The sequence below is a fragment of the Carettochelys insculpta genome, chromosome 2 (assembly GCF_033958435.1).
Source record: "Carettochelys insculpta isolate YL-2023 chromosome 2, ASM3395843v1, whole genome shotgun sequence".
In the NCBI taxonomy this organism is placed as follows: domain Eukaryota; kingdom Metazoa; phylum Chordata; order Testudines; family Carettochelyidae; genus Carettochelys; species Carettochelys insculpta.
In genome coordinates this window covers 25,416,329-25,560,507 of record NC_134138.1, presented here as the reverse complement: position 1 = coordinate 25,560,507, position 144,179 = coordinate 25,416,329, and the positions used below count along the sequence as shown (strand labels likewise).

Here is a 144,179-nt window from a genome sequence, read left to right as displayed (position 1 = left end):
CTTCCCCATGGATGGCTGCCCTCCACCTTCCCATACTGCACTGTCTAGCACAGTAGTGTGGGAGCTGTTTTTGTCCATGAAGACTGAAGCAAAAAAGCATTGAGTACTTCAGCTTTTCTTACATCATCTGTCACTAATTTACCGCTTTCATATGGTAACGGCCTCACACCTTCTCTGATAACCCTCTTATTGTTAACGTGCCTGTAGAAACCCTTCTTGTTACCCTTCACATCCCTTGCCAGCTGCACTCCCAATTGTGTTTTCACTTTCCTGATTACTCCCTGGCATTCTCCAACCACATGTTCGTACTCCTTTGTCAACTCTCCATGTTTCCATTTCTTATATGCATTCTTTTTAGTTTAAGCTGACGAAGGATTTCCCTGTTAAACCAAGCTGGTCGCCTACCATATTTGCGTTTCTTACTATGCAGCAAGATAGTTTGCTCCTGTGCCTTCAGAAAGACTTCTTTAAAACAGTGCCAGTTCTCTTCAACTCTTTTCCCCTTCATCTTCATTTCCCAAGGGATCCTGCCCATCAGTTCTCTCAGGGAGAAGAAGTCTGCTCTTTTGAAATCAAGGGTCTGTATGTTACTGCTCACACTTCTTCCTTTTGTCAAGATCCTGAAATCTACTATCTGATGTTTGCTGCAGCCCAGATTGCCACCCACTTCTATTTCTCTACTAGCTCTTCGCTGTTTGTGAGCAGCAGGTCAAGTTGCGCATGGCCCCAGTCAGCTCCCTCAGCACTTGTATCAAGAAGTTATGCCCAACATTCTCCAAAAACTTCCTGGATTGTCTGTGTGCCGCTGTGTCTGGATGATTAAAGTGTCCCATGAGAACCAGGGCCTGTGATTTGGAAGCTTCTCTTAGTTGTCTGAAGAAATCCTCATCTACCTCATCTCCCTGATCTGTTAGTCTACAGCAGACATGAACTACAACATCACGTCTGTTGTTTCCACCTCTAAGCTTAACCCAAAGACACTCAACTTGTTTTACTCCCTCTTTATACTGGAGCTCTGAGCAATCATAATGCTCCTTCACTTAGATCACAACTCCTCCTTCTTTTCTTCCCTGTCTGTCCTTCCTAAACAGTTTATACCCTTCCATGAACGTGCTCCAGTTATGCGAATCATCCCACCAAGTCTCCATTATTCCAACCACCTTATACTTTTTTGACTGTGCCCAGGCCTTTAATTCTTCCTGTTTGTTCCCTAGGCTTCTGGCATTTGTTTATAAGCACCTTAGAGAAGTGACTGATTGGCCCACTTTCTCCTCTTCCCGCAGGATACCTACTTGATTGTTCCCTACTCCTTCCCCACTTATCTCAGGGCTTGTGTCACCATCCCCTGATGAACATAGTTTAAAGCCCTCCTCGCTAGGTTTGTAAGCCTGCCCGCAGAGATGCTCTTTCCTCTCTTTGTTAGGTAGATCCCATCTCTTCCTAGCAATCCGTGTTCACAAAAGAGAATCGTGTGGTTGAAGAAGCCAAATCCTTTTCTGCAACACCCTCTTACGGAACCACACATTTACCTCTGTGATTCGACGATCCCCACCCAGACCCCTTCCTTCCACAGGGAGGATGGACAAGAATACTACTCCATGGTTCTTGATCTTTCCTCCTAGGCTTACATAATCCTCCGTGATCTTGTCAAGGCCACTCTTGGCTGTATCATTGGTTCCTACATGGAGAAGTAAGAAGGGTTAATAGTCTGCAGGTTTAACAATTTTTGGCAGAGATTCTGCAACATCCCAGATTCTAGCTCCCAGTATGCAGCAAACTTGCCAGGATTCTAGGTCCAGATGGCACATGGATGACTCTGTCCCTCTTAGGAGGGAGTCCCCAACAACCACCACCCATCTTCTTCTCTTAGGGGTGGTGGTCGTAGAACCCCCATCTCTAGGGCTGCGCATTCCATGCCTTACAAACTGTGGGGTCGCCTTCCGATCCATTCTCTGTGAGGTATAAGCCGCAGCTATCTCCTCCGTATCACCCGTGCAGAGAGGCTGAAAGCAGTTACTTAACTCCACTGGAATTGGAGAGACCTGAATTGTTTTTCTCCTCCTGGGCGTAACATGCTTCCAGTTCTCTTCCTTGTTTTGAGCAGCCTGCTGTTCCTGCTGTATTATATGGTGCCTTCTGTCCAGAAAGTCTTCACCCTCTCTGATGGACCTGAGGGTTGATATTTGTGCCTCAAGTCCTCGAACCTCCTTTTCCAAAATGGTTACCAGCTTGCACTTGGTACACAGAAAATCCTTTCTATCGTCCAGGAGGAATACAAATCTGGCACATGCCATGTGGGTCACAACAGCAGACTTCTCACTAGCCATGTCACTGCCCATTTTTTCTCTTTTCAGAGAGTTCCCTTAGATGTTTCCAGTGCCACGGTGAAGAGCACAAGAGAAACAAACCTATAAGAAAGGGAAAACTGTAAGGGGCTCCCCCTAAGGCAAACTCCTTGTTAGCTGCTCCTGTTCCCTGCTCACAGTGTCTGCTGTGGTTGCCTTCTTATAAGGCTGCTAGCTGGTTAGGCCTGGCTCAAAGCCTTTGCCTCCAATCTAATCAGCCCCTGAAGGTCCACCTGGAACAAAGCACTCCCAATTCACATCTTGCAAACTTGCCAAACTGCCAAACACACTTTCCAACTGCTCCTCTCTGCAAAACAAAACAAATGCTCAGACACATAGACAGATATTCAACCCACTAGCTCACAATGCAGCCCCTCAAATAATAATACATAAACCATTCATTTGACACAACAAACCCAAAGAAACCTGGGAATTGTTATATCTGTTGCACTATGAATAGACAAAGCTATTGCATTTGGTAGTTTTGAACTGTTCTCAGAAACATTTCCAACGGGATGGAAGATGGGAATCTGGTTAAAAAATATTAAAGGCAAATGCTAACATCTTTGCTTGGATGGTAGGTACCTTCCATAAGGGTCTCAGGATCTGAGACACAGACTGTAACTTCTGACATGCCAGCATCATTTTATAGAAAAAAATAATGGTAGGGAGCTGCTTTATGAGTCACTATAGCAGGATGAATCAAAGAGGAAAGGATAAATCATCTCTTTTGACCACATTCTGTCTTCACTTCTGCAACCAACTGAGAAGGGACTTTGACCCTTTGGGGCTTTGGGATTCAGAGGCACAGAGCTGTCATGTCCATAGGATGGTTTGGGGTGGCCGCTTTGGGGGCCACCACAGTGACCACCTCAACCATCCAAAGGACCAGTCCCAGGGCAGCCTGGGGAGTCACCTGGGGGCCTGGTGCAGGGCAGCAGCAGTGGTCAGCCCCTTCTCCCCTGTCTCACCCTGGCAGCAGGAGCCAGAACAACACAGCAGCCTGCTCTGCTCTGCTCTGCTCTGCTTTGCTCTGCCCCTGCCGGCTGTCCTCTCCCAGAATGCTCTGCTTGCTGCTGCCATGGCGAAAGGGAGTACAGCAGTCTGGGAGAGGGCAGCAGGGCAGAGTGGAGCAGGGCATGACAGCTTCTGCCCTGCACTGAGTGCGGGGGACCTCACTCCTGCTGCAGCCTGGTGCTAGGCCCCCATGTAATCCCCCATCTTGCATTACTTGGAGGAGGAAACTGCAACAAGGGGGTAGTGCAGGGTAGCGGATTGGGGAAAGGGATGGGCGGACATGGGGCGGAGGTGGGTGGAGTCTGTGGCAGGGACTGGTTGCCCTTTGCACCTGGTCCTGCTAGTGCTTACTGTCTTCTGGGGATTTTGTTTATGTTTATATGTATTATGAGGGTCTTACAGGGTGGCATTTTCACTCTGGAATTGCTGGAGATATTTGCTAGATGGTGCTCATATAAAGTAACTAGAGCTGAGCAGCACATTCTGAGCTTCATTTTACCACCGCATTTCGGGAGAAATTCTGCTGAAATCCCTAGTTACTCCAGATGTACACTCATGGAACAGAGAGCAGAGGTTGGCACAATAAAAAGTGGTGAAATTTATATTTGATAATAAGCCATGGCATAAGGACTGTGAGGAACGTATCGCATGTATCACGATACAAGAGTGAGAATGGAATCCAAAGGGAAAGAAGAAAAGGGGACGTTCCAAACAAACACGGTGATGAAGTTTCCTGGACAAAGTAAAAGCAGCTGGCTTAACCTGGGATCAAATCAAGGCTATATAGCTAAGGATTGCAAGAGATGGAGAATGACTGTGGAGGCCCTATGTTCCACTAGTAGCCCAAAGAATTCATCATCATCATCACCATGGCTAATATTTCTTTAGCTTGCAGTATTAAAATTTCTAACCCAAAAGAGAGGTGAACTGTAACAACCAAGTAAAACTGCGGCCATCCTCCGCTCTGGAGTTCCCTTGTCATCCCATTTTCTGTGTCCCTTGTGAAGACTCTAAGTCCCTTGGGAGACAGATTGCCTGTATTTCTGTCTGTACTGTGCACACTGTTAGTCTAAAAATCAGAAAAGGAAACATGACTGCAAATGAGCTTGTTGCTACTGTGGGTGTGGAGTATTCACATATAGAAACAAACCAAAAACAGTGAGAAGTGAGCAGGAACCCCCTACAGTAGTTATAGACTTCTAGGGCTGGACGGGAATGTAACAGCTCATCTAGTTCAGCCCCTAGTTCTGTGTCTTCACCAGGAAATGTCTGGCTAACTTAGCATTGTCACTGCCTTAGGCAAGGTTTCAGGTTTCACTGTCAACATTCAGTGCAGTGAAAAATCCCACACAAGTCTCCAGTTAGATCTTCTAGGCTATATCTACACTAGTCCCCCCCTTTCAAAAGGGGGATGCTAATGAGACACTTCTGGATATGCTAATGAGTGCTGCAATGAATATGCAGTGCCTCATTAGCATAATGGTGGTCGCAGCGATTTGAAAGTGCCACTTTTGAATTGTGCACTGCCTGCCGAGACAGGGTCCTTTCGATAAGACCCCCCCCATGTCTTTGAAAGCCCCTTATTCCTAAAACCAAATAGGAAGAAGGGGTTTTCCAGGTCCAGGGGCAACTTTCCAAGGTCCGCCAGCTACATGAGTGGCATGCGATTCAAAAGCGGCACTTTCGAATTGCCACAGCTGCCATTATGCTAATGAGGTGCTGCACATTCATTGCAGCACCTCATGAGCATATCCCAAAGTGTCTCATTAGCATTCCCTTTCGAAAGGGTGGGCTAGTGTAGATGTAGCCCTAGTTATTCAAAGGGGGTAAAGAAATAGACACAGGCTATTAATGCTATTAACACTAAATTACATGACTGGGCAACAAGATGGCAAATGAAATTCAGTATAGATAAGTGCAAAGTAATGCACATTGGAAAGCATAATCCCAGCTCTACATATAAAACAATTGGGTCTGAATTAACTGTTATTAATGATGAATGAGCTATAGGAATCATTGTGGATAGTTCTCTGACAACGTGCAGAGACTTTGAAAAAAGGTAGCAGAGGCAATGTCTAGATTGAAGGCTTCTGTTGGGAGACCAGAGGTCTCCCGACAGAAGTTTGCAATGTCAGGAGCCTTCTGCCGATCTCCCAGTCTTCCATGTTCCATGAGAAAAAGAGATGTGTATGCACAGGTTGTTTTCCTGACATCTGGCCCTGTGTGGACGGGAAAAATGTCAGGAAAGCCTCTCCTGACAGCACTGTTGGCAGGAGATATGCAAATGTTTTGCACAATTTGCATATCTTTTGCTGACAATTCTTGGCAATCTAGACATAACCAGGATGTTAGGAACCATTAGGTAATAAGATAAGACAGTAAATATCAGAATGCCACTATATTAATCCATGGTACACCTATATCTTCAATACTTCATGCAGTTCTGGTTGCCCTGTCTCAAAAAGGATGTGTTAGAATTGGAGGAAGTTCAGAGAAGGGCAATAAATATGATTGGGGTATAGAACAGTTTCCATACAAGGAGGGATTAAAAAAATTGGCAAATGTTCAGTCAACAGCTTTAAAGCAAACATAAGGAACAACTTCACACAACACACAGCCTGTGAAGCTTGTTGCTAGGGGCTGCTGTGAAATCAAAAGTACAACTGGGTTTAAAAAAAAATTAGATATGGTCACGGAGCACAGTTCTATCTATGGTTATTAGTCAAGATGGCTAGGGATGCAACCCCATGTGCTGGGGGTTCCTAAACCTCTGATTTCAGAAGCTGAGACTGGAAAACCAGACGACTCGATAATTGTTCTGTTCTGTTCATTCTCTCTGAAGCATCTGACATTGGCTGCGGTTAGAAGCCAGGATATGGAGCTGGATGGACCACTGGTCAGACCCACTATGGCCATTCTTATGTTTTTAATTTACTTGCTCCCCAGAGCAAAGTGAGAGGAGCAGGGGAGTTCTTGGGGTCACAGCAAGAAGTGCTGTGGCACCTTATAGACTAACAGATATTTTGGCGCATGAGCTTTCGTTGGCAAAGACCTGCTTCGTCAAATGAAGTGGATCTTTGCCCATGAAACCTTATGCTCCAAAATATCTGTTAGTCTTTAAGGTGCCACGGGACTTCTCCTTGTTCTTGAAGATACAGACTAACACAGCTACCTCTCTGATACTTGGGGTCACAGTTCATTCTGCTCCTGGGGTAAAGCATTCACACACTGTCCCTTAGCATGTATTACAAGGTTATATTCTAGCCCTGGGTTTTCTACTGGTGGAAACTATCTCTCCTGCTGCTTCTACAGGCCACCCTGAGAGGCAGTTGATCACACCAGGGTGGAGCTCTGGCCTCGCATGGTGAGCATAAAAGAAATCACTAGGTCCTGGTGGTTTGGTGCGGTTCCCATTTTAGGTTTTGTAAGTGTATTTCCTTTTTTTGGGGACATGAAACTTCCAAATCAGTGTAAGTTACATTGTTATTTAGCTACTAACACCCACTTAAACTCATATTTGGCCAGTTGCATGAAATATTTATATTTGCTGTATTTGACCAATTTCTTGTCTAGCAGACAGTCATGGGAAGTACAACACCACAGTTTCTGGTGAGAGCCTTAAATGGCACAATATGATGAGCATGAGGACAATTAGGGTGAGGAAATATTCTAGTTACAATGAATGCAACAGGGAAGTGTGCTGTGGTTATAAAGTAGCATTAGAAGTGATCCATTGCTATCTTTCCTTGTGTTGTCAATCCACATACCACTCATTGGTGTGGGAGTTGTGGTATAACACCGTTACTGTGAAAACTCTCAGATGATGTCAAACACAAAAAAGCAGTCAAGTAGCACTTTAAAGACTAACAAAATAATTTATTGGGTGAGCTTTCATGAGACAGACCCACTTCCCCAGATCACACTTCAGACCATAAGGAAAAAATACAACACCATGCACACCTCTCTTTTCCACTAGATGGTGATGCAGAGTAGTTTTGCTGCCGGACTGTGGAAATGTAACCTGTTCCAGTAGCTTTTGTTTTGTTAAGATACTAACTAACACTGCAACCTCTCTGTTATTGTTCCAGTGGCTGTTTGCTGTGGTATTTGCTGTGTAATAATTTGATGTGCTTATAACAACCTATACTGTTTCATATATACTCCTTTCCATTTACACGCCTGTATAACTGAGACAGTGAATTCACCTCTGGGGGAAGGCTTGCAGCACTTAAACCCTCAACATAGGGCTTAAGGGAGGCTTCAGCATGTGTTGAACGGCTTTGATGCTGGCCTTCTGCACAAGAAGGAATTGCATCTATCAAGGGCACTTTTTGTGCACATCAGGGCCGTGTCTACACGAGCCCAAATCCTCGAAATGGCCATGCAAATGGCCATTCTGAAGATTACTAATGAGGCACTGAAATGCATATTCAGCACCTTATTAACTTGCTGGCAGCCATGGCTCTTCAAAATTGCCGCATGGCTTGTCCAGACAGGGCTCCTTTTCGAAAGGACCCCAGGAACTTCGAAATCCCCTTATTCTGATAGGCCGATAGGAATAAGGGGAATTCTAAGTTCCCGGGGTCCTTTCGAAAAGGAGCTCTGTCTGGACGAGCCACGCGGCAGTGGGACGTGGCAATTTCAAAGAGCCACGGCTGCCGGTATGCTAATGAGGTGCTGAATATGCATTTCAGCGCCTCGTTAGTAATCTTCGAAATGGCCATTTGCACAACCATTTCAAAGATTTGGGCTAGTGTAAATGTAGCCCAGGTGTGAAAAACACAACACAAACCAATAGAGCGCATTTCAGTGTGAGCTGTTTAGCAGCCAGTCTTAATCACCAAGGCTGTGTCTACACTACAGGGTGCTTTTGAAAGGCAAGCTTCTGGGAGGCACCTTTCGAAAGATGGGGCTTCGAAAGAGGGCGGATGCACCCAAAAGCAGATTGATCCACCACCCTGCTCTTTTGAAAGGGCGCATCCACACACCCCAGGAGGCCTTTCGGAAGAACAAGTCAGGAAACGCCACGGACAGGGTCGCATGGCAGAGAAGCCCTGCAGCCAGCTGCTTCCTTAAAGGGCGCCTCCCAAACAGCCCTGGCCAGCACATGCCGACAGCCACTGTGGCAGAGACAGCAGTGCAGACCCCATGCCTGGAGATACCGCAGGATCCCACGGGCGCCCATGGATGCCATCCAGCTCCCCAACAGGGATGCCAGCAGCGATGTGGGCAGGCTGCTGGCCACAATAATCATCAAAGCCCTCTTCCTCCTCCAGAGCCTGACCGCCCCATAGCTTCCGTCCTGCAGGCCCTTGCCACAGGGCACCACACATGCCCCTTCCCTTGTGCCATCTGGTGCATGTGGCGCCACCCCACCAGTGCCAAGTGGTGGGACCAGGTGGTCGTGTGGGAGTGGGATGATGAGCAGTGGCTCCAGAACCTCCACATGAGGAAGGAAACCTTTCTAGAGCTGTGCCACTGGCTGGCCCCCATCCTTCGCTATCAGGGCACATGGATGAGGCCCGCATTCCCCCTGGAGAAACATGTGGTGATCACCATCTGGAAGCTGGCCACCCCAGACAGCCACCGCTTGACCCCTTGGTCTGGCCATCACAGGCAGCAGCAGCCTGGTCACCTGGCCTCCTGCCCCATGCTGACACATTCTGGCTGGGCGCGGCCTGTGGCCCATGGGGCAGCCCACACGTGGCACTCAGCGCCCTGTGCCATGGACAGCACCACAACCTGCAAGCTCAGGGAGCGGGCCGAGGAGAGGGACAGATCCCACCTGGTACGCAGCCCACCCATGCAGGAGTCACTGTGCACCCAGGATCTGCCAGGCCTCACTGGCTGCCATGGGGGGCTGGCCACAGAAGGTGTGGGGGGCCAATATTCAGCATTACTTTGAGTCTTGAATTGGACTGACAAATATACAGAACAGAGAGTTCTGAAAGCAAAACATTTCGGTGGCTATTTTTGGCATGGAGTTGGTTGAGGCTGGACATTTAAGCTGTATCTGCCTCTTGAGGTGCAATGCTTCATACAGGTAGTCCGTCAGACCCTGCTTGCCTTCATGTGCCCCTGTAAGCTATGCTTCCCAGCTGGTCTTCATCTCCAGTGGTTCTTAAGCTTGTTTTGATTCCAGCCATGCTGGTGACAAATATCTGCCCGTCCCTGCCTCTGACCAGCTGTTGATAAGTACCAAGGTAACAGAAGTGTTTGTTTGGTTTCCCATCCTGTATCCAGCATTTACACAAGCTGATTCATTCTTGAGAACTGCAAATTTTTCTGGGGTTGTTTTAAAAGGGAGTTTGTTAATTACTGATGCATGTTTGAGGCTGTGGCTTTATAATACTCATTGTAAACTAATTTTTTTAAATTAAGGCTTTGTTTGAACAGCTTTTTTTCAGTGTAATAAGGAGGTGACAGTTTTGAATAATGGCATAACAATTGTCTGTAGGAGAATGTGGAGATGGGAAAAAGTTCTTTTCAGAAATTGCAGGTGACCTGGACCACTGGGGCCTCAGTCTGCTTTGATTAAACTGATTTGTCATCATTGGTTTTGGACAGCTTATAATATTTTTTTTCTTCTTATGAGTGTTTTTGTCACCTGACTCTGGCAGTAACTGGAAGCAGAGATTGCCGCATTTCCACAAAGGAGGCTGATTTCAAACCCAGTTTAATAGGATTATGAGAATTGGATAAACTCTGAATTAAGCACTCGAATTTTTGGCTGCTTCTTAGCAACTAACTGCAGGACTTTCTGAGAGTCACCTGTTACTAAATAGGGATAGTTCCATGGTTTGTATGAAGTTTTAGGCAGACCCCACAGAACTTTCTTATGCAACAATTTAGAGACCTTCAGCTCATTATGTTCACTGCTCAATTACTTTTCCTGCTTTCTGATCACTGATTCAAGACCAGACATTGGAAGAATTTTGGGGCAAGACAAGCTGCAAGTGATCAGGTTTTAAAAATCACACCACTCAGATTCCCATCTTGGTTTTCTTCCTATTTTAACCCTTACCTGATGGGGGGCATCAGCTATTTTGTTAGCTATCAGGATTCAAGTTTAAGGTCTCATACCAATTGAATGCTTTGGTTCCAAACTTTCAGATGGCATTCAGCATTGCCGGGTAGCTGTAGCAGTTCTCAAGGGGCTCCCCAAAATCATACCAAAACTAGACCTGGGAGCTGTGGAGAGAGAGCATGCCAGTGGTGGATTAGTCTTTGAGCCAATGAAGCCAACTGGGGGGCCCTGGAAGATGGACATCCCTGAACCCAGACTTGCTCCACCTCCTCAATGGCACTCCTGGCGGGGGAGTGGGCATGAGGATTAGGGGCTTGCCTGCTCCACCTGGCACTCCACCCAAGGAACAGGGTCAGGGCATGGAGGCTTGACCCGCTCGGCCTGCTTGGCAGCTGGCATGGCTAGAACTGCATATCTGGGGTTGACTTAGTCTAGTGTAGACATAGCCTCAGAGCCCTGATCAAAAGACTTAGGATCGCACATTAGCTGCATCTACACTAGAGAGTTTTGTTGACAAAACTTGCAGAGCATCCACGTTAAAATGTGTTCTGTTGACAGAACTTGGCAGTTTTTTCAACAGCTTTCTGCCTCTCCACCATGAGGCAAAACCCCTTTCTTGACAGAACCTGTTGACAGAAAAGCTGTGTGGCTGCTGCGGGCGGCCATCTGTCAACTGACAGGCTTCCAGTTCACTGGGCAGCCCTGTCTGCTGTGCTTCCGGTTTGCCATTCTGTTGAGAGAGCAGCCGCGTTCAGCTGCTTTCTGTCGACAGAGTGGATTAGCAGAGCGATCCGCTTTTTTGTGTGGCTGCAATTTGTTGACAGAAGTTTTGCTGGAATATTCTGACAGTAACTTCTGTCAACCTATTGCAGTACCATTAACATAGTCTGTGTAAAAGACCTGTGAGAAGTTGAGGCTCTGACTGCAGCCAGGGCTCTGAAGCTTACTCTGTGACATTTCCCAGGGTTGCTGAACAGTTGTGACTACCCAGACCCGTTCTCCAACCTGTGGGGTCTGTTAGGATATGTCTGTACTACAAAAATATTCCAGAATAGCTTGTTCCAGAGTTGTTATTCCAAAATAAGGTATTCTGGAATAATGCATCTACACTATAGGGAAATCACAAAATAAGCAACACATATTCTGAAATAGCGTGTTCACACACAATACAACCTATTTCAGATTAGAGCCCTTGGAAGCACTGCTTTATTTAAAAAGCTTTATTTAGAAATAAACTATTCATCAATGCTGCTTCAGGAGGCTTCTAAATATCTCTTGGGAGGATAGGTGCATGAATACTAGTGTCCTGAAAGAGCTGAACATGATTAGCATTGAAGCCATTATCATTCATCAACAACTTCAAAGGACTGGTCACGTGGTTTGGATATCCGATCAGCGCTTCCCGAAACAGATTCTGTTTTCCGAATTGGAGGAAGGACAGAGGAGTGTTGGGGGCCAGTGGAAGTGATAAAAGCACATGCTGAAGGCACACATGAAAAAGTGCAACATCGGTGTTGACACTTGGGAGAACCTTGCCCAAGACCGTCCCCAGTGGAGAATGGTAACCTGTGAGGGGGTGGCTCAGTCTGAGAGGTCCCACCACACTGCAGAAAAGCAGATGCAGAGAAGAAGAAAAGAGTGTCAAAAACTTCCTCAAAATTTTGAGGAAGAGGGGGCTTCCAGAAGGTGGGTTTCCTTCTGGAAGATCCCCATGGGCCGCGTTCTTCTGGGCTCCGAATCATGTGCCCATATACTAATGAGGTGCAGGAAATTTACATCCACGCCTTATTAGCATCCTCCTGATGGCACATTACCATGTCACTTCTGGAAGAAGTGATACGTGAAGACAAAACCATGTGATTTCAAAGAAAAAAGCCTCTTGCCACATGCTGTCTGTCTTACTGGCTGAATTCCTATTTTGCTAGGGTTCCTCCCCAGTCCACTGATGCTTCCTTAGTTCTTCAAGTGTTGTCAATGTCATGAGTAGAAGTGAAGGGGAAAATCTTTTGGAGCATCTGTTCCCCTCTGTTATAATTCTCTTTTTCTTTGAAAATCATCCCAAGCTGAGTTTCAGGAGACAGCAGGCTTGTGAGGATGGAAATTTCCAACTGTTTCTGTGCCAAAATGTACATTTTTTCTTCGCACCCTTTTTCCTGTCAAAGAATGGCTGTTTAACCAGGTGATAGTTCATATAATTTTGTTGACGCCTGTCTGAGGCATCAGTTTGCACTTTGTGTTTGAGGAACTGTTTGTGCCTGGTTTTCTAAATGTGGAACATGGCTCAGAAATATTGAACCATAGAATCTGCCAATTTTACGATGTTGGCACACACATTTTGTTGGAACAATAATGATAACAAATTACCAGCTTTCAAATGATGCCTCCCAAGGCATTCTTTGTACAAAATTTTTCATAGTCTTGGAAAGCGAGAGGACATAAGGCTACCAACTGTCTCATGACCATCTCCTGCAACTTCAGAGCCTGAGCTCTAGCCTGAGTCACTCTATCTACATAATCTTTTTCAGTGCAGCAGCACAGTCCCAAGTCCATCCACCTGGGCTCTGAGTCTCACTGCCATTACTATTAGGATATTGACATACCCTAGCGTGACACTACCCCATGTGACACAACCCTGCAGCTCAGGCTCTGGCTTCATTGACAGAAGGGTTTTTTTACAGTAAGGTAACAAATACCCAGTAGTTACCTTGCTGTAAAATTCTTCATAGAGACAAGGCCCTTAGACTGTTTACCAGCAGGTAGCTGGGTGTGGTTAGGACTACACCTCTGTGTGGCTAATCTTGCCATGTTTACCTCATCGTAAAACTTGCGTGCCCTGTCTCCATTGTGTTTTTATGGCTGGACAAGGAATGCACATTATTTATTCTGTGCTAAAAATACCCCTTTCCCCTCTCAGTGAAGACAGCCTCAGACAGCGACAGTGCCACACCGATAGCCTCTGTCACCCCTCCACTGGCACTCTCCAGCACTCGGACCAGAACAGGCCAGCTCCACGCTTAGCTGGGCAGTGGTTGGAACAATTTCCTACACACTCTCCCCTTATAACATCTCTCCAGGAGGCGGTTGCAGGTACTTCAGGTACTTGCAGGACCTAGTGATATTATTAATAAGAGAAGAACATACTAGAACTAATCCACCCCTTAAATCCAGGCCTCCCAGAAAAAAAATGCATAAATTCACATAATAGGCTTTCGACACGGAAGCCACAAAGCCATAAATTCCTGTGCATTTCACATGCAACTAGATTAGACAGAGGGAAGATATGATACAAAACCTTTTTGCTTCAGTTTGAGCAATAATTTCAGATTAAGTCTGTGTTGGCTCATTGTTTCCTTGTGCTCCCTCCTCTGCCTCTCTGAATATACCTAGATTGTAAGCTTTTTTCGGGGGGGAGGGTAGGGGGGAGGATGTCTTACTCTGTACAGCATTTGGCACAATGGGGCCCTGGTTCATACAGAGGTTCCTAGGCACTAACACAGTGCAAATAATAAATAAATAAATAAATAACATGAATATAGCAGTAGGGATATATTACCAACCACCTGACCAGGAATGTGATAGTGACAGTGAAATGACAGGGGAGATTAGAAAGGCTATATAAATTTAAAAAAACCTAAATAGTTGTGGACAAAGTCAACTACCGCATATTGACTGGGTATGCATCACCTCAGGAAAAGATGCAGAGATGAAGTTTCTCAACACTTTAAATCATTGTTTCTTGGAACAGGGAATGACACAAAAATGAGGAGGTTAGTTAAAGAGAAATTAAAAAGTACAGCGTCCAAAGTAAAATCCCTGCAAGCTGCATGGCAACTTTACAAATGCACCATAACAGAGGCTCAGCTTAAATGTGTGTTCCATTCTCCAGCTCTTTTACTCTTAAATAAACACAGTAAGAGAACCAAAAAGGTGCCACTTTGGGTTACCAACCAAGTAAAAAAGAGATATAGAGAGAAAAAGTCATCATTTAAAAAGTAGAAGTTTAAGATAGAAAGAAGCATAAACTCTGTCAACTGGAGGAAAGCCAAAAAGGAATTTGAAGAACAACTAGCCAAAAATTCAAAAAGTAATAGAAAAATGTTCTTAAGTTCATCAGAAGCAGGAAGCCTACTATACAATCAGCAGGGCCAGTGGTCTACTGAGATGCTAAAGGAGCACTCAAGGATGATAAAATCAGTGTGAAGAAACTAACTTAATTCTATGCCTTGGTCTTCACAACTGCGGATGGTAAGGAGATTCCCCAACCCCAGCCATTCTTTTTAGGTGACAAATCTGAAGAATTGTCTCAAATTGAGGTGTCATTAGAGCAAGCTATGGAACAAAACAATAAACTAAACAGTAACAAGCCATCAGGACCAGAAGACATTCACCAATTGTCAAATTGTGCAACTACTAACTGGGGCTTGTAATTTATCCCTTAAATAATCTAATGTACCAAACAACAGGAAAATAGCTAATGCGATACCAATTTTGTTAAAAAAGAGCTCTAGTGGTGATTCTGTCAATTACAGACCCATGAGTCTAACTTCAATACCAGGGAAATTGAATGAAAATATTGTAACTAACAGAATTGTCATATTCATAAAAGAACATAATTGTCAGGAAAAAGTCAACATGGTTTCTGTAAAGAGAAATCATGCCTCACTAATCTACTAGGCTATGTCTACACTAGAGGGTTTTGTCGACAAAACTGGTGTTTTGTCAACAAAACCCACAGAGCATCCCCACAAAAAATGCGTTCTGTTGCCATATGTTGACAGAACTTGACACTTTTGTTGACAGCCATCTGCCTCTGCCCCATGAGACAGAATGTCCTCCTCAGCAGAATCTGTTGTCAAAAAAACTGTGTGAATGCTCCGGTAGAGCGCTCTGTTGACAGACAGGGATTCTGGGTCACCAGGCATCCCTGTCTGCTGTACTTAAGGTTGGGTGTTCTGTCGAGAGAGCGGCCGGCCAGACGACAGAGAGTATCAACAGAGTGATCTGCTTTTATGTATAGCCGCAATCTGTTGATAGAAGTTTTGTCAGAAGATATCTTCCATCAGAAACTTCTGTTGACAGATCTCTGTAGTGTAGACATAGCCCTAGAGTTCTTTGAAGGGGTCAACAAATATGTGGACAAGGGAAATCCAGTGAACATAGTGTACTTAGATTTCCAGAATACCTTTTACCAGCTTGCTCTCCAAAGGTTCTTAAGCAAAGTGAGCTGTCATGGGATAAGAGGGAAGGTCCGCTCATGGATTGATAACTGATTAAACATAGGAAACAAAGGGTAGGCTTAATGATACGTTTTCGGAATGGATGAGGTAACTAGTGGCTTCCCACAGGGGTCTATACTGGGACTAATCCTATTCAACATATTTATAAATGATCTGAAGGATGGAGCAAACAGTGAGGCGGCAAAATTTGCAGATGATTTTAAACTGCTCAAAATAGTTGAGAACAAAGCGGACTGTGAGGAGCTTCAAGAGGATCTCTCAAAAGTAGGTAACTGGGTAAAAAATGGCAGATGAATTTTAATGTTGATAAATACAGAGTAATGCATATTGGAAAATATAATCTCAATTATACATATAAAAGGATGGGGATTACAACTCAGGAGAGCGGTCTTGGAGTCATTGTGGATAATTTTCTGAAAACATCCACTCAGTGTGAAGCAGCAGTCAAAAAAGCAAACTATGTCAGCAATCATTTTAAAAAGGGATAGAGAGTAAGATAGAGAATATGGTATGCTCTGGTACGCCCAAAGCTTGAATGCTGTATGCATATGTGGTCACCTCATCTCAAAAAAAGGTAGCTTGGCATTGGAAGAAGTTCAGAAAAAAGCAACAAATATGATTAGGGGTTTAGAAGAGGTGCCATATGAAGAGAGATTTAAAAAGATGGGAGTTTTTATCTTAGAAAAGAGGAAACTAAGGGAGGATGTGATAGAGGCTTATAAAATCATGATGGATGTTGATAAAGTAAATAAGGAAAAATTATTTGCTTGTTGCTATAACACAAGACCTAGGAGCCACCAAATGACATTTATAGATATCATGTTTCAAACCAACAAAAGAGAGTAGTTCTTCACACAACATGCAGTCAACCTGTGGAACTTCTTGCCAGAGGATGATCTGAAGACCAGGGCTTTAACAGGGTTCAGAAAAGAACAAGATACATACAAGGAGGTTAGATCCATCAATGGTTATTAGCTAGGATGGGTAGGAATGGTGTCCCTAGAGTTTGTTTGTCAGAAGCTGGGAATGGGCAACGGGATGGATCATTTGGTGATTGCCTGTTCTGTGCATTTCCTTTGGGGTACCTGTTAGAAGACTGGATGCTGGGCTTGATGGACCTTTGGTCTGATCCGTTATGGCTGTTTTTGTGTTCTAATTATCAGTAATGTCATGTGCGAGTAAAACAAAAAGTACCATCTGAGATCAGGGTCCCTTTGTTGTAGATGTTATACAAACACTGAACAAAGAGCTCACACTCTAAGTAGGATGAATTGTATGAGGCACCGAAAAGTGAACTGACTTGCCCAGGGCTAGCCAGCAGCTCAGAGCCAGTCCTCTGTGTACAGCAATGTTCTGTTCTGATCACATAACGCAAGTGACTAGTAAAACAGCTGTAAAAAAGAGAGGGAGCTGTGTTCGTCTGTACGAAAACAAACCAAAGCCGCAGAAATGCAGCATTTTAAAGACTAACAAAATGATGTATTAGGTGATGAGCTTCCTGGGAGAGACCCACTTCTTCATGTCAATTTCATTTCCAATGCAGACTAATATATATAAATATAGAGGACCAAAAAGACAAAAAAAAAGCAATAAAAACTGACAAATCAAATATGATAGGAGGAAGGGGGTGAGAGGTGGGGGGATGTTACTTGTCCTGTCTGAAATAATTATGAGTTCTTCCCTTTCACAAAGGATTCATTTTGTTTTTCCAAACCCAACAACTGTTGTGTCAAAGCATCCAGCAGTTCCAGACATTTCTACAAACCAGAATGCTGTAAGAGAGGTTATATCAGCATGAACACCATTCTCCTGCTCCCAGCGTGACCCTGTCATACTCAGCAGATCTTGGCTCTGCAACAAACTGACTGCTACACTAAAAAAACAAAAAAAGCAAAAAACAATCCACCAGTAGTTGGCCTGTGCATCTTGTGAGTTAGACATGGATATTCGCAGTGCCTGAGCTTCCCTTGTCTGCTCCCAGTCACCTCCTGCAGTGTGATTTATGAAGGTCAGATTGTTCAGCTTCCTTAAAAGGGCTATTTTAAAATATTCAGTGAAGATCCTTCATACCTTTATACACCTCGGTCCATCCATGCTACAGCTACATGAGTAGTCTGCTGACAGAGGTCACTGTCAATGGAAAAACCTCGACAATACCTCTGTCGACAGATTGGGTCTGCACATAAAAGAAGATCAAAAGAGCAATCTGTTCTGCCAACAGAGAGCAGCCAGACTGCCTGGACCTCTCCCCATAGAATGGCTGACTGGAAACTCTGAAGACAGGGCGACCTGGTGAACCAGAAGTCATCTTTGTTGACAGAAGAGTCTACACAGGCATTCTGTCAAGACAACACTGTTGCCCAAGGCACTATGGCTGAGCGAGCAGAGATATAATGCTGCTGATGGAGCAGCTGAGTTTTGCTGACAAACTCCTGACAGACAGCTTTAGCTGTGTAGACAGTATGGATTTTGTCGAGAAAAGCCCAGGTTTGTTGACAGAAGCTGCCCGTCTGGATGCAGCTTCAGACCATTAGCTGGATGCCTTTACCCTTATTACAAAACACAGACTATATCTCTCTACACAAATGATCTCATTTTTAGGGTTTGACCCTTCAGTTAGTGTCACTCCATTTAGGTGTATTGAAATAGATCATTTATGTCATCTGCAAATGTGGCCCATTTCAGCCTGTCCATTCACTTGCTGTGTCACTGTTTGTTAACAACGTTTTAGTGCTTTAAAGAGACCAAGGAGCAGCTCTGTGTTAAGGTTCAGTTCCACTGACATAATGACAATTAGCTAGTGAACTCCCACAGAAAAAGAAAGATAAAAACATCCTATCACCTGCAGTGAATGATCTTCACAAAGGGATCACTCCTCATCCTCCAAGGAGACCTACACAACACCTCTGAAGGATGAGTTTTGGAACTAGCTCAGTGGATTGAGCATTGGCCTGATAAACCCAGGCTTGTGAGCTCAGTCCTTGAGGGGGCTATTTAGGGATGTGGGGACAAAAAAAAAAAAAGAGAGAGGGATGGTGCCTGGTCCTGCCAAGAGGGCAGGGCACTGGACTTGATGACTTCCTGAGGTCCCTTCCAGCTCTGTGAGATGTGTATCTCTGTAGATAACTCTGCCAGACACTAAAAAGCATGTGTATGCCCAGAGGTACTGAGACCACTGACAAGGGAGTGTGATGCCTCCACTTTACAGCCTTGGCTGAGATCTGGATGGCTTTTAGCTCATGTGGCAGAACACAGGGCTTTAGCCCCCAATGTTGTAGGTTCGTTCTTCCCTGCTGATGATATGGGTGTGTCAGCCTTACACATGGACTTAACAGAGAAACTGCTCTGAAAGTAGTGCCTCAGAACAACAATTTATAATACACTCCAGTGCCTGCTAACCCTTCATTTTAAGTGATCTCCTACAGCATATCCGAGCCTCTTATGCTTAATAATCTGTTCCACCTTGGCTATGTCTACACTACAGCGATCTTTTGAAATAAGTCATTCTGGAAGATCTTTTCTGAAAGCGCATCTTTCGAAAGAGTGCATCCACACAAGAAACGGGGATCAAAAGAGTGATCTGCTCTTTCAAAAGAGCATATCCACACAGCCCCTGCTCTTTTGAAAGAATGGGCCAGGGACTGAAAAATCAGGTGCCATGAGGACTGCTCTTTCAAAAAGAAAAGGGCCCGTGGAGAATCTAACACACATTTTCTTTCGAAAGAAGCTTTTGAAACTGGCTACTCTTCTTGAAATAGAAGTGGAGGAGCACTTTCAAAAGGAGTGCCATGTTCCTTGCATTTAATATCAAAAGAACACTTTTCATGTGTAGATGCTCCTCTGGATATTTCAAAAGAGCCCCTTCTTTCAAAACACAATAAGGCCATTTCTACAAAGGCCACTTCCTTTGGAAGTGGCATGTTAATACACGGAGCAAAAGATGCTAATGAGGCACGGATGCAAATTCCCCATGCCTCATTAGCATAACATCATGTGATTTGGAGTCTGGAAGACCGTTCTTCTGGACTCCAAAATGCTGCATAGAAGTGCAACCCTGGGGAGGCTTCTGGAATGAAGTCCTTCTTCCAGAGGCCCCTTCTTCCTGAAAATTTTTGGGGAGAAGGGGCCTCTGGAAGAAGGACTTCCTTCCGGAAGCCCCCCCAGTGGCCGCACTTGTACACGGCGTTTTGGAGTCCGGAAGAACTGTCTTCCAGACTCCAAATCACGTGACGTTATGCTAATGAGGCATGGGGAATTTGCATCCGCACCTCATTAGCATCTTTTGCTCTGTGTATTAGTATGCCACTTCCGAAGAAAGTGGCCTGTGTAGAAATGGCCTTAGGCTATTAGGTTTTAGGAATAAGGGGCTTTTGAAGACTGCGGGGGCCTTTTGAAAGGCTCCAGTCTACATGGGTGGCACGTGATTTGAAAGTGGCACTTTCGAATCCCTGTGGCTGCTATTATGCTAATGGAGCACTGCATGTTCATGGCAGTACCTCATTAGCATAGCCCAAAGTGCCTCATTAGCATCCCCCTTTTGAAAGGCAGGGGTTAGTGTAGACATGGCCTTAGAAAGAACTTGCTAGTGTAGGTGTAGCCCTTGTATTTAGCTTGAACCCTCTGGTTATCTTCTCCGGACCCAAAAAAGATTTAAACATTTGTCCTTTTTCCCACAAAAGAAATTGGGCCAATAATACAGATTACCTCACTTACCTTGTCTTTCTCATATCCCAGAACCACACAGCACATCACAATTGGAGATATTTTGCACCTCAGCATTAAGAAGAAAGCGTTTGGCTTATTCTAAATTCCACAGAGCAAAAGGTAGTAGGGCTCTGGGGAGCTGAAACAATCTAGTAAAATACTTTGCAGCCCATTTCTTCTAACATGGGTGCCTAAAATTAGGCTCCTAAATCTATATGGAAACTCTAGAAAGCACTTATTTAGGAGCCTAACTATGGATTTAAGAGCTTAACTTTAAGGCCCAAGTTTGAAAATGCTGGGTTGTGGTTTAGATAGTGCCTGTCATCTGACACTCTCCAAGCCTTTTACAAACATTGCTTACAGCTCCCCATACTCCTTTCCGTGAGATTAGATAAATAGTTTATATCCACCTAAAAGGAGCCACCAGAAGGTTATATAACTTTTTCTCAGTGGCTCAGTGACAGGGCTGGGATTAGAGTTCTGTTTTCTTTTTCCTACTTCCAATTACTGGGCCACCTGCCCTCCCCAAAAAATCATGGGCTAGTGCTCATTTGGAAATGCTTTATGACACAGGCATGAGCTGAGTTATATTTTTAAATGAAATAACCCTGGAAAAAGCTCTCCTTTTGCAAGCTCGCTAGTGCCATTATGCTGATGATATATTATGACTTGTTACTTGATACAGCCCCACCTAAATTTATCACAGTGCCCAAAGAAACACCTCCTTTGTAAATACGAAAGGGTTTTCTCATCACCCTTGTATGCATACAAGCTAAAAGGCACCAGTGTGCTCTGTCTGCTTTGCACTGCTCTGGACACAAAGCAGTCATTGGTTTAATGGCCACTTAAGTGAGGCTAATGGCTGCTTTGCGTCTCGGGAGAGGTGCAAAGATCTTTGACAGAGTGGCTGAATCTGGTTCAGTAGTGCCAACAGTTTCACACCGCGTGGCTTGGTGCTGCACTAGGGAAGCTGATGAATATTTTCCTTTCAACAAGAGTGGAAACTGAAGACCAGGGTTAGACTCTGAGCACTGAAAAAAGTGATTTTATTGGACTTTATTTTATATATTTTAAATTTTATGCACAATGTGATGGTTTCAATCTACATTTTAAACTTTTCTATTCAAATTAAATAAACCACTTGGGGACTGTTCACCTGAAACTTAAACGTCAACAATAACTAGCAATGTAGGCTTGCTCAGTGCAGATAGCAATTCAGTTTTATCCTGGTGTTATTTATTATTTATACTAGAGTGGGGACCAGGGCCATAAATCTGATCAGGTCCTTCCTATGCCAGGCTCTGTCTATACACATTGTAAGAGAATCTATGCCTGGAACAGCTTACAGTCTAAGCAGACAAACAGACAAAAGATGGGACGAAGGAAGTGTCATCATCATTTTGCAGGGGAGGAACTACAGGGATATTAAATGATTTGGTTTGGTTTAAAATACCTAAGTTGTTATTAATTTGTTTATGTAATTGTATTGCAGTAGCACCAGGGAGCCTTAGTCATGGGCTAGTACCCTCTTGTGCTAGGTACTGTATAAACATAGAACAAAAAGAGAGTTCCTGCCCTAAACAGCTGAAAAACGATGTATAAAACAGATTAAGGTGGATACAGATGGACAAGGAGAGCATGAGAAAACAATAAGACAATAGGATAATTTTCAATTTATATGTTAGTGGCATCTTATCTAATGATAAGAAGTTCTGTGGCACCTTATAAACTAACAGATATTTTGGAGCATACGCTTTCGTGGGCAAAAACCCGCTTCATCAGATGCATGATGCTCATGCATCTGATGAAGCGGGTCTTTGTCCACGAAAGCTTATGGTCCAAAATATCTGTTAGTCTATAAGTTGGCACAGGACTTCTTGTTGTTCTTGAAGATACGGACTAACAAGGCTACCTCTCTGATTCTTGTCTAATGATGTTATTGTCTACTGGCTATTGATATAATGAAGAGGAGGATATGGGTGGTTGCAATTGTTTACTGGTGCTTATTTAGGTTGCTCATTGGGTGAAGAAGGTTAAAGCTGCACTGAAAGGACAGCACCAGAAAAGCAGAAGACAGAGAATTATATTGTGATGATTGTGTACTGAATTAAGATGGTTAAACTAACATGCATAAAAACAAACATCTTTCCAAGGGTAGATCTACACAGAACATGTATTTCAAAATAACTATCCTAGCATCTACACAATGCAACCGCTATTTGGAAAAAATTTCATAATAATGGTTGGCTTATTTTGAAATTGGTAAACCTCATTTGAGGAATGGCACCTGTTTTGAAATAGCTTTTTCAAAACAGTTGCCTGTTTAGACAGGCTGCATCCACACTACCTTCCCCTTTTGTAAGGGGAAAGGAAATATGTCCACTCAGAAATGCAAATGAGGCACTGATTTACATATTGCATGCCACACTTGCATAATGGTGGCCACTCACTGTTCTGGAAGGCAGGGTTCATTCGAAAAGAAACCCCTCCTTTCGAAAATACCCTTCTTCATCATATTTTTCAGGAAGAAGGGTTCTTTCAAAAATGGGGTTTGTGTTCAAATGAACCCCGTTTACACTGATTGTGTTTTTCCAAAAACAGCACTTCCACAACAGTGAGTGGCCACCATTATGCAAATGAGGCATGCAATATGTAAATCAATGTCTTATTTGCATTTATGAGCAGCCTCATTTGCATTCCCCTTCGGAAAGGGGAATGTAGTGCAGACGCAGCCACAATGAAGAGAGCTTATTTCAAAATATGCCATAGTGCACCCAATAGCTCTATTTCAAAACAGGCTCTATTGTGTGTAGACAATGCATTTTGAAAGAGCTAAGTGCTGTTTTGAAATGCATTTTGTGGGTAGCAGCATTATTTTCAAATAAGCTATTCCAGAATAGCTCTTCCAGAATAGCTTATTTTGAAGTAAGGCTGTTGTGTAGACATACCTGAGGTTCACCAAAACCTGGTCTTCTTAAAAACCACATGCCCCATGTAACACCAACAGGTAGAAGTGAACCTGCAACCTCTGGAATTTAGTGTGCAAGCCTGTTATAGGACAGGGTTTCTGGGCACAGCTAGAGAAATCAGTCCAGGGTGTCTTTGCTTAAAAGCCAGGCTACTGACAGCCCCAGGCTGAGATTTCCTTCTCACTAGGGCAAATCCAGTCATCCACAACAGCACTTCTACCAGCCCTACTAGCCAGGCAGAAGCTGCACAAGCAAACCCACAGACTTCTCAGATGCTGTACCAGCCCAGACAAACAACCCCCACTTAAGGTGAGCGGTTATTAAACCTGTTTCCCCTAACACCACACAGATTCGTCCAGGCCCTAAAGGGCCCAGGCCCCGGTCAATATATACTTAGATCTTTCCCAAACAACATACTCACCATTTCTTTAGCTCTAAATATCTAAAGATTTATTAATAAAAAGGAAAGAACAGGGTTAGAGAGAAAAATTGTTACAGCAATACTTTATATGCGTCAGTCACAAATACTGATGTAGGCCAACAATGTTATTTGCTGATTCTGAAGTCTCTGAAAGTTCATTTCAGGATACATAGATTCAGTTATAGGAGCATTGTAGATCCAGCCTGCTAAGGTCCACATGCTGGGCATGGACCTTGGAGACCCAAAGACAAAAGATCCAAGATGGAGACTGCTAAGTTCACACCACTGTTCTCCTCTTTGTTGTCTCCTGTGTTCTGGGACAAAGTCCCTTCTTCTTCCCATAGTACCTTGAGGGTCTGTCCCAACCTGACTCCGATGGGCTGTTGTAGCAAACCCCCATTGGATGAATCCCAGGAAACAGTCTCAAATTTCTGAAATGGACCTAAAAACAACAAGAAGTCCTGTGGCATCTTATAGACTAACAGATATTTTGGAGTACAAGCTTTCATGGACAAAGAACCACTTTGTCAGTTTATTAGTCTATAAGGTGCCACATGCCAGGGATGTGCAAGAGGTAGTGGGATCATACCCATGTTCTCCATACCCCACTGCCTTGTGGGTTATCCTGGAAAGGAGCAATGCTAAGGGAGTAAATCCTGACAGAAAATCAGGAGGGGAGTCCTAAGGTGGTTCTGTGCCAACTTCTGGCATTGACCCGGCAACTCCTGCAGCTGAGCTGGTACCAGGCATAGAGGTTATCCTCTCCTTTGGACGATATCAGTAAAGCCAAGAGGGGAACACTGGTGTCTGGGCAGCCCAGGGTCCCAATAATCGCCCAAGCTCGCTCCTGGAGAGGTACTCCAGCATCGCTAACAGCGTTGAACCAACATGGGAGGTAACAGATAACGGTTTTAAGCTATTGCTCAATTGGCATAGAGAACGAATGCCAGGGGTTGCCTCCGACTGTGGGAGAGATCGTCGCATCTCACTGGACAGTCACCGCCCGCCTCAAGCTGGGCAGCCCCCAGCCAATAGGGTACTGTCCCGCTACAGGTCACCTGCCTCACTGGGTGCATGAGGCTTAAGGTTCCCAAACCTGACAAGTGACCTGAAAGCTGAGCACCAGGCAAACCAATAAGAAAATCAATAAAAAAAGGAAACCATCAAAGTTTTAAGCTTGCTTGCTGGAATGCGCGGACCATGCTGACAGGTCTGACTGAAGATCTTCAGGACATCAGCAACACCCGAAAGACCACTGTCATCAATGAGGAACTGAAGAGGCTCCAAGTTGACATTGCTGCTCTGCAAGAGACACATCTCCCAGATTCGGCATCTCTAAAGGAAAAGCACTACACCTTTTTCTGGCAGGGTAAAGCCCATGAAGAACCCAGGGAGCATGGTGTTGGCTTCGCCATCAGAAACACCCTTCTACAAATGGTGGAATTAGTCATGGGTGGATCAGAAAGACTCCTTCAGGTCATATTTCAAACTCGCGCCGGTCCTGTCCACCTGATCAGCACTTATGCCCCAACCCTGTACGCCGCACTGGAAGTAAAAGACAAGTTTTATGATGTGCTTAGTGCTGCCATAGCGCAAATACCTGCTCGCGAACAACTGTACATTCTGGGTGACTTCAGTGCGAGAGTTGGAGCCGATCATGACTCATGGCCTTCCTGCTTAGGCCACTTTGGTGTGGGAAAAATGAATGAAAATGGTCAGCATCTTCTCGAACTTTGCACGGACCACAATCTGTGCATCACAAACACATTTTTCCAAACCAAGCCACAGCACAGTGTCATGGAGACACCCACACTCAAAACACTGGCATCAACTAGACGTGGTCATTGCTAGACGTGATAACCTCAAAAACGTCCTTCTGACATGCAACTATCATAGTGCTGACTGCGATACAGATCACTCATTAGTTTGCTCCAAACTCAAGGTGATTCCCAAGAAGCTGCACCACTCTAAACCAACTGGAAGGCCCCGCATTGATGCCAGAAAGACGGCTAACTCAGAGACAGCTGAAAAGTTCAGAGCAACCCTCGAGGAGAATCTGCGCAGCAACCCTGGGGGTGCCGATGTGACATCCAGATGGCAGCATCTGAGGGATATAATGTACAACACGGCCTTGTCAGTGTTTGGAAGAAGATCTAGAAACACAAATGACTGGTTCGAAGCTAACTCCGATGAGATGATTCCAGCCATCGAAATAAAGTGCGCTGCGCTCATGGAGTACAAACGTTCACCAAGCCAGAATACCCTGCAAGTGCTCAGAGCAGCCAGAAAAACAGTACAGCAGATGGCCAGGCGCTGTGCCAACAACTACTGGCTCGAGCTATGCAGCAGCATCCAGACCAGTGCTGACTTTGGTAACCTCAGGGGAATGTACAAGAGCATCAAGAAGGCATTAGGACCCACCCAGAACAAGATGGCACCTCTGAAATCCAAATCTGGTGATGTCATCACTGACAAAGCCAAACAGATGGAGCGCTGGGTCGAGCACTACTCTGAGCTGTACTCACGCGAGAACATTGTGGTCGACTCAGCCCTCGACGCCGTCGAACTCCTACCAGTAATGGATAAACTGGACCAGGAACCAACTGTGGACGAACTGAAGAAAGCCATTGACAACATTACAGTAGGAAAGGCCCCAGGCCAGGATGTTATACCACCAGAGGTTATCCAGTGTGCCACAGACACTCTCCTGGAACCCCTACATGAGCTACTGTGCCTGTGCTGGAGAGGGGGAGAGGTTCCACAGGACATGCGCGATGCTAACATCATAGTCTTGTATAAGAACAAAGGAGACAGAAGCGACTGCAACAATTACTGTGGAATCTCCCTCCTAAGCATCACTGGTAAACTGTTCGCTCGCGTCATCCTCGGCAGACTCCAGAAGATTGCTGAGAGAGTGTATCCTGAATCACAGTGCGGATTCCATGCAGAGAGATCTACTGTTGACATGGTCTTCTCTCTGAGGCAGCTGCAGGAGAAATGCAGGGAGCAGAGGAAGCCACTCTGTATTGCCTTTATCGACCTGACCAAGGCCTTCGACTTTGTCAGCAGGGATGGACTGTTCAAACTGCTCCACAAGATAGGTTGTCCGCCACGGTTACTCAAGATGATCCAGTCTTTCCATGAAGACATGAGAGGAACCGTCCAATACGATGGCACATTATTGGATGCTTTCAGCATCAGGAGCGGTGTCAAACAAGGATGCATCCTTGCTCCGACGTTGTTCGGGATCTTCTTCGCACTCTTCCTTAAACACGCCTTTGGATCTTCAACACAGGGCATCTTTTTGCACACAAGATCTGACAGGAAACTGTTTAATCTTGCAAGGCTGAAAGCTAAATCTAAGGTGCGGGAAGTCCTCATCAGAGATATGTTGTTCGCAGATGACGCTGCTGTCGTGTCACACACAGATGACCAGCTTCAGAAGCTGCTGGATCTGTTCTCCAAAGCATGCAAGGACTTTGGGCTCTCCATCAGCCTAAAGAAGACAAATGTACTTGCTCAGGATGTTGCTGATTCTCCATCAATCAGCATTGACAACTATATGTTAGAGGTAGTACACGAGTTCGTTTACCTTGGGTCCACCATCACTGACACCCTGTGCTTGAAGACTGAGCTAAATAGGAGGATTGGTAAAGCAGCCACAACTCTGTCCAGACTCAGCAAGAGAGTGTGGAATAACAACAAGCTGTACACTCACACCAAAATGCAAGTCTACAGAGCCTGCATCCTCAGCACCCTCCTTTACGGCAGCGAGACTTGGACCCTATATGCCCGCCAGGAAAAGAGGCTGAACGTCTTCCACTTGTGTTGCCTCAGGCGCAACCTTGGAATATCGTGGAAGGACAGAGTGTCCAACACTACCGTCCTTGAGCAAGCTGGAATCCCAACTATGCACACCCTCCTCAGGCAGCGGTGGCCTAGAAAATGAGGTAAGCAGTGAGGTGGCAAAGTTTGCAGATGACACCAAGTTGTTCAGGACAGTCAAAACCAAAAGGGATTGTGAAGAACTACAAAAAGATCTCAGCAAACTGAGTGATTGGGCAGCAAAATAGCAAATGAAATTTAATGTGGGTAAGTGTAAGGTAATGCATGTTGGAAAAAATAACCCAAATTACACGTACTACATGATGCGGTCAAATTTAGCTACGACAGATCAGGAAAGGGATCTTGGAGTTATAGTGGATAGTTCTCTGAAGACATCCACGCAGTGTGCAGCGGCAGTTAGTAAGGCAAATAGGATGTTAGGAATTATTAAAAAAGGGATCGATAATAAGACAAAAGATATCATACTTCCCCTATATAAAACTATGGTACGCCCACATCTTGAGTACTGCGTGCAGATGTGGTCTCCTCACCTCAAAAAAGATATATTGGCATTAGAAAAGGTTCAGAAAAGGGCAACTAAGATGATTAGGGGCTTGGAACGGGTCCCATATGGGGAGAGGCTAGAGAGACTGGGACTTTTCAGTTTGGAAAAGAGGCGATTGAGGGGCGATATGATAGAGGTATATAAAATCATGAATGGTGTGGAGAAAGTGAATATAGAAAAATTATTTACCTTTTCCCATAATACAAGAACTAGGGGACACCAAATGAAATTGATGGGTAGTAGGTTCAAAACTAATAAAAGGAAATTTTTCTTCACACAGCACACAGTCACCTGTGGAACTCCTTGCCCGAGGAGGCTGTGAAGGCCAGGACTCTATTAGGGTTTAAAAAAGAGCTTGATGATAAATTTTTGCAGGTTAGGTCCATAAATGGCTATTAGCCAGGGATAAAGTATGGTGCCCTAGCCTTCAGAACAAGGGCAGGAGATGGATGGCAGGAGATAAATCACTTGATCATTGTCTTCTGTTCTCCTTCTCTGGGGCACCTGGCATTGGCCACCGTCGGCAGATGGGATGCTGGGCTGGATGGACCTTTGGTCTGACCCAGTATGGCCATTCTTATGTTCTTATGTTCTGTATTTTTCTTGTATCTTCTGTTCAATCAATTGTATTTGGTTTAAGGTAGTGCTCAGTGAGTTAGCGGAGGGGACAGGGAAGAGAGCGTATCTTGGACTGGGTACATCTTCACCCTGTCCTAAATGACCATGATAAGATCAGGAATCCTGGGGCCAGCCTTGTCAGGGGTATGAGGACACATAGAAAATGGGAAGAGGAGTCCTTGAGGTCAGGCAGGCATCTGGATAAAGGAAATTGGGACAAGGATTCAGATCCTTTTCCTATCCAATTCTTCAGAGATAGCGTAGAAACCAAGAAAGTTCCCCACAACAGTGGGACCATTTCCTCCACCCATATTAGTAAACTACCCCTCTTTATTATTATTACACTTCAGGCCTCGTTCTGTGGGTTAGTAAGGGAATAGGAATGTTTTGGAAACAATCTTGGGGGAAGAGCAGGAGAAAATTGGGCTCTCAATTGTCTCTCAATGCCTTTTTAGTGACGTTTGAAGTATCAATCAGCTCCTTGGCCTTGGAATGCTGGGTATGTCATGGGTTTGGGGAGAGTGGTGATGGCCGTCCAGATGTTTATGTTAGATAAATCATTAGTGGTGTGTGCATCACTGCTTGCCAATATTTCTTTGGAATTCATATTACTTGTTGAGTTCTGAATTACCATGTTGACATTGCAGAGAGAGAAAACACAACCCAAGATTTTCAAAAGGGAGTAGTGATTTGGAGAGTGATGCTTTCTTGGCTGCCTGGTTTGAGAATTTTGGACTGGCCTCTCACAAAACACATGGGGAGAAAAATAAACACCAAATATCTGGGAAAACAGTTATATGGTGAAGGTGCAAAGAAGATTGATTAGTGCACACACTGTAGAAGCATTTACTGTTCCAAGTAAAGGACTTACATGTATTATCCTGGGCAGAAGAAAGCAAGTGGTAGATTCCAGGCTACAACATGGGCAGGGAGGACAAATCAAACATTAAACTTAGGTATTTGCATAGAACTGTTGATCAAATGTCAGACACTATTTTCTATTAATTTCATAGATTTCCAAATGTCTCTTAGTGCTGTGGATAGATCCTCCCAGTTGCTCACTGCACTCTGCTCCTGTATTATGCAGTGGGTGTCTGTTATCCTGGCTCTGGCCCTGCAGCATGCACAAGCTGCTCTGCCACTGTGCAGAGGCCCCCCTCAGGCAGCCCTCAGAGCTGCCCAGAGCATGCTGCCCAGCGCTTCACTGGCAATTTAAAGGGCCTGGGGCTCTGGCCACAACCGCTGCCACAGTAGTGGGGGTGGCAACCAGAAGTCCCAGACCCTTTTGAATTGCCAGACCCCAGGACAATTGCCCCATTTCCCCGAGCCTCTCATCTCCCCCTGTCAGCAGGCCTTCAAGCAAGGCATGGGATTGGAATGGCCAGGGAAAGAAGCCAAGAGGTAGATGCAGTGTAACATGGAAATGCACATTTGAATCAGAACTGAAAGGTCTCAACGTGACATGGGAAGAAGCCCTTCCCTGCAGCAAGAGAGCATCAAAGATGAAGAGAGTGGTGAGGGCCCTATGTTTTCTATGGAATAAAGAGGCCTAATGCAAGTCAGTTTAAGGCTTGGCCTACATTAGGGAATTAATTCAAATTTAAGGGGCATAGGTTTATTTTATAAAGAATCAGTCTTCACTACATTGCTCATTAAGTTGATTTTAAGGGTCTTTAAAGTCAACTTTTGTAAACCTCCATTTCATGAGGAGTAATGCCAAAATCGAATTTGCAATGGTGACCTTGGGCTATTGCAGATGCAGGGTTATGAAAATTGATTTTATTAGCCTCCTGAAGTATCCCACAATGTCCACCATGTGTCCTTTCTTGTCTTCACTTCCACCTCTGCTGCTTTCCAGGTGACCAGGAAGTAGGTAACAGGAAGCAGGGGTCATCGGACCAGGAAGTTTGAATTCAGTACTTTCTGGCCAGACACTTTAAAAGGGCTTCATTTGCAAAGGGCAGTTACTCAGCACTTCTGGAAAATCCCTTTAAAATGTCTCAGAATGGGTATCCAAAACTTCTGCTTTCTTTCTTTCTTTCTTTCTCTTTCACATTTGGGGAACAAAAGATTTCAGTTGACTAAAGGAGAGTTATTGTTTGCACTTTCACATAGTTCTTCGTCCTGTTGCAGTGTTTACCCACCTGACTAACCTGTCGCTGAGTGTTATGCATGAAAGTAGATGAATCTTAAATATAGGTGTGAGATGGGGAGTGTGTTCAGAATGTAAAAGGAAATCACTGGAAGACAAACATTCTCTAACAGGATGGAGCCCTCAGAAAGTACTCCACAGTCCCACAGGTATGTCTAAAAAGCCTCAAGGATTTCTTTCCAGGCTTGATTGTTATTCAACATGTGAATAAATCTCATGAAATTTCCTTAAAGAAAAGGAAACTAGTATGTACATTTACGTTGTTTAATTGACTTAGGTAGTAGTAATTGGCATTTCGGTTTTATATGTCTGTGTCCTGACATCTTTGTACTTTATCAAGTTGTTTACACTTATGCAAAGTCATTGTAACAAGTTAGTGAATCAAAGCAGAGCTAAGCCTTTTAGAATATACTGTTTGGAGCATTGTCAAGAGAGATGGGCTGATAGTTAATGTCTGTCTCTAATGCCTATGATCCTATGAAAAGGCATGAAATAAACTCTTCATTAAACTCTCTATTAAGACACTTTCCACATTCTGTTTGGCTGAATAGAATGGACGAATCCTATTTTATTCATCCCTCCCCATCAATGATAATTGTTGCAGTGAATTTCTTCCTTGGGATTTTCTCTAGCAGCATGAATGGAATACAAGATTGTTGATTTTTATTTATTTATTTATTTATTTATTGCAAATTAACCAACAATGTTTGGAATATAGCTTTCAGCTTATTTACTTTTTGTATTACAGTTCCTTCTTACCACAGTAACAAGGTGTTAATCTTAGAAATGATCAGTTTAAATTACGGAAATAATTTACTTTGCCCTCTAATTTCTCTCCTATTGAGAGCACTATATATTGGAAAATGGTTAAAGAAGCTAGGCACCTTCCTTTAAAAATATCATTTAGGAAATGCGTACAGACGTTAGAGAATTATGTACCTTCATATACATTTGGTTAGTACAGACAGGAATTAGATGTGCAGTAATGATTATTCCCTTAATAAAATGTTAGTAGATTTGTTGGGAAATTCCATGGAAAGGTATGTTTTTACTGAAAGAGTCAGAATTTAAAACAGCCAAAAAAACCCTCTATTTACAAAAACACTTACGAGATTCCATATTAAAATCTGTCACGAAGGTGGATTTTTGTTTTAAGGTTCTTTCAGGCAAATCTAGTGGTGGCCATTAGAATGATGAAACATGAAACTGCACCAAAGCTTTTTCTCATCTCTTGAACTCCCGTTTTTGAAAGTTGAAAAAAAAGGTTGTATAAGGGCCAACTACGTCTAAAGGAGCTTGGAGAAGCAGACAAACAGTCCTGCTTAATTCCTCAGAATAAGGCAGGAGTCAGCAACCTTTCTGAGGTGGAGTACCAAACTTTGACCTTTTGACCTCTATACGGTCTGAGTGCCCGTGATACTTTTTAAAGTCACTAATAGTCCTACTTACAACAGCTTCATCAGTAAATAAATTCCAATGCAGAGCTTTCCCATTTAGCTGTGGCTGGTGGCAAGAGAGAGAGCTCTGGCATGCAGGAGTGGGGCTGGAATATGCTGGAGGCGAGTGAGCTGAGGGGGAGGAACTGGGCAGCCCTGGGAAAGTAGGACTTCCAAACGCCTCATGGGAATTAACCACCTGCCCAAGGATGGTGGCAGAGATTAGCAAGTAGCAAGACAGCACAGTAAAAGAAAGCAAATGGGTTTACCCTCCATCCCAGACAGGGGGCAGAGGTGGGGGCAGATGGACTAAAAAAACCCTGCCCCCAGGCAGAGGGCAAGGGGGGTGCAGAGGGGCTCACTCCCTTTCCCAGGGGTGCAGAAGGACCTTGGAGGGGTAGTCAGGGAGGCTCAATCCCTGTCTGTGGAGGGGCAGCTGGCAGCCGTGAGTGCGGAGAGGGGCTTAGTACCTGTCCCTGGAGAAGGGAGGGCAGATGGCAGAGATGGGAGAAGCAGAGGGGTCAGTCACAGAGGAGAGGAGGGCAGATGGTGGTAGTGGTGGTGGTGGGGGTATTCTTCTCCTCCTCCTTAACAGGCAGCTCACATTCCAGTCTTTCTACAGCAGGTTCAGGGCTGGGGCTCTGGCCTGGCCCTGCACTCCAGTGAGGGAACAAACTATCTTGTGAACCCGGTGCTCTTGTGCATTGCATTCTGCATAAATCCGGAACGACTTTGCAAAACCATAAAGAAAATTAATGTGTTTCTATCAGCTCGTGGGAAACATAAAGGACCACTATCAGATCCGCACCACATATGAGCTTTGCAGAGCTCTCACACACCCTTGAGTTTCTTTTCGTTTCTCACTCTCCCAAGGACCAATTGTAGTGGCATATAGTGCACGCTGTGCTCCCAGCGCAGGAGACGCTCCGGAATAAACCATACATCCTTAGAGAGTCAAATTTCAGGAGATTTCAGGAAATATACCTGCACTGACCCATCTGAAATAGATCAGTGATGTGTAAATACATCAAAGTATCTGTGTTGCCATCACAGCAAGATTATCTCAGTGGGTACTGCACTGGACCCACAAGTCCTCCACTGCCTGTTCAGTGCATGCTTGAATGATCCCATTTGGCGATCATCTTACTGTGTCACAACCGGCTAAGTTTAAGGAAAATGGCCTCTGTTCTCAAGGGTGATGCATGTCGGTTTGAAGTAGAGACCGAGGGTGTGGGGAAAGATGGCTTTCAGGCATCTTTGCAGTTCTTCCATTCTGGGGCAGAATCACAGAATCATAGGGCTGGAAGGGACCTTAGGAGGTCATCTAGTCCAGCCCCCTGCTTCAGATCCAGACAGGTCAGCCTCAGGTAGTGGTAAGAGAAGCCTTGGGACTGCCATTATGTGTGATCAGCTGCCCGTGGGCTGCAAAGAGTTGTTTCAGCAGCCAAGAACAGCTGGAGCACAACAGTATTCTAGTCACAGCCCCTACACGCCTCCTACTCTGCAGGTAGCTGAAGTGATGCAGAGACGGCAGAATCTCTTTGCTGGCCATAAGTCAGTGAGGAATTTCTCTGGGCCAGTGGATTTCCTCCATGGCCAGAACCATCAGGTTTGCAGACCTTTTGTTCCAATAGAGCCAACACTCCAGAGCTTTAGTCTATTGATTAACAGGCCCTTTCTTCTTCAGCTTCCAAGCTGCAGACCTCTGTTTTCTGAAACCATTGTAGAGGATCCCAGTTTTCATTTGCTGCAGATGGATTGAATGGCTTCTGTACCCGGGCTATACTTTGAATTTGCAGGTCTATTAATGTGAGCTGCAATGGCAAAATGCTACTCCACATGTTTTGAAGTGATGTGCACGTACGGCCTTTGGTGCACCTTTGGTGCTACTGTCCTTGCATATTGATTTGTCTGATGCACAGACTCAAGAGATTTGGTGAGAAGGGGAAATTAAGTTTAATAAGTAGGTGACAAGAAAAACCTCCAAGTTATTTCAGTTTTTAGGAAGGTTCATTCTTTTACCTGCCTCTTAATAAGACTGAAACAATTTTTTTCCAGTTGTCTTCTTACCTGAAATGCAAATTGTAATTATTTGGTTTCTGAGAGAATATCCTGGAGTGCTGGATGTAATCAGAAAGCATCTGTGAAAGGCACGATTTAGATTTAAAAGATAAGGCATAGTGTATAATTTTGGAAAGTTAGGAAAATAATATGAAGCTAGCATAGAAAAAGCTAACTGGGAGACAGTATACAGTTTGTATGTACCCTTCAGGCTGGGGAGTAGTGAAACCTTTTAATCTGAGGATCAATTGATTCAGGGCTTGGTAATAGCATCTGGTACTTCCCTTTTCTATGTCACTGGTCTAAGCTGAACCCAGGATGATAACAACCAGAGGTTGTTAGTCATTTGGTGGAACATTTGGTGTCCCATTAGTACTGTATTTATTATTTGTATTGAGACAGTGTCTAACAGTCCTGCTCATGGTCTGAGACCCCATTACGCTAGATCCCACTGTATAAACGAAGAATAAAAATGGTCCCTGTCCCAAAGAGCTTACAGTCCAAGTAAGTATTCCACCTGAAATAAGCTGATAGTCTCAATCCACCCAGTAGTGGGCAGGTGTTTCTAGCTCAGTGAAGATTTCTGATATTTACTAGATTTAAACAAAACACATCAGCTGACTGTGAGCTTTCAATTTATGCATATAACTCTTCTATGGTAATGCTTGAAATACTATTACCATTACCATTCTATTGTCTTCCTTTCCCACCCCTCCTATTGCTCTAATTTGTTTTTATCTTGTCTTAAATTATCTTGTAAGATGCCTTCCTCAATATTTGTATAGCACTCACTACAAAGGAGTCAAAATACCAAGTTCTTGGCATGTTACCACAATACAAATAATAATATCATATGATAAAATCACTACCCTATGGGGTGCACAGTGTTGTATTTGCTTACTCACTCACCATAGGCCAAGGACTGCAAAGGCCTGGAGAATGAACTAATAAACATTTCATCCCCAAAACAACAAGAAGTCCTGTGGCACCTTATAGACTAACAGATATTTTGGAGCATAAGCTTTCATGGACCCACGAAAGCTTATGCTCCAAAATATCTGTTAGTCTATAAGGTGTCACAGGACTTCTTGTTGTTTTTGGCGACACAGACTAACACGGCTACCTCTCTGGTACACTTCATCCCAGAAGATGATCCCTCAAGGTTCTTTGTCCTTTCCCAGTTTCTTGCAGCGCTATCCACCACAGTGTGCCTTTTTTGCCACCAAACGTTCCTGTGCACTCACTGTTTTACTTTTCATTGCCATGTTGGTATTTTTCTTGGCATATGCTGTATTCCCAGGTGCGATAAATTAACAAAGCATGGGCATCGAATGTTTCAGTTGCTGCTGTGAGAGGGCTCTTTCCTGGACAGGACATGACTCTGGTACAGCTCTTGCGCCCTAGTTAGAAAGCTCTGACAATTTGCAATGCCAAACTAATGTAACCCTTTTGCCAGGTGGAGCCAGCAGCAATCAGGGTGAGGTTCAATATCTAGGGGTTCCTCTCCATCAATACGTCGCGAACTGACACGATCCTCCACTCAGTAACCTAGTAACTTTAAGCAACACCCCTGGAAACCTCCTGAGAGGCAAAACTTCCTTAATCACAAGCACAGAGCCTGCATGTAGAACAGAAACTTCCAATAAAAGGAGGGAAGTAATGTGGAGTTAATTTGGAAAAACACCACAAACAGGGTTCATGAACGTAAAATGTGAGTAAAAGACCCATTTCCCAAGTAGTGTGGACAGTGTCTTTTCCCCTTAGGTTCTTAAGTCCAGCAACCCAAAAGTCCCTTTCACTTGCCTGACCCTTCTCTGTATCCCGCTCACAGCTCATCTTGGTCAGTGCAGACCTAGAGTGCAGAGGTGGAACTGCAGAGTGTACGTCCTCCCAGGTAGGCAAAGGGGCACCATACTCGCTTCATGGCTCAGGCACTCATTTGCTGCCCTTATCTGCCAGCCACCCTGCTGGCTGCTTGCCAGGTTCTCCAGTTAGCTGCCTGCTCACTGGTCTTTATAGGTCTCTCCACCAGGTGCCCTGCTGGCTGCTCATCATGCCTCTCCACTGCCACCTTGCTGGCTGCTTGTCATGCCTCTCCACCTCTCTAGCCACTTGTTCACTAGCTGTCAGTTGCCTCTCTCTTGTGAGTTCTGCATGTCAGTATCTTAGTAATTTTCAGCTCTTTGAAGGCTGAGCAGAAACACAATCCCATTGGAGAGATTTCAGCCTTTGTTGAGCATGTAACATAACAAAGAGGCTCCTAAGGAAGTTTACTAGCTCTGTTCTTTAAGTAGTGCAGAGGAACAGGTTAAACCAGTCCAGGAAGAACCTGTGGGAATGGTTTGCAGCCTCCTGGTGGGATTCCATGTTGCCACTCCTCCTTTTTTCACAGGACTGCAGTGGACATTCGAGCCTCAGGCTTAATGAGGTTCCTTCAGCCGACAGTGTCCCTTTCCTTCGGGACAAGTTGAGGACAGTCCTCTTTCTCTGCATTCCCATAATAGTTACAGCCTTGGTAACTATAGTAACAGAGAGAAAACCGTGCTAGTCTATATACTATCAAAACAAAAAAGCAGTCAAGTGGCACTTTAAAGACAAACAAGATGTATTTGGTGAGCTTTCGTGGGACAGACCCGCTTCTTCAGACCATAGCCAGACCAGAACAGACTCAATATTGAGCTGCTCTGTCCCACAAAAGCTCACCAAATACATTATTTTGTTCATCTTTAAAGTGCTACTTGACTGCTTTTTTGTCTTGGTAACTATATTTCACTACCGTGCCATTCAGTACTAAGGTGATTTGTACCCAACCCCTGCCAACATTGATCGCATTGACACCTTTGCATTTGCTGAATATGTAAGCAAAGCAGGACCAGTCTGTGTTTCCTTACTCCCAAATAATTTCTCCTCCCAGCTAACTGTCAGGGAGGCATTCATTCATCCCCAGCTTCCACTAAGGATGGGCAGGAGTGTCTGTGTTCTGTGTGTGAGTGCGCAGAATTTGGAAACGTGCTGGCAGATCTGTGTGCTTAGTCTGTGCTTAGAAGAATGAGATGATCTCATCCCTGGCTGAGCTCTGGAAAGGTGTGTATTAGCAATCTGAAAATGAGTGGCTGTGGAGTCCACCGTCTATAAGCTTGTGTGGAAAGAGGAAGGCACCTCCAGTGACTCCTCAAGCTCCAGAGTCTGTTCAGGGCCCTGGCTGGTTACCAGCCAGATAGATGAACACAGAAGGAAAATATGTTTATGTTTATTGTTTATGTGAAATATTTGACAAGTCCTTGAAGTATCAGATCATCTCATTTTGCAACCTCTTTTCTTTCTTTGCCTCTTTTCCATGTTGCCCACCTGGCCCCAGAGCAAACTCCGTCTGATTAATAGTGCAGGGTTATTTAGACAGTTAGAAAAAGAGCTATTTTGGCATGGGGCTCTTTTTTTTTTTCCACCAGGATAAGAGAAACTGTTGGAAGATTGTGGCTTTTGCAAGGATATTGGAGATGATCGTATAAGGACACCTGGAATTTTAAGCTGTTCTTTTCTAAACAGATTGTGGCCTTTTTTTAGTTTCCTTAAAAAATCTTCCTCAGAGGTGGCAAACACGCCCACATGCCCTGTGTTGGTGGCAGCAGATGGGAGTGAATAACTGATAGGACAAAACAAAAAGTTAGGAAACTTTGTGTAAGAGGAGACAGACGTCTGAGTGGCCACATGGAACAAGTCAATGTTTTTTCTCACATATGGTTTATAAATCTGATTCTCTCCCCTAACTCATTTTGATTCTGTTTTTGCCACATCTGCCTTCCCTGTGGTCTTAAGAAAATTTGTAAAAGGTTGTCCTGAGGCACCTTATAGACTAACAGATATATCGGAGCATACGCTTTTGTAGGCAAAGCCCGTTTGTCAGAAAATTTATGCTCCGATATATCTGTTAGTCTATAAGGTACCACAGAACTTCTTGTTGTTTTTGCAGATCCAGATTAACAGGGCTACCCCTCTGATACCTGTGAAAGGTTAAAGATCATGACATAACCAAAACTGAATTGCAGGATTTTTTTACTGCTATAGACATCTGCAGCTGGCATATCTACATCCAGTGTTTTTTGCTCAAACAACTCACTCCTGGATCATTAAAAAAGCTGGCACCAATTTAGTCTATTAGGGCATGTCTACACAGCAAAGTTATGCCAGAACAGTTTATTCTGGAGTTATTATTCCAAAATAAACTATTCTAGAATAATACATCTACACTACAGGGAAGCCCCAGAATAAGCAAAATGTATTCCGAAGTAGTGTGTCCACACAATAGGGCCTATTTCAGATTAGGCCCCTTGGAAGCACTGCTTTCAGGGGTTCTAATCCAAAATACTATGGTTACACATCAGAACTATTTTGGAATAAGGTATTCCAGAATATTTTATTTCAAAATAGCCCCTATTCCGTGGCTACACAGCCCCTATCAGGATAGGCACTATTCCTTATAAAGGCTGCATCTACACTTGCATTCCTCTTTCGAAAGAGGCATGCAAGTGAGGGGAATCAAAATTGCACATAAGGTGCAGATTTACATATCTGGTGCCTCGTTTGCATATTCTTTCAAAAGAAGGAAAGCAGCGTAGACACGGCTCTTTCAAAAGTAAACCCCATCTTCAAAAGAACCCTTCTTCCCATAAAAAAAGGAAAGAAGCAGTCTTTTGAAGATGGGGTTTACTTTTGAAAGAGCCATGTATACATTGCTTTTCTTTTTTTGAAAGAAGAATATTCAAATGAGGTGCCAGATATGTAAATCTGCACCTCATTTGCATCTTCGATTTCCCTCATTTGCATGCCTCTTGCAAAAGAGAAATGCAAGTGTTAGACGCAGCCAAAATGAGGTTTGCCAAATTCGAAATTATTTTGAAATAGCGGTTGCATTGTGTAGATGCATGCACAATTATTTCAGAATAGCAACTGTTATTTCGAAATAGCTTTGCTGTGTACACATACCCTTATATTCTACCTAGGAATAATTGATACAGCTTCAGAATGACTTTACTGAGGTGCATCATCTCTATCAGTCTTTGAAGTGTATCTTTTTCTTGCTTTGTTCCTTTTAAAAAAATGCATTAGATATTTTTGCTGAGGACTATGCTCACATAATATATGGCTGGCACAGGTGATTTCTTGACACCTAATTTGAATATCTTTTCTCCTGGCTTGCTCTAACAGTTTCAGTCTGTTCTATCATTCTTTTTGCATATTATTAAACTATATAAAACTACTTTAACACCCTGTGAATTAATGAATATCTGAGGGACCCTATTTTGACTTTTCTATGTGAGGAAGATTGGGGAATGTGTTTTCTTTTTTTGTGTATGAAAAATGTAGATGAAAATGAAGGGAAATGAAAAGTTTTTGCAGAGCCTCTCAGGTGCACATTGCTTACTTGCTTAGTTCTGTTTTTCGGTTGCTCTTGGTGGATTTAAATACCAGGGATGAAATACTGACTTCACTGAGGTCAAATTTTGACTTCAGTGACTTCTTCAGCAATGTACCACAGATATTTATCACAGTTCTCTCTGTTTTACTGGTTATGGCTCCCTCGGTTCTATCAGTAACCTTTCTCAGAACTGTGTGAAAAATTGTTTCTTAACTGAGTTTTATGGTAGCCACTTTTGCTTAATTCACCTTCTGATTTCTACTTTTCTCATGGCCAGGTGTTTCCTCTTACTATATTTTGAGAGGAATTTTCACATTTTGTTCAAATTTTAGCATTTAATTAAATTCCTTAAATTGCAGCAAGGATGATATAGGTTGGACATTAGGAAAAAAGTCCTAACTCTCTGGGTGGTTAATTACTGGAATAAATTACCGAGGGTGAGGGGTAGAATCTCCATCATTGGAGATATTTAAGAACAGATTAGATAAGTATTTAACAGGTATAATGGAAATGGTGCTTGGTCCTGCCAAGAGGGCAGGGAACAGGACTTGATGATTTCTTGAGGTCCCTTCCAGTTCTAGTAGTCTATGATTCTATGATGATTAGCTTTCACTAGGTCCACGTGGAAGGAACGTACCTCTGTAGTGAATTACCCTGTAAGGTGCAGCACTGCAGTGCTGAGATTCCTGTTGTGTCTGATCATTGGACTGAATAATTACATTTCAGCCTGACCAGGCAGCCTTTCCAGTTTTCAGTAACATTGCTGTCATAATTAGGGGGCACTAAAAATTAATTTTCGATAGTTTAAGCAACTAGCACTATCACTTCTACTTACTTCTTACAGGCCTTTTTGGTAAAAGAAATTTTTGTTCCCAGAGCAGTTTGCATACTTCATTCCTCCAAGGGCAATAAAAGAAGATGTAACCATTTTCTGCTGTGTTGTTTTATATACAATGAAAGACCTGACCAGCATTACCAAGCTCAGGGTGGCTTTAAGTTAACACCATTTGTATTATTCGGTGATGAGCATTCGTGGGACAGACCTAACTTCTTTAGATCAAGTGAGTCTGTCCCACAAAAGCTCATCACTGAATAAATAATTTTAGTAGTCTTTAAAGTACTACATTTCTGCTGCTTTGGTTTGTTGGAGTACAGACTAACATGGCTAGCTCTGTTACTATTCATCATTTGAATTGTTTGTCACCCTCATTACTGAAACCAACTTCCTAGGAGCTCATACTTGGGCCTTGGGAACTGCATTGCGAGATGCATACACACAGAAAGAGGGTCTTGCATTAGCTTTATCGTAATAATTTTTTAATAATTACTATCTTTCCCAGACCTGAAGAACAGTTCTGTGTGGCTCAAAAGCTTGTCTCTCTCTCTCTGCTACAGACATGGCTCCACTAACAATTATTACCTCATCCACATTGTCTCTCTAATATCCTGGGGCCAACATAGCTATAACTGCACTGCATGCTTTATGAGAAACAAGCAGCAGGAGCAGTACACAAGAGCCCCCTGAATCCATCTGTCTGTCCATCTCTCTTTCCTTGCCCCTCAGTGCAATCCTAGTAAGGTGGTCAGAGTGCAAGAGGGGGCTCAGGGCTGGAGCAGAGGGTTGGGATATTTAGACGAGGGCAGGGGGTGGGACTGGGGCTGAGGAGTTTGGGGTGCAGACTGCTGTGGCGTTGGGGTCAGAAGACTCCATCTGCCCTCTCCCTGTGGGAGGCAGCTAGTTTTGGGATAGAAGCCTCTCTTCCCACAGCTGGCAGGCATCACAGTGTTCTATGGGAGTGGGGCCCTCTCTCCCCTCTGGCAGCAGGGAGCTCCAGGGCCAGAGGAGAGACCCACGACTTTTCCCCAAGCTCCAGTGTGCTCTCCTCCCCAGTTCCTACCGACCCCTACATCTCTCTCTTCAGGCCCCTGCTAAGTGGCTATTTATTGCCTGCCCTGTGACTGCGCTGCTTCGAGGGAACTAGAGACACACTTTGGGTTGATGGACGCTGACACTGGCTAAGTGCAATGAAGGACAGTGATCTAGAGCAGACCATCCCTGACAGGTTTTTGTCTGACCTGCTCTTAAAAATCTCCAGTGATGCCAGTTGATTCTCCTCGTTAACTGCCCTGAGAGTTGGGAAGTTTTTCCTAATGTCCAGCCTAACCTTCATTGCTGCAGTTTAAGCCCATTGTTTCTTGTTTTGTCCTCAGAGTTTAAAGAGAATTATTTTGCTCCCTCCTCCTTGTATCAATCTTTTAGATACTTGAAAACTGTTATCATGTCCCCTCTGTCTCCTCTCATAGATTATGTTTTCTAGACCTTTAATCATTTTTTTGTTGTTGCTCTTTTGTTGTCCTTTTCCATCTTGTCCACATCTCAGTAGAGCGGAAGAATTACTTGTTGGCTGCATCTACATATGCCCCTTCCAGAGGAAGGGGCAAGGTAATGAGCAGCCCAGAAGATGCTAATGAGATGCAGATGTAAATTTCCAATGCCTCATTAGCATATGGCCATGTGATTCAGAGTCTGATGCTTGTAAGGACTCCAAAATAGCCATGTAGATGCGTGGCCCACAGGGATCTCCCAGAAGGAAATCCTTTTGGAAGCCCCATCGTCCTCAAAATTATCTGACAGATGGGGCTTCTGGCAGGAAGGTTTCCTTCTGGGGGATCCCTGTGGGCCACACATCTATATGGCTATTTTGGAGTCTTAGAAGAGCTTCTTCCAGACTCCAAATCACGTGGCCATATGCTAATGAGGTGCGGGAAATTTACATCCGCACCTCATTAGCATCCTCCGGGCTGCTCATTACCATGCCTCTTCCGGAGGAAGGGATGTGTGTAGACGCAGCCTTACTTACAACACTCTCGCAAATATTTTCCAGGGTCATGTTTGCTTTTTTTGATAACCGTGTTATGCTGCTGACTGTATTTCTCTGTGGTCCACTCTGCCACCTCCCCTCCCTCAAATCCTCCTGCAGTACTTCTTTCCAGGCAGTCATTTCCCATTTTGCATGTGTGCAACAGATTTCTCCTTCCTAAGTGGAGTACTTTGTATTTGTCCTTATTAAATTTCAGCCTGTTTACTTCAGACCGTTTCTCCACTTTGCCCAATGGGTTCTGACCCCCTGCCCTTCTATACAGTGGCTTGGTCCTGGCAATATTGCTGTCCTGGATGCTCTCCAGAAAGCAGCTGCTGCACCTGACTGGTTTCCTCCTGATTAGCCCAGATTGAGCTGAGTTGCTGCCTTTAAATGTACCCTGAATTGGTGGCAGGCCCAGCAAAGTTGAAGGGATGGGGCCTCTTGAGGCCAGAGCAGTTCTTTATGCCTCACCTCACCAGGATAGGGTCGGTACAGCCTGTCACAGGCAGGAACTGTCTTTGTTCTGTGCTAATACAGCACCAGGCATGAATGTCTCTGGCTACAACTCCTAGGCCAGGGGTCTGCAACCAAAATAGCGAGAAGAGACTTTTTTTCCAAATTCGGTTACGAAGTCAATATACACACAATGCACGTGAATATGAGAAAGTCCTTAATAAATAGTCAAACCATCCTTTTTGTAACCTGTTTTAAGAACAGTGCACACACAACATTTGTATCAGTTAGAAAGTTGTTACCCCCATCTCCAGGCTTTACTTGCCTCAGCTTCCAAATTCACCCTTGTATCCCCAAGTTTTACCCCATCCAGCAAACCTGCCCCCGCATCCCCAGGTTTATCCCTTCAGCCCCGAACTGCACCCCCATCTCCAGACTTTACCTGCCTCAGCCTCCAAATCTGCTCTCCTATAACCAAGTTTTACCCCCATTCTGCAAACCCTGTGGCCCCATCCCCAGGATTAACCTGCCTCAGACAATCTGCGTGCTGCCCACCTCCCCCAGCTTCTGAGGCACAGGGAGGCAGCCCAGGGCCTGTGCCCACCCCCGCCCAGCGCAGGTGGGTGGTGGAGTCCAGGCAGTGGCAGTGCTATGGGTGGGTGCTTCTGAGCTGGTGGTGGCCATGCTGGCAGCAGGGAAGTGGGGAGCAAACAGCTGGCAGAAGAGCAGCTCCCTCTCTTTCCCCTTTGGATATGGCTCCCTGTCATGGCTGGAGCGGAGCCACCTGCTCTCTCCCTGTCTGCTGCCTCTGAGCACGGCGAATGGAGTGGCAGCAGCAGCAGCCGGACAGCGCCAGCAGGGCAGCAGCTGGGCTGGGAGCAGAGGAAGCAATAGTGGCCATGGCCAGGGCGAGCTGGATGCTTCCTTCCCCCATCTCCCTAGCACAGTCAGGGGGAACCCACATGCAGCTCCTGGCAGTGGCTGGTTGGCAGCATGCTGCTGGGGGATCCAGGTTCCTGCTCTGCTCTTCCACTGCCACCTCACTTCCACCTGCCTCATGCTTCTCATCATGGCTTCAGGGAAGCCCTGATTGCTTCTTTTTTTAGGGCTCCTTTGCCCCGTCAGCTTCCTTTTCCAGGGCTTCCTGCTGCCGCTGACTCCACTTGACACTCTGGAGGCTGCCACCTCTTAAACAAAACCCCTAAATTCCATTTTAACAGCAGGCATTGTTTAAGTGGCAGCAGCCTCTGGAGCCAAGAGGAGTCAGCAATCACAACACTTGGAGCCACAAGTGGCTCCTTAAAGAGCCGCATGCGGCTCCAAAGCTGCACTTTGCCGACCCCGTCCTAGGAGCTACTGTTACAAACAGTTAATAAGTGGGATGGGGTATTGGGGAGTCACATAACCAAAAATGGGTGGATGGATGGGTGACCTTTCCCCTCACCTTTGTTGAACTTTACTAGGAGAGGAAATATTGTAAGAGTTTTCTATGATATTGATAGAGAGTTTGGCTTTCTTTCCCATATTTAAAAACGGTTTAAGAAACATTTTAATTGGCTCCAGTGCCATGAAAAAGGAAACACAAGAGCGTAAGGGGAAACAGAACAAAGCTCTGAAAGACTAACCTGAGTCTGTGCCAGAGCAGTGAGAATGTGGGTAGCACATTTGTTTCAAATGTTGCCACCTGGAGGCCTGAGCCTGCTCTTGCTGAGGTCGGTGGGAACAGAATTAAGTCCCTGCTACCTGCCATGCTGAATACTTTCTGTGCATTGCATTTCAGAAGGTCAGTGAAAGCCATTGTAGCAATAGATGCGGTAGCAGTGCAACAGGAAATATGGTAGTTAAAGTATAGGTTAAACGTCTCTAATCTGGAACTCTCTCAACTGGCAACATCTGCAATACAGCATATTAGTTAGCCAGATGGTGACTTATGGGTGTGGCCAAGTTTCCTATGGTCCCATAAAGTTTGTTTACAACCACCAGTCCTGGATCTCAGTGTTCTGTGCTGTTATTTAGTTGTAATTTACCCCTAAATGTCTTCTAAGAGTCCAGTAAGCAGTGGCAGTGTTGGTAACGCTGCAAGACAGTATTGACCTCCTGTGGTTCGGTGAATTCTTTCATCTGGCACTGGTCAGGTCCCAAGGATGTCAGACTAGGGAGGTTCAACCTGTATGAACTAATATTGTATGTTTATTTTAATTCAGTGAAAAACTACTTTTGACTTGAAACCCATCAACTAATCTGACCCAAAGCTTTTAAATTATCAAATATATCCTTGGTCTCATCTGGCTTAATAATCAGTCAATAGAAATAGAAGCTTAGCTTGGTGTTTCTTTCTTTATCTTGGACTGTTTGCCTTTGTTTCAAATAAAGTTACCAGTATTTTCTAGAAGATATAAATAAGCAGGTATCTTCCTCTGTGTGTTCCTAAATTCACATATGGAATAAAGTCAGGATAGGGCATAAAAACACAAGAGAAAAACTTTCCTTGTTTGCATTTATTACTTTTGAGGGAGTGGGGAATGGAACATAAACTATCGTACTTGGATACTAATATTTCCTATGAACAGCTGCTTACATGCAACTGACATTGGTATAGCAGAAAACTCGGAGCTATCATTACTCTAATTTTTTTTTAAACTTCTTTTTCAGAACGGGACTGCTTGGCGGTATAAAGCTGAAGAAGAAGAAAAAAGGCGAGAAGGGGTTAACTATTGAAAACAAAGGTGCCCTGGGTAAGGCCTAGTAAATCAATATTACACTTGGTTAGGAAAGAGAACAAGGGTAAGATTATTTTATCCCTAACTTCCCTGTAAAATCATTTGATTTGAGCCATACAACTATTTGTTTAAGAAATGATAAAATCTGAAGGAAATTCATTATCAGGCTGAACTAAGTACAAACACTTCTACAGAGTGTGCTCTGTGTTTAAAGCCACTGAGAGATCATATGAGTGCAGATTACAATATCTGAAATTAGCCTCATATTATAGAAATAAATGATTAAAACCATTTTGCCTTCAGGGAAGCACTGAGTTATGGAATATTCAATCAAGATTAAGTTACAGGCAATTTTTGATTTCCATCCAAGACTGTGATTCCACCGAGAAGTTGTAAAGCACAAGAATAAAAACTTAGTGGTTATGATTGTCAGAAGCCTGAGAATAGAATTACAATCCAATCATAAGTGATTTGTGGTAGCAGTCGGCAATTCCGCTAACTCCTGTATCCCCACCAAAATTTTAATAGCTAAATGGGGTGTCCACATGCCATCTCCCTGCCCCTTGGAGTGACCCTCCCTGCACACAGGCACCAGTTGCCCCTGAGTCCAGTCATTTGAAAGAGTCTTGAAATGTTATCTAATACATGAATCTTGCATACATAATTTACCTGAGTTCCCATTTCTCTTTTTCCTACTGCACTTCTCTCTTCAAAACTCATCTGAAGTTCTCCTGTCTTCCCCCCACTGCTTTACTCTCCTGCTCCTCTAGCTTTCTCTTTCATTTCCACCACTCCAACAGCTGACTCATACAGAAGAGGTTGGTTGAGTCTTATAAATCCTAGGTCTGAAGTTATGCCAAGAATTCCAGGGGGTCTTTTAAAATATGGATTACATTATGTTTACTGCAGCCTATGGACTGCCTGGTATGTATGCATACCATCATCCTCTATTGTACAGAAGCAGAAATATTCAACTATGTGTCATAGACTCTATACTGTGTAATGGACTTTACACCAAAGGTGATTCTCCTTTACTTCACATGGCAAGAGCTTAAACAGTTGGAGTAGGAAGCTCTGACACACAGTATACAATAACCACTAAGTTCCTAGGTGGTCCTAGTTCTTTACAATTTGTTACATTGCTTCATCAGTGAAATTTTCTGGACTTTTCCATGTAAGCACTCATGTTTCAGCAACTGTTTAATACAGTACATTTTGCCATTAGAGACATCTACATCACTGTGTTGCATCTTCATGCACATCACTAGTGCCTTTGATGACTAAACATCTAGGCAATGGGAGAAATTTTTTGTCAAGACAGCAGGTTCCTTTTTGGTTCTGATTGAGGATTTTGTCTCCTGCTGAGGCTCAGAAGATGTATCAAGGAAACCACACACCCAGGGATTTTCTTCCGTTCATCATATCATTTTCATTTTTTGCCAGTGGATTCACTCACAGTAATATTTGTCACTGGTTAGTAATGGAAAGGAACCCTCAGTTAGTGCAGGAACTGGGTAGAAGTACCTAAAATATCTGCTCAGAAATCAAGATGATAAATGGCATAAGGAAAATGTAAAGGAAAATCATTACAAAATTATTTTAATTTTTTTATTGATGCATTGAAACTAAGAAGAATTTTCTTGACATTATATAATTGTCACATGGCCATTCCCAGCTGGAAAAGAATTCTGAGTATTTCAGCCTACAAAGTAAACAGAGTAAAGCAATAAAATGCAGTAATTGAACACCACAGAGTAGAGTAAATAGGATATGGGCAGTGATCATAAGACTGCAGCAAGGCAGAAGCAGAACAAAACAAAAACATACAGAGGAAAGTTTGGTGCTAAACCAGCACAGCTGGACCCATCGTCTTCCCTTCTGATGGGCAAACCATGCAGCCATGGAGGGCACCGCAACATTTGTGGTACCAGATTGACCCAAATTTCATCATGTCCTGTGCAGCTGGGTGTCCTCATCCCTCATCTCTCTTCCCTCATCCCCTGGCTGCCTGTCTAGCTCACTGCTAATTTAGCTGCCCTGCCTTCCCCACCCTCCAGCTGCCTCCCCTCGGCGCTTGTCCAATGGCCTATCACCCCATCCCACAGCTACCCACCGAGATCTCAGAGCCTAGGCCCTGCTCTCCGGGCAGAGGTGGGTGTCCTTCCTGGGCCAGAGGGCTGAGGAGGGGACAGCCATGCAGCGGGCCGCTAGAGAGAAGTGGTGCTTTCCCCTTAGAAAAGCCACTCCTGGCCAGCCAGCTACGCCACCACCTGCTGCTCGTCTGGCTGTGCCTCCCTCCCAGCTCTGCTCCTGAATTGTCAACTCTCCTGGACCAGATGGACTGGACATCACTATAGTAAATGGTGTCCAGCCCAGGAGAGCTGGAAACTCCTTTCCACCACAGCTTCAGCCTCCTGCCCCCTCGGGTGGTGCTGATGTGGGACTGCACAGAACACCAGTACAGGTAGGGAAGGCCATGGCTGGACCTAATGGAGCAATGCCACTTCATGCCAGATGAGGCTGAAGCTGTTGACTTTGATCAGAACCATACCAAAGTTTGTGAAGTTGGCTCCACATCCAAGTTTTCCTGCCCATAGACCCTTCTGTGGTTCCCATTAGCCTACTCACTGAGTGTCTCAATCACGTCAGTGGCAGCAGAGAGGGAGGGAATAATGCTTAGCACCTCCATTTTGCACATGGGGTGCGGAGACACAGGGATTCGAAAGAAACCCTTTCCAAATGGCCTCTGGCTTGGGCTGCCTCAGTTTTTGCATGCCCAGTGAGAGAACCCCATACACTGTTTCCAGCTTCAATGGATTCAATGTTTTGCATTGCCGAACGGCAATATTTACTATATTTGCATGATCTTTCAAAATCACCCCAAATTAAAACTATCCCCCTGCCTCAATTACTCCTCCTCCACTCCTGCCGCTTGGGGGCAGCCTGCACAAACTGAAAAGCTTTGCTATGTGGCAAAACAAGTAGTAGATTTGGGTTCTGTTGGACCACTCTCCCACAGGCAAGGACCACATTTCAGGGCTGATGTTTCTGTATTGTAAATCATTCATTTCCCACCTCTTCCCATTAACATCTAGCAGTTGTTGGTCAGGGTGCTCTGGCTGATCTCAATGGCAAAGGATGCAGAGAGAGGTAGTGAGGTCCTGCATGGATCAATCTTGGCTGCAGCACTATTAAATATTTTCATTAATGGCGTAGCTTATGGGGTGGAGAATGTGTTTATAAATTTGCAGATGGAACCAAACAAGGAGGAGTTGCAAACCTTGGTGAGGGGCAGGGGCAGGATTGGAATTAAAAATTAGCTTGATAAACTGGAGAATTGACCAGAAATCAGCAAGATGAAATTTAGTAAAGATGAGTGCCAAGTACTATACTTAGGAAGGAAAAATCAAATGCCCAACTAGAGAATGGGAAAGACTTGGGTAGGTAGTACATAGTAGTACTGCCAAAAAGAACCAGGGAGTTATAGTGGATCTCCAATTGAAAATGACCCAAAACGTGAGTAGTGTGTGCAGTTTTGGACACAAAACTTGAAACAGATGATCACGTGGCCAACCTGGAGAATCCAGAAGAAAGCAACAATAACGATAAAAGATTTAGAAAACTTGATCTGTGAGGATGGTTAAAAAACTTAGGTATTAAGTCTTGAGAAAAGAAGACTAAGAGAGAACCTGGCAACAGTATTCAAATAGGTTAGGGGCAGTTAGAAAGGGAGTGGCAGTAAGTTTTTTTCATGTCCATTTAAGCTAGGACAAGCTGTACTTGGCTTAATATGAAACGAAGGAGGTTTAGGTATAAGGAAAACATTTCTAACTATAAAGATAATTAAATACTGGGCTAGATTACCAAATGGTTTTGTGGAATCTCTGTCACTGGAGGTTTTTAAGAACAGGTTAAACACTCATCAGAGATGGTCTAGCTGTACTTGGTACTACATCAGTGCAAAAAAATGTATGAGAGGGCCTCTCAGGTCGCTTCCAACCATAGACTCCTACGATTCTAAGATAGAAGGGGATTACTTCCTTTATTTGTTTGTTAATCAGGCGACCATGATGACAGCGAGAGTCTTCATCATGAGGTGTCTGGAGGACAAGAAGAGGGAGAGAGTGATTTGATGTATGATGATGCTGCATCTTACAGCGGCTTTGCACCTACAGGGCCCCAGAGGAAAAGGTACTTTGCTGTAGTGCTCACCTTTCCAGTTATTCCCTATTCTATCCTTCTGGGTGACAGCCCTGTTGTTGGCAGCACAATGGCTGGAATATCAACTTGCTGAAAGTCTTGGTCTCTCTCCTACTGTACATGGTGTACCATGATTGTCACCAGATGCAGGTCACTGTAGAGTGTGAGTAATGGAGGGAGAACAGGACTAAGCTGCTCGTGACAGTGAGTTAGACAAAGAGGACGGGAATCTTGAGAGTTGTCATGGTTGATCATCTGGGAAAAAGTGTGAGTCTGGTGCAAGTCCCACAGGAGTCAGAAGAAATTCTTTCATTTACTTCAGAGAGCATTGTGGCAGACCCTGTGCAGACGTACTTCACATATATGTAACCATTGCTTGCTCAGAGTCGTATCATGTCCCCCTCTGGTGCTGATTAGGTCCATTAGAGTGTAGACTAAGAGGTTAGATCTTAGGCTAAGAGACATGCATCAATTACAAAATGCTGACCCACATAGGGTGTTGGCAGTGGGGATCAAACCTAGACTCTCTGGAGCTTAATGCAGGAGCCTGTACCGTCTGAGCTAAAACATACACCTCTGTTAGCCAACCCTCTAGCATGCTCATTAATCTCCTAAATGCCACTAGAGCAGGACAGACTGCCACTCAAAGCAAGCAAGGGTACATCTGTCAGTGTACAGGGGAAACACACATACATGTACGTCTGATGAAGTTAGAAATATCAAGTCCTGTGTTATGCAGGAGGTCAGGTTAAATGATCATAATGGTCCCTTCCAACCTTATAAAATCTGTGAATCTATGAACTGGATAAGAATCAGACAGAGAATTTCAGTTTCTGCCATTAATCCCTTCTTTGCACTTTGATTCTAAGCATTAAGTTGAAGACCCACAGAGCTTTTCTGGGGAGATCTGGAAATCCTTTTTATCATTATCCCCCAGAAATATCCAAAGGTTTGCTGATGATATCAAACCAAGATGCCTGTCTCAAATCTAGCCACTAAAAATAGTAGTTTCAAGGAAAATGGTATTAAACATATTGCTTGAGCATGTGTCAAAGAACTAAGAATGTTTGTTCTTGTTGGCTGATGCATAATATTCTGTTCCATAATTTAAACAGAGCAAAACTGGTGTCCAAAATTCATGATGGCGAGATAAAATCTCAGAGTTATCAGGTGAGTGGACAGCAGTGCACACATTTATAACAACACTGCTTATACTTATTTTAAACAGAATCTGAGACTGTTTTTGTAACGTGGTATTTGTACTCTGCAGATAGCAATAACAATTATCGAAGCACGACAATTAGTTGGTGAGAATATTGATCCAGTGGTGATCATAGAGATTGGAGATGAAAAGAAACAAACGACAGTCAAGGAAGGCACAAATGCCCCATTTTACAATGAAGTACGTACTTGCAGTTGGAAAGATGGAAACATTTGAAATGGTTGCAGAAAGGTGACTGTTCATAGCAGAGGGGTTGGAGATTAATGGCTAAAGCAACGTAATCTCTCTGACAAGTGAAGTTCATCAGCAAGTGATTTAAATTCAAAGTATGGCAGAGTGACAAGTGAAATTCTGCTCCATGCTGCATCTCTCGATCTTGCTTTTTATGTTCCTTCTGATCTCATTTGCTGAGGATGCTACTCGCTGTGTCTCACTTATCCTCTACCACTTCCATCCCTTACTCCTTCCCCAGGCTAGTTCCGCAAACACACCATGACTGTATCTGTGTTCAAATTGCTCTGACATTTGCTTTTGCAAGTCACAAGAGGAGTTTAGTTAAATAACTTCAAGGTAAACCAAGTTATTCCTTCTCCTGGGCTTCCTATCTTTTCAGCCTCTAACTTGTGCTTTTACAGCTCTTAAATAAATGTGTTTAATAATAGCTAGAAATCAATGGGGAAGTATATTAGATTAGGCCAGAACTTTAAACATGTGGCAAAGAATGTTGCTAATAACAGCATAAGACAATACTAATCTGCAATTTGGTTTGTCCACAGTATTTTGTGTTTGACTTCATTGGACCTCAAGTGCATTTGTTTGACAAAATTATTAAAATCTCTGTAAGTATTCTGGGAAATTTTAATCCTGTTTTATGAAACAGGGATCAAATATTCAGCTGTGAGCTTTAGCTTCGGACTGATGGGGGGGGGGGTTCATAAAAAGAGAGACAATTTTGTTTTAAATGCCAGTACTATGATGGGTTGAAACTATGTACACCAAGGGGAAGGGTCCAGAAAAGAGCAACAAGAATGATTAAATGTCTAGAGAATGTGACCTATGAAGAAAGGCTGAAAGAATTGGGCTTGTTTAGTTTGGAAAGGAGAAGATTGAGGTGGGGCATGCTAGTGGTTTTCAGGTATCTAAAAGGGAGTCATAAGGAGGAGGGAGGAAACTTGTTCTTCTTGGCCTCTGAGAATAGATCAAGAGGCAATGGACTTAAACTGCAGCAGGGGAGGTTTAGGTTGGACATTAGGAAAAAGTTCCTAACTGTCAGGGTGGTCAAACAGTGGAATAAATTGCCAAGGGAGGTTGTGGAATCTCCATCGCTGGAGATATTTAAGAACAGGTTAGATAGATGTCTATCAGAGACAGTTTAGATAGTACTTGGTCCCCCTGTGAGGGCAGAGGGCTGGACTCGATGGCCTCTTGAGGTCCCTTCCCATCCTAGTATTCTATGAAGTGAGAGATGTGGAGAGGGAAAAAATGGCAGCTACTAATAACTTAAAGAAACTTAAAACAACTCTACAGCAAGACTTTGTGTAGATTTTCACAGACATCTTTTTGAAAGAAAATTATAAACAAGTGAACAATGGTTGGATATTGGAGTGGTGCATTGGCTTCACATTACCCTCTATAGAGGATTAATTTCATTCAGTATTAATGGATCCCTCAGTGTTGTCTTCATCCCTTTGATTTTTAACCTTCATGCCAGGTTTTCTCTGCTTACTGAGCAGAAACTTTTGTCTGCTTTAACTTATCTCAGTTCTTAAGTTGTAACCCACGTTCAAATTTGACAGCTGCGCTTTAGGCATGAGAAATATCGATGCTAAGATAATCCTAGCATTTTAATTGTTCCTTATTATTCAGGAGCGAAAGAAACCCATATATAAATTCAGTTGCCATGCTCAGCACTGCAGAAATTTTGCTGTGGTGAAATCCCCATGAACCATCCAAATCTCCCCATCGGTCCTGCTTTGAATGCTGAGATGAAGAAACATACACATACTGATTTTGTCAAAGATGGTTTCATGCACCCCTGGAAAGTCATGTGGTTCTGAATTAACTGCTAATCTCTTCCAGAAATATATTCCTAAAATAGCTGATTCTAGGAATGAGGAGGCATTTAAAGTATGCTGTGGTGCATGTTTTTCATAGCACTGAGAGATTTAAAATTAAAAACTGTTTGAAATCTAATTTCCACTTTCCCCAAAGAAAAATCAGCAGATGAATGTTTCACACAAGCAAATAGAATGATAATGGCACATCTGTTTCTCAGGGAAGCCAAAGATATTGAGAGTATGTAAGCAGGTGTTGGTTTGGGGGTTTGGACAAATATCTAGGCTATGTCTACACTAGAGAGTTTCGTTGACAAGATTGATGCTTTGTCAACAAAATCCAGAAAGTGTCCACATTCCCATGGCATTCTGACAACAGTGAATCAAATGTGGTTCTTCTGTTGACAGCATTTTGCCACTCCCTCAGGAGGCAGAATGCCTCTATTGACAAATTCTGTCAACAGAAAGCCAGTATGAATGTTCTGCGGGGTCCTCTGTTGATAGACAGGGCTTCTGGGACCCTGGGCAGCCCTGTCTGCTGTGCTCCCAGTTGGCCATTTTGTTGGAAGAGGGTCTGGGCAGTCTGTCTGCTCTCTGTCAACTGGGTGGATTGTTCTTTTGATCCACTTGGCAGTCTGGCTGTGATCTGCTGACAGAAGTTTTGTCGGAAGATATCTTCTGACGGAAACGCTGTTAACATATTGCTCTACTGTAGACATAGCACGACTGTAAACTTCTGTGGAGCTACACTGATTTATCCAAGCAGGATATCTAGTCCTATCTGTGTGTCCCAAAACCTAAAACTGGGCTAGAACCTGAGCAAGAACTGCTCAGTACCAATTGTGGCTAGAAATACCACAAGCCTAGCCTGTCATCTCATAGTATTTAAGTATTTCTGCTTCCAGTTCCAGCCTCACAGCCCAAAACTTTTAAAATCATTAAAAATGGTTCCATTTGCATTTGTTCAGAGAATTGGGTAATGGTTCAAGGTACCGGGGAAGATTCTTATCATTTTATGAAGCACTTTCTCCATTTATAACAAATTATCAGGCTTAGATCACAACTGGATCCGCACTTCAGTGACAGAACCAGGTGGCTGCCTAAGAGTCATATGGATCCATCGATGCACAATCTGTTGTGAGATTCATAGAGAGGTTCACTGTGTATTTGAAAAGCCAAGATTCACTCTCAGTTTTCATCCTACCAGTAGCGTAGATCCTCCAATGCAGTTATTTTGATTGGATGCACAAAGTGTGAATAGATAGTTTGAGGTTCATCAAGAGAATTGTTAGCAAATTTTCCTTTATGTTCCAAATTCCAACCTACTCTTGTGGTGTTCACCCATGTACTTTGCCATATAAGGGTGAAATTTGCTCTGTGCAGAGCACCAACACAAGGGCTGCTTTCACCCTTAATATAAAGGCTCATCTAGCGCATAAACCCCCTAGCTGGCCTTTCACACGGATGTGTATTTCAACCCCAATTTCAAGCATGTTTTGATGCACATGAAGATCACACTGCATCTTTCTTTCAATTATAATCACAGGCCTTCACCTGCTGAATGTCTGTTATTGTACTTCCATGTCTGATCTTGGTAGTTCAGTTTTTCTTCAATATCTTAGCCATTTGTCAGTTTCTGGACTGCAAACTTACATCAGAAGAGGATTTTGCCCCTGAGTTTTAATGATTATGTCATAAACAAACTATGTCATGTATAAAGGAAATGCTAATCCAATGCAGTGCTAATGTGTTCTATTATAAACAGGAATTCATTTTAGTTACTTTGGAAAGTAGCTTTAGGAAAAAACCAAGGGAATAAAATTGGATCAGTGAGCAAATAAGTGTCCTGGCAAGAAACAGCACCACAGGGGATAGAAAGCTTCTTATATTTGCTTGGTCTGAAAATAAACTTTGCTTCTCTTCAGGCTAACAGCCTTTGGGAATATTAATTACTCACACACTGAATCCACACTATCATGGAATGTACACATCTGTGTTCAGAACCCTCAGGAAATCAAATAATATACCAGCACCACTATGTGTTAGTTCAACAGTTACTCTAACTGCTGTTCAATTCCTGTTCTTGGGAGAACATGGGCCTTTTCTCTCTTTTAAGCCCTAGAAAAAAAAGGAATAGATTTCCTCCTCCTTAATATCTTCAGACATATTATGGCAACATTTCTGAAATGCTGGAGGCAGAACAAAACTGTATTTTCATTCTCAGACCCTAACCTCAGTACTCAGTTATATTTTAGGGTGTCATTTCTCCTGCTCTTTCTTAGCTGGAAAGTTTGAAGAAAATCCCTTCAGCTGTTTTTTGAGTTTATTGATTGTGGAAAATGGGTTTTTACCTGCTGAGATGGTTATTATGCTTTCTTCCCCGTCTCTCACCCCCTATGGAGAAAAGAAAATATGTTTGATTTGAATCTTCATACTCACCTACTTTACAGCATCTGGTAGGGAACAGGGCTTGGGCAGGGTGGAGGTTTGGACAGCAGCAAAAGCTTAAGAAATAAGAGTTACTAATATACAGAGAACTGCACACGTGTTGTTCATTACTTATTTTCCTTGTCCATTGAAGACCCCATCATGCAAGGGGTGGAGCCTGCTGGTACATCAATGAAAATAGAGAACATTCAGAATCTCATAGGGGCGCATCATATTTCACACAAGGAGGCCACAATGTTTTAATGTCTACCTACCCCTGAATAGCCCCTCAGATAGTGAAGAGGGGTGAGAAAACAAAAGGAGAGCTATGAAAGAATGGGACTGTGCCATGAATTTTCTCTGTAATGGGTTCCTTTCTCACCCAGACTAAACCTTTATGAAACGTGATTTTGGTTGCACAGGACATGTGAGAATTTTTTGTGTGTATTGGAGCTGACAGTTTGGTTTCCATGGGTTCACAATCCTATTGCAGCCACAAAGTCAAAGTTCAATTAATCCAAAGCTGCTGTTTTCCCCGGCTTCATGGTGAAACCATTCTACTTCCATAGTCTCTTCCTACCCCAAAACCTATTTGAACTCAGGTTCCTTCAAAATTAGATGGATGCCATTTTAGTGGTTCATCTGGTCTGGTATTAGATTGGCTGCTGTCTGTTTCCCAGAAGGCCTTGCTGAAGGCTATAGTCACATGATTCGTGGGCACAAGTCCTGTGATCTGAAAGGAGACTCATGGTGTATTGTCTCATTGACAGATCCAAACAAATACCTTAATTCCAGTCCCATATCTGTATCTAAAACATAAGGCTGTGGGTAGGTATGTTTCCAAACTTGGGGGTTCAAAATCCAGATCCAATTTTGAATTCTTCCCAAGTTTGCAATGTGTGAATTTGTGTTCTAGAAATAGGAGGTGTGAACTCAGATCCTAACCGAGATCTGTGATTTTAGTTTCAGGCCCACCTCTACTTCCAGTCTGCCCAACATTTATCTGAAAGGTCTTCTAGCCCTGATGAATCACTCTTTTCTCACACTTGGGTTGGATTCAGACTTTCAATGCAACCTGAAACCAAGTGAGATTTGTTTCATAACAAAAAGTTCACACAACTCTACATGACAAGAAATACTACTGGTCTGTGCCCTGCTTGTCACCAGAGATACACATACATGGGGATATGAAAACCAAATCCAGATCTGAGGGGGAATAATTGGAGATGTGAAACTGCTGTTGAATTCCTAACATGGAAGGACAACAAGCAGTCTGGTGGCCCTTTAAAGACTAACAAATTTTTAGGGCATAAGCTTTCTAGAGCCACAACTCACTTCTTAGACGCTCAAAGAGAAACAAAAACAGAAAGGGACACAGAGATGGGATTGTGGCATTAGTGCTAATTAAATCAGAGTGGATGTGGCTCACCTCCAACAGTGATGAGGTCAGAGTACCTGAAGGAGAAATGATCTATTGTGGCACAAGAGCTGTGCCACATAATTAGCACTGAGGTTGCAGAGCCATTTCTGTATCCCTTCCTTTTTTTCTTTGCTTTTTTTTTGAGCATCTGAAGAAGTGAGTGGTGTTTCACGAAGGCTTATGCCCTAATAAATGTGTTGGTCTTTAAAGTGCCCTCTGACTCCTTGCCATTTTTGCTGAAACAGATTAGCACAGCTACCCTTCTGTAACCTGCAAGGGATGGAGCAAGTGTCCCATGGATCCAATCTTCCTCCCATTTGCACCAGTTTACGTGTCACTCACAGACTTCAATAGAAAGACATTGTGTAGCTCAGAATGAGGCCCTTTCTGCAAAATAGATATTGAAACATTGGAAAGGGACAATGTAATTCCTTTTCCTCTGTCTACATACAGGTTTTGTACAAATTTAACTTTTGGTTTAGAAGCCAACATAGTTAAGAGGCATAACTGAGCATCAGTGCAGTTACTCCAATATAAATTTGTTTATCTCCCTCTTGCTTGTTTAAAGTGGGTGTATGTAAGCAGTTGTATAGTGGTATAACTGTGTCCAAACTAGGGGATTTGACTGATTTAACTATATTGCTTTCTAAACTTGTATAATTAAATCAGCAAAAAAACCGAGCAGGCCTAAGGTGTTTGTCTGTTGTTCAGTGTCATCCCCACTGGGCGCGGTAGCTACTTTTATCTGTCAGATGTCTTTGTTTGGAATTCTGTTTCATATACTGAATGGAGGGGGATCTGGTGTTGCTCTTTAATGTGCCTCTCTGCCTCTCTTCTACAGGTTATGCACAACAAGCTGATTGGGAGTATATTGATTGGCTCCTTCAAAGTAGATCTGGGGACAGTGTATAACCAGCCGGGTATGAGATACATTTTCCAATTTCCCTTTTGTTATATATGTGTCTTTTCTGCTGTTTGTCTTCTTCAGTTGCCCTCATGAAGGACATTGCCAATGGTGTATTGTAAATATATAAATTTCCAGGCAATGTGAAGTGGTAGGAAAATGGAGCTATAAATTCAAATGAGCAGAGACAGAAAGGAATGCCATAATCCTGAATTCCTTCCATTCACTGGGGCCAACAGGCTCTCTGGGCAAGGCAGGAGGGGCCAGCTGTGTGCCTCCACAAGGGGTGGGGTCTTAGGTGGAAGGGATGGGGCCTCAGGTAGAAGGAAAAGGGCTGGGAATAGCCTCCCAGAGGCATGCCTCAGCACTGCCCAGAGCACACCATGCCTCCCCTAGACAGCTCTCGGCTATGCCTGGAGTGTGCCACACTCTGCTCTGGCAGTTATTTAAAGGGCCTGGGGCTTCAGCTGCTGCCACTGCTGCAGTAGTAGTGGTGGTGGTGGCTGGGAAACCAAGGTTCTTTTGAATCACCTGGCCCCAGAGCAGTTGTCCTCTTCCTCCTGCCCTCTTCCACTCTGGCTATCAGGCCTGCCTCCATTTCACTCATCACTCTGCCCATTCAGAGGATGAAGGACCAGGCCCTGTCAGCACTCTGGCAGAGGGTTTATAATCCTTATAAACCCCTTATAATTGTCCTGCAATATAAAGCCTTTCTCCAGATTTGTCCCAGTGGCGCCCTCTTTCCTCTAAGGCAGTCAACAAAAAGCGAATTATTTCTCTCTGTGCTGAGCAAGAAAACCTGGTTCAAACCCAGCAAATAGCAACCTTGCTTAAGCAAGACACCAGCCAGGAGAGGGCTGCACTGGCCCATACACTTTTGGCAGCTTCAGCTTTCAGCTTCTTCCCTGGGAGCTCCTTCTTCCTGCTTTCCTGTTTTCTTCTGAATCAGCAGCTGTGCTGATGCCTTGTCTGTAGTTCCTACCTAGGACTTCACCACTGGATACCCCTAGCCACTCTCCAGGCTGCACTCAGTGAACAAGGTTGCTTTTCTTAGCTTTCTCTTGACGAGCCTTGTTTCAATCTGGTGCAGAAATTTCAGCTAATGCCCCTCAGAGCTGCACTTCATACTGCCCCCAAGTGGATTCACTTCCATTCAGCTCTTGTTCACATGCCTGTGCCGCTCCCTCCGTCATTTACCACTTACTGTTACTATCACTTTCAAAAGTTCTTGGTAAGCATGCATGCTGTGGTAGGTGAGTTTATGTCAGCTGCATGCCTAGTCAGTGCCAATGTCAGAGCCCTCAGAAACTGTCCTGAGCCATACTTAAGCTTGTATATTTTACAGGTCATCAGTTTTGTGACAAGTGGGCATTGCTCACAGACCCTGCTGACATTCGGACGGGAGCCAAGGGATACCTAAAGTGTGATATCAGTGTCGCTGGGAAAGGAGACACGCTACAAGCCATTCAGAAAGCAAGTGATGCTGAAGAGCAGATTGAAAAGTACTATACAAAAATCCCTTATTTTGCATCAGTCAAAAAGAAAGAAAAATCCACAAGAAGTCCCATTCTCCTGTTTATAGAATCCACGCCTTGCTTGTCTAATCTGGGATTGTTTTAACTGCTTTGATGGGTTGGGAGGATGCTGGAGGGTGCAGGGAGACAGGAGAATGCTGATTCCACCAACAAATGAAAAGCACGACTGTTTATTGTCAATCCCCTGCCTCTGAGGGAGTTCATTCTCATCTCAGGATACTGCCAACTGCTTAATCATCCCTGCCTGAACGTCTTTATTCCAGGGCCATTTGAAATTTTTCTCAATGGCATTTTTTTGCCTGGAGAATGTACCAAATTCCAGCAAGCTTGGCATTTTTTTAAATGCAGTATGACAGGAAGATATTCCTTATCCTCCTGTTGAGTGTGTGTTCTTTATATATATGCACAAACACTGCCCTTCCTTTACAAGTTACACATACTTTTTGCTGCGCTTCTCTATCAGTATACCCAGTATATTTTGTAAGAACAAAGTATAAACATTTCATAGACATCTGCTTACTTACTGGTGTTGCCGCCTTCTGCAATTATGGTTACTATAAAATTATTTTATTTAGACTGAAATCCAAATTCACACTCCATATTCCCCACTTCTATCCATCTGCCTCGGGGACACAGTGTTTATAACAACCTACATTGTAAAATAAATGGTGTGACTTAGTTAAAAGAAAAGTCTGGGAAACATTTCAGAGTCTAGCTGCATTTTCATTCTGAGGACTTTTTTTTTTTCTTTTAGGAACCTCTTGATCCCCAAAGGATTTCCATCTGAAAGACCATGGGCCAGATTTTATGTGAGAATCTATAAAGCAGAGGGGCTTCCCAAGATGAACTCCAGCATCATGGCTAATGTCACCAAAGCATTCATGGGCGACAGTAAGGACCTTGTGGATCCATATGTGGTGGTCATGTTTGCAGGTCAAATGGTAAATTGGGACTGTATTGCTCACAAACGTAGGTCTTGTTTCCTGTCCACTGAGTTACGTGCAAACGTTTTAAAGCCAATGCACTTTTGCTTGTGGCAGGGCTTTACTTAAAACACTGCAGCTGCACAGCTGCACCAATGTAGCTGTGCTCCGATAGCTCTTTAATGAAGATGCTCTGAGCTAAGGGGAAAGAGCTTCTCCTATTGGTCTAGTTAATCCACCTCCTTGAGAAGTGGCAGGCAGCTGTATTGGTGGGAAAAGCTACCCTACCAACATAGCACTGTCTATATCAGCATTTAGGCCATGTCTACTTTACCTGGAAGAAGGACCTAGTTAGAGTTGATCTTCTGGGGTTCAATTTCACATGCCTGGTAGTGATCTGTGAAATCGACCTGACAGGGAGTGGCTGTTGACCCCTGTTCTCCTCACTGTTGCAAGGAGTAAGGGAAGTTGATGGGAGAGTTTCTTCTGTTGACTTTCCTCAGTGAGCACAGCCAGGTAAGTTGATTGCAGATAAGTCAATACTAGCAGCACAACTGCCATAGCTAGAATTGCATATCTGCAATCAACTTACCTGCACAGTGTAGGCCAAGCCTAAGGTTGGTATAACCACATTGCTTGTGGGTGTGGATTAGTCACACAACATACTTACATCAAAGTAACTCTGTACTATAGAACAGGGTTTAGCATCTTGAAAAGTAGATCAAGCACATTCTTTTGTCAGTGCCCAAGTTTTTCAGGATGGGAGGAAATTGTTGACTTAGCACACTCGAACCTCTGTGCTCCGGGTGTCCCTATCCGGGAATGCCTGTGGTGTGGATCTAGCAAGCAGAGGAGGAAGCTGGGGAAATGGCAGCACAGCAATATACTTCCACAGTGAGTTTTCCACACCACTTCCATAGCCACTGGGGATGGTGCCTGGGGGTGGCCAGAAGTGCAGAGCTCCATGTGCCCCCAGGAGAAGGGTGCCAGGTGAGGGCCCCATTCCCCTCACACTCAGATCCAGCAGCACCCACCTTGCCCTGGCACATTCTGTTTCCCAGGGTGGATGGATTAAAGAGGTTCAAGTGTTCCATCATTATAGCTGTAGAGAAAAATAAAGTCCTCAAGAGCCACATTAATAAACCATGAAGTCACGATGTACAAAAATTACAGAGTGTGGTATATTATGCTAATGCTGTAAGTCAAATTCTTATATAGTCAAGAGAGGCTAAAATCCCAAAGGTGCCACGAGCTGAATTCCACGGCTGGATCTTCACTAGTGAATTTCATAGCTCTCATTCAGTCCCAGGGCAGCTCTTCTGATGGTATCAGTGTTGGGAACTGTGCTTCAGACAGGGCTTAGATAACTCTGCTGTGTTTAGAATTGTCTCTACAGCACAGGCCCATACAGCTGTAGCTTGTTTATATCGTATTTTTCATCATTGCTACTACTGATGAGGATTCACTTATTCTTCAGTCAGGCTAGGAAGTTTGATAGTGCAGATAAGGCCCAAGGACCTAGTTCTTGCCTTACACCTGTTTTACTTTGGTTTAACCCAAGTGACTGGTGCAGAGTTTGTCTTCATTGCACCAGGGCAAATGAGATCAGAATCAGGCTCAGTGTTTACATCCATAACTTTTCATATACCTGCTTATGTGGAGCTATTGTCTGCAACTCATATTAGTGCGTGACAAATGACTAGTGACTACAAATGCGACCCCTCTTGCAGACTTCTAGCTTCCTAATTTGCACCGCTGCTTTCATTTTGTCAGCACAAAGCTGACGGACTGGAACGAAAAATTTTACACCAGAAAAAATGTGAGTGCGAATATCTGACCTATGTTTGGGTTTGTGGAAGTCTTTGTGGTCATACACCAGCACAGTTCAGGTTTTCTGTGAAAACTGGTTCTAATGATCCAGTGATATTATCCAGTGGTGTTGGCAATGGGATGTAGAGTTTAGGATTAGGGCAGAACTCGCAGGACACCCAGGTTTTGAAGAACTGTCCCCTTTGACTCACAAAATAAAATATTTCCTGCATTCCAGGCCATCCAGAAGGGGGCACTTTGTGCAGGTCCTCTGTATAGGGATGGATTTCATCCAGCAGAGGACAGCTGCACTACATTACCACTTGCTCCTTGGAGCCAAAGTTTTAATTAAAAAAATCTATCTGGGTGTGTGCAGTTTTGCATGGCAGAAATACAGCTCTGAATGCACAGAGAGGGGTTGAACTGGAACATTGAATGTTCTGCATGAGAATTCCCAAACCAGGATGAGTCCTGATTCAAAAAGTGGCCCATCATTAAATACTTAGGAGAAAACAATCAGACAAAGACATTCCCACAGTAGTTATGATAATACACTTGAACGTCTTTAATCCGGTAACCTTGGGATATAGACTGACAGATTATGGAATTTTCCAGACCATGAGCATTTGCCATAAAATCTATTACTAAAGTTTTTGCATGTACAAACCATTATAGAGTAAAATCTTAATGCACTGTGTTTAAAATATCGTTTCATTTTTATGATCATATGTAGGTAATTAAGCAGAAAACCACTAATTGTACATTATGGTGCTCTGCCATTTCTCCTGTTTACAAGTCACATTTGTGCTAGACAGTACAATATCTACCTGTATGTAAGCTTCTTGTTTTGTTGTAGTTTATTTAAATTTATTTTGTTTTTATTATCATTATGGCAATCCAGCTATTTGGGGGTCCAAACCACAGGTGTTTCTGAATTACAGATACCTAGATTAAGGAGATTTAAGGGTATATCATGCTCTGTGTTAGTCCTGGCTAATAGAAAAGCAGAGATACTTTCAAGTCTCAGGAAAAATATTAGACTGGAAAACTGTGCTTACAAATTATATTTATTTAAGTTACATGCTTCCTCTGTGACAGAAGAGACATGGCTTGCTCAGGTCTTTGTTACAGTCAGTGTCATTCTCCAGAATCTGGTCTCACCTCAAGGCCGATAGCTGCTGGTCTTTTCATTTCAGGGACGAACAACAGTGAAAAAAAACTGTGCTGATCCTGTGTGGCATGAACAGATTGTCTTCAAGGAAATGTTCCCCCCACTGTGTCGCAGAGTCAAAATCCAGGTGTGGGATGAAGGCAGCATGAATGATGTGGCCTTAGCTACACACTTCATAGACCTGAAGAAAATCTCAAATGAACAAGATGGAGATAAAGGTAAAGGGGGAAATTTTGTAACGAGAACTCTCCCATGCCTGTAGGTTGAAATTCACTGGTGAGGTAACTGGACATCAGTTCAGTCCCACTAAAGGGGCTCCAAAGGGATTTAGTGATGTGTGGGGTAGGCCTTTTGTTGATGATATGAAAAATCTTCCCACTTAATACAAAGATGAATCCTGTTGTGTGTTTAATGGATTGATGTTGTTGGTCCCCTTTGCTACAAATACTACTAAATGACATCACTTTAATCAGTGATTCTTACCCTATCTGGATTGTGGCTGTGATCTGTCACCATGTGGCATTTCTAATTCAGCAATGGTCAAGTGACATGAATTCACAGCTAAGGTCAATGGCATGTCCCTTGTCAGAAAAAGTATGTGTTGGTTTTCCAGGGCAGCCTGGCCTTCTATTTCTGATCTACTCAGGGGCAACAGTTAGTTCCTTAGTTATTCCAAAAGAAAAAAGAACCCATTTTAAAGTGTCATAGAACTAAAGTCTTTCCCCAGCTCCGAGTCCAAGTTGCAGAATGAGAACTGGAACTCCTTGGGGTCCAAGGATAAGCAACTTTGTGGACTGAGCTTGAGATGTGGGGATGAAGGAAGACACTCCTTCATTTCCAGGGCTTTGGTGCTCCCATTCCATATTAGGAATTGCTGGAGGAGGCTCATTGTGACAGATAATCTGTTTTATGCTGCACCATCTCAGTCACCGGGTGACAGTACATAGGTTTCCCCTGGGGAGCAGTGCATTGTACTTTATCAGGACATGCACCCATGTACAGCATCCCAAATACCATTCTGCAGATGGGGGGACACCAGCACCCATAGGGCCAGACTGAGCCCCTTAACGAATAAAACTCTCAAAGAACAGGAGTTCTACAAATAAAATGTGTGAAAGAATGAGAGGTTGTAATGCAAATGCTGTAAAATATGCACCACCTCCAGGGTTCCTGCCTACCTTTGGACCAGCTTGGATCAATCTCTATGGCTCACCTAGGAACCACACCCTAATGGACGACCACCAGGAGCTCAATGAAGGTTTTGGGGAAGGGGTCTCCTTCAGAGGCCGCCTGCTAATTGAAATTGCAGTGGAGATACTCTCAGGGGGTGCGCAGGAGTCAAAATTTTCAAAGATCATCAAAGACATAAAATTACCTTCCAAAGATAAAGACCCCAAAGCATCTAAAGGAAAAGAGAAAACAGACAAAGCAGCAGAGGATGGGAAATCATCTTCTCCTTCAGCCAAGGCAAACTCCACTGAGGCAGAAGTTGAGCCCTTTGATGTACCTGCTGAGGTTAGTTTAATATTTAGAGTGTGATTGATGTTTGTTTCAAAACAGGTAGCTAATCGATAAAGTATGATCCCGCTCATGCACTTATAGCTATAACGTGGATGTGAATCACCATAGGTGCAATGGGTTTGTGCGCCCCCATTCAGTTACAGAGCTTATCATGAGAATGGAACATAAAATTATATATGTATAATTAACTTCATCTACTGGATAGTATGGAAATCATTATTTTTACTACTGGTGTGGAGCTTGCACCCTCACCTGGGCTTTCCATATGTGCAGAAAAACTCAGCCCAAAACCTGCCTATTGTAGGATTTCTTAGCCTCTCTTCAGAGGCATCTGTTGGAGACAGGATCCTGTACTGGTTGGACAGTTAGTCTGACCCAGTACAGCAATTCCCATATTCCTAAATTCTTGTGTAACTGCCCACAGGCAGACTGGAACCTCTGGAGCTTAGTGCAGCTGCCTTTATAATTTGAGCTGAAAACCAGCTGGCTCTCAGGTTAGGCTGCAGAGGACACTCATTCCTTCTCTGGGAGGTGGTCTAAGTGCCTTTGCTTGGGACAGTGAACCACACATAGATGTGTGGGTTAAGCTTGCTCAGAAGTGTTCACAATCTAATGCTGAGCAGCTTTATTTAAGTACCCACTCTTAGTGTTTTGATGTCATAACAGGACACCTACATTTAAAAAAAATAAGTTCTTCATTTGCTCTTTAAAATAAATATTTCCAAACCAGTGGATAAACATCCAGCAGTGGCTTTACGTGTTCATGCACAACCACAGGAATAATGAAACCAAGGGTGCAAACACATGGAACGTTTAGAATCAATGATATTCTATTGATAGGTGTGCTGGTCTTCTCATTAATCATAGTTGGGTAAAGACCCCAAAAGCTAAACTGCATTGATGGATGTACTGTTCAAAGGGAAATATACTCAAGGAGTAAAGGGACTTCGAAGTTGCCCAGGCACTTTGAAGTACCGTTGAGTTAGCCACGGCTACACATGAGCTAGCACTTTGAAGTTTAACACTTAGGAGTTGCCTCAGGGGAGAGTTAGCTAAATGAAGTGCTGCATATGCAGCGCAGCATTTCATTAATAGTCTCCCGACACCCTACGTACCATCCTCCCTTTGAAGTAGGGAGGTAGTGGGGACACAGCCTTTCTGTTTTAAAAGGGCTTACTGCAATGTGAGAGGAAGGGTGGACCAGTGGCTGGGAGCTAGATTGGACTTGGAACTCCCAGTCAAATTTCCTGCTCTACTGCCATGACCTTGGGCAAGTCACTTAGGTCAGGCCCTCAAAAGGTATTTAGGCATCTAACTCCCACTGATTATAACAGGATTTTAACTGGAATCCAACACTTAAATTACAGTGTCTGTAACTGACATCCCCATCTGTTAATGAGGATAATGGGGTGTTTGGTGGGCAAATACATTAAGGATTGTGAATGGTTCAGATATCAAAGTAATTGTCAGTACAGAGGTACCTCCTGTGGATAAATACTGTAGTGCCAATTCATAGTAACTATTAGGATTTATTACAGTCAAGAGAATTGTCAGCAACTGGTATCTGACTCGCAAATTTAGAATGAATAAAATTCAGTAACACATTTCCATACTGTCTGATATTCCTTCCTCCTCGACATTCAAAAATATTTCCTCCTGCCATAGACAGAATCATTACGTTGCAGACCTGTAAAAGAGATCTCAAGAATGCTGGGGACTGAAATAAACTAAGGGTGCGTGTCTACACTAGGAGCTAACTTCAAAGTTAACTTTGAAGTTAGGCACTACTTCCAAGTAGCCAGCAGACAGTCTACATACATTTTCCCTTTCTTTGAATTTAACTTCAAAGTAAGGGAGCCCAACTTCAAAGTCCTTACTCCAGTCCTGGGAATGGAGTAGTGCACTACTTCAAAGTTAAACTTTGAACTAGGGTGTGTGTAGATGCTCTGCTGTGAAGTTATTTTTGTAGTTTAGACACAGCCTTAAAGTGATAAAAGTTTGCAAAATTTGATGAGGCCTTTCTGCAGACAGGATAAATCAACTCACCTCATAATCTGACATTACTGAATAAGTGTAACACCAAGAACATAATGAGCATTCAAAATTCATTATTTTTGTCAATGGCTATAGAAAAGTGTGGCATAGATTCTGAGGCTAGGTTTCACTCATTTCACACAGATGTTGAAAAAATCATGTAACGGAGCAATCATAACTGAACATTGACTGCAATGAATACTCCTTGATAGTTATACTATGACGTGTTCATATTTCTTTCAGCTGAGAGCTTCTCCCCTGCAGCAGTACAATGCATACTTATTTCAAGACATATGTATCTTTAGCTGTACTAAGAATGGTTTGTTCCTTTGATAAAGGCAGGCAGGAGGACTAAAATACACATGGTTTCTTTCAATCATTGTCCCATTATTCTTTCTTTTAGGAGACTCGCTTTGCTAAATTGTGCTCAAATTTCCACTCAGTGAATCAGGATACATGCAGTGAAAGAAAATATCACAGAACCATCCATATACTGTGCTTATAGCCTTTGAACAACTAACAGTGTACCTGGGGTCTGAGCCAAAGTTGATTGAATGAGAAGACTCCTGTGGTTTGCAATGGGTAGCTCTGACACTGAATGGTGCTGAGAGCTTCCTGGGAAGATGCTAAGGCCCCTCAAATCCTTGATTTGAGAATATTCAGCATCTCCAAGGCTAATATCATTCTGGGGTGCATTACCATGAGTGTTGTATGTAAGACGAAAGACATAATTGTCTTTAATCTGCTCAGCAAAGGTGAGGTCTCAGCTGGAGAAATCTGTCCAGTTCTGGGAACCACACTTAGGACAGATGAAGACAAATTAGAAAAAGTTCAGAGGAGACCCATAAAAATGATAAAAAGTTTTAAAAACTTGACCTATGAGGACAGGTTTACAAAATTGGGTTTTAGTCTTAAGAAAAGAAGAAAGAGGTGAAACCTGGTAACACTCTTCACATGTATTGAGGGTAGTTGTAAAGAGAATAAAGTTCACTTGTTGTCCTGGCCCACAGAAGGTAGGACAAGAAATAATGGGCTTAATCTGCATTAACAGAGATTTAGGTTAAATATGAGAAAAAAAACTGTGTAACTATGAAGATAGTTAAGCATGGAAATAGGCTTCCCAGGAAGGCTGTGGAATCCCCATTACTGGAAGTTTTTAAGATTAGTTTGTACAAACACCTATCAGGGATGATCTAGGAGATTTACTGGTCCTGCCTCAACACAGGGGGATGGACTTCATGGCTTCTTGAGATCCCTGCAGCGATACATTTCTATGACTTTATGCAATGAGGAGACACGGAGGTGGGAAGGGTGTGTGTGTGTATGCAGGCGCGCGCGCACGCGCGCATGCGTAAAAGAGATGTGACCGTGCTAAGGTTGGAATTCATTAGAATGCTGCACAATTTACTAGATCATTGCATGGAAGTTATATCGCCACAGTAAGGCTATGTTTACACTAGAGGGTTTTGGTGACAGCCTTCTGCCTCTCCCCAAGAGGCAGAACACCTTTCTCAACAGAATCTGTTGACAAAACAGCTAAGTGAACACCTGGGGGGCCCTCTGTCAACATACAGGGCTTCCAGGTCTCTGGACAGCCCTGTCTGCTGTTCTTCCAGTTGGCTGTTCTGTTGAGAGAGCGTCTGGGCAGTCTGGCTACTCTCTGTTGACAGAGCAATCTGCTTTCATGTGTGGCCGCAATCTGTCAACAGAAGTTTTGTCAGAAGATACCGTCCGCCAGTAACTTCTGTTGACAGATCACTGTAGTGTAGATGTAGTCCAAGTTTAATACGACTTACTTCAAGGCAGTGAAATTTCACTGTTGGTCTCAAAAAATAGTACCCAGGGATTGTGACAGAAAGATAGCTCAAATGATTGTATTATAGTAAGGCGATGGGCTGAAACCATTCATAGAGACTTCTGTGCGGTGCTTAATTTATAACAAAAGATGTGCCAGGGCTCATGCAAATTTTTTATTTTCATAACTGATGTGACAAGCCCAGAGGTTCTGGGTCTATGATCTGCCTAGGCTAGAGGTGCCATGGCTCATTCTTGGCACTGCTTCTTTGTACTAAAAAATAAAAACCTAAAAGTTGGAACCAAAATATCGTTTTTCCTCCATAGATTCACAAAGAAGAATCTGAGGAATTCCTTCTATTTGGGGCAGTTTTTGAAGCCACAATGATTGACAGGAAGGTTGGCGACAAACCAATAAGCTTTGAGGTTTCTGTTGGTAAGGACGCATAAAACTCTTCTCCCATTTGTGGCAGGTATATTAGACCTGGGGAGATTCTACCTCTCCTGGCACTGCTGTGGCTGCTGGACTCCCAGTCACAGTGTTTTGTGGGGAAGTTTTTGCTTTTCTATGTCCCATTCAGATTCCAGGGACAGAGGCTGAATAGTCACTAAAGCTGTGTCTACACGTGCACGCTACTTTGAAGTAGCGGCACTAACTTCGAAATAGCGCCCGTCGCGGCTACACGCGTCAGGCGCTATTTCGAAGTTAACTTCGACGTTAGGCGGCGAGATGTCGAAGTCGCTAACCTCACGAGGGGATCGGAATAGCGCCCTACTTCAACGTTCAACGTCGAAGTAGGGACCGTGTAGACGATCCGCGTCCCGCAATGTCGAAATTGTGGGGTCCTCCATGGCAGCCATCAGCTGGGGGGTTGAGAGACGCTGTCTCTCCAGCCCGTGTGGGGCTCTATGGTCACCGTGTGCAGCAGCCCTTAGCCCAGGGCTTCTGGCTGCTGCTGCTGCAGCGGGGGATTCATGCTGCATGCACAGGGTCTGCAACTTCTTGTCGGCTCTGTGTATCTTGTGCTGTTTAGTGCAAGTGTGTCTGGGAGGGGCCCTTTAAGGGAGCGGCTGGCTGTTGAGTCCGCCTTGTGACCCTGTCTGCAGCTGTGCCTGGCACCCTTATTTCGATGTGTGCTACTGTGGCGTGTAGATGTTCCCTCGCTGCACCTATTTCGATGTGGTGCTGCGCAACGTTGGCAGCCCTGGAGGACGTGTAGACGTTATTCATCGATGTCGCCACATCGAAATAGGCTACTTTGATGTAGGCTTCACGTGTAGACGTAGCCTATGTGTTACTCACTTTCCTGGGTTCATAATAGTCACCCTGGACTTGGAAGGAAGCTTAGCAGCAAATCAGACCTCCTTCATCATTCTGGAAACTGCATGAGGCATAGCAAAAAGTTACTTCCAGAGACAGACCAAGATGCTTTTCACAGCAGCAGCCTGAGGTCTGGAGAGGCACAGCTGACTCAGGGCTCCTTAGGGCAGATGGCAGAGGGCACTCAGGCCTCCCACCGACCCGAGGTTCCTCCAGCCAGAGGGGTGGGAGGCACACAAAGGGCTCATCTGATTGTGACTCATGGTAACAGCTATGAAAGGGGGGCCTCAGGCTTAAATGGCAGAGCTGGGGGCTAGTCTCCCCAAAGGGGCCTCCACCTACCATCCATAGCTTCTCCAATGAGAGACTTAAGCCTCAGTGTATCAAGGTGACTATATTATTGAAGAATGCATCTCAGAAGCCTCAGGGGCTGACCTCAGAGAAATACCTATCCATTTCAATTCATGTTCGAACTTCACAGCATTATTGCATGTCATTTTTCTAGTGTTTTCCTTTTTCTAGTCAACCTGGGACCACCGAGCCTTTATTGTGTTCAATCACAGTTGGATTCCATAGGCTCAAATCCTCTCATCTAGTGTTATCTAGTACAGAGAAGACTCTGTCCTGGGTATCTCTATGAGAGGGGTTAATCACAAGGACTCTTTGCTCCAGGCTGCAAATTGCTCAGTAGCAACTACTGCAGCCTCTGTGGTTCCAATGGATCCTCGTGGTAGGGGATTTTGCCCAATCCTATAAATACCCTGGGCATTCCTGCATGCTGGTATAAAGAAGGTCAGTGCAGAGCTGAGTCCTCCCACCTCTCAAAACACACACAGAGGTACACTCTATCTATGAAGCCCTGCTAAGTCCTGCCCTCTACTGGTTCTGCTGCACAAGGGCTCCTTTGCAGCTGTGATGATGGGGTCTGGATTTGCCTTAAGTGCAGAGTAAATAAAAAAATGAAAAGTTTTTTAAGAAATATTAACTAAACATTTCCAAACCTGAGATTGAGAAAGTTCAGTCCAGGCATCTACTTGCAGACTAGGGACTGCTGAAAATAGATCGTGCAGACAGCTGATCCGTCACCTAGTGCTTATTGGTTACCAGGCTCTTCACTGCTACGAAAAGTGGCCTTCAAGGACTGGAACAATTAAAAATACCTATTTTCCTATGTCACTTTTACATTCTGGGGTGCATTAACAATAAAAGATCAAGGTTTATCACCCTGTATTTCATGGAGTATGATTCCATTCCTTGTCCTGTTAACCTTGTTTTGTACCCGTAGGTAACTTTGGAAATGTTATTGACGGAGTATCACCAGAAGCTGGTGCTAAAAAGAAGAGACATGATGGAGAAGAGGAAGAACATGCCCCATTGCTGCATGAAGGAGAGGGTGAAGTGTCACATGACATTGCACTGCCAATGATATCCACCACCCACCCTGAGAAGCCACTTCTCACAGAAGGAAACCGGTAGAATGTTTGAACTTCATCACCTTAAATATATAGAGATCCACATCTCATAGAGCTGGAAGGGACCTTAGGAAGTTATCAAGTCCAGTCCCCTGCCCTGTTGGCAAGACCAATCACTATCCCCCCTGTTGGAACAAAGTCTGGACACAGTATATGAAGCAAGCAGGAGGGTTTATTACACACAGCTGGTGGGGTGTCACCTCGCATGGTAGGCTCAGTCACCACTGTCAGACAATAGGTTACAGTTGATTATATAGATTATTGATGGGCTGGAGGAAAGCTACAGCATGGGTGTCAACCAAGCCTGGAAAGGTCTTAGCAACAAGACGAAATGAACACAATAAGCCAATAATCTGAAAAAGGTTACAGAGTGTCCCCACCCGTAGTTTATAGAACATCTTATCTCTAATACAGGTGTTTTTCCTAAGAAGTTATTAGAACAAAACAGATAGACAATAACATATTTATGTTGGATAGGATGGATGGTGCATCTACAAGGGTAATGACGAGGCCTCCATACTGGCACATTCGGGGATGCTAATCTAGAGGGCTGAAGCAAAAGACGTTAACAGCATAAAGCAATAACATATTTGTTTTGAGGACAAGTCTGGGATGGCAGAGGAGAAAACACCATAATTAGGTTCTCATTTGCAGGGCCTCTCTGTGGAATGTGGCTACTGAAGCAACTCTCTCTCCCTTCAGACTCCGAGGTCCTGTCCGAGCTGGGATGACCTTACCTGGGTCTTGTGAGTGAGATGAGGGAAGGGGGCCCAGCGAGGTATTTCTCCACTCATGCTAACTGGGTTTCTGTAATATAGGATTATAGGCCTGCTCCCAACATTAGGAACCGAATAGAGGGTCTTTAACACAAACCACTGCCTGCCTCAGGAATTTTCACCCTACATCCCCCCTTTTTCTAATCTATTTGCCCAAGATCCCTAAATAGCCCCTCTAGGATTGAGCTCACAGTGCTGGGTTTAAGCAGGTCAATGCTCAAACCACCAAACTACCTTAACATATTACTTTCAGAGTTTTGCCCTGTAATACGAGGATGCAGATGTTTGATCTTTTCTCCAGCAGCACTGAACATGATATATGGAGTTTGTGTTTTAAAGATTACAGCCTATTGTAGAACATTCTAAAATATGACTCGTCAGTGTAAATCAGTAAAGCCCTATTAAAGTCAATAGATCTGTGCTCGTTTCACCAGCTGAAGATCTTACTTCACTTGAGGGCTGGTCTCACCACTTTCGGTGGCATTAACGGGAGTACATTGCAATGCCACCTTGTAGAGTCAGAGAAGGGAGAGTAGCACTTTTCAATTCAATTCACTGCAAATTTAGGCCTTAAATCCAATATTCCTAATGACATGAGTAACATCTTACTCTGTCAGTAGCTCTACTAAAATCAGTGAGACTACATAAAGAGTAGATATTTTTATTCTGGTTCTTATTTAGTGGATAATTAGATTTTGTTCCAAAACATTTCTAGATCTAGGAAATACAGTTATAGAATTAAGTAACAAATAATAGCATAGATGAGGTAGGCGGGGGTTGGGGGAGGGTGGAAAGAAATAGAAGAACAGACCATGAAGAAAAGATGGAAAGTTGATGGCGTGAATAAGTACAAAGAGAAGTTTGCAGATGAACTTCTTAAAGTATCAGGGACTCTCTCTCTGTCTCTCTCACACACACACACAACACAGATAAACATTTCATTTTATGTAAAGATACCAACAACAATACATTCTTTCTTTGTCTCCTTGGTAGAAGGAATTATTCCTGACTTTGCTGAGTGCCAAAGAAGTAGGTCAGGAGGTTTGAAGGCTTTGCCAGTGAGAGTTATCAGCATAGGGGCCTTCTAGGAATTTGGGATCTAGATCTTAGTTTTGGTTTCTTAACCTGTGCAGAGTTCAAACATATTTGGATTGGGTCTTTTCTGACAATAAATCTTGCAATTAAATTCAATAATGGCCAGTGAAACATAGCAGGAATGCAAGAACTTTGTATACATTTCTTTTGTTTTCTTTTCTTTTCCACTACACAGAGGAAAATCATTGTCTGTTCATCTCCCCATCAGTTCTACAGAATGGGCTCATGCGGGGTTATTATCCTGTAAAACAAACTGCAGAATTTTAGTTTTTCCCCAGACAGGAATTTGGGCTTAAAGAACTGCAATAAAAGAAGGAAATACTCTTCAAAGCTGCAATTCCATAATTAGCTTGCTCATATATGTATAAATCTTTCTCTCATGCAGGATCCATTTTCCTCTAATTTTGGGTGGACATAAATTGCTCTGTCTTTTTTATTTTTCTCATGATGTCCGTAGTCACTCGATCTGCTAGGGCCATCAGACATCAATTTAAAAACATGTGTTTCCTGACAAAGAAATTTCATTAATATGTATTATCACTGTCACTGAAAGTATAGTCCTAATATTAATCAATATTTCAGTGGGACATTCTTATAAATATTGTGCCAATGCTCATAGATCAGCAGTAAAAGCAGAAACAAAAAACACACTTTTGTATTTCACATGGCTAGCAGATTAATAAAATATAAAAAGAAGCTTTCTCAACCAGTCACATGCAATCCTTATGCAAATAGGCACCAGTAAATTGCCAGGAATTTTACATATTTAATATAAAAATTTATAACAAGGACAAACTAACCATGAAAAAAATCGCTGTTGACTGTTAATCATAGGATGTCAAGTATTGCTCCTTTAAGTAACTACTCTTTGTCACAATAGGGCCAAATTACCTCCTCTGCAAAAACCAAAACCAAAAAGTATCAACAACCATTTGCTATTAGATTTCCTGTTACTTTTGGGTATGCTCATTTATTAGGGTTACTTGTATGGGCAGGGGACAGGGAATAATTCTATCTGTGTGCTGCTTGTGTTCTCACAAGGAGCTTTATGTCTTCCTTCTGCCAATTCCCTCCCAGTGAAGCGACCCTGCAGGAGCTGGGTTCCTCGGGGCTGGGTTCTTCCCAGCCTGGAATCTGATGAACACACATCCTCACTAACAGATCGTGTCCGAGAGGATGGGTTAATCAGCATTCAGACACTGACCCCTTATATGTCCCTTGTATCAGCAGGCCGGGTTACATGGCAGTGCCAAGCTGGAACCTTCATGCGCCCTTGGACTCAATGGGCTGGGTTTACACAGTTTTTTTAAGCGCCATCGTTATATGCCCCCAGATTCAGTACCCACCTAGCCCCACTTTCACACCACAACCATTCTGCTGGTAACCCACTTGATGAGCAAACCCCACAGGCTTTCAGGGCATTACAGGGATCTTTAGCTCTGGTACAAGGAATGTTGTTGCAGAGTGAATGGGGAAGCCAAAACAACATCCTGAAAGGTAAGGAGGTGTTGTGGAGAAAAGAAAGAAAAGTAACCAGCTTAACAAATAAAGTTATTTATTTCCAGGTAGTAGCCACAAAAGGGGAATCAAACTAACAAAAAAATGTTATAATATTAAATCAAATTTAAGTCTGAGAACAAATGTTAGGGCTAGCACAGCTTAAGTGATCACGTAAGGCAGGGTCAGGAGGCTATATCACAGAGGGAGAATGATATCTCACGGCTCCAGGAAGCTTGAACTGATCAGGGTTCCCAGATGGTAGCTGGGGTCCAGAGTGTTCTGGACAAGCAGAGCAGAGCTCCCCAGCATGATCAATGTGGAGAATATGAAATCCCAATGGAAATGATGCAGAGTTTAGATGCAGACATCGGAACAAATTGCTGGAGTGTAATTGGGGAGGGAGGTTTCTAGGGAACCAACAGCAGTTTGAGAAAGAACAATGGTTTTGTTTATGGATAAATGGATAGGTAAAGGGCATACTCTAAAGTGGCTTTGTTTATGTTAGCCCAGGGCTCAGCAACTTTTCTGAGGTGGAGTGCCAAAGTCTGACCTTTTGACCTTTATGTACGGTCTGAGTGCTTGTCAGACATTTTACAGTCACTAACAGTCCTACTTACAACAGGTTCTTTAATAAATAAATTAAGGTGAAGAGCTTTACTGTTTAGGTGATGTTTGGTAACATTAGTTGGTCTTCTGTTAATCCTCAGGCGGCTTTGAGCAGGCTCCGGAATGCATGGGGTAGGAGAAGCAGGGCTGAGCTCCTGCCTCGCATGCCAGTGAAAATCAGCTTATGTGCCACTCCTGGCACAGGTGCTGGGGTTGAGGGGTGGGGGATTTGTGGATCCCTGTGTTATACAATCAGTGTTGCTCATTCCTTGCTCCTGGTGGTGTTCCATGAAGGACCTCACAGTGCAGTTAGGCAGCTTCAGTATTTGGGATACCAGCAGAGGATTTATTACTAAAATTAGTCTGATCGTTATTGATCAGGGCATGGGCAGGGGTGGGTTCATTAGCATTCAAAGCAGAGATGTCCCATCAGGCAGTGCTTCCCTGCTTTCTGTATCCCAGAATTCAGTGCAATTTGTGCTCTTCCCCATTCTGTCTGCTAATGGAGCTGTTGTCTCTGCTATCTACCATGCAGATGAGGCTAGGGGTGGTTCCTTAACCTAATCACCCTTGTTGGTGGGATTTAGGTGTGTCCACTCCTGCTACTTTCAGTGTTTTGTCTTTTGTTAAAACTGAGGCCAAAGGTGGAGTAGAGGTGTGTCTTCCATTATGTCCTGGTTCCCAAAAACACAGAGCTGATAGGTAACACCTTGAAGTGGCCAAGAAGTTCTGGAAATCACGATTCAAGGAGTTCCAGTCATATAATTCACTGGAGGATGAGTGTGTGGATAGATTTTACTTTTCCCTTGTAGTGTGGGACAGTGTGGTCTTTTGTAATCTTATTCTGTTGAAATGTTCCCAATTAATATTATATTATTAAAGATAAGGTTGCCATAAAACAAAGCTTAGTTTTCAGGTTCAAGCCTATAGGTCAGTTATGGAAAATGTGTTAAGTAATGAACCACTAGCGGATACTCTGAATGATACAACACCACTGTGTTAGACAAGAAAAATGATTAGTTAAGCAAACAGGTATAGAGTTACTACTTATACAAACACTATTATTATATTCACATTCAGAGATGAAATGCTGCATCAATGGGTCGTTAGTACCATTGACAGCAGAATGAAGTACAACCATACAATACTGGAACTGTGGATCTGGCTCATTATTTACATCTGGCTACAGACTGCTCACAGTGTTTAATGTGTTGTCATAGGAACTATCTCTACTTGCCATATGATGAGAAGAAGCCCTGTGTCTACATAAAGAGTCACTGGGGAGATCAGACCTTCCGACTGTACTTGTCCAATGTCCTAGAGAAAATGGCAGATCTATTGGTAAGCCTGGCACCACATGTCGTCAGAATTCATTGAGAATTTCTCTGTCAGAACCACTTCTGATGGAAAATTAAGAGGTTTTACTGGATAAAAACCTCTGGAAAAAGTAACCCCATTCCTTGGAAATTATCAATTTTCCCCGCAAATCAAAAGCATGGCACTTTTTCTCTTTTCCACTGAAAACTGTGATAATAGCTGTAAGTTGTTGTTTGTCTAAACTTACCAACGGGGGGAAAATTCATTTTCCAACCAACCCTGTGGTCTATCTTGTCCAAATAAACCTATGTAGCTCCTGGTCTTGAGGGACCCCAGCACATTTCTTGGCTGCCATAGGCAGCTTCACCCTGTCCCTCTGAGGAAATAGTCATGTAAACCCAGTCTTAGCATTATGCAGCAACCTAACCCTGACCATTTGCCAGGGAAAAGTTCCAGACTTTCCTTCAACAATTTTGCTATGTATACTACAGTCAGAGCTGCTGAGGGAGGGTGGGCAGGGGTAGGGCACCCCACAGCAATTCAAACGGGACCGAGGCTCCTGGCGTCCATTGCTGCTACTGCCCATCTTAGTTTAAGAACAGCAGCAGCAGTGCCAGCCGGAGCCCCAGGCCCTTTAAATCACTGCCGGTCCACTGCACCATGTGCTGTAGGCAGCTCTGAGGGCTGGCTGCACCTAGGTCTGACCCTTCCACCCAAGGCTGTACCCCTTCTAAGAGCATGGAATACCCCGCCTCACACACACTCCTTACCCAGGGGCCTACACAGGCTTTCAGATCTTCTGACTGCAGCACAGCTGCTCACAATGACATTGCAGCTCACACTGTGTGTGTGTATAGGTCATCCATGGATTTCCTCATGGTTGGTTAATTGACCAGGGTGTTATAGTCTGAAGTACCCTCTCTCCTAAAACAGTAGCTCTGATGCGGCCCCGGAGATGATGGGGCATTGCATGACTTGAAGAGCAGCACTATGTGTCCCAGAAACATCTCCAAGAGGAGGACGCTGGGGGGAAGGGACCCTTCTACCATCCTTCATTCAAGGAGCTCCACCAGCATATCTGATAAACAGAGCCACAAAGAGACACCTCATCACTGGCAGGCAAGCAAAGGCCGAGAGGGCTCCCCACTGCAGCTGCAGCAAGGAAGTTGATTCCATCTCCCAGAACGTGCAGGCACCGCAGGAGTGAAGAAACCCATGTAGTGAGCTTGCTGAATTGGGAGCGGAGGGCTTAGAAACACAACAGATTATTTTGCCTTTTGCTTTAACCCTTGCAGAATGGTACAGCCTGTCTCCTGAATGGGACAGCCCATTGCAGGCAGCATATGCAGCTTTTCAGAGTTGAGGCACCTACAGATGTTGCTGACATCACTTCTGACAATCAAGTCTCAAGTCAGCTGTGTTAGTTTACCTCAAAAAACAACGAGGAATCCTGTGGTACCTTAAAGACTCACATATTTATTTGGCCATAAGCTTTTGAGGGTAAAAATCACTTCATCGGCATCTGACAAAATGAATTTTTTTTTACCAATGAGAACTTATCTCCATATAAACCTGTTAGTCTTTAAGGTACCACAGGACTCATTGTTTCTGAAAATCAGGCCCCGTTTAAATACCTGAAGACTCAATCCACTCCCAGCCAATGCCACTGGGCATTGACTCGGGCCACCTGTATGAATGTATGTGTGTCATTTTAGGCATCCAAGTTTAACAATTTTGACCTAAGAAGCAACTCATCTAAGAGTTGCTAATAATATCTAGCTAATAGCAAAGCTAGATGTGTAGGAATCCAGGAAACCACAAGTCTAATCACTAGAGAATATTCCCCACTCACTCACACTTAAAAATAAAGATGACCCCCTAAATCAATACCTGGAAGTATTGGAAAGGCTGTGGAAAGGCCCAAACAGATTCACACACTTGTGGTCTTTCTTTTGCATACTTTAAGCTAGCGATGGACAACCCAGGCTAGCGAGAGGTCCTCAGGAATGGCCCTCCTTAAGCTCAGTGGGTTGCAAGACTGTCATAACCAAGATGGTCTTCCAGGATAGGGTAGTTTTGCTGACTGTGCTTGCATACCTAGAATTTGCAGGCTGTGCCAATTGATGCGTAGTACTGCTTTGATCAGATGTAGAGGGAGCACACAGCTCCCACAGTCAATCAGCATGCACATCACTTCACATGCCCTTGCTTTATACGTGTTGCATTAGTAAAACCAGTAGGGAAAAATATGGAGATGGAAACCAGTGGAATCTGGCAACCCTGCCATGAGCAATGGTGAACAAAATGTCCGAGGGGCCATACAAGGAACCTTGAAGGGCCATGTGCAGCCTTCGGGCTGCAGTTTGCTCATCGCTCATCTAAGCTGAATGGTATGTCAAAGATCAGAATTTTCAAGTTGCAAGATAACCTATCTTCCACATACTGGCTAAACTCTGAATAAGCCTAGTGCAAATTATTACACTGACTGTTCTTTATACAACTTGTTTTTTTTTTTTTTTTACATCTTTTTTATAGGAAGAAGGGTTAGAGGAAGTAAAAGATTTGATCAAGGTTTCAGAGACTGCATCAGAAGAGAAAATGAAAACCACTCTAAATGACTTTATCAATCAATGCAGGTAACCTGATTTACCAGAGGAATGTGAAGTGTATTTTATACACAGGCAGCAATTTCCAGGCTATGCCCCCAGATGCTGACATGATACATGGAAAATACAATTAGCTTAATTTGCTGTACTTTGCGTTCTGCTGAGAAAGCAAAGAATTTTACAACCTCTATCACCCATTTTATGTAATAGAATTTTATTTAATTTCCAGAACTTGTTTTCTATCTATACATTAATGGATTTAATATTAGGCTTTCTGGACTCTCCAAATAAAGCATTTATACAAGAGTAATTGAAAAGTAATAAGGTGCAAGACAGACCCATTGTAAAAATAATGCAAAATTAAAATGAATACAGAGGTTCTTCCTGCAGAGGCAGAATTCCCATCAAGTCCTGAGTAAGATGGAAGGACTGGACTCAAAATAGAGGAAAAGCCCAAAAGTGAATTAATTTATACAGAATAGATTGTGTGTAATTCTTAACACTCTCTAATATTGGTGGTGCCTTCAACATTTATATTCAAAATGACAATTTCAAAATTAACCTATTCAGCTTCACACACTGTGCTAAATAACTTCACTTGCAGTCTGTTTTATCATCACATCGTTACATCATTACAATAAATCCTATTTCATAACAAATGCTTCTGTATTCCTATGTTCTGATCACAGAGCCTTCATTGCTAATGCTGAAAAGAAGCCCCAAGGGCCAAACCAGACTGCTTTGGACAAAAAGAGACTCCTGATGTGTAGGCAAGAACTGGTATGAAAGGTCCTTTCTTTAAACACTGGCATGATGCATTATGAGTTAATCATAAGCATAAGCCCTGTGCAGGCAGTTCTTTGGACTTGGTTTCTCAGTGCCAGAGTGCTTCATGATGTTTGTGAAAATTGCATTCAAGGATTTTTTAAAGGCTGTTGTGTTAAGCAGAATGTTTGAAGATACTTCATTGTAATTTTGAATGTAATATTTTCAGTGTATAACATGAAATAAGCAACTTCAGCTGACAGCTTTGTTCTTTACATCTACCCTAATTTTACAATAGTATAGCTCCTAATGGTGCCATGATAGTCGTCCTTCTTTACCCTACTGTAAGGCGCTGATTTGCCCTATTCCTGACTGTTTTGCTAGTTCTAGGCCTAAATGCTAGAAGAATCAGACCCATAATATTTTTGCTATTTTCCATATACCTCTTAATATTGCAATAGCTATTCAGCAGTTCCCAACCTTTTCCAGACAGGGACCCAGTCTGACAATTCAGGAAGACTTGGTGACCCACGGCAATTCAAAATGGGGAAAAAGGAGTCAGTGCCATAACTAGTTAATTTTGCACTTGAGGCAAGAATATAAAATTGTGCCCCCCATGTTTATATAATCATAAAAGTTATTTCATAAATTGGAGGAAATATAATAATAAAATAACTATAGTTACTGTAACTATATATGTTTATTTATACATTTACTATAAAAATAACTATATTTACTATAGTTAATCAGAGTTGTGATCATGGAAAGATACTCATCACCAAACTGCTCCCCCTGGCTTAAACCCCACAATCACAGACTAGAACAGTCACACTCAGGTGGTGGCAGGGGGTTAGGAAAGTCACATTGAGGGGCTATGAGTCACTCAGGGGCTGGAGGGGGCTAGGGGAGTCAGCTCTGCCATCCCTCCCAACCTCAGAACCAGCTCCCCGCCTTACCTGAGTTGGGTGCTTGTCCTCAGGCATGCAATTCTCTGCCCTGCAGCTGAAATGGTTGTCAATTTAATTGATTGGCTTGAATGCCTGATGGCTGTTAATCCAATTAAGAACTTGAGAACCACTTCAGGAAAGTGAATGGCTTCTGAAGAGCCACCTGTGGAGCTGCCCAGCCCAGCTGGTGACCCTTTCGAAATGTAATCACAACCCATGTTTGGGTCCTGACCCATAAATTGGGAAACCCTGATATAGATATTTGTGAATAAGTGTATGTATTTAAAACAATTCTCACTTTTCTATTTTTTAAAGTTAATCCTAATCTGAGTTTGACTTTCAGTTATATTAAGCCCCATTTACACTGTGCTGGCACATTTGCAGCCATTTTAATATCCCTTTACACTGTCAGAGTGGCATAAAAAGATCTAACTGTACATGAAATTCTGGCCCAGAATATGCAAACAAAATTAAATATTCATACTTTTTTGTATCGCTCCCTATCGTATCCTCTATGTATTAGCTCCCTATCGTATCCTCTATGTATTAGCTATCATTTATGGATGCTATTAGTGTTGTGTCTGAGTATACACAATCTTTATTATGTCTATTTGCAACAACCTTGTGAGGAAGGGAAATACTGTTACTCCCATATTACTGATGGGGAACTGAAACACAGATCCATTGAGGAGCTAAGACAGAGAGAAGCTAAGTGTCTTTCCTAAGGTTACACAGAAAGCCAGTGGCAGAGCAGGGCATTGCCCCTAAGTCTTCTGAGGTCTCAGGCATTAAAGGAATCAGTGAACCACTCTTTCTCCATAGCAGAGGATCCACTTTTAATGTAGATACATGGGTCAGGGGACCAATCCAGAGTGTGGAGTACTAATAATTCTCAGTGAAATTAGAACTGGATCAAATTATTATCATCATAAAATTTCATTATTATGAAGTAAATACACAGAAGGGTCTTTACATATCATAATAGGCCTGCACTACTATGCTTTGTGCTTGCACAGTAAATGTATGTATGTATTTTCATGCATTGTTTGCAGAATAATTTTGAATAAAGTTCTCCATCAGGATCAAGGCCCTGTTGTTCTAGGAGCAGCAAATACAAATTTCTGGGGAGTTCTTCACAAAGTGGAGAAAATCCACAAGCTGTATAGCTGGAATCATTTCCTGGAAATGAATTTACCCTCTGCTTTGACATTTGGGGGAAAAAACCCCATTTTCTCAGAATGAATCTGAATAAATATTTTTCCCTGGTATGGCCAGTTGGAGAATTTGAAATTTCTTTTTCATGAAATCAGAAGTGTATATGAAATACTTACATATTGTTTGTTCCTGGTCCAGGAAGCAATGTCCTCGGATGCCAAAGGAATTGTTCAGCAGCAGAAAAAGAAGCTGTCAGTAGATGAACTGATGCGTGAAACCCAGAACTTTGTAGAGAAAATTCGGTTCTTGGTTGATGAGGTAATTTACCATTGAGACAGAAAATTGGCACAGGACTTTCTCTAAGTCATAATGCATTACCTAAGGTGACTCAGTTCTGAATAATATGGTCCATCTAATCCTGAGTTCAATCCTGGCTTGACTGACTATCTGATGGTCTTCACTGCTCTGTACCTCCTTGGTTTGGAGAATGTCTTGGGAAATTGGGTTGTGCCCAGAGCACTAAGACAGCAGCAAACTGGATATCCTGTACATGAATTGCCTAAATAAAGAATGTTAGGCCTGCAAGGTGAGATTTCATCCGAAACTAAACAGCAAATCATAGGAAAAGAAAGCATCTGCATGGAAGGTGCAGGATGGAGGAGTGGTTTTCAGGACATCCCATAGAGTCACCTTGCTATAGGGTAACCAGTAGAGGTGCTAAGACCAGCTTTCTGCCTGTCTTGGCATTGACAACAGTGCTGTGCTTGAGAAGTGACCAGCAGCAGGGCTTGCTCCTAGCCCGAGGGTTAGGGGCCACAGGAGTCTGTGTACTGTCCCTACCCCAAACTCTGGCTCTGCACTCCCATTGGCCAGTTCCCAGGAGGGTGGGGGTCATGCTTGTGGCAAGAGCAGCATGCAGAGCTGCTTGCATGCCTTCTCCTAGGAGCCAGACCAGCTGTTGGCCACTTCTGAGGCGCACTGTGTGCCAGAACAGGCGGGAAGCCTGCTGCACTTTGTCAGAGTTAAGCCTGCGCCCCTCCTCCCTGCATCCCAAATCCTTCATCCCCAACCCCATGCTGGAGCCCACATACTAGTCAAAAGATATGTTGGGTCACAGGCATCAACAATTTTATTCAAATGGATCATGAAAAAAAAAGTTTGAATATCACTGAGGTAGATCATCTCTGTTGCAATTACAGCCAGTCTGATGTAAAGACCTCAAGTGATGGTATATCCCCTGTATCCCTTGGTAAGATTATCTATTCAAAATTTGCTCCTTATTTCAATTTTGAATTTCCGTAGCTTTTATTCCCCTCCACTGCAGTTTGTTATGCCTTCATCTGCCATATCAGAGATCCTTTGGCATGTGATCTTTTTCCCCTGCGTGGGCCCCCACAGGCCAGAATCAAGTCGCCTACTAACCTCCTCTTTGATAGCTTGAGCAGAGGGAGCTCCTTAGAAGATTAAAGCCAAAAACTTTAAAAGGAACAAAACCTCTGCCTGTGCTCAGGGATTGAGCTTTAGGCAGAATTTCTGAATCTCACAAGCTGGTGTATGGATATTTAGGTGTGAATTGATAGCTTCTCTAGTTTCTGGTGCTGGGCTGTCTCTTCTCAGGAAAGGCTGCTTCATCATGTCAAATTGTTGCAAGGAGCTCTTGTTAGTTGAAGTTGAACAAAAATTAGTGATTATTGCTAATAAAAAGAACAGTCATCAATACAGTTCAAAGCATATGAGTGCTGTTCCCTCTTGTTTTAATAGCCACAGCATACTGTGCCTGATGTGTTCATCTGGATGCTCAGCAACAACAAAAGAGTTGCATATGCAAGAATCTCAGCAAAAGATATATTCTATTCCCCTGTGAATGAACAGAGAGGCAAAGACTGTGGGAAGATTAAAACCCATTTCCTGAAAGTAAGTTTGAGACATTTTGATCATTTTCACCTATATTTTTATTGGATAACTCCAAGGAGACCTTTCTTATCCATGTTTCATTCAGCCCACACGCATCTACTTGAAAAGTATGCAGGGTGAAATTATGCAGGAGAGAAGATGGCAGACATTTGAGATAGCCTAGATGAAGCTACTATAAAGTGGATGTGCAACTGCTTGGAAACGTACTCAGAGAACAGTCGTCAGTGATTCACAGTCCACCTGGAAGAGCATATTGAATGGGATGCCCCAGAGAGCTGTCCTGAGTCTGGTTCTGTTCAATGTTTTTGTAAATGATTTAGATAATGGCATAGAGAATACAGTTCCAAAGTTTGTGGCAATATCAAGCTGGGAGGGGTTGCAAGCAATTTGAATGACAGAATTAAAATGATCTTGACCAATTGGATAATGGTCTGAAATAAATGGGATGAAATTAAATAAGGAGAAGTATTAAATTTAGGAAGGAATAGTCCATTATAAAAACACAGAATAGGAACTGGCTGGCTAGGAAGGCATGCTGCAGAAGAGAAACGGGGAGTTATAGTGCATCACAAGCTAAATATGAGTCAACAATGTAATTCTGTTGCAAAGAAGCAAGCAACATTCTGGGATGCATTAGTAGCAGTATTGTAAGCAAGACATTAGATGTAATTCTTCCAGTCTACTAAGTGCTGATAAGACCTCAACTGGATTGCTGTTCTGGGCACCATGCTTTGGGAAATATGTGGACAAAAATAAGAAAATCCAGAGGAGAGCAACAAAAATAACTAAAGGTCTAGAAAACCTGACCTACAAGGAAACACTGAAAAAAATGAGGTTGTTAAATCCAGACAGGAGGCGACTGCAGGAGGACATGATAACAGTCTTCAGATACATAACATATTGTTATAAAGAGGAGGGCCAGATGTTGTTCTTATTTTCTGAGGACAGAAAAGGAAGTAAGGGGCTTAAATTGCAGCAAGAGAGATTTAGGTTTGATATTAGAATAATACCACCTATCAAAATAGTCTAGATAATACTTAGTTCTGCCTCAGTGCCTATCAGATTCCCTTCTAGTCCTACATTTGTTTGGTTCTTTGATTAACTGTGGTAAATACCAGTTATCTGCATATCTGGATATTTCTCTGTTCAGCAGTGCAGCTTGCCCAAACTACAGGTTGCACCTCTCAGCTCCAGTACTCTCTCACCCAGCAACACCCGTGGTCTTGCCTGAGCATGGATGTTGCCGGATTAGAGACTACCAGGCTCGAGCTGTGACTGGGCTGTGGCCAGAGTAGGAGCCCCAGTGGGGCTGGTGCTGGTGCTGGAGTCCCTGCCTGGCCCACAGCAGTACAGGGCTGGCTAGAGCCCCTGGCAGCTCAGTGGCAGCCAGGGGGGCAGGCACTGGAGCCCCATGGCAGTTGCTGGGAGCCTGGGATGGGCTGGAGTCCCACGGGAGGGACGCCAAGGCTGTAGCATCCCTTAACACAGGGTTGTCTTGGTATCGAAGCATTGGACCTCTCCTGGTCCAGCAAAGTGTCTTGTTCCCGAGCATGATGGAGAAGGGAGGTGCAACCTGTAATAACATTCAGTGTGGTCTTTTACTTTGCGCTTGTTGGTGACATCTGTTTCCTCAGTTACCAGGAAAACGCCTGCCAGGTTGGAATGTACACGGAAAAGTAGACACTTATCTCTGGCTTGGTTCCATGAGGCATACGCATTCCATGATGGAGAACTTGCCTATAGGATATGAGACTGAAGTGCCTTCCACATCTGGTTCAGGACAACATGCTTCTCCTTTACCTGCCAGACTGGTGTACAAAAGTAAGCCAATGCTTCTGCAGTACAGTATCAAGAGTACTTAGCCATAGTATGGAACATTAGACATAAGATGCTGTAATTTAGGAGGGCTACAAAAATATACTTGAAGTAGTTACAAGTACACATATTGTTTGATCACGGACACTGACTAGTTGCTGAATGTTACCTTGGCAGCTGCTGAATGCTCAGAATCTTCATGGAACAGTAGACATCAGAGATCACAAAGGCCGCCACTATCTTATGCCTTTCACTCCTTCTCCCTCCCAGTGCAGGATTGTTGACGTCCTTGGCACATGTTGCACTGCTTGTGCTTTTGAGTTTTAAATGTCCCAAAATGAAGAGCCCACCTGTAGGGTGCGAGAAGACATAGTAACGGTCGAGAGTGCAGTCCGACCCCTCTGTGAATCCTCAGGAGAATCTAAACAGACAAGTCTGTGCAAGATGAAAAGCTGCAAAATAACTGCCATGGAAACTACTGCAAAACAAGGGGCGCTTGCCAAGACTTCAAGGCTATGCTGGCAGTAGGCCACAAAAGATAGTGATAGAAATGCATAGGCAATTTTAGGCAATCTTATGTTAATGAGTTCAACTTTATCAGCTAGTGTTAGGAGGCCTGTTACAGAGCCTCTCCCCAAGCAAAGCTCCGACGCCTTGGGTTTTTCCCCACTGGTGACTGCGGCATCTCCAGGGCTCCCGTCGCGGGTGTCACGCGCTTTCAATAAACCAAATATAGCACTCGCCTTCTGGGTGCAGCCTCGTTTCTGGGAAACCCGAGCCTGGTTGGCTACAATTGGCGCAGCGAGCAGGGTTCTCCAGGTACGATGCCTTTTTGGTCGAAAGCGGGGGAGGCAGGGAAGCCAGCGCTGTCCCTGCAGCGCATACCAGGATGGCCCTCGACAGAGCGATGGGGGCCGGTAGCGCGGATGGTGGCCTGTTGGGCAGCCCTGGCAGACTGGCTGAAGTTGCAGCAGGCGTCAGGCTTGACACCGGTACAGGTAGAAGGGGCATTGCGTCGGCTGCGGCTGAGCTGCCAGCCGGGGACGGAGAAAAGGGCGGTGGGAGAGGTAGCATGGCTTTTCCTAACTGCCCTCCGGGCCCTGGATGATGAGCTTCGCCTGCAGGTGCTGGTGGGGAAGGAGCAGGAATGTTGCTATTTGGCAGGTGATAGCGCAGGAGGTGGTTACCTCGCAGTCCAAAAGGACGCAAGAGTTAACCCATCATTGTGAGGTGTTGGCGGCGAGAGTGGCGAATCGGCGGTGTGTGAAACTAGGGAAAGAACTGGTGTCAATGGCCCAAGTGCGTGCGGTCCTTGCGCTAGGCACTTGGGACCCTGAGACCTGGGATGGGAACATTTGGAGCTCTTCCTCATCTGAGGAGGAGGAGGAGGTGAACGGGGAGGCTGTGCAAACCGACCCGAGACAGGCACGCCCCATTCGGGGGTTGAGGGCAGAAGGAGGTCGCTGCAATGAGGTCTGGCAAAAGTTTAAGACAAGTGAGTTGCAGGAGATGGTGAAGAGTTTTCAGCAGGAACCAGGGGAAGGCCTGTTGGCCTGGCTAGTGCGTGTGTGGGACAACGCGGGCAACACTGTGTTGCTGCTGCTTGCAGAACTCCATCAGATGGACGTGTTGTCCCAGGATTCATGGGTCAGACAGGCGCTGCAGACTATGCAAGGTCTTACTGATGCACAGGAAAACACCGTGGAAGTGCTGTCCCTGTACTGCTGGTTGACTGTGGCGGTGGACCAGGTCTACCCCTCCCCAGGGGAACTGGAAGCACTGGTGAGGCCGTGGTGTACAATCCCAGAAGGGGTGAGTGCACTGCGGCAGCTGGGCATGGCTTGAGCTGTGGCTTTCATTGACATGGAACCAGAAAATACAGGGGTCCATAAATCCATCAAGGCCACTCTGTTATGCCTTGCCCACCTCGAGCTGAAGGCCTCCCTTATGGCCATGGTCATGGCAGCGGGCGGGAATGTATGTGACTTGGTTGGAAAGTTGATGCAGTTGGAGGCTGTCATAGGCGCAAACGTGGTCTGTGCCACAAAAGGAAAAGGTGGTCGGACGGGAGCCCCTGAACAGGAGAAAGGGCATGCTTGGGTGACCCGGAAAACCATGTGAACGGACTTGCTAAAGGCAGGAGTCCCCCATGAGAAGAGCAATGGTTTGCCACACCAAACTTGTACAAGCGTTGGTTACAACTGCCGCCTACTCAGCGGAGTGAGGATGTGGGCACCTCCAAGAGGGCGGGCAAGACCCAGGCACCACAAAAAGGTACAGGAGCTGGCGGGAGGACCGAGCCCAGCGCCCCGGTCGACTGGACCCTTCCCCCTAGGAAGTGACGGGGAGGCGGGTCCCCTGAGGTACAGGCTGTGGCAGTGCTACAGGTAGCAGGGGACTGGCGCCCATTTATCCTGTTAACCATCAAGTGGCCCCGAGGAGGGGAGCAGCATGTGCTAGCTCTGTTAAACACTGGAGCTAAAGTAACCATTCTGCATTCTACCCAGACTGCGGGTCACGCGGTGGTCGTGCAGGGCCTCGGAGGAGCGGAGACCACCACTTATTCGGTGAAGGTCACCCTCATGGTGGGAAAAGCCCTTCCCTTTCGGGCAACTGTACAGGCTGCACCTTTAGGTGAATACATCATTGGAATGTATGTCTTGCATGGCCGGTGTGTGAATACGCAGTATGGCTGTTTGCCTTTGGGCACCCCCGATACATTTGGGCAATCAAAACTGTGGAGCCCCTACTGTGGGAACATCCCAAATGGGACCCTGTGTGCCTGCCGGTCCCCCAGACCCCGGTGTCAGTCAAGCAGTACCGTATTCCTGGTGGAGAGCACAAGATCAGTGATGCTATTGCTGCATTGCTACAGGCGGAGATTATTCGCCCCACACTGAGCGCCTTCAACAGCCCCATCTGGCCAGTAAAGAAGCCGGATCGATCGTGGCACATAACAGTGGACTATCGGGAACTCAATAAGGTAACCCCGGAGCTGACGGCCATAGTTCCGGACATGGTTGCCATCCTGGAGCGCATCACCGTGGCGGCCTTGCCGTGGCATGCCGTCGTAGACCTGGCCAATGCGTTTTTCTCTATTAACATTCATCCCAAGAGTCAAGAGCAGTTTGCCTTCACGTGGCTAACAAAGCAGTACACGTTTACTGTGTTACCACAGGGCTTTAAGCTCTCCCTGACGATCTGCCATCAGCTAGTGCAGGCCGATCTGGAGTGTCTGGACCTCCCCAGCCGAATGGCCTGCTACCACTACATCGACGACGTTATCATCTTGGAACCAGATGAACCAACTGCTCAAGCTGCCTTAGACACCATCGTAACAGGAGCTTGTGCACAAAGCCACCCAGTGGAACTGGACAGAGAAGCACCAATGAGCCTTTGATCTCTGCAAAGAGACAGTGGTGGCACACGCCCACCTCACTGCACTGCTGCAGGGCCAACCATTTAAACTGAAGGTAACAACCGTCGGCAATGTGGCGTCCTGGGGTCTGTGGCAGCAGGTAGAAACCCAGCAAAAAGAACCTATTGGCTTCTGGTCACAAACCCTCCGCGAAGCCAAAGGTGGGTACACCCCCCCTGGAAGAGCAAATCCTAGCAGTGGTGTGGGCTTTGCAAAACACTAAGCAGGTCGTGGGCGTTGCCCCTGTTACTGTACGAACCCCGATCCCCTTAATGGGGTGGGTCACGGGTACCTCTGGACTGCTGTAGCAACGGCCTCAAAGTGGGGCCCACGTAGCAGTGACAGCTCCAACGTATAGGTAACGTTGGCACAGATTGCCATCAACGCGTCTGCCTTTTGTCTGCCCCACAGTATGGCCGTGGGACAGCTCATGAACACATGCCTTATAGGTGTCAGTGCTACTCCTGCTCTCTTGCAAAACTATGCCCTTTTGCAAAACTTTGCTTTTACTGCTGTCATCAAGTCTGTTCCACAGGTGCACGCTGTGTTGCCAGAAGAGCATCAACCACCTCACTTAATTCCTACTAGCCTCAGAATTCACAAAGGGGTCACGGGGAGGAGTGTAGGGTGAGAGAAGACATTGTAATGGTTGAGAGTGCAGTCTGACCCCCTCTGTGAATCCTCAGGATAATCTAAACAGACAAGTCTGTGCAAGGTGAAAAGCTGCAAAATAACTGCCTTGGAAACTACTGCAAAACAAGGGGTGCTTGCCAAGACTTCAAGGCTATGCTGGCAGTAGGCCACAAAAGATAGTGATAGAAATGCATAGGCAATTTTAGGCAATCTTATGTTAATGAGTTCAGCTTTATCAGCTAGTGTTAGAAGGCCTGTTACAGAGCCTCTCCCCAAGCAAAGCTCCAATGGTCAGGTTTTCCTCCACTGGTGACTGTGGCATCTCTGGGGCTCCCATCGCGGGTGTCACATGCTTTCAATAAACCAAATATAGCACTCACCTTCTGGGTGCAGCCTCGTTTCTGGGAAACCCAAGCCTGGTTGGTTACACCATCCACTGGATCTCTTGATAGAAGCACACCTGCTGGACCACAGAGTAAATGATAAATATACCTGGGGAGGTGGTATACTCAAGTGATGAGAGAAAAGACTGGAATTTAGCAGCACTAAGTTATGACCCTGGCTTTCGCTCTGACTTTGAGGCTATCACGTAATCTGTCCCTTAGATACCCTGTCTGTAAAATGGGCATCACATTCCCCTATTTTACTGGACTTCTCTGCTGCTCAAGGTTTTGGAATTTGTGGGTGGTAGATGTTTAGCAGGTGGGAGATCCTGCTGGACCCTTGGGCAAGGTGGGAGGGGACAGCTTTGTGCTCCTGGAGAGGCGGGACCTTGGTTGGAAGGGATGGGGCTGGGGCCACCAGCCCTCAGCACCGCCCAGAGTGTGCTGCCCAGTGCTGCAGTGGCAATTTAAAGGGCTGGGGGTTCCAGACACTGCTGCTTCTGTTGTAGTGTCAGTGGTGGCCAGGAGCCCTGGGCCCTTTCGAATCGCTAGGTCCCAGGGCAACTTCCCCTTTCACCTCCTCCCCCATTGTCAGGCCTGATGTTTAGTGATCTTTTTATGTCCTCTGCGCATGTATTCAAGGTATCATGCCCCCAAACTGATATCACTGTGTTTGTTGTCATGACGCAGCCTGCCATCGCTTCCAGTTAAGAGCCCACATGTATCAGGCCAGAGGGCTCATTGCAGCAGACAGCTCTGGACTTTCCGATCCCTTCGCCAAAGTTACATTTGTTTCACATTGTCAGACTACCAAGGTAAGTTGCAAAGTCTGAGTTTTCCTGGGGTAAATAAGGACCCAAGAGGAGTGGAGAAAATAAGGAAAGGAAACATTGATTCTTCAGAGGCAATTAGGAATTACCTTACCAGATCTCGCCAATGGTCCATCTAATGCAGTCTTCTGGCAGTGACCAGGATTAGATGTATGTTTCTCTTTCTGTATAACTAGGATCGTGCTGAATGAAAAATTACTTGACCTCCAGACTAAGGTGTTATAATGCTTAATTCATTACAGTACATGAAGTCCTTTGTGATCTGGAGAAAGGAGGGCTTCAGAAATGTAAAGCACGAGTGTTTTATTAAGATGAGTGCTTACTCATTTGAGGCATCTCTTAGTGACAATCATCCTATATCATAGTACTAAGGTCCAGCCATGTGAATATTAAGTGTGGTTGAAAACAGGAGTCCTAGCAAGGCCGTCTGTTTTGAGAACATATGCCTGTTATTACAGAGAGACACCATTGGTGTTCTAGCTCTTAGGTCATGTCTACACGTGCCCCAAACTTCGAACTGGCCACGCAAATGGCCATTTTGAAGTTTACTAATGAAGCGCTGAGAAGCGCTGAAATGCATATTCAGCACTTCATTAGCATGCAGGCGGCCGCGGCACTTCGAAATTGATGCACCTCGCCGCCGCGCGGCTCATCCCAACGGGGCTCCTTTTTGAAAGGACCCCTCCTACTTCGGAGTCCCCTTATTCCGGGAATAAGGGGACTTCGAAGTAGGCGGGGTCCTTTTGAAAAGGAGCCCTGTTGGGACGAGCCGCGCGGCAGCGAGGCGCGTCAATTTCGAAGTGCCGCGGCCGCCCGCATGCTAATGAAGCGCTGAATATGCATTTCAGCGCTTCATTAGTAAACTTCGAAATGGCCATTTGTGCAGCCATTTTGAAGTTTGGGGCTAGTGTAGACGTAGCCTTAGTGAGAATAAATAACAAATATGCCATCCGGTAAGAGCTGCTTTAATGGCATAGCCTATGTAGAGTGAATCACCAGATGTAGCCTTGTATTTGCTCTCCAAGTGCAATTGGATGTTAGATTCGCTGAGGTTATTGGACCAAAACAGCACGTGACAGCTGGATTGTATCTCTCTGAAATGATCCCTCTTTAGACTTTAAGATCAGGCCATTCCCACTACCAGGGGAACAGATTCTGCATTATGAATCCTCTCAACTAATTTGGCATGGTTAAAGATCAATGAGGAGCCACTTCTAAAGAAATCCCAATGTGCTTCCGTAGCCATGTGACTAAGTTTGTTCCTTTGGAAAGGAGTTTAGCAGAGCACGAGGATGGATTTCAGAGTGGCATTACTAAGGGCAGATCTACGCTACAGGGGAAGGGGTGAATTAAGGTGTGCAGTTCCAGCTATGTTAATTATGTAGCTGGGGTTGACATACCTCATTTTGGGCTTCCACACTGTCCATGCTAAGGGAGGTCAACAGGAGCATTTGTTCCCATTGACTGTTCTTACTCCTAACGAGGAGCAGCAGTACCAGTGCCGAGGCAAGAGCCCTGTAATTTCAATTAAGCACATTGCTACTAGGCTTGCTAAATTGAACTCTAGAAGATTGACCACGACAGAGTCAATCTGCCCAGTAATGAAGACATACCTTAAGTAAAATGTACATGAGGTACAAAGCCTCTCACTGCTACTTAAATCCTGCAAAAGTGTTACTTATGGGGAACCCCCCTCCAAGCATGCTTTTTAATTGGAGAAATGGGTTGTATACTAGCCCCACATAGATTAGCATGAAAGGATATTTTGTAAAGAGCCAAGAGTTCTTGGATGGAATAAGGGAGTGGCTTCTACCCAGATCTTGTGTTTTCAGCACACTGTGAAACCCATACAAGGGACAGCTGATTTAGTACCCATGAAGCAGGTGGGAGGGATTGCATGGCAGTCCAACAACCTGGCTCTAGCTTGGGTGGGAGAGTTAGATTTCACTTTAATTCACCCAGTTTAATGGAAGGAACCCCACTTGACTCTCAGAGCCTACCTTAAGTCTGCAAGAATGAAAGTTCAGAAACCCACTATTTCTCTTGTAAACAGAGTACATTTGACATAGAAATCAGTATGTGTGGAATCCAGCTCACGCTGTTTTTACAGACTTGTTTTTCATAGAGTAAATGAGCTTTCAGAAAAATGTTTATCCCCTTCTGGCTTTAGGAAGGAAATTTCTGTAGGTTCCTCTGTCCAGCTGGGTCTCTGGAATCATAGTGGCTGGTTCTGCTCTCACTTTTGTCTGTTTCTCCCCCATAGTTATGTTCAGTTGAGTTAACCTTTATTTGCCCCTTCATAGCTCTCTGGATGTCAGTGATGTTGATACAATACTGGTAAAATCTAGTGCACTTGAGAGCAAGCACACATCATTTTGTGCACCCATAAGTGCGAAGTAACATATTGTCTGAATAAAGTGCTGCCAGTGATTAGTTGAATAGTTCTGAGAATGGTGTTGTCCAGGTTCCAATAAACCACAGTGAAAGAAGCCATTTCCATTTAGCAGAACTACAGCAGATTATGAAAGTCAGATTTTGCAGCTGAAATATTTTTCTTTAAAATTTAACACGGGTAAATTGTTTCCCTGCCAAAGCTGATAAACTGTTGTGTTTGAGGAAGCGCCTTAAGCAGCACAGCTTGTCTGAAGTGCAGCAGCAAACTGAAAGGGGAAAAAATAAATAACTATGGATTTATTATGAGTTAGTCCATACACTATCTTATTCAGTGAGAACACTGTGAGTTAATAATGCCATCTGCATATGAAGAAAAATGGCTTGGAGAATGTTTACCCCACAGTATTAAAAAGTGGAATACATTTTGCAGAAAGTCCTTCTTCAGATATAAAGGAACTGATCCCGCAGTCACTAAACAGGCATCTCTCCCTTAGACTGCAGTATGATTTTTGCATGCGTAAGGACTGCAAGACATAAAGTTATATATCTAGTTATGAGTGCAGGAAGAGCCTGTAAGGTATGGAGGGGTAAAGGGGGAACTTTCACAGCTCTGAATGCATATGAGCGGTATGCATTTGTGTGGGAAAGACATTCAATACACTACATCTATACTAGACCAAGAAAGTTTATCGCAGATATGCAATTCTAATTATACCAATTTTGTGTAGTTAAAATATGTATCTGCATTCGACTAACTTGTTTGTCTGTACAGGGAAAGGTTGATGAAAGAGTTTCTCCTTTTGACCTTCCTTACTCCTCATGTCTCATGAGGAGTACAGAGGTTGACTGTGACCCCTGAAAGCTCAATTTCACACATCCAAACTTCACACACAAAATTGAGCCCCAGAAGATCAACCCTGAGTGTGTCACTCTTCCATGGTAGAGTAGATAAGCCCAGGCCCCCAATGTAGCAAACTATTTAAGCATATACATAGCTTTATATACTAGTAACTTCATTGAAGTCAATGGGTGTAAACTTACACACGCCCATAAGTGCTTTGCTGGACTGAGCACTAAAGGAGGATTGCAGGGTGCATAGGTTCTGATGCAGGGTTTCTACAGAGGTAATTGAGAATTAAAAGGGGCTATATGTGATGCACATTGTAGAATGTGCTGACTCTGTATGTCACCTTTTCTTACTTATAAAAACAAAAAAGCAGTCCAGTAGCACTTTAAAGACTAACAAAATAATTTATTAGGTTATGAGCTTTGGTGGGACAGACCCACTTCTTCAGACCATAGCCATACCAGAACATACTCAATATTTAAGGCACAGGGAACCAAAAATAGTAATCAAGATTGACAAATCAGAAAAAAATTATCAAGGTGAGAAAATCAGAGAGTAGAGGGGCAGAAGGGGATGGGGGTGGGGGGTCAAGAATTAGATTAAGGCAAGTATGCAAAAGAGCCCCTATAATGACCCAGAAAATTCCCATCCCGGTTCAAACCATGAATTTGAATCTAAATGAGAATTTGAATCTAAAAGAGAGTTCGGCAGCCTCTCTTTCCAGATGGTTGTGTAAATTCCTCTTCAGTAAGACGCAAACTCTTAAGTCATTAACAGAATGGCCCACTCCATTAAAATGTTGACTGACAGGTTTGTGGATCAGGAGTGTTTTTATGTCTGTTTTGTGCGCATTAACTCTTTGTCTAAGAGAGTTTGAAGTCTGTCCAATGTACAAAACGTCTGGGAATTGTTGGCACATGATGGCATATATGATATTAGTCGAGGAACATGAGAATGTGCCCTGTTTCTTGATTATACTTTAGGCCTCACGGGGCACCTACTTTCTTCTGAAGCACACCAACCAGGCTTTTAACAGCCTTCTTAAAATGTTGTTTGTTTTCCACTAGGTCATTTCTCAAACATTATCCCCTACGTGGAACCAGATGCTGCTGTTTAATAACATTGAGCTTCATGGTGACGGAAAGGAAATTGCTGAATTCCCACCAGTGATTGTCATAGAGCTGTATGACGATGATGCAGTGGTAAAGATGAAATGCTTCTTATGAAAAAAATATTAATTGTGATATAATCTGTTATTTTTGTAAAAATGAACCTGATGTCAAATAAGATAGCTTCTCTGGCCGTTTAAATCACTTTCTGACCCTTTAAAATGGAGATTAATATTATAATCAGATTTAGTGTTAGAACCAGATTTATCTTCAACTCTCAGTCATGCATTTGCAGCCTCATGGTCTTATCATTTCAGCTTGACTCTCAGATGCAAAAGGGGCTTGCAATAGAAGTATCTTTTTAGTTGTATGCAGGTATAATTATTACATGCATGCATATTCAGAGACCCAAATGTACCTCCATCCCACAGAAATCAGAGACCATCTCACTGCTTGTTAGGATATTGCCTTCAGAATTGCTGAAATGTGAAACCTAGGCACTGGTAAACTTCAGATGAGTTTAAAGTAGTTCCTCTTACTCCATTTCAGTACTTGCTCTCCATTGTATTTACTGTGCAGCTCACTGGGAAGTTTTGTTATTAAAAAACCATTTCCCATATTTGGCTCTAGGGCGAGAGGAGATAAGTTCCTATGGCTGCTATTAGGTTTAGACCACTTCCAAAAATGACTGAAGTATTTATCCTTATTTGTCTAGGGTAAATCAGACTATATTGGCTCAACAGTGGCTGGCCCTGTGGTGAGACTCGCTGATCAGCAATACGAGCCGCCTAAACTGTCTTATCACCCTGTGCATTGTGGATACCTGTCTGGGGGAGACCTTCTTGCTGCATTCGAGCTGCTGCAGGTGAGCTAGAATCATTTGACTATTAATATTTACCTTTGGGCACGTACAAGCCTTTAGGTTACAAAGCAACACCGTGGTCCCAGTCCTGCCTTCATTCAGATGCATCACTCAGGGCTTATCTATCCTATGTGGGAGATCCACTCGGTCAGGGTTGATCGTCCAGACTTCGATTTCACACATGTGGTAGAAACACATCAAATTGATCTGACTGGGGTCAGCAGTCGACCCCTGTATGCCTCGCTATCACAAAGAGCAAGGGAGGTCGACAGGAGCATTTCTCCTGTCAACCTTCCTCAGTGAAGAGAGTCACAAAAGTTGATCTCTGATATGTTAATTCTAGCTACGCAATTGCCGTAGCTAGAATTACGTATCTGAAGTCAACTTATTTCCCTAGGGTAGACCTGGCCTCAGTACCTCCAGGAGAGAGCAGAATTGAACACTTTCTCCTTTATATCTCATATGCCTATAACAAGATGCAGTTTTTCTTCCTGCTTATTCTATAGATGGAGCAATAAACACTGCCCCTGGTCCCACTGCTTGCAGCCCTCTGAATTTTCTACCCTGGCTTGCCTCACATTTACCTTATTCTGATTCTGACTGCAACGTAAAGTGTGGGTTTGTTCCGAGCAGCCACTGTGTACAAATGGTCTCTTCTTACTGCTCCCATGTCTTTTCAGAATGTTTATGTGTTAACAATGCTAATAACTTGTTGCTACTACTTTTATTACCGGTATGGAGGCAACGTGTTGAAGGGAGAGCTAACTGGTTCTGTTTTGGCTGTGGCACAGAAACAGACTTGTTAACCGGTTTTCAGTTGCAGAGCTGAATTCTGCCTTCCAACCTGGGGGTGGCTTTGCAAATGCACAGACAAGATATAAGGCAGTTTGACTTTCAGATTCCACGCAAACTGTGCTGGGCTAACAGATAGAAGGAACAGACTTGTAAACAGAACAGACTTGTTCCGGAATCAATTGGATATAACTTGCAAAACAGAGACACCCACAATGTAAATTTTATAGTCACTTACCACAGTAAAATTGTTCTTCAGAGCATGTAACGCTAATTGTTTCCCCAGTTACACCTAAATAACACCAATGAGGGAAACATGACAATTTAGAGGAGTGTAATTAAGGTCTGAATTTACCACCATAATCAATGTTTTTTTCCTTGATTTTTAATCTAATCCATGTTTCTAGTTAACAGAGCAACTATTCAGTTTTCTTTCACTTTTATTTGGGCAAGGGAAACAGCACAACATGCCAGACGGATCTGAAAATGTCAAAGGCCTGCATAAGGAGATCAAAGTAAATGTAAAAATGACCCCACCACTGGCATTCAGCATTCTACCGCTCTTCACTATTTTTCTTGAAGATTGCAGCCTGAGGAAAGCTTGTTTTCACCACAGATAATGCTCAAGAGCATGGGCATTAATGGACAGTTCAAGAAAAGATGTGGTAAAACATATGAGAGGCTTCAAAGCCTTCTCAGAGGCCTGGTGTGCTGGCAGTTTCTTTCCAGTATCAAAAGTATTTCTGATGAGGCTCAGTAGGCAGAAAATCTACAATCACTAATTCTCTCTATACATGTGAGCTAATAACATTTTCACTGACACAGAACATTGGATAATTCCGATGTACAAACTGTTGGCTGTTTCAGTGATTTTAAGATTAAAATAACAATATGTATGAGAGAAGCTCCTTTTCTGAAATTACTGCTGTCATTCTAGGTCACTTCTAAAGGGTTAAAGTTGATTTCCATATAAGAGCCGTTGAGACACTTAAAGAAATAGGAGATCAGAGAAATAATGGCTAATAATGGACACACCTTCTTACGTGTATGCAGCACACCTATTGCCACTGTTACAATTATTAGTGCCTCTCACAAGACACCTTTCAAGATCCATGGACCCTATACAAGCCTGTCTAAACATGTGGTATACATCATCCTCATTCACCCACTTATCACTCATGTGGGTGAAACCAGACAATCACTACGCCTTCAAATATATTCACACAGGACAACAATAAACAAGGCACCCCATCACTTGAGGGCGAATGCTTTTTTTAAAGCAATCAATCTATATCTAACCCATCAGTCCTCATCCTCCAAGGAAATGTGCACAACACAACCAAAAGATGGGCCTGGAAGCTAAAATTCAGACACTAATAACCCTGGACAGAACTGAGACACTGGACTTGTGGTTTATAATAATTTGTAATTCACTAACCTCTCTTTGGCTTGGGCTATGTAACTGCCCACAGGCAGAACCTGTGACTTCTGGAGCTTAGTGCAGGCACCTCTACAGTTTGAGCTAAAAGCCAGCAGCCTCCCAGCTTAGGCTGTAGAGGACAGTCATTCTTTCCCTGTAAAGTGGTCTAGGTGTCACTGCATGGGACAATGAACCACACATAGGTGTGTGGATTACATCTACACTGGCAGTTGAATGACAACATTTTTCCACAGGTGCCACTGATAAATACTGAGTTTGTCACAACAGGTGCCAGTGTGAATAGCACAAGTGCTGCTCATGGGAGGTCAGCGGGACTGACAGCCACCGTGGACCCACTGTGGGACAAGGCGGGAGGGGGGCCTGGCTCCCTGCCCTGAGAAGGGATAGGGCCAAGGGCAGAAAGCATAGGGCTTAGGGCAGTCCACCATGCCCTCCCCTGCAACGCTCCCTCAGAGCCACGCATGGTACGGCACTGCAGCACTTCGTTGCATTTCAAAGGGGCCCAGAACTCCAGTCGCCACCACTGCTCACTTCAGCGGCGGAGGCGGCAACTGGAGCTCTGGGCCCCTTTGAAATGCCATGGAGTGCTGTGGTATCCCCTTTGCTCCCGCAGTCAGCAGGCCAGTTGGAGATGAAATTACTTCATTGGCAAAAGACCCAACAAACAGCGGCTACATTCCCTGACTTTTAGCAGCATGGCTGCATCAACCCTGCTGTGTCACTAAAAGCCGTGTAGCATAAACAAAGCCTTAGTGTCCTGTAACTGAAGAGGTATTATTGGACCATTCTACCTTGAATGATCCGTGACAATATGTGCTAATTTCCTATTGCTAAACAATCTGTTCTAACTTGCATTTATCTGTGATTTACCTGTCCCAAACCTGCAGAAGAACTGTATGTGGCCTGAAAGCTTGTTCCTCAGCAACAGAAGATAGTTTAATAAAAGATATTACCTCATTTGGTAGTATTGATCATTTGCAGTCACTTAAGATCACAGGTATCTTTCTTGAGAGCTAGGAATGGTGGCTTAGACATCTTGGAATGGTTTCCATTTGCGTAATTACTAGAACAGTCTGGAAATGTCCCCCCTGAGATTTCACACTAAAATTTGCACCATTTCAGTTTATTTAATACCTCACAATTTGTTTTGCTTCAATGACTATATTCACATCAGAAACATGAAAATCCCAGTGGTAAGTTTTAAATTTCATGTTTAGAATTTCACAGCCACCTCTTATTGTGAATGGGCCTAACTTGGACCAAAAATGGGCTTATTGCTACGAGATAAAAATCTCATTTGAAAGAAAAATGTGGCTAGCTTTTTTAACAAAATGTTTCCAAAAAGCTTGTAAAAATATGAAAATGATCTGTTTTCCAATAGTTTCATCTTCAGCTGCAAAGTTTTTAACTGTCTAGTAATTACAATTCCCCTGACACTGACCACCCCTGCTACATGAAATATCAGCTGAAAACAATGTAATTCTTCACTTCCTAAATTGTGGTACACTGGCATTAGACCAAAATCTTCTCATGAGTTATACCAATGGAGCTTCACTGAAGCTAACGAAGTTTTATGATGAAATAGAAGGGAGATTTAGCCCACAGTCTGCAACTAAAGAGCTGCTGTGTTTTACCTCTTGTTAGGGAAGGGCTGATGAAACAATCAGTTTAGAAAGTGCTTTGGGATTGACATGGATGAAAAGCATGTCTGTGTATAAATGTGAGTTATTGTTTTAGTTTATTGTTATTATCACCACTGCGTCCCTGTGAGGTGTTTCACCCTCTTCTGTTTGCTGCACCTACAAAGTAGTAAAGAAAATATGTCCCCTTCTGCACACTAAATGATCTTTCCAAACAGCAGCATATATCAGGACATAGAAGACAGATGGCTCCTATTTAAGAATTCAAAAAAACGTGAACTTTAGAAATCCCCTTGTGACTCTCTCATACTTGATCATTATTGCCATTGAAATATTAAAGCTATGAGAAGTATCAGAGGGGTAGCTGTGTTAGTCTGTATCCACAAAAACAACGAGAAGTCCTGTGGCACCTCCCAGACTGACAGATTTATTGGAACTTAAACTTTTGTGGGCAGAGATCCACTTTGTCAGATGCATGTCGTGACGAAGTGGGTCTTTTCCCACAAAAGCTTATGCTCCAGTAAATCTGTTAGTCTATAAGGTGCTACAGGACTTCTTGTCATTTTTGTGGCTACAGACTAACACAGCTACCCCTCTGATACTTCTCATAGCTTTAATATTTCAGTGGCAATAATGATAAAGTACTGTAACTAAACACTATGTTACTGAGGCTACGTCTACACTAGCATCCCCCTTTCAAAAGGGGGATGCTAATGAGACACTTTGGGATATGCTAATTAGGCACTGCAGTGCCTCATTAGCATAATTGAGGCCACGGCACTTCGAAAGTGCCACTTTTGATCATGCGCAGCTGGTCTACATGGGGTCCTTTTCAAAAGGACCCTGCACGTTTCAAAATTCCTTATTCCTATTTGGTTATAGGAATAAGGGGATTTTGAAACGTGCAGGGTCCTTTTGAAAAGGGGTGCTAGTGTAAACACAGCCTTACTGTTTCCCAGAATCCTTACCCTTTCATTTGGGTGTGGTCGTTATCATGTGATGGCTGTTCTATTTGATGTAATTTACTTTGTCTTTAGTTAACTAGCAAACATTTCACACTCTTCCTCTCTAATCCTGTCCCATAGCCACCTCTTTATGTATTGGCCATGGCTATGCTAGCCCCCACCTAAAAAAGGGGGATGCTAAGGAGCCACTTCGGCAGATACTAATGAGGCACTGCCATCCATATGCAGCACCTCATTAGCATAATGGTGGCCACGTGCGTTTCTAAAGTGCTGCTTTCAAAACGCATGCCACCGGTGTAGACGGGGCCTTTCGAAAGGATCCCCTGGACTTCGAAAGCCCCTACTTCCTAAATGGTTTTGAGCTAGTGTAGTCACAGCCATTGTGTTTTATATGAAGTTAAACCCAATTTCAGGAGCAAAAAGAAGGAATCCATGAAAGAGAAACTCATCATTTTGTCAGGGCTAGAAACTGAGTTTCTGGTAAAAGAGATCAGGGCCCCCTTGGCTCAGCCTGCACTAATAAAGGCAAAAAAGGTATACCAGTCCTGGCAGGGGCATAGATCTACCTTAAAGAGCTTATGGGGAAGTGGCCCTGCCCCAGCCCTGTGGGACAGGGCCCAAGCATTTCCAAACATGGATGACACATTTCTAGTTTGACATATGATCCAAGCTGGGCTGTAGGCTGTTAAAACACAGCCTGACAGAACTAACAGATCTCTGAGCCCTTTCAGATTGGTCAAATAATGTTGTTTATTGGATATATTTAGATTGATATTTGAAATTCCTGGCTGGCTGAAAAGCACTAATATTTGTCCTGCTTGCTTAGTGTGTGATCCTTAGTTCATGTGGCATTTTTAAATGAGAATCATAACTATAATTTTCCTATTGAAGTCTTTTGAGAGACTGTAAGTTAGGATTTGTATTAGGTATAATTACTGTACTTCTGTACAGTGTGCCTGTATCTATACAACAGCACGGTTTGGTCTAACAGGTACCTACGTTTAGTCTATTGAATTATTAATGACCTGGTCCCGTGAGGTGCTTCGGCCTCATGTCAGAGCAGAGAGCATTCCAAGGCACCTTTATCATATTGCTGAGTGGGCTTTGTGTCTGCATCACAGCCCTAGTCTCTGGAAAGCATTGTATGTGATGGACAACTTTCAGGGGCATCTGAGGCTATATTTTACAGAGCAGTGACAAGGAGTTATGACTATTTCATTTTGCAGATTCCAGATTCTGGTCCAGAGAGCCTTCCACCAGTGGATCCACCTGACATAAGCCAGATCTACCCAGTTCCAGACAACATCCGGCCCGTTTTAAGCAAATACAGAGTGGAGGTAACTTACAAAGTGTAATATTTTTGACTCTTTCTGATTCCCATGCAGCCTATAATTTCACAGTGGAGCCATAGCACTTAGCAATGTGATTTTTTTTTTTTTACATTAAAATCAATGGTTCCACCTGTTCCAATTTCTTTTCAGTATGGCTATGTCTACACTAGCATTGAGAACATACATTCACAGCCCCACGCAGCTCAGTGAGACTAACACTTTATAGGCTACATCTACACTAGCATTCCTCTTTCGAAAGAGGCATGCAAATGAAGGAAACTGAAAATGCAAATTAGGTACAGATTTACATATCTGGCAGCACATTTGCATATTCTTCTTCCAAAAGAGCTTCTTTTGAAAGAAGAAAAGCAGTGTAGACGCAGTTCTTTCAAAAGTAACCCCATCTTTGAAAAAAATAGGAAGAAAGATTCTTTTGAAGATGGGGATTACTTTCGAAAGAGCAGCGTCTACATTGCTTTTCTTCTTTCAGAAGAAGCTCTTTCAAAAGCATATGCAAATCAGGTGTCAGATATGTAAATCTGACACCTTATTTGCATTTTCAATTTCCTTCATTTCCATGCCTCTTTCGAAAGAGGAATGCTAGTGTAGATGTAGACTGTAAAGTGTTAGTCTTACTGAGCTGCATGGGGCTGTGAATGTATGTTGTCAATGAAAGGGTGAGCAAGACTAACTCAGATCTGCAGTCACAGATAAGGAGGCCAAACATTCAGACTAACAAATTTACTAGCTCATGAGCTTTGGTGGGTAAAACCCACTTCCTCAGATGAATGGAACAGAAAACAGAATCCAGGGTTTCTATAGCAGGGAGTGGGAGAAGGAAGGGGAAAAAAGAGTCACCTGTCACTAGTAGGACTAGCAAGTGATTTACGTGCCACTAGTATGTCCACTCCATTCACCTGAGGAAGTGGGCATACTAGTGAGTCTGGGCCCCTGTTGGTTATGTTTTCCTGACCACTTTCCTTGACCTGCCATAGGTACTGTTCTGGGGTGTTCGCGAACTGAAGAAGGTGCAGCTGCTGTCTGTGGACCGCCCTCAGGCTCTCATAGAATGTGCAGGAAAAGGAATTAAATCATCCGTCATCCAGAGCTTCAAGAACAATCCCAACTTCAGCGTTCTAGCAGACAGGTTTGAAGTGGTATGTGCAGTGCTCTGCTGCTCTCCCTGATGGTCTTCCCTTCACTCCATCGAAGGTGCAAGCTACAGCATCAGCAGAACAAACAGCCTCCGTGGGCTGCTAGGCAAGGTGGGAGGGGGCTTGCTCCACACTCCTGGAAGGGGCAGGCCAAGGCCAGAAGGGGCGGAGCCAAGGGCAGTCAGCCCTCATCGCTGCCCAGAGAATGGCACGTGCCCCAACCCCTGGCCATTAGCACTGCCGGAGTGCTCTGCACAGTGCTTCAGCGGTCATTTAAAGGGCCCAAGTAATACCAGCAGTAGCAGTGCCTGGAGTCCAAGACCCCTTTGAATCACCCAGCCCCAGAACTGTCCACTTTCCCCCCTCCCCACCTGCCCCATTGGTGGGCTTGTATAACACTGGGGTTTTTTTGTTTTTGTTTTTGGGGTTTTTTTTGGTTTGGTTTTTTTTTTTATATATCTTTTTAAGCCCTTTTGTGCTGCTGCCAGACTGAGCAATTCAATGGATGGCTTGGTTATGTCTGAAATTATCAGTCAGTCACAGAGGTCATGGATTTTATTGATTTTTTTCATGACCTCTGTGACTGTCAGCCTTGGGCTGTGGGACTTCGGCTGTCAGCTTCTCCTGTGGTGGAGATTAGCTTTCTATGAATTCTTGTTTATTGCCTGAGCTGTCTGTGACTTTTACTAAAAATGACCCTGATAAAATCTTAACCTTAGCTGTGACCCAAGAGCTTTGAACCTTTAACCTCTAGGTTGTTGACTGGAACTTGGCCCTAATCAGTCGTGCTTTGAAGCTTCCTGGCTGTCCATTGGCATGTGCAGAATGAACTGGTGCTTTCAATTCAGGGCTCAGTAGGTGAAGATTTGCCCTACGTGGTAACATCAATGTAGACAAGTCTATTTAAGTTTTTATAAGGCATGATGGAATTTAAGTAATAATATCAAAGTACCAGTGATACCTTTAATTTTTATAGCACTTTACACATTCAAATTGATATTCAGAGTTTACCTAATTAAGCCTCACAGTATCTCTGTAAATGTTCCTTTACTACAACTGAGACAGTTAAGTGAATGTACTTTGGTCCAGCTGCTGACAGAGGTGGAAGTAGAACTCATAAACTCTTGACTCCCAACACGACCAAGATTCCATTAGACTCTGTGACTTTCCCTGATAAATTTTTAGCCTCCTCCAGGCTGCTCCTCCAGCCAGGTTGCTTTTCCAGGTAGGACTGGCAGGGTGATAAGGACAGACCTATACTACTCATACTATTTCTGTTTGCTGGATAAAGAACCTCAGGTGTCAGGAAGCTCAATCCAGAACTTCAGGGCACTTTTCTGGACACTAATGAGGCAAACAAATCTCTTGTGCTGTTGTTCTTCCTTTTCTTCCAGGAACTGCCTGAGAATGAGCTTTTGCACCCACCACTCACTATCTGTGTGGTTGACTGGAGAGCTTTTGGTCGTAGCACTCTTGTGGGAACACACACCATCAATTGCCTTAAGCAATATTTGTATAAACCCAAGGAGCTTCCTGCACCACCAACAAAAGTGGATGATATGGAAACTGACAAAGGTAAATGCACAACATAACTGTTATCCCCCAGATGAAAAGATATGGTGATGTTTGTTAAAGCAGTAGATGATAACAGTTTACTGCAGTGGGAAGAACCACATGCTTAAGGGATCTGCTGGTTTGGAGCTGGAGGCCTTAGCACCTTGCAGGATCAAGCCCTATGTGCAGAAAGGCCAAAGCGTCACCAGGCCCTGATCAAGGTGAGGGGCCCCCTGCTCTGTGCCTCCCAGAAGGTGCAGGCCCTTGGGTAGAAGTGCGGGAGATGGGGCAACCAGCCTTCGGTGCCGCCAGGACTCCGGCATACCTGCCAGCCATCAGCGCTGCTCAGAGCACAGCAAGTGGTGTTTCAACAGTGATTTAAAGAGCCCAGGTGTCTAGTGGCAACCAGGAGCTCTGCGCCCTTTTGTCTTGCTGGGCTTTGAGGCATTTGTCCCCTTTGCCTCCTCCCTCTGTAGACGGGCCTGCTTGTGTGATTTTTTGAGAGCGAGCATCATTCATATTTTCTTGAGAACCAATATGAGGAATTTTTTTTGCATAATCTTACCAACTTGCTATGTTTCTAAAATTTTAGCTTCTCCAGAGTCACCCCAGCTGCCTGTGTCACCCCAACCTCAACCATATTCAGTGGATCACATTTACATTGATGTGGAGCAGGGTGGAGATGCATTTGCAATGCAAGAACCAGTTCCAGCAAAATCTTCTGCCGAAGCAGCTAGACCTGCTTCTTCACTGCCACCTGCACCTAAACCTACGTCCTCATCCTCAGAACCAGCAAAAGATGGAAAACAGAAGGTGAACACAGCTGAATCATCAGCAGTTATTGTTATGGTTGTGGGTAGGAACCCTGGTTATAGGCCAGGACCCCGTGATGCTAGGTGCTTTACAAATAGAGAACATAAAAGTCCCAGTGCCTAAAAGGTTTCAGTTGAAGTATAAGACAATAGACAACAGGCACATACAGATAGATGTGGATTAATAATGAAATAATTAGACAATACTGATCAGCAAGACTAGCAGAATATATTCTAGTTCATGTACAGCTGATCAGAAGAACATTTCTAGACTGCAGAAACATTTTTCTGACCACCTCTATAAACTATCACTTTTTGGGTGGGGAACTAATCTTTCTTTCTTTCTTTCTTTCTTTCTTTCTTTCACAAAAATAAAGTGGAGGGATAAAATCGTGTGCTATTGTGCTTCATTTCAGTTCCACTTTTTGGAGTGGGAAAAGTAGTCATTTCTTACCAGTAGCACCTGGATGCACTGGTAGTTAGACTTTGCTAATGTTCTTCATAGTTGGAAGGACAAGGAAAGGCAATGATGTCTCATTTCCACACATACACACTCTTGTGTGTCTGTCATCTGTAACAATATTATATTTTCCTCACTGTTGAACCAATAAATTGTAATGTACTCATTCACCTACACCACCCGTTATTGTACCGCTGAGTCTAATACCAATTACCATTGCTGCCATTCTGTGTAGCTGCACTGCTAAATATGTGCCAGCTGCATGTGGCAACTCTTTATTAGTATGAAAAGCTGAATGCACAAATGAACAGGGTCCAGACATTATTCACGTGAGTAATCCCATTGATGTGAGTAGGCCTACTTGCATAAGTGGTTGGTTTGTGGGGTCAGGCTCTTTTTCTATTTGAAGGGCAAGATAACTGAATTTTCAATGGCTATTCAGAATCCTAAATGTCTCCAACCTCAAGTGTTGATAATATTGAAAGTTCTGACTTTATCTTCAGATGCAATGATAATGGAAGAACCAAGAGTGCCAGGAAATCTGTATTATTTCAAATAAAATAATGCTTCTTTCCAAGGTAGAGCATACCTTTAAATAGCTTGCTTTTGTTGTGATGCTCCAAATATTGTAAGTATGATATTTGATATCTACAGAAGGTATCACAGAAAATGTGCTAACAACATGATGGTCACAATAGATTCTCTAGTGGGTTTCAAAGGCAGACACAAAATAAGGTGGTTCTTGCAGAGTAAAATCCACTCCATCTACATCTGTTCCCCTTAATAGCCACACTGGTTTTTAATAGCTGTCATAATCCTAGAGTTCAACAGCATTTCCTTATACCGTGCTAGGACTCAAAAAAATCCATCTGGCGATCCACAAAAAGGAAAAAAAGAACAATAGCCGATGAATCTGCTGAAAATGTTATTGATTGGTGGTCAAAGTATTACACTTCTATGGATAAAATGAAAAAGGTAAGGGCCCCAAAAGCCTTATACTTGAATGCTAGATCAATGCAAGCCAGATCTAGACAAAATGGCTTCCTACTTAATGTGACTTTTATATTTATGATCATTCTGTTTTTATTTTGAAAGGCAAAAGCAATCTATCCCAGTGAAGGGAAACCAGACAACAGTGAGTAAAATATTTGAATATGTCTTATTTTTACTTAGTATAATGTTTTACTTCTGTGCTAATTCAAGAACATTTTAAGGCTTATCTAAACTCAGTGAAAAATCGACACTGCCATGGTCAATCTTCCAGAGTTCAATCTAGTGCATCTGATAGGGACAGGCTAAGTCAAACTCAGAGAGCGCAAATCAAGATACACAACACCAGCTATGTAATTAAAGTAATTGGAGTTGTGTGTCTTAATTTGACCTTCTCTGCTAGTGTAGACCTGCCCAGAGCCTGTTCATATTGAATGCCTGTTATTCCTAGAGTTGTGAAAGGGACAGTGTTCAGATTTTAATCTACATCTGAATTAGACTGGGTAGGTTACAAGCTGAGATACAAAACTGGGTTGAGGACTGGGTTTAATGGTGTTCAAATTGCATGAGCAATTGTCTGCAAATTTCAGCCTCAGAATAATGGAAATCTTACAATGTTAGATGTTCTAAAAAGATTACCACCATAATGGTCTGCATCTGTATTACATCCAAAATATGAACCATAGGAATGCATTCGGTTTCAGGAATTTGAATTTGAAAATTAAATCCGCAATGATAGGCATCACCAGAGCAGCTAATTTTTGTGTCAGACTCCATCAACTCAAGAATTTTCAGAAGAACCTGGAGGGACTGGACAAGAATAGATCATTACCCTCATGGAAAAGAATCTTCTATTGCTTTGCATATCTTTATAATAGTGAACCATGTCTTTATCAAATCATTTTCCTAGCACTGCAATTTAAGTAAGCCAAGAAAGAAAGTGAATATTTCTACCACCTGTGTAGACTTATGCTTCACAATAAAACAGCTGTCTCTTCCCATCTTAAGGTGGCTACATTTTATTAGTAGTGGAAAATGAATATTTGTACCACCTGTGTACACTTATGTTTCACAATAAAACAGCTGGCTCTTCCCATCCCTAAAGTTGCTATATTTTATTAGCAGTGGAAATGATTTTTAGTTTGCCAAGCATTTTGCAATCATTCTAGATGAAAGGTACTACATAATTGTTAGTCATTATCATTTGGAATGTGACAGCTGGCCAAAATTTAAATGAGCAAAGCATCAGTGCTTTTCAGAGCTATCAGTCAAAATTCTAATTAAGCATGGATCATACCTAGCCACCCAAAACACCATAAAAGGTTCTGATGCCATATCCATGTTCAGAGATATTGTTTACTGAACGTAGGTCTACACAGCAAAGCTATTTTGAAATAGCAGCTGTTAGCGTCTACACAATGCAGCCACTATTTTGAAATAATTTCAGTTTGGTTGCTTTATTCTGAAATTGGTAAACCTTGTTCTACAAGGAATAGCACCTATTCAAAATAGCTATTTTGAAATAGGTGCTGGTGAGACAGGGGCTATGTCTACACTTAGTAATCTGTTGACAGAAGTTACTGGTAGAAGAGATCTGACAAAGCTTCTGTTGATGGATCATGTCCACACACAAAAGTGGATCAAAAGAGCAGAATGCCCAGCTGGTCTCGCAACAGAATGGCCAAAAAGGGCTGCCAAGTGAACGGAAGCCTGGTCTGTAAGCAGAGGGCCCCACAGAACATCTACATGGCTTTTTTGTTGACAGAAACTGTCAACAAAGGCATTCTGCACAAAGGCATTCTTCCTCATCCTGGAGAGGCAGAATGCCATCAGCCAAAGTACTGAGTTTTGTTGACGAACTGTCAACAAAACACATTTTTTGTGTAGACACTCCACAGGTTTTGTCGACAAAAGCCCAGTTTTGTTGACAAAAATCTCTCATGTAAACATAGTCAGGGAACAGAGTCTATTTTGAAATAAGCCGTAGTGTGCCCAATGGCTCTGTTTCAAAATAGGCACTGTGTGGGTAGACGCTGTATTTTGAAAGAGCTAATTGCTATTTCAAAATGCATTCTTATGTGTGGAGAGTTACTTCAAAATAAACTATTCCAGAATAGCTTATTTCAGAATAAGGCTGCTGTGTAGACATGCCCTGGCACCCTAACATAGGTAGAATTCTGCCATCCACAAACTTTACTGGCGATAGTTATGCCAGGGTTTTCCATTATTTTTGACCAGGCTGGTGACCTGTGCACTGAAAAAGTCTCTCCAAACTTTTGGAGGAGTTATGTTTAATATCATTGCCTAAATACTATGGTGATTGGCAGCCTATTGCTGGGGGAGGAGGGGAGAGAGAGGCCTTGTCTACACTAGCCAAAAACTTCGAAATGGCCATGCAAATGGCCATTTTGAAGTTTACTAATGAAACGCTGAAATACATATTCAGCGCCTCATTAGCATGTGGGTGGCCGCAGCACTTCGAAATTGATGTGGCTTGCCGCCGCACGGCTCGTCCAGATGGGGCTCCTTTTCGAAAGGACCCCAGCTACTTCAAAGTCCCCTCATTCCCATCTGCTCATAGGAATAAGGGGACTTCGAAGTAGCCAGGTTCCTTTCAAAAAGGAGACCCGTCTGGACGAGCTGTGCGGCGGCGAGCTGCGTCAATTTCAAAGTGCCGCGGCCGCCCGTGTGCTAATGAGGCACTGAATATGTATTTCAGCGTTTCATTAGTAAACTTCAAAATGGCCATTTGCATGGCCATTTTGAAGTTTTTGGCTAGTGTAGACGTAGCCAGAGAGAGAGAAAATTGATATTTATATCAGAGATAGATGAATTAATTTAATAAAATTAAAAAGACCGATCCAAACACTAAGCCTGGATAATTTTCTGAAGGTCTGTATAAATAGTTAGATCTAGCAAGCTCCTACTGCCTTTGCTGATATCTGTCAAAATCAGTGGAGGAGTGTCAACCAGGGTAGGCAATTTCTGCACAGCGATTGGTCTTCTCACACTTCATGGCTTTCCTAAAGTAGAGGCACACTGGCATGCATTTCTGGTGCTTTTAACCTGAGGAAGGCCTAGAACATATGAGATCAACAGGTAGTAGGCATCTCGGCAATGGCATTCCATCTTGGGAGGACCTCACCTTAAATTCTTCACAACATTTGGAGAGGTAGTAGGACCTGAAAGAGAAAGAATTGTGCGTGTGCGCAGGCCCACGTGCATGTGTATGTGTGTGTGTGAAAGAAGTGGGTAGGGAATGGAATGAGACTAGATGTCACCAGGTTCAGGGAAAGGGATAAACTAGACAGCTGACTGTAGTCACTGGTAGAGAGGATCCAGCTGTGTCTACGTTTGGCAAAGTAAGTTGACTGCAGATACTCACTTCTAGCTATGGCAATTGCATAGCTACAATCAACATATCTGCGCTGGGCTTACTTGGCCATCTCTGATGAACAAGGTGAATGGGAGGGTTTCTCCCATCAAGTTCCCTTAGTCCTTATGTCTTATGAGGAGTACAGGGGTCGACTGAGACCCCTGAGAGGTTGATTTTTGTGCATCCATACCAGACATGCAAAATTGAACCCTGGAAGATTGACCCTTAGTGAGTCGATATTCTGGGCTAGTGTCGACATAGCCGGAGTTTTAAAAAAATGGTGTGTCAGGTAGGGATGAGATGTAGGAAAGGGACCTCTGACTGGGTTGATAGGAGGAAGTGCATGAGAAATATGGAGAGTGGAGTAAGACCCCTCAAGGGGCATGTTAAGGAATTATCTAAACCATTAGAAGTTTATCCATCTCTGCAGCTGCTTTAAACCAAAATGATGTCCTGTCATCTCTGTAGCTAAGCAGACATCCGGCCATATAGCATTAGCCATTGAAGAGGAATCAGGCAAAAAGAAGCGGAAAAAGTTGTTCAAAGAGGAAAAAAAGGAAGAAGACCCAAGTCTAGCAACTTTGAAGGTAAAAAATGCTTTGGTGTTATAAGTCAGGTTATTTGGGATGAGCAAAATTCACTGCTGGGCAGAAGGTTAGCCCTAGGGTGACCATATTTACCATGGCCACACACGGGATGGGGGTTGTGCTCCCCCTCTCCCTTCCCCGAGCATCAGGGAAGGGGAAAGTTGGCTGATGGCTCCCTCTATTGTGGAGAGCACGTACCAACGCACAGTACATGCTCTCCAGCAGTCAGCTGCACCTGTGCAGAAAATACGGGACAATTAGTCCCTTTTACAAATAAGTCGGGACAGGACCATCCTGCCAAAAACGGGATGGGTGGTCACCCTAGTTAGCCCTAAGTGAGACTTGCACAGAGGTTAGTTCTTGTGCTGCCTCTCTGCTTGGGGGTGAATTTCACCTTTACAGCATATACTATAAATATTAAAATGACATTCCCTTTTCCTTTCCCTTTGTTCTCCCATTGCACCTCAGCTAAAGTTAATCACATACCTGAGTATGCTTTATCGTCGTGCCAAGGTTCACTTAACACATTCCCTTAATCACCTGACTGTTTAAGCCTAAAATATCTTTATACTGATGAAAGCAGACATGTGGATATTAGAGTAGCAGATGACAAGGTATTTCAGAAATGCTAGGTTGTATAAAAATGGAATAGAAACTAATGCTGAGTGGATCCAACACAATGATAATAGATCTTCACTGGGAATATGAGTTAGATGCTGGTATCTGTATCTTATCAAAGGTGGAACAACAATAGAGGGTCCTTCCTGGTGACTGTACCTTGACTCGATGGAAGGCTTGTGTGTGCCAATGGATATATTAACTTCTTATACCCAAGCTGGACAGGTTAAAGGGCAGGGATCAGATGCAGAGCAGTCCACTGGTCCTCCAGATTGAGGGTTGAGAGACAGACCAACAACCTATGCTAACAGGAGAGTTAAATTACAGAAGCAAGGTAGCCTATTCTAGCAGTCAGCATCATAGACAGGGATGGTGGAGCCTTGTGTATGCCCCAAGAACAAGTGTCATGGGAATGACTCAGATCCAGAAATCAAAGAAAAAGTCTGACACTGTGTGGCTGGGTCCCTGGAGGCTGAGTAGCCTAGTGGCTATGTCGCTGAGTAGGTGAGTGGAAGAAGGTGGTGGGGTGAAAGCTGACCCCTTGTCCCCTTGTGTTCCTGGCCCAGGAACACTATTCAAGTCCTTAGGTTTGGGGTGTGGCCCCAAAAATTCAGATTCCCCTTAGTTAAGGTTTCTCCAGAGGTTCCCGCTTTTTTTTTACTCCCAGAGGGTCAGGGGTCAGGGCTTACTTGCTCCGATAGATGTTCAGACAGGCTCTGGTTCATGCCCTCAGACTGATGAACCAAGCTCTTGGTTCCTCACTAGTCAGCCCCAAACTGAGACAGGCTCCAGGCCTGGCATTGGTTGCTGGTTATGCAGGGTGGGGCAAGCTGGGCCCAGAGGTTTCCTTTATCCCGACAGGGCTAAGCCTCCTGTCTCCACTCCCTCACACATGGAAAATGCTTAGAGACAAGTGAAGGGAGGGAAAATATTTGGGCTGTTTAGAGAGGAGCTGAATAAAAAGGGACTTGAAACCAGTATACAAATCACTGAGGTGAATGGAAAGATCTCCATCTGAAAAACAAATTTAGGTAGCCATTTTTCCTTTTGTTAGTTTCGATTTCACATAGGCCCACACTGTAAGAGCTAGAGATGGGAAAGACCTTTTTAGGTGATCCAATCTCACTACCTATCTAGGCAAAATTGTTCCCCACAGCACCTTTTCTTACCCATCTTGCCTTCGGGTTCTTATGCATTAATACGTTGCTGCAGGATTGGGTTTCTACTCCAGTGCAAATTTGTTAAAAGTTACTGGTGGGTAGTGGGATATTCCATTCACCAACAGGTTTTACAAGCACTCAATTTTATAAAACCTAAGCCAGAGCGGAGTCTCAAGTCACCCATTAATGCAACAGTTCCTGGGTTCCCCTTGATGTGTCTTGTGAAATAAGCATAATCCCATTTTTTCACAGATCTATGAAGGAGACTTGGAGAGTGAATTTAATAACTTTGAAGACTGGGTGAAAACCTTTGACCTTTTCAGAGGCAAAGCCACTGATGAAGATCACAGTGTCTATGAGGACAGAATAGTAGGAAAATTTAAGGTGAGCTTAAATGCTTATTGGCTACATAGTAATTTAGGGAAATGCAGGTTTCAGTGACATTCCAGGTGTGCAGAAAACAAGTTTCAATTACGCTGGCTGTCAGCTATTGACAGCCTTAATTATTCTATTAGATACAAAGCCACAACTTGTTACATATGAGGACTGCTGTTTATTGTTCCTGTTACCTGACTGACAGAGGTAGTTTCCAACCCACAATGTTTATTGTCTTTTTAAATCAGGACATTCATTGAAAACTACAAAGGTGAATTAAATCACAGATTTATAGTAATTAGAACCAGAAGTGATCTATTGCATTATGCAGCCCAGCCTCTGCTCATGCAAGTTCATTTTAGTATAAAGTCTGTTACATTAATCTGTCTAGTTCAAATTTCCACAATCTAATACAATTTATGATATGGAAATATACAAATGTCTGCAAAGCACAATTAATACAATAGTTGTGTGATCTAAAAATGATTTATTTTATACTTCAGAGAAATTAGTGCCTTAAAGGAACCTGATGGTTCTTCCATCTCTATGTGGCAAATCTCCATTAAAAATGACTTGCTAATTGTTTTTAGATAATAATGGTTATTCAAGTAAGATGAGTTAATAGTGTGGCATGTGTTTGGGCTGAAGTTGTTACTGCCTAGCTAAGGGTCAGTCATGTTCTCACTCACAGTGTTGTAAATGGAGTTCCATTTAAATCAATGAGATTACTCCTAATTTACACAAGTGTGATTCAGAACAAAATGGTGACCCTTAAAATATTGGTGCCTGGGAGATGGGAAATAGTCACAATTGTTGCATTCATTTATGTTGTGACTAGGCACTTGCAGATATTTCTGGGAATGTGTTGACAAGAATAAGTACAGTTATTGAAAGGAAACGCTTTGGAAGCTTAAGAAAGCAGAACAGTATTATTTTCAGAAACATGGTTTAGCGCGCTTTTTACCCTTGGTGCCAAATGTGGGTATGCACACATGCGTATGTGCCTACACAGAGTGCGTTCATGAAGATATGTCTGCATACCAGGACTTTTAGACTGTGGTGTTTGTTTTTTCCAGGGAAATAAAACATTGTATATCCACAGGGCTCTTTCTGCATATACAAAAGTCTTGAAGATTCCACCTCGATAGATGGAGGGCAGCCTAATATTCTGCAAGGGATCCCGCCGAATAACTCAGTCCAAGTTCTGGTTAGGGTGTATATCGTGAGAGTAAGTGCATGGCTTCCATTTCTACCTTGAAATAATGGAGGCTTTTTGTCAAATTAGTTTTTCTTTAGTTTGTACATAGTGTAGTTTTCGAAAAGCCTCCTCTGTATGTTGAAATTCAATAATCTGCAACTCATAAGTATTTCTCATTGTAAACAAAAATGCAAATTGATTAGAGAAGAGGAACTCTAGGGGCTATTTTGGAAGGATCAGAGCGAGAGAGAGGAACGAAAAAGTTCAGAAAGCATTCAGGAAGAAAGAACGGGAGAATATACCTTTAAGAGAAATCAGAGTGGTAGGAGTGTGAATGGTGAACCTGAAAGAACAAGTCATAGAAATTTAGGAAGGTCAAATATTGAGGGACCATGGTTAGATATGGCTAAATGAGAGCAGACAGGCAGTCAGCAATGAGTTATGTATTAGTGACAAAATAAAAGAGAAGAAGAAAAGAAAATCAGTTTATGTATAGTAGACCACCCTGGGGTTAAGAAGGGAAATTAAAGTAAAAAAGACAAAGAGGAGAAGTGAAAGGAGACCATTTTTTTCCTGCGGTTAAATACTTTCAGATCACATCCCTCAAAAACAATGATCCTGTCAATGAAGTTATGACTTATACCATTTGAGGATCTGGTCTCTTATTTTGGTGAAACTCCCTGGAATCCCTCATAAATTTTGGACTTCAAAACCTCCAGAAAGTTGGCTTTTCCTTTGGCACTTTCTCTTCTTCTCATCTCATGCATTCCATTCTGATCGGTATTTGTGGCCGTGACTGTTTTATCTGCTCACTTCAGCTCTGCACTTCGGTCCTAAACAATCACCAGTCAATCCTTCCCCAGTGATTTGACTTTGACTTAAATCCTGGTACTCCAAGTAGAACATAGGTCATCTACAAGTCTCCTCCACTTTACTCTCTCTCAGGACAAATCTTTTAGCTGACTCCAGGAGTACCTCAGTTGTTGTCCTTCAGTCTCAGTAAATTGTCTCCACATTGTCTGAGGTCTTCCCCTTTTGTGTTTTCCTTGAGGGTTCCATGTGAGAGCTTGATGGACTATGCTGGATGATGGTTTTCTGAGATTGTGGCCTAACCATCCTCACTTTCTTCTCTTGATTTGAATATCAAGTGGTTCTTGTCTTGCTCTGTTCCAAAGCTCCTCATTTGTGACCAAGTCTTGCCATTTAATGCAAAGGATGCACCACAGGCATCTGTTTATGAATGTCTGTAACTTGTGATTTGAAGGCTTTTTAGTATGCCAGATCTTGCATCCATACAAAAAAACACTCTTAAAATTTCTGTTGAAGATCCACACTTTCATCTTTGAAGATATTAATTAACTCCATATGGGACAAAGAGTCTTGAATGCAGCTGTTGCTTTCCCTATCCTGGCACTGATATCCTTGTCTATTCCTCCGTCTCTGACCATAATACTCCCCTAGTAGGTGAATAGCTGCATATCTACCAGGTCATCCCATCCCAGTGTGATCGTCGTGTTGTTGGACTGGTTGATCCTCATTGTCTTGGTCTTTCCCTTGTTAATGCTCAGTCCAGCCATTAAGGCAGTTTTTCTAGTGTTGTGAATGTTTCATGCTTTCATCCTGGTGTGAAAGGAGAGTGACATCATCAGAAAAATCAATGTCCTCTAGCTGTTTGAAAAGTGTCCACTGAATGCCTCATTGATGGCCATCTGTTGTCCTGTTCATAATTCAGTCTTTTGTGATCAAGAACAGGAAAGGTGACAATAGGCTCCCTTGTCACACTCCTGACAGTATGCTGAAGGATTCTGTCAGGACACTACTTTGAACGGCTTGGCATGTTGAGGGTTCATACAATGAATGGACCAGTCTAATGCGTTTGAATGGGATGCCACACTGTTACAGTAGTTTCCACAGAGTGTCTCTATCAATGTTGTCAAAGGCTTTTTCAAATTCTATGAAGATTATGTACGGGGGGGCGGGGGGGAGTTCCACTCAAGTGGCTGTTCTATGATCGCTCTGAGAGTTGCTATTTGGTTTTAATAGGCAAGACTAGCTTAGCGTTTGTGTTTCCAGAACAGCCCGTGCATCTGTCGATAATCAGCTCTATTAGAAAACAACCTCATTTAATTATTACCTTTAATGAAACATTTGGATATTGATGAAACAATCTTGTCTTCTTACCAGGCGTATAATCTTAGCCCAGCTGATCCAGAGGGCACCTCAGATCCCTATATTGTGCTCAGACTAGGCAATACTGAAATTAAAGACCAGGCCAATTACATTCCCAAACAACTAAATCCAGTTTTTGGGAGGTGAGTGATAGCTTTATGTAAATGTTCATGGTGATTTCTGCCTTAGATTTTGCTGCTGCTCTGTCTGCTTGTTTTGAAAAGCGAGTGCATCTATTTTACAATGATATGTCTGTGTTTGGATGTTTTGTAATTAAACTTGTAAGAATTAGTGTCACTTTGCATGATTACAATGATTCAATTTTTATGCTAGTCAAACTCAGCTTGAAATTTAATCTGCAGAAGGCTTCTTACTGCACAAGAAAGGAAGCAGCAAACAATCTCATCATCTCAGATTAATGAGATGATTAGTTAGGCTTAAAGTGACATGGATACAGCCAGGACCAGTTAAAATTAATTTCCAAGTTTTTTGGTGGTGGTGGTGTTTTGAAATCTGAATATAACTATAAAGCAACCTCAGACTTTTAGGACCAAACTAGAGCCCAGTTTTAAAGGTAGCCTTTGTTTCCAGGCTAGTCGATTTTTGGGTGCCTTTCTTTAAACACAGAGGGCTAGAGTTTCAGAAGCGCTCAGCGCTAGATTTTCAAGTGCTCCACACCCATAGTTGGGGACAGATTTGAAAATCAACCCACTATGGTCTACTTTGCAGGAGTCTTAGCACCAATAGCTCCTAGTGACTTCCTCTGGTATCTGAAAGTCTCTTGGCTTCCAAGGTGTCTAAAACTGGGCTTCCAAAATCTAAGCAGGCAAAAGGAGAGAACACTTCTGAAAATATAGGTTAGAATTTTTTCCAGATATAAAATGTTACATTTTTTCACTTGCTACATGTGTTTACTGTACTAAATATGGTAAAGTATTCCTTAATTATTGATGCCTTAGTGATATTTACATGAGAAACCAAATATATCCAGGCAGATAGGTGAATAATAATATATTCACAGCTAACATAAAACAGCTGAACAGTAAGTATGTGGGGGGCTTGTACATCATATGGGCAGATCCTTAGCTAGCAGTCAGAGGAGTTGTGACTATTTTGCACCAGCTGAGGATCTGCCCCTGCATGTGTCAGTATAGGTAAGTTTTATAACCCATGATTTTCCACAGTGAATTCTTTGTTGCACGAGAATCCACTTTTCCTTACATGGATACAGGATGCCTCTAGTAATAATCAGGATGGAGTTATTTAAAATATAGCATTGCGATCAGGATTTGGAGATTTTGGAATGAACCAGAAAAAGTTCAAATGATCAGTTTAGTTTGTAATCACAGTTTATCTGATCTTAGCTACTTTTCTTTGGTCTGGAAATTGGGCAAGAAATTGACTGGAAACAAACTCTCTCCTCAGAGCTTTAGTACTTCCTGTTTGAGGTACACCACAAGACTACAAACCATTCAGAAAAAACATACAGCTTCATAATCTTACTAGGAACTGATTAGGGAAGGCACTATCTCCTTTCATTCTGCACGTTTTTAGTATGTTCTGGTGTTCAGTAGAAATATCAATACTTAATAGAAGAAACTGTTCACCTCTGCAGGCATACTGGACACTTGTGACATTTGCTATATCTCTTCTGACTTTTATTTTTAGCTTTCAAATGATTTGTCTGACAAAATCTTATCAATTTGTCCCTTAGATCATTTGAAATTCAGGCTACTTTCCCTAAGGAAACTGTGCTGTCCGTGCTGATCTATGACCACGACATGGTTGGAGCAGATGATCTCATTGGAGAAACAAAAATTGATTTGGAAAATCGTTTCTATAGCAGGCACCGGGCTACCTGTGGTCTACAAAGTCAGTATGAAAAGTAAGATCCTCTTCGGACACTTGGATTGTGCATACACAAGAAATGAGTGGCCTGCAGAGACACTTCTTGATGAAAACTGATCTACTCAAATATTGTGCTTTTTTCAGCCTTTGGGATGTTTAGATTTTGTTAACCAGAATTGTTGTGTCACAAGGCTTGGAAGTAAAAAGTACTTTTAAAAGTAGCAGCCTTACTTGCTCACAACTAGTTCCAGCTGGCAAACTGTCTATTTTTAAGCATCTTTGACAGTGGCTCCAACAGCTGCTGTGGGCTTCCAGGCAAGGTAGTAGGGGGGGCCCTGCTCTGCCTCTGAGAAGGGGCAGAGCCAAAAATGGTAGGGGTGGGACCAAAAGCAGTCTTCTCCCTGTGCTTCCTGGACTGTGGGTACTGGCTTCCCCCTACTACCTCACAGCTGTGTGCAGCTGGCACAGCGCTGCCATGGCATTTCAGAGGGGCCTAGAGCTCCAGCTACCACTGCTACTTTGGCAGTGGCCAGAGTTCTGGGGTCCTTTGAAACCCTGGGCCTGGAGCAACTGCCCTCTTTGTCATTCCCCAGTTCCCCACTGTTGGCCTGATCTTTGATGAATGTAAGTTGGAGATTTTACTGACTCAAAGGATAAATAAGAATCTGAGTCTGGCTGTGCAATAGTGATAAGTCAGAATTCTGCTCTCAGTTATGCTTGTGAAAGTCCAACTGCCTTGAAGCCACTGGAATTTTTCCAGATTTTCACAAACGTTAAAGATAATAGCATTTGGCTGTAAATTCTGAAGATGGCAGGTCGTAAAGGTGAGTCACACTGGAGTATCGGTCAGAGAGCGACTTGTATTTCCTGGTCCCAGTCAGTTGATCTGACCCAGGGTTTAAAGTATAACATCCCTGTCCTATGAGTAGGGGCTTGGTGGGGTGATGTGCCCTACAAAAATGTGATTTCTAAGTGTACTAAAGTGCTGTGCATTAATGGGTCTATGTAGACCTTACTGGTGCACTTTATAATCTAGTGCTGTTTTAAACAGGACCATGTTAAAGTGCACTGGAGACCCTTTAGTGTGTAGCAGCAGCAGAGGTGACCAGTGTGGGAACTGCAGGGGATACACCAGTAAAGTGCCCATGTCACACCCCCTCCCTGCACCTGCTCCACCCGTGTCCTACCCCTTCCTTGCCCCTGCTCCACCCATGCCCTGCCCCTTCCTTGCCCCTGCTCCGCATCTGACCACTGCTTCCTGCAGAAATGCTCCACCGCTTCTGGCGGGCGTGGAAGCAGTTCCCCTCCTTCCTCTGGAGCAGCAGTGCCTAAGAGTAGCGTTTTCAGGATGCACGGCTGTAGGGGAGGGGCAGGACAGCCCCCGTACTCATTGGAAGCAGTGCAGCACTCACGGTGTGTGCAGGGGAATGATGCAGGAGTGCACGTGCCTCCCCCTTGCAACTCCCACACACCAGCTATAACCAGCAGTGTCTACCCATAAATGCTGGATCTAGGTGCAGTGGGGGGTGCGCCTGACTTGACGTGATTTCCATCAGATACTGGATTTACAGTTTGGTTCAGTGGCTCTCAGCAGCCCTGGGTACCAGTTAATGCACGCCAGCATTTGTATGACTGAGAAACCACACCCCTGTGGACTCCATTAGCCCACTGTGTAGGAAAGCCAAGATTTTCCGTGACTCCAGCGATTGCCATCACATCATGTGTGATCCCAAATAGATTAGTTTCTAGTTTCAGCCAGGTGAAAAAAGATCTTCACTGGCTTTGATGTGGTCTGTAGCTGTCCTTAACAAACTGGCCTCTGTAAGTGTCAGTCCTTCCCCATATCCATTCCACTGTGAATTTTGCCTTTTTCCCCGCCTTACATGGATAAGAAGTGTGAAATATTTGGGTTGCTAAAACATGACTGATCATAGTTGCAACTTGAGTAATTAATTTTAATGGATTCACACCAGCTGAGGATCTAGCCCTAGATGTGCCTGACTGCAGTACTTCAATTGATATGCTAAAATGGTGTGTGTGGTGGGGGGGTTGGAGGGGTAATTTTAAACTGCATAGTAAAATAGTAAGCCGAGTTCTTAACATTTTACCTTTTTATTGTAACTTTACTCCCATAGACCATCTTTTCTGTTGCCTCTAAAAGTTCCCCTCCACCCCCAATAAGCAGAAATGCCTCAGTTCTCACTCTGATTTCAGCTGATTGTTATTTTAGCAGGCACATTTAACAGTACTCAGAATTTGTTGTTTTGTTTTTGAAATGGAGTTTCAAATCCCGAGTCTGAAATACAAGTCAGTTAACTAATCAGAATAAACTGGAACGTTGCTTGGCTGCATAAATTCCATGACCTCTAAAAACTGGTGTGTGGGGAGGTTGATCCTCTGCAGTGCACAACTGTGTCGACTCCATTTCAGTCAATTGAATTACAATAGGGAAAAAACCAATGTCACGGAATAGGGGCTCAAACCCTAGAACAAATCATTGTGGCAAGCCAAGCATTTCCATATACCTGTAGAGATATAGGACCAAATTTTGTAAAAGCATCTAAGTCCCATTTTCAGAAGTTACTTAGGCACTTGGGAGTGAAAGGTACATCACACTTTCAGTTGCAAATATAAATTCCAGCTCCAGAAGACATACCTGCACTAGCGTTGATCAAGCTAGCATACTAAAAATACCCATCTCCATGGTGGCGTAATTAAGGGGAGGGACTATTTCCTGAGTACATGCCTAGCAGCTTGGGCAGGATTGTATTCGGAGCCCCTAGCCTTCCCTGCCACTCACTCCAGTGTGGCTACTCTTCTGGTTTTAGCATGGTTGCTCGGTCAAAGTGAGCACTGATCTATCTCTGTAAGCTGGGCATGATGCTTCCACATCAAAAAAGTAGACATAATCTAAGGCCAGGTCTACACTTGACCTTAAAGTCGATCGTAGATACACAGTTCCAGCTACAACAATTGCACAGCTGGAATCGAAATATCTACAATCAACTTATCTGGTTGTCCTCACTGAGGGCAGTTGACAGGAGAAACTCTCCTGTCAACCTCCCTTACTCCTTGCAAGCCTGAGGAGTACAAGGATTGACTGTCGACCCCCAATAGTTCAATTTCACATGTCCCTACTAAGTGGAATGATCAAGGTGTAGCATTGGCCAGCTCCAAGAGGAGTCCTGCCCTGACTTTGTTAGCCAAACAGATGGTGTTTGTGATGTCAGACCCTGATAGTGAGAGTATACGATGTGGGGATCATTGGGTGGTATGGATTTAAGGGACTAGGTAGAAGAAGCAGAATACACGTCCAGCTCTGGCTTCATTTCACATGTGTAAAATTAGTTCTGCTCTCTTTCATCCATCAGACTAAGGCTCCTTTACAGTAAATCTATCTTCCGTGATGTCTGACCCTCGGGTGAGAGCTCTTAAATAGTTACTGCCTCTAACTGAACAGAAAATTTTCTCCATTCCTTTCTTCTCTTTGTCCTCTCATTGCAGAAAAGGGTACAATGCCTGGCGAGATGCTGTTAAGCCAACTGAGATCCTTAACAAGCTATGCAAGGACAACAAACTGAATGGGCCCTACAAGCGACCCAGGGAGATACAAATAGGAACCAAAGTATTCACTGGGAAGACAATCTTTAATGAAGACGAGAATGGTAATTAGACCATTTATTATTAGTTAGTCTGTTACAGTAGACCCGAAAGGTCCCGCCTCTCACAGGGGTCTATTGTTGTAGGCACTGGACAAGCAGACAGCAAGAGACAATCGCTGCCCTGAGTAGCTTACCATCTAAACAGACAAAGTCAGACAAAGAATGGGAAGGGAAATAGGAGCACAGAATTGAAGGGACTTGTGCAAGGTCACTCAGCTGCTCAACAATCGATTCATGAACGGGACCCAGGTCTCCTAATTCCAAGTGCAGTGCGTTATCCACTAGGCCATGCTGCCTCTCCTAACTGTTACTTTTCTTGTTTATTTTTAATTATTACCATTAGCATCACTTGTTCAACAAGTGCATTGGTAGAAATCCTGCAGTCTGTAGTCCTACTGAGCGTAGGGGTCCATGAGTCCAAAAGGCTTTGCAAGAAGCTGTTGCATCCACTGGAGGAAGAGTGAAGCACCAAACAGAGAAGAGGAACAGAGCCAGCACATGGTTAGCTGTGTAGATGTGAGGGGTGTAGGGCAGCACAGAGCCACCAGTGGCTAGGTTGTGTATTGTAGGGAACAAGATGGCAAGAGGATAACATGCATTAGGGAGCCCAAGGGAGGGAAGCAGTGCTTTCCACTCTCATCAGTGTCCAGTCTATTTTCAGCATACTTCTTTGTCTAAGTTCATCTACCGTGGCCTTGTTTCCTCTGCAGGGAAGCAGACCAAGAACAACAGGGAGGATAGGGCTCAGCATGCTTCACTCTAAGGATAGGGTCAAATGATGGCTCTTCCTGCAAGGATGCATTAGGTAGGAGAGTGCTAGATGAATAAATGACTCCAGAGGGGCCTTGGCAGAGCAGGGCTAGACATGAACCTCTGCCCACCAAGAGGTACATGATAGCAGAAGTGATTGCAATAGCAGGCTTCCAGCATCCTTGCCCTAGTGCCAGTGGAGCTGGTAAGCTTTTCAGTGTCACTGGGAAACTGCAGGTTAGTCCTCCTTTCCCCTGCTCAGGACAACACTGCCCAGGACAAAGCGTAATTTTGCCCATGTATACCACTGGCCTCTCTCTGCTCCCTTCACTTGAATTTGGCACTCAGGGATCTTCACTGTTGCCACCACTAGGTAAAAATAAGATTAATGCTCAATGCCTCACACTTATTCACTGACGCTTCCTGGCAGCTGGAAGAAGTGCCAAATCCCCTGTACTTATATTGGATGCATTTTTTTTTAAAAAGACTCAATTATTTAGAAGAAGAATGCAAGCTCGCAAATCTTTTCCATTGCACTGTTAAATACAGCACTGAAATAGGTCCCTGCAATTTTGTAAAAATGCCTGGTATTTTGTAATTAGTTTCCTTCTCAGCACTGAACTTTCAGTTATTCCTGTGGGTGCTCTTTTGCAAAGGAATAAATGTGTTTTATTGCATCTGTGTTCTTACCTGGGATGCATTAAACACTGCTCTAAACTAGAACAGGTTTTTAACATGTGTCATTTATAACTGGCAGACCATATTGATCACAGGCTTAATATGCAAATTCTGCATTGATTGTTCTTTTTTTAAATTGCTCTCTCCTATAGAAGAGCCAGTTGAATCCTATGAAGAACTTGCCCTAAAAGTTTTACGTTCCTGGGATGAAATCCCAGGGGTTGGATGTAAGCTGGTTCCAGAACACATTGAGACCCGGCCTCTCTATCACAAGGATAAACCAGGCATGGAACAGGTAGATAAGCCTACAGTGAAAGCACAGAGCATGGAAGAGGTTTTTCATTGTTGTCTCAGTTACGGTATCAGAGCTAAGAGGGAAATCTCACAAGTTCTCCTGTTTCCGTTATAGTTTGCACAAAATAATAAGTGCTCAAAACTGTCATCTGTGCATATGTACTGTGAGGCACCTAAATTCATATTTAGACACCTAAGCAAGAGTGGTCTGGTTTAAGTTCAAATTTTCATACTTTCAAATGTTGGGGTTTCTTGTAAATTTAATGTTAATGCTGTATTTCACTGAATTTTAATGAGTATTGCTTCTCCTCTCCCAGTTCTTATAAGAGTTCTTGTAAGCATGCTCTCAGTTTTAACTTCACCACAACAATTTCGTTTTCCAGGAATCTAATCAAGAATCCCTTCGCTCATATCTGAAAATAACTACTTAGGAATTTGACTGCAGTAAAGCACATAAGCACATACTTAAGTCTCACTGACTTCATGAAGACACAATGAAGCCACTGGAATTTGAGTATCTGTTAAAATGAATATCTATATAAATACATGCATGTATTTCATTTGGAGAATATAATTAAGTCTTCAATAAATGTGCTGGTTCCTCTCCAAACTGTCTATGTAGAGGAATCGGAATTGCTCAACAGGTGTGTCTGGATAATACTTATTGTTATAGTGTGAACAGGTGATGTAGATCCCTCTTTAGCTCAGGTAGGACTTCCACTTCGGGAACTTGGAGTTTACCTTCATTACTTTGGAGTTCTGCTAGTCTGTAGCACAATGATAGTGATGAAAATTCCGATAGTTACTGATTTTTTATAAGGTAATGTTATTTGTGAGGGCCAATCTGAAAACGAGCTCGCACTCTGAGTTCCATTCAATTAAAGATCGAAATAATTATTCTACCCTCCCAAATCTCTAAAGTTGGCCTGGACATCTCCTAAGAATAGGGTCTCTTGCAAACACCTCTCTTGTAGTCATGTATCACCATGTCCTGCACTACTAGGAATCAACGAATAAAAACCATTGAAAACGTTTAACTTCTGAACATATCGAAATCCTACAGCAGGATCAAGTTTGAGATTGGCTACAGACATAGAAATATGGTTCTGGTTTAGCTCTCCGATAAACATCTTTCCCCCTATATAAACACCTGTAATAAAATAAGTAGAAACAGAAGTGAAGCAGTATCTGCCTGGAGGTTACCGCACTTGTCCACAGCCAATAGCAGTAGGAGTTACAGGACAACCACAAGACTGGGGGCTAGTGCAACCCAGTTCTTATGCAGGTTAGAGCACACAGTGCAGAATGGGAGCAGACAGAAATGATGCACCAGGTTCTAACACAGATGAATAACATTGCTGTAGGGAGGGGAGGTCCAAAGAACCAAACATAAAATCTGAAAATACAGTCTTTTCACCCAGTGGCTGAAATACTGATTCTTCATGAGATCATATACCACTGATATAGTTTCTGTACATGAAAAAAACCATAGAGCAGCCAGCTTCCTAATACTGTAATGACCTGGATGGTATTTTTAGAAGAAAATTTGATTGTGAAGCATTTTGAATTTAGCACTAAATTTTTAGTGCTATTTAAAATTCTCACTCAAGAAGGGTGATGATATTGCTTGTTTCTTTCCTTAAAGGGTCGCGTGCAGATGTGGGTGGACATGTTTCCCAAAGATATGCCTCCACCAGGACCACCTGTTGATATTTCACCAAGGAAACCCAAAGGGTAATTCAGGATGGCTTGCTTTTGTGCTGCCCACATACTCACATTAGCTTGCAAAAATAATCTTTCAAAGGGCTTGTCTACAGCTCCCCAGTGCCAGGGATGGGGCGGGGGAAAGGGGGACTTTCAGTATGCTCTGAACAGTTGTGTGGCAACTACCCCATGTGCATTCTGCTAGCATGTGCTGAAAGGTGTCTAGGTCATGTTAACATGGCATCATTTCAAACAGGACTACATTGGCATGAGTTATGTACCATTTGGTACCTAGCAGAGTCTGTATCAGGCAAGTCTGGTACAACGTTTCAGCACATGCTGCAGTTCATAGCTTTATAGTCTGTAGTACAAAGCCAAATAAATAAGACCCAATGTCCAATGAGAAATATAGCTGCAAAATATTATTCAAGCTCAGAAACAATGCCATAGATTCATAGATTTTAAAGGCAGAAAGGAGCACTATGGTCACCTAGTCTGAGCTGCTGCACAACACAGGGCTTAGAACATTACCCATAATTTCTGCATCAAACAAGTACTTCTGTTTGACCTATACCATATCTTTTATAAAGGCATCCGATTTTGATTTAAAGATTTCATGTGATTCATCCAGTGCTAAAAAGACTGGAGTACAAGAGACAACTACAATAAGTCAGAGTTTTCATCCTTCCACAGTACTCTAACCAATTTAGTCTCCATGTCTCTTTAGCTCTCTCACATAATGTACTTGACCATTGGTCAAAATCTTTCATCTCATATTATTGTACCTGAGGTATTTTTGCTATTTTGGGCAAGAATGAGATCAAGAAGCACAAAAGGCAGGCTGCAGAGAGAGAGATCTGTTTGGAATATTAATCATCTCTGTTACTTCAGGCAGACAGATCTCCTACTCTGACATTGCACCAAACAAGTTAATCTAGCAGTGAGTGTTTGATAGATAACAACCAATGACTAGGAGAATTCATGGTTCATCCCAAATTATCTGAAATAAGATACTTTAATAAGGTCTTTGTCAGGTAATCTTTTTGTCTGAGACAGTTTCACAAAAGCATTGTAAGCATTATTTATGTTTCAACAAAAGATTCTATAAAATATTATGCTCCTACCTATACCTAATTAGGTAAGGTCCATACACTGACAAAAAGGACACAGTCTAATAAGAGCTTTCTTTATATTAGGATTTTACATGAAGCTTATAATCAGCTGTGAATTTTTGAAATGAGAAAGATTTGCACCTAATATTCGCAAGAACAAAATGTTCCTGTCATGCTACAGTCTACATGAACACATGTCAGCATTGCTGAACTGTGAATCCTTGGAGGGGTTTTGATTTCTGCAAGAGATCTTGACTTTGGAAGATGCTTTATGCGTTGGGTGACCATCCATCCCATATTGGGCAGGACAGTCCAGTATTTGAGATGCCAAAAGGCATCCTGACTTATTTTTTCAAAGGGATGAATTGTCCAGTGTTTGGCTCCTCCCTCCCCGCCCCCGACCTTTTCTGCCAGCAGCTGCGCAGGGACAGGAAGTGCTGGCAGCTTTCACTTCCCCAGGACTCTTCAGGAGTGCTGGCAGCTGCCACTTCCCCAGGCTCCTGGGGAGCACCGGTGGCCACCAGCTCCTTCCCGGTCCCTGGGGCTTTATGGAGCTGAGAGGAGCTGCCCCTCCTCCCCATATCACCCTGTCCCAAGGGACAGGGAGACATGGGCACCCTATTTATGTCAATTAGCCTGAAGAAGTGTGTACCAAAGTGGTACAAGACAAACATCTAGAGATGCATGTTTCTAGGATCTCTACCACCAGTAGTATACATGTTTACTCAGAATGAAATGAGTGGGGAGAAAGTCATTCCCTTTCTTGAATAGTGCTACAGAATGTCTCTCCTATAAATTACATTTACCCATGCTCCCCAAAGGTGGCTCTGAACAGCATTCTTTCTCTTTTTTTCATGCTCTAGACAACACTGCATATCATATACTGTCAATAACAGCAAAGTCTCTGACAAGGAAACCACCTGTCTGTCTGAATCATTTTTGCTCTCATTAACAAGTTGCTCAGTACTTGTGGCTGGTCAGATGATGTTGCTCAGTCCACTCCAGCCCTGTTTCACTGCAGTATTTTTGTGATCAGAATTAAAAGAGAACATATATTAATAACCAGGAAGGAATTTTCCACTGTGCTGAGGCTGACAGTGCCACCTGTTGTCACTCTCCAATCTCATGAGCTAAGAGAACAGCCCTTAATTCTGTCATGCCATGAGACCCTCCAAGAGACTCAAGGGCCGTGTCTACACTAGCCCCAAACTTCGAAATGGCGCACAAATGGCCATTTCGAAGTTTACTAATGAAGCGCTGAAATGCATATTCAGCACTTCGTTAGCACGCGGGCGGCCGCAGCACTTCGAAATTGACGTGCCTCGCCGCTGTGCGGCTCGTCCCGACGGGGCTCCTTTTCAAAAGGACCGCGCCTACTTCGAAGTCCCCTTATTCCTATGAGCAGATGTGAATAAGGGGACTTCGAAGTAGGCAGGGTCCTTTTGAAAAGGAGCCCCGTCGGGACAAGCCGCACAGCAGCGAGGTGCGTCAATTTCGAAGTGCCGCGGCCACCCGCGTGCTAATGAAGCGCTGAATATGCATTTCAGCACTTCATTAGTAAACTTCGAAATGGCCGTTTCCGTGGCCATTTCAAAGTTTGGGGCTAGTGTAGACACAGCCAAGGAGTCCGATACTGATCCCATTCAAACCACTTTTACATCAACGTAACACTCTTTGGCTATGTCTGCACTAGAGGGTTTTGTCAACAACTGCCATTTTGTCAACAAAACTAGGGAGCATCCAGACTCGCAAGGTGTTCTGTTGACAGTAAATCAACCGATGCAGCACTTTTGTCAACAGTCTTATCTCCCTTCTTAAGAGGCATAACAACTCTGTCGAAAGAGATCTGTCAACAAAAAGCCAGTATGGATGTTCTGGGAGAGCCCTCTGTTGACAGAGCACTGAGCAGCCCCGTCTGCTGTGCTTCCAGTTGGCTGTTTTGTCGAGAGAGGGGCCAGACAGTCCAGCTTGTCTCTGACAAGTGGCTTACTCTTGGAATCCACTTGGCAGTTTGGCCACGATCTGTCAACCAAAGTTTTGTCAGAAGATTTCTTCGGACAAAAACTTCTGTCAACAAATCGCTGTAATCTAGACATAGCCGTATGTTAAGTCACTGCTGATTCATACCAGTGTCTGGTTAGACTCAGGCTCTATGTGTGCTCAGGAGAGATGATAAGAAATTAAGGAGAAGGCCTTTTGCTACCCTGAATTGAAATGTGCACAATGCTGGTTTCTTTTTCAGTTACGAATTGAGAGTAATCATCTGGAATACAGAAGATGTAATTTTAGAGGATGAGAATATCTTTACAGGACAAAAATCAAGTGATATCTATGTAAAAGGGTGAGTTCATCTGAACTTTTTGCCTCTCTTTGTTTACTCCTTGACAAGAAAATTCACATGTGGTTTAGAATTTTATGGTGGTGCATTAACAAGGCTATTCTCCTTATGAGACATTTCTGGGATCTTGATAATTTGTTGTGAGTATCTACCAAAAATAGCTGGTCATTCTGGAAACTAGTTGGTCCTCTTTCACTCTTAACTGTGGACTCATTAATCTAATTCACCTCTCAGAGTAAAATCAGGAGAACTGCGTTGATCCGGTATGAGTAGGGAATCCAGCCCAAAATTTCATGGCTTTAATGCCAATAGCATCTTAAACTTGAAGGGTTTCTAGGAATGCAGACATTAGATAATGCATGAAGAGTAATTATAAACAACTTAGTGAAGTTAGAAATAAAAAATGAGGAGTATCATAGGAGATTCATTTGGGAAATCTATTCTGACTAGTTAATTGTTGACTGGGCATTTCTGTGAGGGAATGTATGAGAAAAGTGTATGTGAAGAATTTTTGCTAGCATATTATAGCTTACCTTTGCTGTTGCTATTACATAACTGAAAAATTACAAAATTACTCAGGAGAGTTAACTCTAAAGCTGATAGTGAGGATTTACAAGGGCAACTAACAAAACTGAGTACATGGACAACAAAATTCAGTTTTGATAATGCAAAGCAATACTGATTGGAAAACATAAGTCCAACTTACTGACAAAATGATTTTGGCTGTTAACTCCAAGATCTGTCTCTTGAGTGATATTGTGGATAGTTCTTTGAAAATTTCTGATCAATGTGCAGCAGCAGACAAAAAAGCTACCAGCATTGTAGGAGCCATTAGTAAAGGGATAGATAAGAGAATCAAGATCATAATGCCACTATATAAATCTGTGGTACTCCTGCACCTTGAATACTGCATGCAGCTTTATTTGTTCCATCCCAAAAAGATATATTAGAAGAGGAGAAGGGCAACAGAAATTATAAGGGGTATAAAATAGCTTCCATATGAAGACAGATTAAAATAACTAGAACTTTTCAGCTTGGAAAAGAGACAGTGAAGGGGGATGTGATAGAGTTTATAAGATCATGAATAATTTGCAGAAAGTAAACAAGGAAGTGTTATTTACTCCTTTATATAACACAAGAAGCAAGGGTCACCCAATGAAATTAATAGACAAAATATTTAAAATAAACAAAAGGAAGCACAACACATAGTCAACCCATAGAACTCATTGCCAAGGATATTGTGAAGGCCAAAACTGTAACTGGGTTCAAAAGTAACTAGATAAGTTTGTGGAGGGTACATTCATCAGAGACTATAACCAAAATGGTCAGGGATGCATTCCTTATGTGCTGGGTGTCCCTAATCTCTGACTGCTAAAAGCTGAGGCTGGATGATGGGGAATAGATTGCTCAAAAATTGTCCTGTTCTGTTCATCCTCTTGAGAGCACCTGGCTCTGGTGATCGTCAGAAGACAGGACTCTGGGGCTACGTCTACATGTGAAGCCTACATAGAAGTAGTCTATTTCGATGTTGCGACATCGAAATAGCCTACTTCGATGAATAACGTCTACACGTCCTCCAGGGCCGGCAACGTCGATGTTCAACTTCGACATTGCTCAGCCCAACATCGAAATAGGCGCAGCGAGGGAACGTCTACACGCCCAAGTAGCACACATCGAAATAGGGATGCCAGGCACAGCTGCAGACAGGGTCAACGGGCGGACTAGCGCTTCCGGGGCAACAGCTAGCCGCTCCCTTAAAGGGCCCCTCCCAGACACACTCAGCCTGCACAGCACGCGGTCTGAGGAGCCATAGTCACACAGACCCCGGGCGCCGCAGTCATGGACCCCCAGCAGCAGCAGCAGCAGCAGCTAGAGGTCCACCCAGCCCTCCCGGCAGGAGCAGGGCTTGCCCTGACCCATGCCATGTGGGAGGCAGCTGAGCACCTCCTTGCCCCAGGGGAGGAGATGCCCCCAGGGCAGCAGGGCTCAACCCCTACCCCTGTAGCACCCCGCTCCACCCCCTGCCTCACACGCCAGCGGCTGTGGAGCTACCCCACCAGCACCGACTGGTGGGAGAGGCTGGTGCTTGGGGAGTGGGACGACGACCACTGGCTCAGGAACTTCAGGATGACCCAGCAGACATTCCTGGAGCTGTGCCAGTGGCTCACCCCCGCACTCAGGCACCAGGACACTGCCATGCGGCGTGCCCTCACGGTGCAGAAACGGGTCGGCATCGCTGTCTGGAAGCTGGCCACTCCGGACAGCTACCGATCCGTGGGACAGCAGTTTGGTGTCGGAAAGGCCACCGTCGGGGCTGTCTTCATGGAGGTAAGCGAACCCACGGGGGGAGGCCAGGGCAGGGGGGCTAGGGCAGGGCAGGGGGGCCAGAGCAGGGCAGGGGGGCCAGAGCAGCGGGGCCAGGGCAGGGGGGCCAGAGCAGGGGGGCCAGGGCAGGGCAGGGGGGCCAGAGCAGGGCAGGCCAGAGCAGGGGGGCTGGGGCAGGGCAGGGGGGCCAGAGCAGGGCAGGGCAGGGCCACGCACACCCTGCTCACCCCTCATTGGTGCCGTCCCATGTGCTTTCTCTGCAGGTTGTGCGTGCCATCAACGCCATGCTCCTGCACAGGCTCGTGAGGCTGGGGGACCCAGATGCCACCATCGCCGCCTTTGCCACCCTGGGCTTCCCCAGCTGCTTCGGGGCTCTGGATGGGACTCACATCCCCATCTGCGCCCCGCATCACAGTGGCGGACGATACCTCAATCGCAAGGGCTACCATTCTGTCGTCCTCCAGGCCTTGGTGGACAGCCAGGGACGTTTCCAGGACATTTACGTGGGATGGCCTGGCAGCACCCACGACGCCCGGGTTTTCTGGAACTCGGGCCTGTGCCGCCGGCTGGAGGCGGGGACCTACATCCCCCAGCGGGAGATCCCTCTGGGGGACACCACCATGCCCTTCTGCGTCATCGCAGATGCGGCCTACCCCCTCCGGCCGTGGCTCATGCACCTCTACACGGGCCATCTCTCCGCTAGCCAGGAGCGCTTCAACGAGTGCCTGAACCGTGCGCGCCAGGTGGTGGAGCGCTCATTTGGCCACCTGAAGGGATGCTGGAGATGTCTCCTGACCCGCCTGGATGCGGGCCCCAACAACATCCCCCAGATTGTGGGTGCCTGCTGCGCCCTGCACAATTTGGTCGAGAGCAAGGGAGAGACCTTTCTGCAGGGCTGGGCTGCGGAGGCCGGCAGGGCACACGTCTAGCCACCTGCTGCCCCCAGTCGGCAGGTGGACCCCGAGGGGACCCGGGTCTGGGAGGCCCTGCGGGCCCACTTCGACGAACAGGACGCGGGGTGAACTCTGCCCAGGCCCCCTACTGCTCGCCCCTTCCTCCCCCACACTCCTGCCCCAACGCCCACACCATGGAGCACCCCACCGCACCCCCCTCCCACTTGTCCTGGACAAATGACAGCACGCACTTGTGGCTGAACGTAAACTTTTTTTTTGTCTTTCAGAACCTTTTTTTTTTGGGATGTAAAAAGAAATATGTGAACCACAAACAGAAAACTAGGGACAAACGTCCAACAAAAGCAATATGTAGAACAATAAAACAATGCAAAGAAACAACAATGTGCAATAAATAATAAAAAGAAAACCAGGGAGGATAAAGGGGAGAACTATTTACATGGGGGGGACGGGGCAAACGGGGGGACCAAACAAACAGGGTGCAACTATATACAAAGGGGGGGCCACGTCCTGGGCCCCTTGCCCCTATAGCCCGGCACTGGGTGTGGCCGGCTGGGAGCCCCGCCGCGCTTGCAGCCTGGTCCGCGGCTGGGTGGGAGCGGGCTGGACCGGAAGGTATCGGGGCCGGCGAGTGTCAGGTGGCTCCAGGGGTCCCTCGGCGCTCTGGCCCTCGCGGGTGGGTGGCGGGGCGACGGCAGACGGGCCGGCGACGGGCGGAGCAGCTGGTGGTGGGGCTGCAGGAGCGGGCAGGGCGGACGATGTTTCGGCCGGCACGGCATGGGGGGCCAGCAAGTCCACCAGGCGGTTAAATGTCTGCATGTAGGCCCCCCATGCCTCCTGGCGCCAGGCCAGCGCCCGCTCCTGCAGGTGGAGGTGCTGCTCCGCGACCTCCAGCTGCCGACGGAGGATGGCCAGCAGCTGGGGGTCCGTCGCCAGCGGCGGTTGGTGGCGCGGGGCCCGCCGTCTAGCCCGCTGCGCGGCCGGTCGGTCCTCAGCCAAGGGGCTGCCCTGGAGCGATGGTCCCGGAGGGCTCTCCAGGACGACTGACGCCTCGCCGGCGCTCTCTTCCGGTCCTTGTGATGGTCCAGGTGCAGGACACAGAAGAGGAGGTGAGGAAGAAGAATGGAGACAGGCGTTAGTGTGGGCCCCGAGCCGTGGCCTTTGTCCCCCCAGCCCTGTGCTGCAGGTTCCCCATCCCCGTCCCCGGGAGATGATGCTGTGATGGATGGGGTTCAGGGGTCCCCCGGCCCTGCACCCCGTCCCCTGGTGGGAGCGACTCTCACTTCACCCCGCAGGGTCTGACAGCAGGAGAGGTTTCTTAGGCCACAGATGGCCAGTTTCTGGCAGGAGTGACAGCACCAGCTGTCGGAAGAGACAGTCCTTCCAACCCGTCGTGGGGAGAAGACCCCAAGGGGGGGCTGCTCTGGGATGCAGCTTTCCCCCTCCTCAGGCTGGCTGCCTACCAGCTCTCCCTTCCCCTAGCCTCTCCCTGTGGCCCCCGCCCTTGCCCCCCAATTCCAAGCCAGCTCGGCTCCTCCCTTCTGTTGGTTCAGGGCAGAGGTGTCACCTGCGAGCTGTAGCGCCAGGATCCTCCTTTGGCCCTGGGAGGTATTCGGCTCTTGTGGCTCATATGTAGCCGGAGTCTCCCTTTGGCACTCCCCCCACTCCATCACATGCTGCTGCTGTGGGGTGTCCCACCCCCTCCTCCCGGGGGCCCCTCGAGGTTCCGCTCCCCCCTGGCCCGGGGATGGGGCATGGCACTGTCATGCGGGGGGGGCGGGGCACAGGCTGATGGCTGCAGTGCTGTGAGGGCCATGGCTCTGGTGTCCTTGGGGCCATGGCCATGTGAGCATGTGGGGGGCCCAGGACACATATCTCTTACCCCCGCCCCTCAAGCCCAGGGGTGTCCACCAGAGAGGGGTACCTACCTGTGGGTCCGCTCCCACGGTCCGGAGATCCCCGGGGGTCGGAGGCCCTGCTGCTGCTCCGGGATGGCAGTAGGAGGATCTGCAGGCTGGATTCTGCGGAGGAGGAGCCCCCCTCCTCCTCCTCCTCCTCCTGCCACGATGTCCCGGGGGTGGCCTCCGGGGGGGGCCCCCGGGGTGCGGGGCTTGCCTCCGGGGCGGACTCCGTCTGCAGGGCCTGCTGGGGCTCGTCAGCCGAGGTGTCAAGGGTGGCTGGAGGGGAGGAGGTGTGCCGGGAGCCCAGGATGTCCCTGAGCTCCCTGTAAAAGGGGCAAGTGACGGGGGCGGCCCCAGATCAGCTGGCCGCATCCCGGGCCCGGGAGTAACCCTGCCGCAGCTCCTTCACCTTACTCCTAACATGGTCAGGAGTGCGGGCAGGGTGACCCCGGGCAGCCAGGCCATCGGCCAGCCAAGCGAACGCATCCGCGTTCCGCCTCTTGCTCCCCATTACCTGGAGCACCTCCTCCTCGCTCCAGAGCCCCAGCAGGTCCCGCAGCTCAGCCTCCGTCCAGGAGGGGCCCCGCTGCAGCTTCCCAGACTGGCTGCCCCTCTGGCTGGGCTGGCTGCCCTGGCTCCCCTTGTGGGGGATCCCCTGGGGGCGCTGGGGGGGCTGCCGGCTAGCCATCGCCGCTGGGTGGGTGTCTGAGGGTGCTGCAGGCTGCCCGCGTGTGCAGGCTGCAGCCTGCACATTGCCTCAGCTTCCTGCAGAGGCAGGGAGGGGGAGGGGACCTTTAAGGGGCCGCTCCACGTGGCCACCAGTGAGCTGAGGGGCTGGAGAGAGCGTCTCTCAACCCCCCAGCTGATGGCCGCCATGGAGGACCCGCCAATTTCGACGTTGCGGGATGCGGATCGTCTACACTGTCCCTACTTCGACGTTGAACGTCAAAGTCGGGCGCTATTCCTATCCGCTCATGGGGATAGCGACTTCGACGTCTCGCCGCCTAACGTCGAAGTTAACTTCGAAATAGCGCCCGACGCATGTAGCCGCGATGGGCGCTATTTCGAAGTTAGTGCCGCTACTTCGAAGTAGCGTGCACATGTAGACACAGCTTGGATAGGCAGGAGGATCATTAATCTGCTCCACTCTGACCATTCTTATATTCTTAATTCCGTCTTTGAGACTGTTCATATTTTTGAATCACCTTTTTGTTATAATGCCACCCATACATAGTGAGCATTCATTTTTTAGATGTGGTGCAGATGTTTAAATATTGACTAAACATTATGGCCAATCATCTGCAGAATTAAAAAAAATGAGTAAGATATACTGGTAAATGACTGGATACCTTCAAAAATACTTATTTTTAGATACACATATATGGATATTTTGTAAAATGCCTTTGCAAATGATACTTTGCTAAACAACAGAAAACAACAAACCATAAAAAAGCATTGGGGAAAACAGTGCTTATACATGACATCCTTCACTCTACAGCAGTTGCAGATACAAATAATGAATTCTAACATCAACTGCCTACATTAGCACCTGAGAATATCTTGAAGTGACAAAATCTACTCAAAATCTACTCATACACCCTTTGTCAAGGTGACTGATAATGAAACCACTCACAATAGTTGGCTTGTCCATCGGTTTTTTTAAATGATTAGCCATTGCTGTGTGGGCAATAAGAATTTTACAAGTCTGGCCTAAACTGAACTTGCATTATCCATCTAATCTTTTGATACTGATTTTCAGTCACCGAAAGACTGAGGCACATTTGAATTGTGTTTTAGAGGTTAACCACCACCTAAGCCTCCCAGTTGCTCTGCTAACATTGCTTATGAAAGAAAAGATTGATAAATATTAATGCTTGTGATTGAATTACAAGAATTCAAAATATAGCCATCCTATTAACCTTACTGTATTCACCTGTGTGCGTGCGAAAGGTGGTTAAAGGGACTGGAAGAGGATAAACAGGAGACAGATGTTCATTACAACTCTTTGACTGGAGAAGGGAACTTCAACTGGCGTTTTGTGTTTCCATTCCACTACCTCCCAGCTGAGAAACAAATGGTGGTCAATAAGAAAGAAAACATATTTTCCTTGGAAAAAACAGAGCGGAAAATGCCAGCAGTTCTAGTGCTCCAGGTGTGGGACTTTGAGAGACTTTCTTCCAATGATTTCCTGGGTAAGCAAATGGTGAAGCCAACTGCATTTCTGCTAAAATCTTCATAGACCTTTATTTTGTAAAACCGTGTTTAAGTTGGTATCCAAGGTCCAATCATCAAACGGCTTCCGAGGTTCCATTTACTGACTGGAATGCCTAACAAATATGATTTTGGTCTGACATAAAAGCATAGGTCTGAGTGGCATATTTTTAAGACTGATTAAAAGTTGTCCTGCTTGATCCCCATGTTTAAATGATAGTCATACTTCTTCTGTAACAGCTGGCATTACTTAAAGTTGGCCAAAGTCTAAAAATCACCAATGAAAGAGCCTACTTAGATGAATCAGTGTCATGCTGAAATGCAGGATCTTCCACATATTTGCCAAGTGCACTCTTCCTTGAAAGCTGAGCTCATGGGCTGCCACCCAGGAGAGATTCAAGTGCCTGAAGCACATGGTTCTACTGGTGATGCATATCTGCATGGGCCTTGGTGCACATAACAAAATTTATTCTGATCATGGATGGAAGAAATTAGAGGGACCACTAGCCAAGAGCATGTTCTCAAGTGTTTTGTATAGTTGAGCATAAAATTGCTATGGTGGCTACTTCCATTCAAAGATTATTATAGATTAACAGAGCTCACTGTTAGACAATATTGCTGGTTATTCATCCCAAAGTATCTTAAACCATGACATTCCATTACTCCTTCAATCACTGTTTTTACATGCTTCATACATCATATTCCTCTCCCCTAAAGCCTACGAACATCGAGGTGAATACACTTTGTCTCCCTTCTCTCTCTTACTTATTTCTAAATCTCTATCTCTGCTACATATTTATATTGTGCTCAGTTACCATAGTAGGGAGGCATCTACATACAGAAGCTTCAAACTTCAGCATGGCCCCAGTGTGGTGCCAGTCTACACAAAGGGGATTAAGGACTTCAGGGAAATTACAGATCAGTCACCTTAACTTTAGTACCCAGAAAGGTAATAAAGCAAAGTATCAATTAATCATTTTGCAAACACCTAGAAGATAATCAGGTAATAAGTAACAATCAAAGTGGATTTGTCAAGAACAAAATATGTCAAACCAAGCTAACAGCTTTCTTTGACATTGTACAGGTGGCAGATGAGGTATATCTTGATTTTGGTTAGACTTTTGATCCTGTTTTGCATGGTCTTCTAATAAACAAATTAGGAAAATATAAGTTAGATGGAGCCACCACAAAGTGGGTGAAAACTGGCTGGAAAACCCTTTCAAGAAAGTAGTTATCAGTGGTTCATAATCAAGCTGGAAAGTCATTTTGAGAAGCCCTGTGGTGATCAATTCTGGACTTAGTTCTCTTTGATACCTTCCTACATTATTTGGATAATGACATAGAGAGAACATTGGTAAAGTTTCCAGATGATACAAAGCTAGGAAAGGTTGCAAGTGCTTGGGAGGATAGGATTAAAAATCAAAATTATCTGGATGAACTGGAGAAATGATCTGAAGTAAAAAGGATAAAATTTCAAACAAATGCAAAGTACGCCATTTAGGAAGCTCATCAGATGAAAACTTTGTTAGAAGGAGAAGGGTGAAAATTACAGCAAGGGAGGGTCAGGCTGGACTTTAGGAAAATCCTCCTTCATATCAATGTAGTTAAGCACCACAGCAAATGGCCTAAGGAGATTGTAGAATCTTCATCTTTGGAGGCTTTTAAGATCAGGCTGGACAAAAGCCTATCAAGAATGATTTTGTCATTATGAACTTCTACCTTAAGTGTAGGGGACTGGACTAGCTAACCTGTTAATGTCCCTTCCAATCCTACACTTCCATGATTCTATGATTCTGCTCCAGACTCAGAAGATTTGCATGTAGATTCATAGGGTTTTGGTTTGGGGTGTGTGTGTGAGAGAAAGCGAGATCATGCTGGGGTAGCAGGGATACAGCAAGGTGGTCTGGGTTGCACTGCATCCGAACAGTAGCAAGGTGTTCCCATATCTTTTTTTTTTTTGGGTGGGGGAGCCTAAAATGTGGCAGCTCAAATAAAGACCTGAGGTCCTAGCCCCATTGAAGTCAATGGCAAAACTCTCATTCACTTCACAAGGAATAGGATTGCACCTCCAGCTGCTGTCCTGAAGAGCTTTCAGTTTAAATGGGACATGATACAACATGAAAGAGATTGAATGAGACAGAAGTAAAAAAGTGATTGAGAAAGTAAAGAGCATTTTGTAAGCTTTCTAGCTCCATGAGTCAATGGAAAGTGGACCATGGATCAGTCCTGCATCCAACTGGGAAGATGGGAGGACCCTACACATTTAGTCCTTTTAATCTCTCCTCATAAATTATTTGCTCCATTCCCTTAGCCATTTTTATTTCTCTTCTGTGAATTCCCTTTGATGCATCAGTATCTTTCTGGAATTGAGATGCCTTGAACTGCATACATATTGCACACCATTTGCATGAGACTGCTTGGCTTTCTTTATCCAATTTATGTGCTAGGACAGCAATTACCTGGATGTATTTAAATGAGAGCCATGTGTTTAGCAACAAAACATTATGCTCACAGGCTCTATAGACATGGGCTGGGTGTGAAATATGCAGATGATAGCAAACTATAATATGACCTCTGAGAAGTTTGCTATTGTGTCCAAGCTGGGCTATGTGCAAATTATTCAGTTTTTCTTTTACTGTCTTTACATCTGATGTCTAAGTGATGGTATTTTAATCCCAGGCTCTCTTGAAATGAAGCTGAATGAATTTCCTCGAGCCGCTAAGTCAGCCAAGAGTTGTGACATAGGCATGGTAACAGCAACAAGTAATGAGAACAAGATATCCATATTTCAGCAAAAGCGCGTCAGAGGATGGTGGCCTTTTGTCAAAGCTGGAGAGCTCACTGTAAGCAGATCACTAATGACTAAAGTTGAACACTCTAAGGCCAGGTTTGCACTTGGAGATAAAGTTGATTTTAGATATGCAAATCAAGCTACTTACTATTAATCTATTTTATCGATTTTTGCCGCTGTCTACAAAATGGGAGGTTGACATGAGAAATTCTCCCCTTGACTTCCCTTATTCCTTGCGACTGCCAGGAGTATCAGGGTCGATGGTGGTGGCATGACAGTTCGATTTAGCGCATTCCCACTAGACATGCTAAATTGAACCCCAGAAGATCGACCACCAGCACGTCGATATTCCCATAAGTGTAGACATACCCTTAGGCTAAATCTACACCAGGGAACAAAGTCAATCCCAGATACGAAATTCTAGCTACAATCAATGTATCAGAATTGACTTTCTGCCCTAGTGTAGATCAGGGCTCTTTGGATCACACCAATGTCCCTTACTCCATGTGATAGCATAGAGTACCAGGGTTGACAGCTAAGCCCAGAGGGATTGATTTTGCCATGTCCTCACACTTGTGGCAAAATCGAACTCTGGAAAATTGCTTGTGGTGTGTCGATCACCTGGTAAGTATAGACATACCCTTACATTACTAGAAGTAACTCTTTCATGTGCAGATCCTCTATGATAGGTACCTTACCAAAAGACAGAAGAGTACTCATCTCACAGAGATCAGCTGAACAGCAATATTTCTAAAGTAGCTTCCATGTAATTTTGTATGATGGAAGCTGTGGCTGTTAGTAAAAAAAGAACTATAATACCCCTCTCCCTCAATTTATGAATGTAATTTGTTTGATTAAAACTGTTTGTAAGAGAAAGATTTGTAAATCAAAAATGCAGCTGCCAGCATAGCACTGGCTGCACTGTGGATGCTTGGGTGAAGGTTGGTGCTTCACTGTAGTGAAAATAGTATTTGTAAATTGAAAATAGGTACAAATTTACATGGTTCATTGTAGCGACAATTTGTAAATCGGAAGTTCATAAATCAAGGGATAGGTGTAATTCAAGTAACATAAATTTACTGGAAGTGCCGATAACATGACTTTTATCAGTATTGACACTTAGTGGGAGGCACCTATCTAATTACATTATTATAGGCTCCTCACAAACTAAGAATCATTTCTCATAGTATGTGGTTGTCAATTCTTGAACTGCAGCAGTAGACTGTTAATGAATGAAAAACAAACAGTCCTGTAGCATTTTAAAAACTAAGAAGTAGGTCTTACCTATGAAAGCTCATTACCTAATAAATAAATCTGTGAGTATTTTAGGTGCGACAGGACTACTTGTTTTTTGTGAAGCTACAGACTACCATGGGCTACCCCTCTGTGATTGTCTAATGAATAAAGTTATTTATTATTTAGTCAACTAATCTAAAATCATGCCCATCTATTTTTGTGAATGTCTTATGAGGGCTAATGGGTTAAGAGATGATTATTCATTAATACCACTGGATTAAGTATTTGAACAGTGTTAATCAAAATTTATTCTGTGATGTAGGGCAAAGTGGAGGCTGAATTCCACTTAGTCACGGCAGAGGAAGCTGAGAAAAGTCCTGTAGGCAAAGCTCGGAAGGAACCTGAACCTTTGGAGAAACCGAAGTGAGTAGGAGGATGTTCACCATTTGAGATAAGGAGGCTGGTGCAGTAGTTACAGCAAGGAATTTAGAAGGAGTTCTCCATGTGTCTGCTTCTGGCTCTGATACTGTCTCTTTATATAACTCCAGCAAAGACTGTTAGGCTTTTTATGACTCAGTTTAACCAAATACAAATATGTGGAGTAAAGATATTTGCCTATCTGACAAAAATATGGTTAGGTTAGGTAGCAGGGAGGAGAGAAAAGGGGTTACATTTTGGAGGCACCACTAGTATGGAGAAGAAGACTGTGCGACCCAGACAGACCCGAGCCCAGACGTTCCTGCTTCAACAGCGTTTGGACGAAACCACCGCCACTTGACCCTCCGCCTCCGCACCCGTGTCCTCTCAGCTTCTGCAGCAGCATCGCCATGTCTTCTTCTCCATCCCAGTGGTGCCTCCAAAATGTAATTCCTTTTCTCTCCTCCCTGAGTTACTTGGGAGCAGGCAAGTACTCACTTGTGTGTCTGGGTGCCTGATGGGTTCAATATTAAAGGAGACCCTGAGAGTCCCAGTAGTGATGTTGGATAGTTGGGAATCCTCTTACCACCCCTGATTTCTAAAGCTCCGTAAAATGGTGGTGCCTCCACCTGGTTGGCCCCTGTACACACTTACTGGTGTGCCTTTGGAAACCTCCAGGAAACTTACTGCAGTTATAATCTGGGTTTAACTCCCAAACAGTAATTATAAATCGTATATATCTAATAGACCATATTAGAATCAACACACACCTTCACTTAACAACTTAAGGAGACAGGGTTACAGACTAAACATGACTGAAATCAATGAACAATACACACAAAACTGAATGAAGCATAACTGGCATGTACACTGCCATCAGTTCTCCCACCCTTGACTGTACACTCTTTAGTTAACAAAGTTCCAGTTACTTGCTTGCATTGGCATGTGTCTGTTGTTCATTGCCTTGCAGACACTTTAGTGAGGGTTCTGTGTGTCAGTCCAGGCCAAGCAATGACCTGACCAGGCTCTCTGACGTGGAGCTGGTCTCTGCAGCACTCTGGCAGACACAGATCAAGTTCCTTCCCTGCAGGGTCTGTCATTAGCAGGCTGCAGCTCCTCAAAGCAGTTCTAGCTGGGAGAAAACTTCACCCTTATCTTGAAGTAGTCTGTTCAATCAGCCTTAACTCTCCAAGAACAGGAGACCAGCATCCTTTTTCTAGCCTAGCCAAAAGTCCCCTCTTCTTCCCCAAAGCCTCATGGGAGTGGTAGTCTCTAGAACCAGACTTCAGCACAGAGTAACAGTCAGAGGCTCCTATATACAGAGGAGCCTATAGACGTTTTTTACACAGCATTAGTTTTATAATGTAATATCTTTTGGAAATGTCTGGGTCTTCCCTTACCAAGTTTTTTCTCTCTTTTCTTTCCCCTTCAGCCGTCCAGACACTTCCTTCTCTTGGTTTGTAAATCCATTCAAGTGTTTGTATCATCTCATCTGGAGGAATTACAAGAAGTACATCATCATTGCGCTGATTCTCATTATTCTGATTATCTTCTTGGTGCTTTTCATCTACACTTTGCCTGGTGCAATCAGTCGTAAGATTGTTGTAGGATCTTAGAGACAATTACATCTCTCCTTATAATTAATCATACACATACATGCAGCTAAAAATAGAAACTTGACTACATGATGAGTGGACCTGTAACACATTCTGCCAATTGGGAAGATAAGACAGGAAAATGAACTGACTCAAACTATTTTAACACTACTCCTTTGGCTGCTTTTTCAGAAGCAACCATAAAATGTGCACTATCATTAAGGAACTACTGTAACTTTATTAATTATTTTAAATTTGGATTCTGCATCCATTATTAAGTGTGAAAATGCATTCTTTGGTACTGCACAAAAACTATGTTATAATGAATAAATATTAATTACTATTATATCTATGTTATCAAATACTGAGTGGGAAATGTTATCCATAAACATGAGGACTAGGATGGATACCCTGGGTGTTCTTTGCATAATGTTGCAATTGATTATTTTAAAGTTTTTTCATGATTTTATATTGATGTACATGATTTTTAAAGCGAGCTTGTTTATGAAAATCAAAGGTGAAATTCTCTCCTTTGTTGACATATATCCTTTTTCAATTTCTAAAATAAATTATTATGCTTCAAAATCTCAAGTTTACATAACATAAATAACTAAAGAGGAAATGGGGAAGTATAGGAGAAGGAGGAAAAATCTATGTCCGGATTTGTTTTGAAAACTGATGGAGAGGTAATGAAGGCAAGAGATTCAGGAAAGAATGTCCAGTAAAGAGAAAGTGCTCTTGCATAACAAGAGAGAGCTTTGTACAGAGAAGAGAATTTGCTCTATCTGCTAAATCAGTGGTTCCCAATGTGGGGCCCATGAACTCCTGGGGGGTCTACAAGGGTGTTACAGGGGGTCCCTGACAAAATTAAAAATAAATAAAGGTGATCATAGAAAATGGAATGTGCTTTGGTGGGAGTCTGCAAACAGATGAGGAGTGCTTGGGGGCCCACACTAGAGAAAAGATTGGGCACCATTGTGCTAGATGAACAGAGAGAACGAGGAAGAAAACAAAAAGAAGGAGGTTGGAGCAAGTCATGAGGGATTTTAAAAACCAGGGGGGAAAATCCTGGCCTCACTGAAGTCAGTGGCACAACTCCCATCCCAGTCCAAAACATTGAACATTTCATAGGCTACGTCTACACGTGAAGCCAACATCGAAGTAGCCTATTTCGA

At 44.0% G+C, this 144,179-nt stretch overlaps 1 protein-coding gene across 1 annotated transcript; it reads left to right on the top strand.

Moving 5' to 3' along the window:
* The first annotated feature begins 45,672 nt into the window (after positions 1–45,672).
* FER1L6 (fer-1 like family member 6) lies at positions 45,673–143,561 on the top strand. Its single transcript, XM_074985620.1, is given in 42 exon segments — positions 45,673–45,726; positions 45,728–45,845; positions 49,892–50,021; positions 51,146–51,200; positions 51,301–51,432; positions 52,029–52,091; positions 57,995–58,073; positions 59,403–59,559; positions 60,347–60,533; positions 63,521–63,713; positions 64,661–65,010; positions 69,172–69,280; positions 71,451–71,637; positions 76,835–76,955; positions 79,467–79,567; positions 80,227–80,317; positions 82,603–82,722; positions 84,166–84,318; positions 85,953–86,139; positions 91,258–91,382; positions 95,706–95,840; positions 96,463–96,612; positions 102,674–102,784; positions 103,774–103,935; positions 105,327–105,507; positions 105,843–105,848; positions 106,079–106,299; positions 107,611–107,733; positions 107,854–107,893; positions 111,593–111,711; positions 113,742–113,873; positions 114,967–115,092; positions 117,247–117,374; positions 118,946–119,116; positions 122,584–122,744; positions 124,322–124,464; positions 126,109–126,197; positions 129,522–129,620; positions 136,705–136,946; positions 139,645–139,808; positions 141,315–141,415; positions 142,842–143,561. Coding segments are annotated over 42 exon segments (5,700 nt in total). The 3' UTR covers positions 143,026–143,561.
* The last annotated feature ends 618 nt before the right edge of the window (positions 143,562–144,179 follow it).